General features: G+C 38.5%; 10 protein-coding genes across 10 annotated transcripts; 9 read left to right on the forward strand and 1 right to left on the reverse strand.

Annotated features, from left to right (window-relative positions):
* The first annotated feature begins 9,803 nt into the window (after positions 1–9,803).
* LOC122395908 (basic proline-rich protein) lies at positions 9,804–18,340 on the forward strand. Its single transcript, XM_043393823.1, has 3 exons — positions 9,804–9,950; positions 14,941–15,092; positions 15,247–18,340. The coding sequence occupies exons 1-3, from the start codon at positions 9,804–9,806 to the stop codon at positions 18,338–18,340; spliced, it is 3,393 nt and encodes a 1,130-aa protein (XP_043249758.1).
* A 1,554-nt stretch (positions 18,341–19,894) lies between these two features.
* On the forward strand, positions 19,895–25,601 carry LOC122395909. The gene is made up of 5 exons (XM_043393824.1): positions 19,895–20,044; positions 22,199–22,593; positions 23,231–23,629; positions 23,818–24,228; positions 25,091–25,601. Exons 1-5 carry the CDS (start codon positions 19,898–19,900, stop codon positions 25,599–25,601), a joined length of 1,863 nt encoding a protein of 620 aa, XP_043249759.1. The 5' UTR covers positions 19,895–19,897.
* A 1,269-nt stretch (positions 25,602–26,870) lies between these two features.
* On the reverse strand, positions 26,871–45,224 carry LOC122395722 (protocadherin Fat 4). Its single transcript, XM_043393540.1, has 14 exons — positions 45,130–45,224; positions 36,297–36,600; positions 34,751–35,022; positions 34,258–34,422; positions 33,390–33,828; positions 32,986–33,227; positions 32,391–32,915; positions 31,972–32,324; positions 31,675–31,889; positions 31,029–31,588; positions 30,658–30,966; positions 30,302–30,596; positions 28,259–29,903; positions 26,871–27,859 (listed from the first exon to the last, which is right to left on the reverse strand). The coding sequence occupies exons 2-14, from the start codon at positions 36,592–36,594 to the stop codon at positions 27,649–27,651; spliced, it is 5,529 nt and encodes a 1,842-aa protein (XP_043249475.1). The 5' UTR covers positions 36,595–36,600; positions 45,130–45,224; the 3' UTR covers positions 26,871–27,648.
* A 12,351-nt stretch (positions 45,225–57,575) lies between these two features.
* On the forward strand, positions 57,576–59,085 carry LOC122395812 (basic helix-loop-helix neural transcription factor TAP). Its single transcript, XM_043393689.1, has 2 exons — positions 57,576–57,761; positions 58,576–59,085. Exons 1-2 carry the CDS (start codon positions 57,576–57,578, stop codon positions 59,083–59,085), a joined length of 696 nt encoding a protein of 231 aa, XP_043249624.1.
* Positions 59,086–84,574: 25,489 nt separating this feature from the next.
* On the forward strand, positions 84,575–90,294 carry LOC122395747 (vitamin K-dependent gamma-carboxylase). Its single transcript, XM_043393587.1, has 10 exons — positions 84,575–84,641; positions 85,857–86,124; positions 86,351–86,672; positions 86,968–87,150; positions 87,235–87,398; positions 87,504–87,973; positions 88,052–88,252; positions 88,486–88,724; positions 89,202–89,516; positions 90,138–90,294. The coding sequence occupies exons 2-10, from the start codon at positions 85,893–85,895 to the stop codon at positions 90,292–90,294; spliced, it is 2,283 nt and encodes a 760-aa protein (XP_043249522.1). The 5' UTR covers positions 84,575–84,641; positions 85,857–85,892.
* A 2,379-nt stretch (positions 90,295–92,673) lies between these two features.
* LOC122395760 (organic cation transporter protein-like) lies at positions 92,674–96,477 on the forward strand. Its single transcript, XM_043393603.1, has 8 exons — positions 92,674–93,268; positions 93,470–93,651; positions 94,086–94,325; positions 94,433–94,691; positions 94,859–95,027; positions 95,226–95,521; positions 95,690–95,973; positions 96,032–96,477. Exons 2-8 carry the CDS (start codon positions 93,478–93,480, stop codon positions 96,290–96,292), a joined length of 1,683 nt encoding a protein of 560 aa, XP_043249538.1. The 5' UTR covers positions 92,674–93,268; positions 93,470–93,477; the 3' UTR covers positions 96,293–96,477.
* A 542-nt stretch (positions 96,478–97,019) lies between these two features.
* LOC122395844 lies at positions 97,020–97,919 on the forward strand. The gene is made up of 5 exons (XM_043393742.1): positions 97,020–97,127; positions 97,215–97,314; positions 97,388–97,500; positions 97,569–97,692; positions 97,770–97,919. Exons 1-5 carry the CDS (start codon positions 97,086–97,088, stop codon positions 97,841–97,843), a joined length of 453 nt encoding a protein of 150 aa, XP_043249677.1. The 5' UTR covers positions 97,020–97,085; the 3' UTR covers positions 97,844–97,919.
* Positions 97,920–98,130: 211 nt separating this feature from the next.
* LOC122395910 (leucine-rich repeat transmembrane protein FLRT3-like) lies at positions 98,131–101,033 on the forward strand. The gene is made up of 3 exons (XM_043393825.1): positions 98,131–98,192; positions 98,419–98,716; positions 99,249–101,033. The coding sequence occupies exons 1-3, from the start codon at positions 98,131–98,133 to the stop codon at positions 101,031–101,033; spliced, it is 2,145 nt and encodes a 714-aa protein (XP_043249760.1).
* A 14,974-nt stretch (positions 101,034–116,007) lies between these two features.
* Positions 116,008–118,872, forward strand: LOC122395958 (troponin C, isoallergen Bla g 6.0201-like). Its single transcript, XM_043393970.1, has 5 exons — positions 116,008–116,121; positions 116,672–116,705; positions 117,640–117,783; positions 117,874–118,128; positions 118,214–118,872. Exons 1-5 carry the CDS (start codon positions 116,023–116,025, stop codon positions 118,237–118,239), a joined length of 558 nt encoding a protein of 185 aa, XP_043249905.1. The 5' UTR covers positions 116,008–116,022; the 3' UTR covers positions 118,240–118,872.
* Positions 118,873–120,708: 1,836 nt separating this feature from the next.
* Positions 120,709–123,603, forward strand: LOC122395959 (troponin C, isoallergen Bla g 6.0201-like). Its single transcript, XM_043393971.1, has 5 exons — positions 120,709–120,841; positions 121,088–121,115; positions 121,189–121,332; positions 122,380–122,631; positions 123,321–123,603. Exons 1-5 carry the CDS (start codon positions 120,839–120,841, stop codon positions 123,353–123,355), a joined length of 462 nt encoding a protein of 153 aa, XP_043249906.1. The 5' UTR covers positions 120,709–120,838; the 3' UTR covers positions 123,356–123,603.
* Positions 123,604–144,179: the final 20,576 nt, after the last annotated feature.

The following is a 144,179-nucleotide window of genomic DNA, read 5'->3' on the forward strand; positions in this document are numbered from 1 at the left end:
TATGCTAACTTTGCTGAACAAAGGATATGGACGCTTCTTATGGACTTGATCTTAGAGTGTCAAAAATTTGCTACAATTGGAGTTCAACTTATATTCTAGTCATATGTGACCAAGTCAGGATGTAATTAATATTTGGGACCTTACTAAAAATTTTAATTATTCTTAGAGTCCATTATTCCCTGAGAAAGGGTCCATAAGCTCTTTTAGATTGTCGAGAAGGATCAGTGGAAGAAAAAGGTAGAGATCTAAGGGGTATTGAATATTGATTAAGGCCTCTAAAGGAATGCTTAACTATTCCATGGAGGAAAAAGGTCTTCCGTACGAGTCTTTTTGGGTCAAACGTTATAGTCGGTCTTTGTAAGGCAAAATTACTCGACACAGTTGAGATTCTACCTACTCGTAGTACCAGTTTCCTCTCATTTCGGGATTATTCCCCCTTTCTTCCTGTAATACCTTAACAGGTGGTAATACAGACGGAACGTTTACATCATCTATCTTTAAATTGAGGAGACTGAAAGGTGTTCAATTATTAACACTAAATATATATTTCGAAACTAATAATTCTTCTAATTAGTGAAACACCGCTGATTTCCACATTTTAATTTTAAGTTTATCTTAATATCTATACGATCCAGCCTAGCAAAAGCCAAAATTCGTTGACATTTATTAGATGACGCAACTCAATTTAGAATCTTATACTCTCTGAGGCTATGATGTAATCCTAGATCACGACTCTACTACAAAATGTATCGATAATTGGGACATTTATCTTGTTCATTCTGGCCAGGAAGTATTTCAAAAAAACTAATTGATTTTAAATACTTTAGTATATCAAACGACGCTCTTATTCGGTACTTGAAGTGAATTTTGCAGTGTATACTTTATGCTTGTCATTTAATGTTATAAAAATTTAATTAATGTAACAAATTAAATAGGGACAACTGATCCTAGCAAAGATTTTGTGGAACGATTTAATTATACGATTAGGAAATTTCAATCATCGATTAAACCTCCTTTTTAAAAACTGTTAAGCTTTGTGAGTCATATTTTTTAAAAATATTACTGCTCCTAAGTTGTTTTCAAGGCTTGAAACTATCATTCTATAGGAAGAATAATTCCTTTCGATGTTTGGGGGGCTAAAAACGGTGTAATCAAAATGACGTAAAAATTTTAGTTGAAACAAGTGATACCATTGATACAATTCAAAGCCTCGGAGGCATAAAGGGTAAAAAATTTCTAAATAAATGATTCAGACGGGGTAAACCAATACAATGGCGGGCAAAGTTACCGGACCTAACACTGCTTTTTGTGGGGAAGTATCCTTTGTACGTGTACAAAGCATCGTTTATCAAACTGCACCCACGACTCAAGAAAACAGGATGTAAATCATCGTTGCGAGTGTGACAAAAGAAACGATTGCTCCTGCGATCAATCATTTCGTAACAGATTACGAGTTCGATGAAGCAAATTTCGAGAATAATGGAAACATTATTTATCATCTATTCTAACGTCTACTCTCCTTCGATCAGGTTACATTTTCGATATAAACTTGAAAAACTGACTAAAAAATAAATTCTTCCCCGTAAGATTCCACGTAAAAAATGATAAAGAAAAGGTCTTCTTTTCCACTCTCACTATGTCACTTGTCATGAAAAGCCCTGTATAGTCGACTTTTGAGGACACCCGATTGCAAAGAGTAAGATGAGTAATTTTGGCAGAAAAAATGATGAAAAAATCACATGGTCTGATCGAAAGGGTTAAAAGACCAGCGTTGTTCGCGATTATCCGAAGCACGAGACGTCCTCCGGGTACCGTCCGACGCAGCTAGAAGTCGGACCTTTTCAGACGACGCTCGTCGTCGTTTCGTCCTTCTCGCGAGCCACGAACTCTCACTTTCTCTCTCCCTCCCTCCACCATTTCACTCCCCCTCGCGACTGGCCGTCTTCTCACCTCTCCGCTCGTACGGGACGAAGAGTTACAGCATCCTCCCGCGGACGTCGGCTCGCGATAATCGCATGGACCGAACCGCTCTACCTCCCACCAGCCAATCGGGTGAATCCTATAAATGCACTCCACGTTCCTCGAGACGAAGAAGTCACCTCTCCAGGGACCGCCAAGCTCCCTGCGAGACATGCGTACGTTTTGAAGTGTCTCATTAACGCACGGCGACCGCTTTCCGGTAGTCACCGGAAAAACTAGATCGCGATACGAAAAATGGTAAGTAAAGTGCGACCGGGAGAAGACCAAGTGACACGTGCGGGGTATCAAAGGAACACGAAGGGGGTTGGGGGTGAAGTACGAGTACGGCACTCGGTGACGTAGAATCGTGTGAGAATGGTTTTTTTTGGGACGCAAAGAGGACGATTGTGCATAGGAAAAGTGTGGCTCCGGGAGCAACGTTGGTGCGTTCTTACGAAGGGTGAAATAGAAATACGTCGTGATGGAACGGTAACGTTTTCTTCGTACGATCGAGCAACCACAGTTGTGCCGCGGAGTCAACGTTAACGTAACTTTGCTTCGACTCGAGCCGGGCGAAATATCCTTCCACGTCGAGCTGCGGCGGGTGAAGATGGTTATAAACTGATATTACACTGAATATTGCACAATGATCCGTAGAATATTAATTAACGACATTCACTTTTCTTTGTCCCGACGAATATCTGCATATAAAGAGGAAAAGTTACACCGGTAACGCCGCATCCATCTGAAGCGTAATTTCACGCGTTGTCTACGTGTTAATCTTATTACCTTGTGACGCAATTCTTTTTGTCATTTTACATCCCCTCCCGTGTAGCTTCTCTATTAACAACTTATTGGCCGATAGAAAGTGAAGATTTCTAGACGCCTTTGTCTTCGACGCAGTAACATCCCGGTGCAAGAAATTTATAAACAATTTTCTAGAATTATAGTGGAACCTCAATTATTCAAACTGAGAAGGGATCAAAACACCTACTTTTCTTATCGTTTTATATTCAAAGTAAAGTAACAAAAATAATAACAGTAACAATAGTATAATCATTCCTACTAAGAAGAGAACAAAACACCTACTTTTCTTATCGTTTTATATTCAAAGTAAAGCAACAAAAATAGTAACAGAAACAATGGTATAAACGAACGATATTTTTAAAAGATACATTATATTTGATTTAATTATTCCTGCTAGATTATTGTTGTATTTAAATTTGACATGTATCGATAAGAAAATGGATATTGTATAAGAACTTTCTCTGCTTGAATAATCGAATGTCCGACGAGTTGATAAAGCGTTCGACTTCAAGGTTCGAATAATAGAGGTTCTGGTGTATTTCGAACATTCGCAAGGGACAGGTTACGCCGTTTTCGAGTTCGTGTGCCGCGATCACTTTCGATTCTGCAAAACAGTATTTCCACCGGTGAGCTTAGCGTTTGGTATTTGCACGTACGGTCGCATCCACAGCCTCGCAAGAATTAATAGCGAGACGCAAGCGACAGCCAGCTGTTAGCGCGCTAAATGTCAAAGGTTATCATTGTTCCCCAACTTGAAATCCGCCTTTCTGGGGCCTCCGTTTTCCGACATTTAATTTCCTTGATCAAACGCCGCCGATAACCTCCTGAACGCAAACATTTCTCTCGAAACAATGGGGTGAGAATGCCCAGGGTGGCTCTAAAAATTTAGACAAGCTTTTTTCTAAGCGAAGATATAAAATACAAGTTAAATCACTTTTTTTTTATTTAATGCACTCGTATTTCTATAAATCAATTCCTCTGATCAAATTGCATATAAAATTATTGAGATATTACCATGGATACTCTGCAATTATCATCGAAAAAGTAATACATCACAAATTATAATCAAAGTAAAGAGAATGAGCTAATTAAGGATTCAAGTAAAAATATAGATGACGAGTTATGGTGATATAACCAAATTAAAGTAAATGATATTAATAGCATAAATGTTGAAATCGAAACTAATTACTCGTGTATAACCGCTATATAACTTACGAATTTAGTGAAAATTGCAAGGAAACGAATAATAAATTGTTTAAATGTTCATGGCGGAACGTTGTATCTGTCAAGTATCGTACTTCAATAATTTTACATGCAAAACCATGGGTTAAGTCAATTTATGTAGAAGAAGTTGCATGATCCTATTTAAAAAACAGGAGCATGCGCAACATGCATCGTTGCATCAAATGAAAAAATTATATTTAAAGATAGTTCTAGTTACTGAGTTCGACTATTTCCTGTATCAACGTTTTCTATCTTGTTAGCTTGAAAAGGAGCTACAGTTTGACCCAGTTTTTAGAATTGCTTTATGTAACAAATATCTTGAGAATCAGTACAGAATTTCAAAGGACATAACGAGTTTTTGTTAAATACACATTATATTGTAAATAGAATATAAAATTTGAGTCTATACAAATTTTGTAAGTCTTTTTTACAGTGAAATATTTATAAAATTAATTATTCTGACTGGTTGGGATTTGTACATTTTTCCAAAATTCTAGTTATTTTAATTACACTTCTAAAGTGGAATTAATGTAGACTTCTTGTCTGATTCCAAGAACAACGCATAAACGATTTAATTATAAAAATGATTCGACTTAAGATAAATCCCCTTCAGTTTTATAATCTTACAACCAAAAACGAATTCTACGTTAATTTCACAATAATTTGAGCAAAAAAATATAATGGTATACGTCATTTATAGTTCCTTTCTACATAAGTACTAAAATTATCATTAGCACGAACAATAATCTTCAGTATGTGGTAAAATACTTTATTTAATCTCCACGCTTTAATGCGACATCCCAGAGGAATTTTATTCTTCGGTGTACGATTGCTTAAATTGATTTTAATAGTAGCCACTAGTGATTGTGCATCTCTTATCCGCGCCACGTTTGGTTAAAGGTATCTTTATGATCACGTAATGTAGAAATTTTTGCACGCGAAAGGTCAACCACGTGGGTCTTTCGCAAAAATTACCTGGTATCGAAATATTCGATTCGATCATCATTAGAAATCTCAACCCGTCCATATTACAACATTGTACGTCCAATTTCAAACACAATTAATAAATGAGCTATGATTTTCAATACATAATTGCACGAAGCTCTCTATCAAACTAATACGAGAATCCATAATTTATAATTCGATTAATTATTTTCATTTTCAAATACATAGAGGCAACTAATAAATCAAATACTTTCTGTTAATTAGCTATTTGCATTTTAGAGTTTGCAAATTTTGGATCAACATTTTATTTGTCGGAGAAAAATTAAATTTTGGATTCGTACGATAGATGGTTATCGATATCGCTGATACATTGATTAATTACCGTCAGAAGTGACAGGGGGAATTACTCGATTCAAATTTGCTCCCTTAACGAAAGACTAATTATCACCTGCATAAGTTCTTCGTTGAATGGTGTCACGATGCAAGACATCCACTTAGGGGCCGCGCATAAGAGTCTCTTGCTCAAGCCAATCGGGGTAAAAGATCAGCGCGCACTAGTTCCTGATTCACAGTTACGTAATTACAGATTTTCCCCATTAGCACCACCCTTAAAAGAGAACCGTTGCCACATCGTGCACACCGCTCGAACATACACTGCCACAGAGATATTTTTGCTCGAGGCAAATTATCAAGAGTTCTTATAATGCAACTAAGTTCTAGGAAGAATTCGAAACGTCAACAGTTATTACAGTAATTATTTTTGAAAAATGGTATTCATATTACAATCTTCTGCATAAAGTACGAGACCATATATGTATTAAAAACAAAAAACGGAAAAAGTATGGAATGTATACTAAATTTTGCCAGGAATAAGGAAAAAAATGTAACAGTATGTCCTTTGGTTACTAAAATATTGAATCGAGGATCGTCCAACAAAGAAGAATATTTCTTCTAATATACAGAATATGATTATACGATAATTTATGCAGAACAAAGGAACAGCGAAGTATGTCAACATAAATTTAACAAAGAACGAGCATACGATACCGATATGTACCAAAGAGAAAATAGGAATACTTCAAAGAGAAGAAACAATGTAAACACTCTGAAAACGTGTTTAGAAAGCAGACTTCATCGTAACAATAAGAACGAAATTGATTCTTGTTTCTCACGTAATATTCACGAGAACCTTGATGGAGCAACAAAGCAAGTGAAATGATTGACATATCGGAATGCAACGCGAACTCTGAATTTACTTTTACCCATGTAACGTACACCTTCTAGTTGCCTGTAATTACTGTTAACGTTCTCTCCGCTGTCACACGGATGGTTCCTCGACTCGATGGTGTCGAAAGACCAGTAAAATTATCGGATAATTGAGATTTTCACCGACGATCGTTCCAACATTCACGGCATTAATAAGGTACAAAAATTGTCGTGATTACTACAAGGGTAAGCGTTACGAAAGATAACAAGTCATTCTCGTCGTTTGCCAATCGATCGATCCGATCTACAACGCTGAAATGATGAATTAATCGCGCGCGTCCGATTGACTGGTAGCGGGAAAGACGTTAAACGCGGTTTAAGTCCTTTGAAGAACGAGACGCTCCATCGGGCGTCTCCTTTTTTCGCCATTTTTTCCCCACCCGCTCGATCGTCGCGATCGCGTTTGCAGATTAATGCAGCATCGGTGACTAATCTGTCGAGGCTGACATTTATGACCGGTGATGAACAATGCTCGATTGAAAGTAATCAGGTGAACTTTCGTAGAATTGACATTTCGTCGCGATTTTAATATCTGGACTTTTTACGATTCCTGTTCCACTCTAACTGCCCGTTGCGCTTATCTCGTCGATCATGTTACTTTATCGGGCTGCACTCATCGTCTCAGAACCTTCCATTAGTCTTTATATGGGCATCCTGTGCTAGGGAAATAATTGAAAAGTGGATTCTTGCGTATCATTCTAGAGTTTGTCATCGCATTTCAGGGCTAACTTGCAAAATTCTTTGAACCTCGTCCTTTCATTCTGTTTTCTTCGCTACAAAGTTGCAGAAAGGAAGTATTTTTTCAAATCTCGACTAAACCAGGTAGCGCTTAGATATCGATTTACCATCACAATATGCGTCCTCAACCTCCTTTCAGCTGCCAAAGAATATATTCTCGGATGATAGATAACAGTTTTTATCTTTTACATCTAACGTCTCCGCGTGAAATGAGAAATTGATTTCCTAGCTGTCGAGCGTATTCGATACACTTTCGTAGTAGTTGTGGAGACGAGTACCAAAAATGGCATCGATTCTAGGCAGAGAGAAAACGCAAAACGAAGGTCAATGATGGGTTCATCGGCGGATGGGGCAATTGACATGGCCGGCAAACAACTTTCTGTTTCTTCGGCTCCACTTGTTTTGCCTCGTGCTACCGTCTCGCTCCTTTATGCTCGACGATCTCGCTTTAAAGTTTAGTGCCTCCCGTACATCCACTTGTCCGTATTCCCTCGTATGCCGTAATACAGCCTTGATGAGAAGGATGTGTGTCTAGCGTCTGAATTCCGCGCGTTCTTTGCTTCGATCATCACCTCGGAGATTTCAATTAGAGACCCAGCACCGGTGGGTGCATCATTTCGTTCGATACAATTGACAATTTCCATTTTTCAATAATACAAACAGTGTTATGAAATTACTCGCGTTAATCGCTGAAAGACTGTACTAGAAAGGGGGCGCGGCATGTCGAGTTCATCGATCAGAAAATCATTTAAACATGTTGTAAAATGTTTCCAAAAATGACTCATCGTCGCTCATGTATTTTAAATCGATGTTTGATAAAGAAGAATTTTGCTGCGTCGTACTATTGCAAAGTTGTTTGATCGATGGGGATTGCAAAATGCGATTTTTATAAACTTGTTGAAATGTGTTCGACCGTGTTATGTTCTATTTATATATAATTTCATGGAAATAAGTGAAAGTATGAAAAATTATTGACAACCAAGCAATGAATAACAAAAACAATTTTCTGCTTTGTAGTCAAAGACATAATCATACTTTATGGGAATTTATCAAATAAATAAAAAACGATGATAAATAGAGAATGCAGTACTCCAAAATTAAGAATTGATTTCGTTTTCCAATGTTGTAAAATAAATTATCGAAACAGGATACATCCTTAACTTTTGCATATTGTGATCGTAAGAATTCATTTATCAAATAAACGTTCGACTTTCTATGAATATTAATCTGACAAACTTCACTTCGATGTCAAATTAAGAATATTACTGTCCGAGTTTGATCGTCCTACGTTAGTATGCGTCACTCGTCAGCATCTTTATCGTCTGAAAGTTCGAGGAATGACTCAAGAATCGTAAACCTGATATCAAAAAGTTTCCATATTACCAGAAGATGGCCTTCGGTTTTCGCCATAAACGGTACTCTTTAATAACCGGGTGTCTCAGTGGCCGGTTTATAAAAATTAATACTAGCACCGAGGCGATAAAGTCAGATTACGTCCTTTGAGAATTGCTGCATAACGAAATGTTGTATGACGACCTCTCGATTTTGCAACACGAACGCGAAACATGCAACAAATGCGTAAATCAAGGTAACGTCTTCGGTATTTCTTTTCGTGCACCCGATTACAAAACTTCTTGGCTCTCATCTCCCTAATTAGCAAACTACAGCATATCATTTTCTGTTAACAAATTAGACACTTTATATAATAGCTAATGTGACTGTAATGTTTACGTGTCGCACATTTATTATATGTTATGGCCAAAATTCGTGCTCCTCGTTAAAAACAATATACAATAGTCTAATCTAGATTACAAAGGCAATCTTAAATGTTTGGAACGAATGAAGAAAAGAATGTTTGACATACAACTTAACAAGATTAATCCTTTTATATATCTAAGATATTATTTCTGAAGAGGTCTACGAATGCTGACCTAAATTCATTATTTAATCTATCTGATCTATTCACATCTGTTGACGTCCAAAGAGAATCTCAACACGACAGGTACTCGAGTACTTGGAATCCCTTACGTAACGAGTGACAGCAATTTCACTTCGTTGATGTAGCGTTTCGATGACCGCCTGCGCGATCCTCGAGGATCATTTTCGCAGCGTGTATCATCGATCGAACGTCGCGACGGCCGATTTCGAAACGATCCCACCGTGGCTTGGCCAAATTGACCAATGAATTCGAGGATGATCCGTGCTCTTTCGTAAAACGAATAATAAACACTCGATCGTTCTTGTTTTTCGCCCAGGGCCTTGGCAATTATTTCGTTTATCGCTCCCGACGTTTCAAGCCGGGATATAACTTCGTTTACGTAATAGTTGTAATAATCTTCCATGCAACCTTCAACCTTTCCCCGAAAAGGATCCGCGGGGATCTTCGTTCGGTAATTCGTGACCGGCGAGATGAGACTCGTGAGACACACGTATTCCGATTCGCTTTGTTGCGTCACTGAATTTTTAATTAGAATAATCATTCCTACCTGGTAGACGAGGCGACACGTGGTGAAATCCTCGAGTCCAACACACTTTTCACTGAAACACATTTAAACAGATTCGATTAGAAATTATTTTTGTGACAAAATGATTTTTAGGGACAATAGAATTATCGTGAACATAACTCGAAGGATCATAATAAGATTTGTGGAAAGAGTTAACCTTCTATAATTCTATGTATATTTAGCTTTGGAAAAAATCATACAATACTCGACTGTTGATATTAAATAGCAAAAAGAAACTGCTTCGTGAATATAGTAACACAGTGTAATAAATAACATTTGGTAAAAATAAATGGAAACAGTCATAAGAAGTTTCTTTCCATGTACAGTGAATCATATAGTGTAGAAATACGAGTGGGAGTAATGTGTGCACATATGAGAGGCGTGCAAAATAGACATACGTTCGAGAACCCGAAGAGAAGAGAAGCACTTGGTCGAATCGAAGAATGTCGTGAAAATTCGAGCAGTTTTCAAGCCTTAGGAGATCCTTTCGAAATCAGAGACCTTGAGGTACTAACAGGACTCGAAGGAACCGTAAACTCTCGAGCCTCGAGCCGACGTCACCCGATGTTTTCCTGTTCGACCCGAACTTTTCGGATCCCGTACACCTCTATTACGATATATACGAGTTTTTGTTGTTTTCACCCGGAAGATCGCCGACCTCTGGCTCACGATACCTCTTCAGGTCGTAAACGAACAACGATATGCGGTGGCAATACAGTCCACGCGCCAACGGCAATAAAACTAGCAATAAAAATAGTAACAGCATCAGTGACAATAATTCCAATGCAATTACTAGATTGCACCATTGCCCATTGTGCTCTCCCTGTTACTTCCATTGCTCAACATACGCATAAATGTAATTTATATTAGCGTTAAAACGCTAGACGTTTAATACTCGGTGTTCTACATTTTTCAGGGTATATCGTAATTGCATGTTTTCTCATACGATCTTCTTCGTTGACCTGAATCTTTCGAGAGTCGTAAAACATTTCGCCTCGTTGCGTTGATATGTTAAATTCTCGAAAAATTCAGTATGATTCAGGCGATAGGAACGACCACGATGTTTCAACTCTGTTTATTCATAGGAGTTTGTACCATATCGAGAAAATATCGTTTCGTCGAGCGATGAAACCTGTCGTTGAATGTCATTTGCATCCTCGCGGACGCCTGATCGCGGCGCGTAGCAAAAAGCCTGCGATTTCTACCGTTCCGATGGAACAGAAGCGATCTTTGTTATGTTAATTAGGAAAAGTACGCGGACCTTTTGTGTCCGGTCGACAATAGTCCTCTTTTTCCCTGCATTCCTCCTCCGTTTCGCGGTAGTTGCACGTTATTACGTGGGCGAAGTGCACCAGGCGCCCGCGATCGTTTCGCTCACGTTTTGCCTAAGGAAACTTTCTCTACAGTCGTGGCTTCTTTTCGCGCATCGCGATCTGTGACAGAAGCCTGCCCTGCTTAATTCATCGACACGCGTCCCGAGAAATTCGCAGCAGCGCGGAACGTGGTTTCCCGCGAGCTGCACTGTCGCGAAACAATCATCCTCGAACTGTTTCAACGCCATTTTCCATGCATACGAACCCTAAGATACCACACTGAAGTCTCAACGGTGTAAAATATTTCTTCTTGCGTTCGTATCACACTCAGAATGAAAATTATATCCTCGAATTTTCATTTCTGTGCACCCACATCTTATTCACAGTTCGCCATTTTTTAACGTTAGATTTACGAAGCCATTTCACTAGTTTTATTTATGTTGAACTTGATTAATGTAACGATATGAATCTGCATCCTAATTGAAAGAAATATATGTAGAATCAATGTCCATAAAACTAGTGTTAAGAAAAGAATAACACAAGTAACAACGTGAACTTCGAATGGTATTATTGTATCAAAAAATGTGCTATTCTAGAATTAAGTCCCTGAGACTCCAGTGAAGTACTGTTTATAATTTCCAACAAGATTTTCAACATACTTGGTCTCCAGTAGCATTTTACATTAATTGTGCGATGGTATTGTTAAGTGCCATCGAGATATGACGAGTTAATCAGATGCTGCAAGAAAAGTATTAATATGCTAAATTCGCTTCACGCTGAAATGCCCATAATTATGCAAAAGACAATCATAACCGTGGTATAATAAGCCAGGATTGAAGTGCTGGCACTAAGTGTCACAGGATTTTATGTTCCGTAGATAAAAATTGAGAAAAGAATTTTTCAATCACACGTATGACATCAAAGTTTAGGAATTTTAAACAATTTGACACGACGGACTTGGAGAAGCATCGATAGGGAAATTTGTTCATTGATATTAGAAAGTCGAAGCTTCGAGCATAAAATTCCTCTGATTCTTTCCGTTTTTGCTCATTCGTAACCCTTTTAAAGTGCTCCTCTAATTCTGTCAAGGAATTTAGTAATTGCACTTTCCAGCTACATTGTTTCATATATGGAAACGAACAGTTAGCGAAAGTCGGATCTCATTAGATCGTTTAACGTTTTTCTCCGACCCATTCATTACAGAATCGAGAATCGTCATGTAAAGATCACAGATACATTATAATGCAAGTATAATATATATATATGAAAACGAAAAAAATCAAAGTTTCACGAATATTATTAATAGTCTAATAATTACTTATAATCATCAGGTAATTACACGTTTATCGTAACGCTCGAAACAAGGGTACTACAACTCGATACCTCGAGTTAATTAAGTTTAATTTATACTCGCGTGTTCCACTCCTAACTCTTCTTTCATCGCGCTAGTGAAAATGATTTTCCTTTTCCCGTGGTCGTTTTCGTGTCTACGCGAGTTGCGACAAACCCTAATTGATGCACTTCGGTGTTTCTTTCTTCGTTTAACAGGCAAAAGCATTAGCAGCGCGTGAAGCGAGATAATTAGAAAGCCGTATCTCGACGACGTTGCTCGCGCTTTATTATTTAGTGCCAAAGACGCAACCTGCGTCTTTCCGTTATGCAACATAGTATTTTCACACCCATCGTAGTTAACTACTGCCGTTCGTCCATTAAACGTCGCTCGTGAAAGAATCTGAGACTGACCACTGACAAATTAGTTAGCAATAACGCAATAAAGATTTCTGAAGTTGAGGCGATTCGAAATCAATTAAGGTTGAAAGGAACTCCATTGTTGCGCAACGTGGTATCGCAAATCGATCGAAACATTAATTAGAGATTACAGTGATCCACTGTATAATCATCGTGTATCTAAGGCGTAACTTGGATTTCCCAATCAGTGATTCTTCCATCGAAACGATTCTTTCCGAGCTAATTTTTGCAAGTAGCGAACTCGGTAGCCAGAAGTAATTGCGACGGCTGCTTCTTTGTTGCGACACAACTTTGCACCTCTGGCTCCGCGAATTGCCGACCCGTAGAAAACTCCTGTCACATTGGTTTCTCATTATGACCTGAGAGGTCTTGCCTCTCGATGCATAGCTTCGCCACTTTCTCTAGGTGCAAACAAAACGAGGAAATCAGGGACTTAGAACGGTATGCAAAGCACCGGTGCTCAACCGTCATTTTTCGGTTGCACCTAAACTCTTGTAAGAACCAAAAATATCTATGTGGAAATAGAAATATATTTATCTATATTTACCTGTACTTTTTTTAAGTTTCTCTATTTCAATGCAATTTTCAAGATTTGTTTCAAGTTCGGTGATGGGAGAGAACAGACTCGTCAAAATGATAATTTTCACAAGTTATACCGGTATTTATTTCGATTTTCGATATTATAAATATTTCTTTGTGGGATGAAGATTTTATAACAAAACGGTTCCTCGATCGAGAGTCGTAATCAATGATTTTTCAGCGATCCAATCAACAAGAATGTGTAACGAGTATGTAAAATGAACGGAAACACGACACGTTGGTTTGTTTTGAAACCATTTATGAGAACGATCATTGTACTCTCCGGTTATAGAGTCGTGAGCGACATGGTAACCTTATAATAGCCTCGATAGAACCAGTTTTGCTATAACTAGATGCTTCCTACTTAATATTCACTTCTGTTGCACACCGACAATACAAGTTATTTTTAGTCATTGATACCATTATGGTTTGAGATACATTATTTTGAGATTTGAAAGAGAAAGAACACTTTGATTCTCAGAGGAGGATGAAAACCAGCGGCTAGAAAGTACTTTAGTTTTCCTGTAATTATGCCAACAGAAGTCGACGCGAGTATCAACTATTTTCTGAGAACTATAAAGCATTGATCGAAGATACATGCAATTTCCCACGTTGGGTTACGTTAGCCAGAGTTGGCAACAATTTTGCTGAACCCCCTTTTCGAAACCAAGGATTTATTTATCCGCCTCTTCTAAAAAAATATACAACAAAACCGTGAGATCTCAAAATTTCTCAAGAAATTGTAACCTTGCGATCTGTATCGCGTGTTTCGCAGACCCAAGCGTCGTGACACCACTTATACATCAGAAGCCTTTCACATACTGGCGAAAGACACTAAGGAGAATATCTTCTCCCCATAGCCGTGCGATCCTTCTATATAAATTATACGTTTAAAGGTCACTGGACGTTTCTTCGAGCCAGAACCATCATTCGTACCGCGTTCATGATGTCGCAAACGGATAAGACGGTTTTAATTTCTGGACAACGATGCTTCCACTCCGGTCTCCCCTGATTTATGAAGCTCGTCGAGCCAACGAATGATAATTGCGGTCGATGGTTGCATTATTACACTACGTTTGAACCGAGGCGTTGAATGGAACGTTGTTCATTACGAAGACGAATACGTAGAAGACGCAGGGTATCGTGATAAACGCGTTTCGATGATCTGAAATTTCGATCTTCCGTCGAACCGATTTTAAATAAGATATTTGTCGCGGTTAGCGTAAGGTAAATAATATATACGGTTCTCGCGTGAAACTAATTAGAGATGCGAATCGAACGATAATCATGATACGAATTAGCATCGTGAAATTAAATTTATGCGCGAAGTATGATGCGGGTGGCTATGTTTGGATGAGAAATAGAAAGCGCTCTACAATACTCGTTCCACCGAAAGGCGTACAATGAAAATTTGGAAATAATTTAATAAGATGTTTGTTAGGAGATTTCTAGTTGTGCGACGTGAGCACACGTTGATCAATGAGTATCGTAGAGTGTATTTCACACGAATGGACCTTTCACGATCACCGGTACATCATACGATGTGCCACGTGGTCGATACAAGTTATGTAAGATGTTCGTGGGTGAGGCGTGAGATAATCCCACGAAGACAATCTTCGGTATATTATAATCGATTACGCGGTACTCCGTGGCTTAATTTACTTCGAAAGTATCTTATTGTTGGTCGAGGTCAACCATTCCATTTCTGTAGTTCTCAATGAAAGTGATGTAGATAAGTAGAAACGATTTACATCAACAAGCGATTAATATTCATTTTAAAAAAAGGGACGTTAACAATTTATCGAACATATTATTTAAAAACAACTCAATTGATTTTAATATATTTTCTTTTATAGCGACTCTTGTGGATTGCCACAATAGTGGCAGTGCTCTCCACCCACCATGCGCAAGCATCCAGTGAGAGAAGCAAAAGAGCGATAGAAACAAACTCACCGTTTCAAGGCTATGAATACAAACCGCCAAATCAGATATTTACACTACCAACCCGGTAAGAATCAGTTGCGCAATTTAATATAATAAAATTATCGAATCTGTTATACGGAAGTTCCTAAATGTAAAGAAAATTATAAACAGGAAAACAGTATGTTTTAAAAGACGCGAGCGCGAAGATGATTTACATATTAATCTTTCCATTATTATAGACCACCGGATCGGCCAACACCTAGACCACCCGTCACAGGATATCCAAGTTATCCAACTCCTGGCCAGGAATTAACGTATACACCAAGACCGCCAACGTACAGACCACCGGTAACACAATCTACCGGTTATACTTATCCAGGGCCTACACGACCACCTCTACCACCTGGACCACCTGGACCACCTGGCCCACCTGGACCACCCATAACAGGGTACCCGGTCCCAACGCCACCTACACCAACACCACGGCCCCCCGGACCACCCGGACCACCGACAACAGGGTACACGTACCCAACGCCACCCAGACCAACACCACGGCCACCTGGTCCACCAGGACCTCCTGGACCACCCACAACAGGGTACACGTACCCAACACCACCCAGACCAACACCACGGCCACCTGGTCCACCCGGACCACCCACAACAGGGTATACGTACCCATCGCCACCCAGGCCAACACCACGACCACCCGGACCACCCGGACCACCCACAACAGGGTATACGTACCCAACACCACCCAGACCAACACCAGGGCCACCTGGACCACCCCGACCACCTGGCCCACCCTCAACAGGGTACACGTATCCAACGCCACCCAGACCACCAACACCGCCCATACCAACGCCACGGCCACCTGGACCACCTGGACCACCTGGTCCACCATCAACAGGGTACACGTATCCAACGCCACCCAGACCACCAACACCGCCGATACCAACACCTCGGCCACCCGGACCACCTGGACCACCCACAACAGGGTACACGTACCCAACGCCACCCAGACCAACACCACGGCCACCCGGACCACCTGGACCGCCGTCAACAGGTTACACGTACCCAACGCCACCCAGACCCCCAACACCGCCGATACCAACTCGGCCGACGCCTCGACCTCCTGGACCACCGTCAGAACCAACAGGATATACGTACCCAATTCCAACAAAAACACTACCACCGCCTACGAGACCGCCATACCAACCTCCTCCGCCACAGCCACCTAGACCAACACCTCCACCATACGGACCACCTCCGCCACAACCACCAAGACCTCCAAGTCCTCCACCATACGTACCGCCTCCTCCACCACAGCCACCTAGACCAACTCCTCCGCCATACGTTCCGCCTCCTCCGCAGCCACCGAGACCACCAACACCTCCACCATACGGACCTCCTCCACCACAGCCACCTAGACCTCCAACTCCTCCGCCATACGGACCTCCTCCGCCACAGCCACCTAGGCCACCAACTCCTCCACCGTACGGACCTCCTCCGCCACAGCCACCAAGGCCCCCAACTCCGCCACCGTACGTACCTCCTTCTCCTCCGCAGCCACCAAGGCCTCCAACACCTCCACCATACGTACCCCCTTCTCCTCCGCAACCACCTAGACCTCCAACACCACCACCATACGTACCTCCTCCTCCACAGCCACCACGACCACCAACTCCACCTCGTCCTCCGACACCGCCACCATATTTACCTCCGTCTCCCCCACAGCCACCTAGACCTCCAACACCTCCACAGCCACCAAGACCTCCAACTCCACCACAACCACCAAGACCCCCAACTCCGCCACCATACGGACCTCCTCCTCCGCAACCACCGAGGCCACCAACACCTCCGCCATACGTACCTCCATCCCCTCCACAACCACCTAGACCTCCAACACCACCCCCATACGGGCCTCCACCGCAGCCACCACGACCACCAACTCCACCTCGTCCTCCGACACCGCCACCATATTTACCTCCATCCCCTCCACAACCACCCAGACCTCCAACACCACCCCCATACGGGCCTCCACCACAGCCGCCACGACCACCAACTCCACCTCGCCCTCCGACACCGCCACCATATTTACCTCCATCTCCCCCACAACCACCTAAACCTCCAACACCACCACGACCTCCAACTCCTCCACCATACGGACCTCCTCCTCCACAGCCACCAAGACCTCCGACACCTCCACCATACATACCACCGTCTCCGCCACAGCCACCTAGGCCTCCAAGTCCTCCGCCATACGTACCTCCTTCTCCACCACAGCCACCAAGACCACCAACACCTCCACCATACAGACCTCCTCCTCCACAGCCACCAAGGCCTCCGACGCCTCCGCCATATTTACCTCCGTCTCCCCCACAGCCACCGCGACCACCAACTCCACCACCATACGTGCCTCCTTCTCCACCACAGCCACCCAGACCACCAACTCCACCACCATACGTGCCTCCTTCTCCACCACAGCCACCCAGACCACCAACTCCACCACCATACGTGCCTCCTTCTCCACCACAGCCACCTAGACCACCAACTCCACCACCATATTTACCTCCGTCTCCTCCGCAGCCACCGCGACCACCAACACCTCCACCATACGGGCCTCCTCCTCCACAACCACCAAGACCTCCTACACCTCCACCATACGTTCCTCCATCTCCACCACATCCACCTAGACCAACTCCTCCGCCATACGGACCTCCTCCCCCGCAACCACCAAGGCCTCCAACACCTCCGCCATACGGGCCTCCTCCCCCGCAACCACCTAGACCTCCAACTCGCCCACCGTATGGACCTCCAACGGAACCAAATACTTATCTTCCACCGGATCGTACTACTACTGGACGTGTCACTACCGGAAGGCCTACAACCTCTTATGTCACTACCGGACGGCCTACAACCTCTTACGTCACTACCGGAAGGCCTACAACGTCCTATATCACTCCTTCGCGCGGTACTACACCACGACCTACGCCACCCATAGTAACTTTCGTACCATCAACGTATGGACCCACGACACACGGTCCATTCACGAGTCCATCTTCTTATCTTCCACCGATAGATGGTCCAAAACCAAGCACGCGACCACCACCTTATCTCCCACCCTCAACCCCTTCGACGCCGCGAGTTACTGTCACGCCCCCGCCACCACCGACGCCTATTTACACACTTGTACCAACCTCGACCATCTACACACCACCGCCAACTGGCAATCCTGCGTCTCCACCTACTTTGCCACCAACGACGAAGAGACCTTTGGGTTACTTCTACGAGGTGCCAGAAAATCCGCTCGAGTTACCACCCTTCGTGCGATGAAATAGAGAACATGCGATTTAAACGAACTGACAGTCGCAAACTTCACGTTCACTTTTGTAATTTTTTATATATATATATGTGTGTGTATAGAATAAGAGCTATTTATGGATCCACGATAGGAGATCAAATTGATGAGGTTGCAATTGGTATTGTTGAATCACTAGCGAGAGAAGGAAAAAGAGGGCGTCATCCTTGTCAGTTACTTGTATCAAGTGCATGTATCTAGGACGTTTTGGTAAACATTGTAGCGAATGTGCGAAACGAATAAAGATTTTTCGAAAAATTGATCCTTTGAAGTATCTTCCAATAAATTGTTTCGAACTCGTGTGTCACAGAACGATCGATGTACAGTGTATACAAAATGCAAGAAAATTATAAATAATTTTGTAACGCGAGTATCACTCGTTTGTATATGTAACGCATGCATACATGAAAGTAAATATAATTTGTATAAAATGTATTCGAAATGTATCCTATATCTTTCCACTTCGCAGAAATGCTTCTCTTAAATCACAGTGCACTAGATTTCTATTTTGCACCAGTTCGAGTTATTAATATTCCATAACAACACTCGACAGAGAGAGTCCATTGCGTTAGGCGATTAACTTCGGTTGCACGTTTGATCTTTTCAACTCAACGTTCACCGAAGAGACGCGCCGAAAAGAACGAATGCGAGAAATCAAACACCTGATTCGCCAGAGGGTTTGACGAGTCACCTTTCCGCCTACGACGTCCTCTCCACTCATGAATATTGATGATTATGAAATACGGTTTTGCATAAAACGAGGCTCCCAAATGACACATGTCTCTCAAACAGACAATGCATATAGCAAACATTTTACTTTCGTAAGAAAACGAACATCCTGTCAAGATTTATCGGATGGAATAATATTTTTACACGAGTGTTTTGTCTCCAGTCGAAAGAATAATTCATTAAACGGAAGATTGCAATTGTCCTTGTCTTCCACGTCGAAGAAGACGGATCGACGATAATAGTTCATTTGTTGAGTCAGTCACCGTGACACAGTGACATTGACATTCTCTGCGGATATACAATGATATTTGACTCTAGGCGTAGTAAGTAGCCCATAACCTAGCTCCTACTACCATAACGAGCCTCCCCCACGTACAAAGAAATTTTCTACGTTCGTGATAGAATCACCAGTGAAAACTCCGTCGCGCGAAATGAGAGCTCGTTAGTTGCATTTGGAGCTTCGAAAGAATACAATCTCCCCGTTACTGCAAAATAGAAATCGTAAAAAAATTAACAAACAGCCAGAAGCTCGATGTCTCGATTCGTGATCAATTTTCCCGTGTAATCGTGCCCGCATTGACAAATTCTGCTCAAAATGTTGAGTATCTGTCATTGAACGTTCTCCAGCTTCTCTCGTATGAATCGTAATCGTTTTAATATTTCCACTGTGATTTGTAACATCGACGAAGAAGATCGTGCTTTCGTTATAAATAAATTCCCGAGTGTGTCGACGATTCGAGTATGCTAAACGTGACCAATGAATAATTATAAAGGACAGGGGCCAACAGATCCCACGCGAGGACATGCTTGAAACCGAACGCAGAACTGCGATTAGTACGTCTCAACTTGGACTTTACTCCGATCACGGTGATAGATACAACAGAAGTCGATACGGTTCCGTCACCAGGAAATTCGCGATAGGAGTTATGGTGGTGGTTGCAGTGATATTAGTGAGTATCTCACCAGACATTCAAATTTTAGAGCATGTTGCTATAAAATGTTATAAATCATCGATAAAAATCCTGGGCCACTGTGATTCATTTTGATTATTTATAGAAACAGGTACACTGTTGCAAAGGCTGACCATTTATGAACTTTGTTTCACACGAAAATCCATTATGCAATGAGACATTGTTAAACATTGAACGAAATAAAATTTAAAGCAATGGTTCTGTTTCTTTTGTTTAAAGCACAATTGATAAGAAAAGTGTAACATTTACACACTTTTTCTGAATTAAGAACAACATAATAATTTATGAATTCATTCATGGTACATTAATTTAAAAATGCAATGGACTATGGAAGGTTAACACGAAACATGAGCATCCAACTAGCAGCGTCATACTCGTTTTCCACGCAAATATTTACATACTACTTACCTACATAACACGTTATTTGCATGACCGGGGGACCAGTTTCTGCTTTTACTTTGCGACATTAGAAAAACTGTTCATCTCGCGAAGCTTTATCAACTTGCTTTGTGTACTTCGTGTTGCCACATCCCTTTGGTTCAACGACTTGGTTGGCGTGACCAAGGAACGTTTGATCGTTAACAATTTACCAGTTTCTATCTCACGTTCATGTCCTGCAACATACATTAGTCAGAGGTCAGTAAAATTTTAACGAAATCCCAGCTACGCGTTTGGCAATTTCGCTTGTAATTAACGATAGCTCAAAGCATGAACGAATAAGTGCAATCGAGATAACGGGTAATCAGCTTCACTCGAGCCAAATAATTAATATTTAAAACATCAGGGATGCTTCTAAAATAATTACATTTTATTCGATTACTGACTACAAAGCAAATTTTTTTTTGTAAAATAATGCGCACACATAATCATGATACGGAGACCACACGATTGTGATCTAGGAACGCGCGAGTTAATTTGAATTGGATTAGTTTAATAATCCAGAAAAGAGAATTAATATATTGGATGATATCTCAAAAATAAAAAAAATATTATTAAAATATGACACGTTACTATAAAGTGTTAGAATTAGTTGAAATTCGAGCAGTTTTGACAACCAAAGTCTAACAATGGGAAGGACGATATTCAGTCTGATGGCGATAATGGTTTCGTTAAAAGTAAAGCTTTTATCGCAACGGTCTCTTAATGAGACGCCATTGTGAAGAACAATAGGCGCAATTACGTCTCTCACGAGTTTTCTCCCATGATTAATGTAACAGGTACAGTGTGGATGTTAAAAATCAGAATTTCACCGCAAACCTCTGTATACCCCGTCCATGCATGGCGAACCAAGCGTCAAACGAGATTTCTGCGCGCTTCACATATAGGGCGTTAACTGTGCCTTGACACGAATTAGATCGCGGTATTGGAGCACGGTTTCATTGAATAATTAATGAATGAAGACGAAAAAAATGATAAACGCGTTTGCAAATATCCCAACGATTTGAATTCTTAACAATCACTTTCTAAACACGGTGCAATATATTCTAAAACGCTATGCAGATGCAAAACGTATGCAAATGTTAATGCATTTTTTATTGAGAATCATTTAATTAGAATCGTTGCTTTCGAACTATCATTATCATTAAATCTCAAATGTTAGGTTCTGCATATAACTTCCAATTGTGTAGAAATAAAATGCCTCCATAGAAATTGAGGCAGATATTTACGTAGCAGTCAATTAATATGTTTTATAGTTTTTAAGTGCTGTTTATTAATTAGTGACGAATGTACGTCAGATTGAAATTATCGTGGGTCGAGTTTTTTATTACACTTTTTTATAGATGTAGGAAAGGACGCCCGAAAAAACCTTCAAAGAGTATCAAGGATCGCTTCTCTTCCGTTATCGAGAAATTTATTCGTAAAAATGCAGGAATGCCAAAACAGCGTCGCGAAGGCGGAGCATGTCTGTCTACGAAACCTTTTTTGTACTCTATCCGGGTTCATTCAATTATACAAAGTATCTCATTTAAAAGAAGCAACGACATCACAAATATTTCATAAGCAACTCGAGTAATATCAAAGGACGTGTATATCGTAAAAAAATTTTTTTGTCTGAACGTTATTAGGTTGGATTTGAAGAGATTGTATTCACCATTCGAGGATGTAAATTCAGATTAATTTTTCGAATTGCAGGTGGGGATATTTTTATACGACTTCACGTCTGCCACGTCGTTGAACAGTAAAGTCAACCAGGAAACAAAGCACATGTATATATTACAAAATGCTCTTAAGAAACCGTCGAACGTCACAAGGAGATTCTTCAGTTCTACACTTTTACCTGAAATGAACAGAAGTAATCCCATTTACGTACAAGATCGTTCTGACAATGAAAACCGCGGGAATCTTTTACTGTACGATCAGACTGACGATCAAAAAGTATCCGATGCCGAGCTTAGATCACAAAATTTGAATAACTTCAAATTGCGAAAGAGAGTCCTGAAATCTGTCGAAAACAACATGAACGAACCAGCCGCGGAGGGCAAACAGTTGTTCGATAATCATGCTGTAGCTTATCGGATAAGGCAGAGGTAAAGTAACGTTTACTTATGTTTTAAATAAAATGGTACTAATAATTCTATGATACTTTAAATTATGTGCGAGTTTTTAAAGAATCAGTTTAATTCATATAGAATGAAATGAATATGCAATGAAATGACTAAAATAAATTATTTATGCACACTTCATTCTACAGGTATTATTCGATATTTTGTAATGGAATCGATTGCTTATACGAATCTGTTTCGATAAGAATATGATTTCGAAATTAAACTCAGCTTCCATTTATCGATGAATAAAATTCGTCAACAACTTTAAAATTAAAATTTAACGACACGTTTGCTAACATGAGATACGATATGTTTATTTAAAAATGGACTCTGCTTCCTGATCCATAAATTAAAAAATTTAATGAAATCTTAGTTTCTCCCGTCTCGTTTTGGTATACAGAATCACCCTCTACGGTGATCATCCACCTGTAGATAATCATCCTGTATGCACGTAAGGCTCATATTTCATGTAAATTTATAGAAACTTAGGTTTCAAATTTCTCGCGTCGAGACTTTCATGAAACGTAATCGCAATCGAGATTATTCTACACCCAGACGCGATGTTCTACGTAAAATCTGCACAAAGAAATGTTTGAAAGGTCAGTTACCGTTTGAACAGGTACAAATATCCGGGTTCGAACGAGGACGATGAAAGCTCGGAGGAGAATCGGCCAACTCCATTTCATTGGGAGCTGAAAACGCCCCAACCGACTTCTTTCAAACGATTGAAATATCCTCAGCTCTCTCAATACAGATATCCACAATCGTCGAGAAACATACAGGATATTATTAAGTATCTGACGAACGACGCTGAGATACCGAACAGAGGCATCAAGTTCACCGGTGTCTACGTGAACCCGAAAAAGTACGATTTTTCTCCCGAGATTGGGGAGATGATGTCCAACAGCGACAGGTCGGAAGAAGAAGAAAGTTCTTATTCGTTCAACGAAGACCCGTTGTATCAGTATAAACCGAAACATCCCGCGGATGTCAATCTGCTGGCTCCGTCCAACTTCAGGTATGGAAGGAATTTATGGAAATTTTCTGACCTTTCAATTCATTATCAGTTACAATCGAAGGATATTTAGAAACTAGCACGACGTCTGAAACACGACGTTTGGAACATTCCGTCTGGAATTTTTACGAACAGGACTATTTAATTGATTTTTATTTCGTTTTTAAAATTAAATAAATGTATTCTTCTAGATTCTCGCCAACAGGGTTTCATAGATACAGTCCTTACTACGATACGTACGGTCGACCAGTAAATTACGTGAAACAGCCTTCGTCGGACGTGGAATCGCAATATGACCCAGCCCCTTACGCGAGCAACTACCAGAAGAAACGTAAACCAAAACCGTTCAGTGTCATGTTGGACATTTATCCGATCACCGACGTCATGGAACAAAATAAGAAGACCACGAGACCGAAACAAGTTCCTATGGACGATTACGACACGAGAAGGCCAATGGTGTTCAACAGGGGCCAGAAATTTTACGTACCACCCCCGCAAACGATGGTCGGTACGTCGAATCAAGCCGCGATGGACGAAGAGGAAAGACAACAGATGATATTTCATTTGAATCTGTATCCGAGAAAGAAAAATAAAATGAACAGGTGAGATTCGAATTTAGATTAGACCAGAGACAAAATATTGGTATCTTGTTTTTTATATTATAAAATCCCCGAATTCACTGAATGCAAAAATAATCGATTTGGTTTCTTCCAATGTCGGGTTACGTGGATTCTCTACCCACGCTATTCGCATTTTCGCTTACGTAACCACGGGTCTCGTTTTCGCGACTGATAGATTTATTCGTAGTGGGTCGTATGTAAATCGTGGGATCGTTACAATGGCGCCCGTGCCACCGTTCGATGTTAGATTTAACTAGAAAAGTACCAGGAAGATCGGGGCAAAACCATGAGACTTTCACCGAACGATCCGCGTGTGTGTGCAAACGACATCGATTCGATAAAAAAATCGAACGAAACGTTCCAAGTCTGGCTAAAGACGGCCACGCGAAATGTCTCTGACTAAATTCGTATCATGGAAAACGGCTCGAGAAAGGTCCATCGTAAATTCCGATCGATGACCGTGTTGCTTCATAACACGTATGCTTTATTAACTGCAAAGGACAGTCTGCCTTTATGGTTTGAATAAGCGCGTATCGTAAACAACATAATGCAGAAGCAGGTTTATTCGTCGATAACTATATCTTAATCGTCGACTGATTAAAACTTTATGATAATATTCTATAACGTTATTTTTTCAAATGTCACATTACCAAATATTATTAGAATTCTACAGACGTCTTTTCGATAACTTTTATGGAATTTTTTTGCATATAGATCTCGTTAACTTCTGCATTATTTTGTTTGGTGAATCTTTTTTATCCTAGCTTGAAAAATAAAACCACGATCGATCCTAGTTTCTAGAGCCAACGAAATCGTATATTCAAGACGCAACTTTCGTTTTCAGGCACGACATAATTCACAGGTCGGAATCGATGCCTCCCCAAGAACGACAGCAGTTTATGCACAAAGTATGGTCACCGCTGGAAACGATCGCTAAACACTTGGCAGTGGAACAATCGAAATTCATGCAAAGCGAAGGTCCGTTCGGATTGGCAACGAACCGCTACCAGGAAACTCCTCTGGATAACAAAGAAGAAGAAACGAAATACCAGCAAGTGAACGTTTCTTCGGGGCCCAGTGGCGACCACACAGAAGAAACAGTCACTGTTCCGTCTAACCATAAATTGAGCGTCGAGGATGATTACGCTAGCACCGAAAAGTACGATATCGAAGCTCAGAGAATCGTTCGGACTACCACAGAGGATCAGAAAGAGAGTCAGAAAGAAGATTGTAATACCACTGTAATTCCAAGCGAGACGATCGTTAACGAGACGAAAAACGACGATGTTACCAAAGATATTGATAGCATCGAAGGATTCAAACGTTTCAGCGACAGTGTCTCTAAAACCCATTAGGTCAAAAGCAGAGACAGGCAAAATTGTTATTTAAATTTTCAATCGAAGAAACGTCATAAATAAATGGCTCTACGCTGGTTTTATCCATTATTTACTATTCGAATGTTGTCCACCTCTGGTACATGTTTTCGAAAGTATCTGAGCAGAGAAAGTATCAAAAAATGTTAGAGTAAACGAAAATGGTTACGAAATTACTCGTCCCGGAGGCTCAATTTTATGTTTCTTCTTTTTTACTGGTAATGATTCTTCTAAACTGAAATCAGCAAGGACAGTCGTAAACGTTTTTGTCCACTGAGACTATGAATTATAATATAATCTCTAATTTGAATGAAAATAAAAGTTTCAATTATAGAATGAAATATCTGAACACATAAAAATGTGAACGTTCGTATAAATTGCAATACGTTGATTTTATTTAATTTCTGTTATTCGAGTAAAATTTTGCCCAACTCTGATCGAAAGTGGTTTCCCACGACGAAGAGCGTAACGAACGATAATGTAATGAGACGAATGATATTCTGATTGTAATGGTTTCAGGCCTTTTGAACATTATAGTTTCAAAGCGATAACGATTGCTGCCTTTCAAGGATGATGAACGTTCATCGTGATAGAAATTGCCTGGTCTGACAGTCTCTTCAGAAGATCTTCGTATTTCCCAGTTTACCGTTCCAAGAGATCAAATTATCTCCCAAGCTCCACCTCGCCTTGACATTTCCGTCGAGGGCGTTCGAGAATCTTCCAAGATCTCGACTCGTGTAATCGTAAGATATTCGTCGATCGCGCGATTGCTTCATAGGCCACGATACGTAGACTGCAAAAATGGTACTCGTCGCGTATGCGAATAGAAAATCTATAAACACTAAAACCTATCGTCGACTATTTTCTGCCGAATTAATTCAGATTACTGTAAAACTCCAGCATCGATCGTTTCTTTGTTTTCTTGAATATGTCCAAGAAGATATGAAAACGAAACTTTTGAAACGATAATTATAAATCGTTTGTTATTCTAACTGTTATATAAATAAAAACCCGAGAATTAGGGTGACGTACGAACACACCGGAGAAACTGAAAATTACCTCTCTATTACACGAATTTATTTCCGAGAAAATAGGATAAAATGGACTTACTTGCATACTCGGGAGCTGGAAGAAAAATTTCATTAAACTTGGCACTTTTTTTCGCAACGTTTATCGACGTCATTTTGGATCACGAATCGTGTAGAAGCGTCATCTTAGTTATAAACAAATGTACAGATTTATTTCGTCCTTAAATACTATATATATTACAATAGAACACGCGTATATCTGCGATAATATAGCGATCGTTTGTGAGTAGAATTCGTGTACGGTTCAAGAAATATACAATTCGCGCGAGTTAGTCCACTTAAACTAAATAATGCTGTCTTATGCGCATCGCCGTATTTTGGCACGATTATTTCAATCTTACATTATAGCACCATTCGTCGACTAACGTTTCACGATGACACCGCGCGTGGTACATCGAGCATCTATGGTACAATTCGTCGATCACGTTCCAGCCTTTTCCCTCTTTTCACTCGAAATTGTTCATTATTCGTAAATCGACCGAAACATCACGCGTGATTTCAACGCATCGTTCACTTTTCTTATAATAAAACTCACCGGTATCGATGGCATTCCACCACTCTAAAACTTCTAGAGTGAAATATCTAGCGCGTTACTCTTAATACTTATCCGTTTGAAGCCTTAACGCGTTAAAATAGTCATGTAGTAGCTCTAGGAGGCATTGTCAGTTGAATAGTCTCGAAAAGATTGTCGAATTTAAAATTAGTTGTACTGTTTCTTTGATTCTCATTCGTGTTCGTTATTGTTAAGTCGTGCAGATTCTATTTCTTCGTCGATACTGCTGCAATTTACATTAACCATAAATTTCACACGGGAATATTTCATTCTGCATACTTCTGTTTTGAAAAATGCATTCGGTAATATGTCTTATTGCTGAGCAACACATTCATTTCATCATCAGTTGATCAGTTGATCAGTTGTGTTTCTCAAATCATAGACTTTTTTACGACATAGATCCGAGAGTACTTGGATGATAGAGCGTCGTATCTGCCCCCCATTCGTAAGGACCTTCGTGAGGTCCTAGCGAAACCATAGTTCCCGGCCCCAAAGTTGTGTGTGAAGTAGCGTTCACCATTCCTGGACCGGAAGACACGTAGCTCAAAGGCGGACGTGGCTGATCGCGCAAACGAGCGTGTTTCACCTGTCGTTTGTACCTGAAGAGAATTTTTATTCCATGATAATTTACTTTCTAAAAAATTGCTATTTTATTATTACTCGTTACGTAATAGATATGCAAATTATTATGTTGATGCAAAAGTGTTACTTATTTCTGCTCGTCAAAAACCAAACTTTCTTCGTACGTAAAATTTTCTACCATCTTCCATCTACAATTTTGATGAAAATATTCTATCCATGAGCATCGTCGATATTATTTTGTAATTTTTAGACTCCAAATTAAACTTACTTGTTAGTAAATTCTTAAAAGTGTAAATCTTCTTGAATCATCTTCTTTAATTTAATTCTAATAAACGAACCATTTATGGGAAGAAGTTAAAATTTCATGTCAACCAGTATCACGTTGAACAGTATAATAATAAGTCACGTGAACTTACTTGGCGTGCATACAGCAAAGAGCACAACTGGAGACCACCGTAGCAACCCCAACGAGCACCGCGATCGCTAGGACCCACATCTGCGTCATCGAGGCGTCAGCGCGAGCAACCGTGGCTGCACAATGCTGCACCTTCTCCACGTGGTAGGTTCTGTAAACCTTCTTCAGCTCCTCGTTCTTCTGATCGATGAGGAGAGCCTTCATCTCGTCCAGATCGTACGCCTCCTTTCCCACCATTTGGAAACAGGAACTGGTTGAGGAGAAGTCCAACGAATTGTCCTCCTTCGAGTAGAATTGGGTGTCGTAGACGTTGACGCTGATTGGCAGAGACAGAGCCTGTTGCACGGCCTTTTCAAAGTCCTCCAGCGTCTTCCTGACCTCGACTGGCGGCTTGGAGAACACGAACTTCAGCATGTCTCTATCGCGCAGCAAGAAAATCCTCAAAGTGATGTTGGTCTCCCTGCCTGGCGTCATGGAATTGTTGGCGGAGACGATGATCTCCATGTAGCCATCGGCGTAGCTGGACATGGAGCCCGTGGTCCTCAGCTCGCCGGTCTGAGGATTCAAGGCTAGATGAGACGGAATCTCGCGTTTCGACATGGAAGGATCCACCAGAGACACGAACGATGCTTTCCCCATGCTGTAGTTAATGGGGAGAGCGTCAGAGTCGACGTCGAAGGCTTCTAGCGTGATGAGACTAGTGTCGATCGGAACGTTCAACCGAACGCCCAAAGTTACGTTCTCCTTTTTGAACTTGGGCTTGTTGTCGTCGATGTCCAGGACTCTGATGAGCACCTGCCTCTCGGATGGATCTTGTCTATTGTACGGTTTCGGAACTATGTCAGACTTCTTGACCGTGTAGGGAAAACACTTGACTGTCAACAAGTGACGATCGACTACCTCGCGATCGAGACGACCGTTGGATTTGATCACGGCTGAGTTATTTCCGAGACGCTCCACGACGAACAATCCAGCCTCGTTCCCGTAAACGATCGAGTAGTCGATCATCCCGTTCTCGCCGATATCTTCGTCGATCGCTTCGATCGCCCCAACCTTGGTGCCTATTGGTTTCTCTTCGAAGATAGTCAGCTCTATCGGTGGACTGTCCAAGTTCCTTTTAAAATGAGGCTTGTGATCGTCAATGTCGTTCACGATAACTTGGAGCACTCTGGTTGCCTGTTGAGGAGGACTCCCTAGGTCCTGAGCAACTAATATTAACGTGTAGCTATCCTTTGCTTCACGATCGAGCAACTTTCGCGTAGTGATCAGGCCAGTTTCGCTATTTATCTTAAAGGCGCTCGCGTCTTTACCGAAATTTCCGTCCTCCAAGAACTTGAAGGTGATCTTCCCGTTTGGCAAGTTCGGGTCGTCCGGATCAGAAGCTACCACTTGGAACACCGGGCTACCGATCGTTGAATTTTCAGCTACGTGAGCCACCTCTTCGAGCGTCGGCCTGATGAACAGGGGAACACCATCGTTGCTGACCACGTCGCCGATGTACAACGTCAAAATCACGTCGGAATACATTTCTGGCTCTCCGCCATCTTGAGCCCTGATTCGCATGATGTACGGTTCCGTTCTACCTTTTCCTGTCAGAGCTCGAGCGGAATAAATCTCTCCGGTTGTGTGGTTTATGTTGAACAACCCTGAAATTGCAATTTCAGACGCGTTCGAAATGGAATATTTATTTATTTCGTAAAATGTATTTAACGACTTTATTCGTTACGATGATGAACAAAGAAATCAAAAATATACAAATTTAAGCACGCGAGTAGAGAAAGCAAAGTGAAACGAGACGATAAGGCGAGCAAGAGAAAGGAAAAATTGAAAACTGTTTAAGAGAGCGTCATAAAATAAGGCGTTTAAATAATGTTCTAATAATTCTGATTTTCTAAATCTGGAAAGAAAGTTTTATAATATTAATTGTGATTTTGTTGTCGGTGATTTAGGTACGTTTTAATCAAGCCAGAACTCAGAGCTCAGATATGATCTTTAGTGGATAAAGAATTAGTAATTCGAGTATTTACCAAAATTAAATACTGACCGTTTGCTTCACCTTCGTCGATGATTTCGAAGTGAATCGTTCCTCCCTCTCCTTCGTCTGGATCCGTGGCAGTGATGTTCACTATACTGACGCCTGCTACAGCATTTTCTGGTATCACGGCTGTGTAGGATTCTTGCTCGAAGGTTGGAGAGTTGTCGTTAACGTCTAGGACATCGACTGTCACCAAAGCTCTAGTGCTTCTCTGTTCTGCACCACCCTGAGGCATGTCCGATGCAACCACGTAAAAACGTAGAACCGACTGTTTCTCTCTGTCGAGCGTCGTGTTGGTAGCAATCTGTAACAATTAGTAGCAAGTTTGTAACAACTCGAAACATTTAAAAGGTACGGTTCTTTACCTGGATATTTCCTGTTATCGGTTCCACCTCGAACATATTGGCGTTTTCACCGGTCAGGGAATATCTCACTTCGCCGTATCCTCTTTTAACCTCTTGCTCCGTGTTGGAACTATCCATATCCGTGGCTTTGACGTTCAAGACAACTTTTAAAGGTTTCTCTGATTCCAATACCGAAATTTTGTAATCCTTTTGAGTGAAGGTTGGACTGTTGTCGTTGGTGTCCTGGACTTCGACGATCACGTTCGCTTCGGACATCTTTCGCGTTATTTCGTAGTCCCTGGCCAGAGCTCTCACTTTGAAACGAATAAACTGAAAGGAAGAAATCAACTTTCACAAAGTAGATCCTTTATAATCTCGAATCTCGATAGTACCTTTTGATTCAGGGCTTCGTAGTCCAATCTCTTGCTCAAGACAACGTTCCCGCTTTGAACACCGACGTTAACGTATCCCTCGTCGTCGTCCTCCCTCACCAGTTCGAATCTTTGCACCAGATATCCGGTGGTAGGTTCTTTGGCTGATAACATCAGCAAAGTTGTTCCAAGAGGTTGTTCCTCCGGCACGGTGATCCGGATTGTCGGATTGTTGGGTGACCATCCAGGATTCGTGAACGTCGGATTGTCGTCGCTGTAAGCTTGAATGTACACGGTCACCTCGACCTTTGTAATTTGTTTCTCTTTGTCCACGACAGCGTTTAGATCCTGGACTTGAACCGTAAGGATTATCACCGCAGCCACTTGGTAATCCAACACGCGGTTCACCGTTATTAATCCAGAGGTAGAGTTTATGCGAAACGCTGATTTGTAATCGTAGGGTGTTGCAGTCTTGAAAGCTACGCCAGTTTTGTCGACAGCCCTTATGGGTTCCACCAAAGAGTACTCCAAGTAAGCATCCGAGTCTGGGTCAGTTGCTACTACTTTTAGCACAGGCTCGCCTGTTCGATTCGTTAAAGTAGATTACTATACGCTTTAGGAATTACACTTGAACGAAATTCGAAAGGCCGAAGCATTAATGATTTACCAATTGCAGCTCTCTCCGACACGTAAACCAGATACGTTGACTCGTTGAACACCGGTGGTTTATTATTTACGTCGATCATGTTCACTATGACGGTAGTGGTAGCGGTTTCCTTGACAGGTGTGCCTGAATCGATGGCGTAAACTATCACTTCGTATTTATCACCGCCGGTTTCTAGATCTAAACGAGCATCCGGGGAGACCGTGATGATACCAGAACTGAAATATTGAAACCCAATTATACCGATTAGATTTTCGATAATAGGATAAACTGCAAAGATTTAACGGGGTTTTCGAGTACCTAGAGTCTATGACAAAATTGTCTTTAGCACCAGAAGCAATGTGGTACTGCAACAAGTTGTCCCTTCCGTCGGGATCGTTGGCCATGACTCTGATGACTTCCGTTCCTGGCGAAGCGTTCTCCAGCAGTCTGGCTCGATAGGTGCTGGGACCCGGCAGATTAGACTTATAGTTTCCGCGGAAAATAGGTTTTTGGTTGCCAGGCACCCCCACTCTGACGAGGAGTTTCGCCTCGGCGTACAATGGCGGCGTACCAGCGTCCGTAGCTCGAATTACCAGCTCGTAAATCCCCCTTTCGGTGTCCCCTGAACGCACTGGCGTCGCCATTATTACCTCTCCGGTGTCTGTGTTTATCTACGAAACGACGTTGAATAAAGAGAACGAAGACCGAACGTAAGGATGGTCTCTTCTTCCGCGTACCTTGAAAACACCGTTCGTCATACTGTTGTGCGAATTTATCGAGTACGTCACTTTGCCATTCCCCTGCATAGGACCATCAACGTCCGTGGCTCTGACGAACATCTGCGGATCGAAACTGGTCGCACCCTCCCGCACCGTCCTCGTGTATTCGTTCTGCTCGAACACTGGTGCATTGTCGTTAACATCCTCCAGCTCTATCAAGATGTTTACAGCCGACACTCTTCCGCCACCGTCCTTTGCCTCCATCGTCAGCGAGTACGACTTCTGCGCTTCGTAATCCAAAGCTTTCGCGACCGTGATTCCGCCAGTTTTCGAGTTGGTTTTGAACTTATCGGCCCCAAAACCACGCAACGTGTAGGTCAGTTCACCGAACGAACCACTGTCGTAATCTTTGGCGAAAACGTCAGCGAACAGAGTCCCTGTTTCTGCGTCCTCGGGCACCGAGAGTTTGTACACCGACTGAGAGAACTCCGGACTGTGGTCGTTCGCGTCCATCAGTTGTATGTGAACCCTGCTAGTGGCTACCTGTATTTTGATTAAGTAATATTTTATTCGGTTAACGAATTCAGTTTGTAGGTTTGTAGAAAATCGGTACCACTTCGTTCGCAACGAGCGCGATAACTTCGAAGTCGAGCTCCCTCTTCGCTGGGTCATCCACGTCGTAGTCCAACACGCTGACGTTCGTAGCTTTGACCACGATTGGCACTCGACCTTGAGCCTCCTCGGGGCTCACGGTAAAGGCTTTGCTAATACCAGGATACTCCGGCACGTCTCTCAGAGCCAACGTGTACTTTGCATTCTCGCCAACGTCGCCGTCGCTTACGATCATGTTGAGCCCTGACAATTGAGTTCTGTCGTTACGAGACTACCGAACGTTTCTTTTAAAAATTATTTCTAGTCAGGAAGGGATTTTAAGCTAAGCTTGTAAAAGTATTAACAGTAAAATGTTTTTGGGATTAATAAACGTCATTTCTGAAGGATTGAAATGCCTGTGTTCACCTGGCAAGGGTGTGTCCCTCCCAATGTCTTCCGAAATCTTAATGCTAAAGTATTTCTCGTTGAAAACGGGCACGAGGTCATCGACATCCGTGACAACGATGGTCACGATGGAGGTCGCCGTGTCTGCCGGAATCTCGTTGTTGATGAGCTCCGTCGCCTTTACGTGAAAGGTGTAAATCCCTCCGTTCTGAAGTATTCTGGGGTCCTCTCTGTCGAGGGAAACGTTGGTGGTGACAATTTTTCCAAGCGTCACGTCGCCCTCGCGCGACATCTCGAGGTCGAAGTGACCCTCGTCGTCGTCCTCCAGAGTCAGAAGCAAAGCTCTCGGCTCTCCCGTGTCGCCGTCGCGTGCTCTCACTGTCAGGATCACGTGATTAGGCGCCGTGTTCTCGGGAAGCGCGGCGCTGTACGGCGCGTTCAGAAACACGGGTGGCTGATCCTGAAAACAATACTTCCGTGATCGAAACAGTAAACCAAACTCCTGGCAAACGGAGTTCAACAGCTTCCTGGAATTAAAATTGAGAATTCCAACGTCCACGATAACGTTCATCGTATTTCATTTTTAGTTGCCTCGCGGTTTGAAATATTCATCAAATTCCGCGGAACAAATTAACAACCAGCAAACCGTTAGTTTACCGGCGGATTTCGAGAATTATAACGCGAACACGTTTGCAGGAAAAACAAGTTACGATGTACCGTTCCGGTGAAAGTTATATCGTAAAGACTGGCATAGTCAGATGTTCGAGAACGGAGTCACTGGGTAACGCATAACTTCCCAGGCTGTATTATCATAAACGATCTTGTTAACCAATACGAAATGATCGAGATGGATTTACAGTTACCGCGGTTACGGTCGAGACCCACTTACTTGGACGTCGAGAACGTCGACAGCTACGGTTGCTCTAGCCTGTAATCTCTTCGTCACTTCGCTGGCACCGTCCACCGCCACTAGATTGATCAAATATGAATTTCTTCTTTCGTAGTCCAGCGGTTTCATGAGTGTTATCTGCACGTCGTATTTCCCCTCTGCCAACTAAACGATTGCCCATTTCAATCAGAGATTCCAAAAGCAACTAATAAATGTTTTGACCCAAACAATTATGAAGAATGATGTTATAACTGTGGTAAATGGAAGTTCCGGTAAATATCGACGATGTGAAGCTTACGACGTGTAGACGTTTAGATCAAGATTTGAAAGAATAAAAAATTGTCAATATTTGTGGCGTCCCTCATGCACTTTGTGACTGATTATCTCTAACGAGTGAAACAAATATTCAATACCATGACACGTTAGGAGTTTAAATATATAATAATGCGACGTTAAAAAATGTTTAACGCCTACAAGTGCGAAGAAGCGGTACCTTGTCCGTGGATACGCTGAAAACATCGCAAACATCGTCGTCCCGCGACGCAGGAACACATTCCACGTGAACATCCGCGTTTACGCCACCGTCGCGATCGGTGATTACGATCGTGCCAGGAGGAACTAACAGGCCACCCACGTGTGCGCTTTCCGGCACCCTTGCAGCGTATGGCCTGCCAAGATACACCGGCGGATTATCGTTTTCATCCAGCACGGCTATCTCGCGACGAAGGGACACGGTGTTGGGCTCCGATCCCGCGATACCTTCGTCTAGAAATATATTCCCCAATGAGTTCGAGGAATCGGGCATCTATGGTCTTTAAACTTGTCATTTTTTTAATTCAAGTAGACAAAGTCTCAACCCTCGACACCCTGTCAATCAGCACTTTTATTTTTAAAAAAAATGACAAACAAATTTTGATAGACTCGAATGGACTTAGGGATCCCTTTTTATTCCAGTGAGTGTCTCTTCTAACACATGATTTTTAAATTTTCCTGGAAACCTGAATGGCGAATCTTTGCACGAAGCTATTTTGGCGATACTGAAAGAACTGTAAGGTTCACGATGTCATTCATTTGCTAGTTATTTTTAATTTTGAGTGCATTAAACAAAGCACAAGCGATAGAAAAGGCTATTTTCTGCAATAATTTCATCCAATTGCAGTTATCATATAACATAGTTACACATATGCACGAGTATTTTCGAACGACAAATGAAATGCAAAGAACATGCGACGATAATTGGTGGTGTGATATTAATTATTAATGAGGAGGGAATACAATAGAAGGGTGTGAATCGTATTTTACAATACTTGACATTTCAGTGCCATTGTTCATTAAATGAGTATTATTAATTTCCTCGCCTCTGTAACAAGACATCATTTACATAACGAGCACTAAAAATATCGATAGTTAATTATTTATTTTGCAAGTATATACAAAAATTAATTCCTTTCGAGCTGCGTCGCCCTTATCAAAAATTTCGAGTATTAAAAGTTCATCATTTTTTCGCAATTGTATTGCATAATTTGGAGATATTTTTTTCTGACGACTGTTACGTAATTTTATGGAATGTTCGAACGGTTACGACACGATAATGATTGGTTAAAAAGTAAGATAACAATTAAAATTTTTGTTAAACGCTAATCTATTATCTAGAAGCACGTGCATTATGCTGCGAATCTACTTTTCCGCGCGCTGAAGTGTAAATAATATTTATGTAACGCTAGTGAAAGCAATGTTGTTACAAGCGTGGAATTATTTACGACAGGAACGTATTATTTTTTATGCCGTACGTTACTAAAATTAAAAACACGAGAAATCTCCGGTTGCATCATCCTTACTGTCCACGCACGGCAGGTCATACGTTCGAGTATATTAATTAAAATTCGGTTACGTAAAGAAATGGTCACTAGTCCATCGGAACATCGTGCTCGCAGGTCACGTGTGTGCACGTTCCGTCTAATGCCCTAGATATCGCCGTTTATCCATTGATATTCCACCGTAACAGTGTAACGGAACACCAATAAAAGCAGTGTAGTTACCCGTTATGCTGATGATCACTTCGATCAGGTCTTGCGTCTCCCTATCCAGCGCCTTTCTCAGCACGACGACACCGCTATCCCGATTCACGGTGAAGTACTCTCCGCTGATGGAGTAGTGCAACCTAGAGCCCTCTGGATCTTCTCCTTGAAGCGTGTAAACAGGTGCACCTGGCGGCGTACCCTCTGACACGGCCAACCTGGCCATGTCCCCGCCTTGCACGAAATGCGGTGCTCTGTTTATCACCTGACCCCATGACGAAGACCACGTGGAGAATGCGAGAAATAAAATCGTCCACATCGTCACCTGCGCGCCAACCAAGCAAACGAGTTAACAAAAATTACTACTAACCCTGAAATACTATAGTGGAGTGCCATAATGACGAATAAGGGGCTGAGGGGTTCGAACTGATTCAAATTTTTTTATTCGAGATTTTTAAATTTTTTATTAGAATCTTACTTTCGCTTTTTCTAGATCAGCCACTCATTTTGGGCACTGAGTTATTTATAGCTTCATAAAAATTAAAAATATAACTGTCTGTGTTCTATAGCAATTGGTTGATAATAATTTCATGCCGATAAACTCTGGTTTTATTTAATTTCATGATTATAGTAGCTTCCCAGTATAGTGTAGTATTGCAAAGTTAAGTAGTAAATACTATAATAGATTTTATATAATTTTCACGAGCCAGCAAATATTTAAAATTTGTATTTAAATAAGAAAGTTGTCTGTCTTTACGTGCAGACTAACGTAAAAGTAAGTTAGGTGTCATTTAACTCAGGATGGCTGCAATTAGGCCTAATATGTACGCAGTTCCGTAATTGCTGCAAATAAAGCAGGCATCAACAGTAATTATAGCTCTGTAACGGGAGAGATAAAATATAAAAAGATAGAAACATTGTACGTTGCAAGAGACGAGAATAGTAGGGTGATAGACACATTAGAACTTTCATTAAGGCAAATTGGAACGTCACAATTAAGAAAAAGTTTTGCGAATAAAAGTACGCTCTCTCTTGCGTGACAAACGAACACTTCCTATACAACCGTCCGACACGATTCCATTCACTTCCGGCCATCGAAGCTGCCGTATCTTGAACAAGAGTTGTACTAAGCAGTACAAGTAGGGGGGGGCACTTGACGAAGAGATAGCCGCAGTTTTGCCAAAATAATTATACATCTAGTATACCAACTGGTGTAGAACGAAAACATCCTTTCGATTTTGCTTTAGAAATTCTGCCTTCTGAACGAACAGACTTCAGGAATATTGAACAAAGAAAAGAAAATTGTAAGTCCCTTTCTACGAGATGTCTCGAGTCGATCGATTCAAAATGGCGCTGTTACTAGAAAATGTATCTTACTATTATTTAAAAAACATTGAACCTATTAAGTTCGAAATGGTTTCAAGCGAACCCAGAAGTTAAACACCTAGAGTTAACACTCAGATCAGTTGTTATCCTAAAAAATGGCAAAAGCAGAGAAGGAAGGATAACGCTACGCAAGAATCAAGAGGCATTCGAACCGAGTATCCGCACATTTGTTACGCGGACACGGGATCAACGTTCACGTCTGATGGAAAAATGCGAGGCACAGACCGCAAATGAGTAGGCAGGGAAGAAATTACTAAACTGTGCGGAGGATGCATCGATCTATCGAAGCCACTCTGTACCACCCATATAAAACGACTTCGTCGAGCCGCGTTCTTTATCCGCGCTAGTGAAAAATGGCTGCGGGCGAACCGCGTGGCTGTACGTTGCAACCGCCGCGTACGGTCTCTGAATGACTTCCACCGGTTAAGTGCGGTCAGTGAAAAGCCGTTAGAAATCAGATTCCATTTCAGGAGTTCTCGGAACTCTCGTCGCGATCCGTAAATTGAATTGTCCTGTTACACGCTCGACGGACATTCGTCTCTGTCGCTTTTCTTCCCAAAACTTTTTCACCTTCGGTTCAATAGAAGCTGTCAAACATGGGCTCGATACTGTCACGTTCTGTAATTTTTATTGCAATAGTAATTGAGATGAAACAGACACTAGGATTCCTACAGTCCAAATCTGGAGGATGTCATATGATTAGAAAATCTGAATTTTAAGTATTCATTTTTTCTAAGAATGGACAAAATTTGAAAACAATTCTCGGTCAAATTGGCTGAATGTGTAATATAGCCCTTGAAATGCACATAAAAAAGTCTTAATGGCTTAAAAGATAATAAAGACAAATTAAAATGACGTTCATTCTTCATTTCATTTTTTATTCAGTAGATCATAAACTATAATATATGCGAAAATTAGCAAATTTGACCTGGAATTTCTTTATCCATTCGAAAAGAAAGTTCTTATGGTAGAACTAATTATTTAAAAATTTCCTAATCAAGTTTTGACTTTCACGCAACTATCTATAGATTTATATAAATATAGTAAATACTATGAACCTAATTGAGAGGATTTCGAAAGCCGTCAGACAGTAAATTGCTCGATTCGTTTTTTTGAAATGTAAATTGAGATATTTGAATTTTAAATCGTACGTTTTTGCAACCGCCAAGGGGCACTAATGTTTCGCAGTAGTTTCAAGATCAAGTCGTGAGATTTTATGGATCAGCGAATATCGCTTATTAGCGTTGCGCAGTTCTGTTACGATTCTCGGTAACTTTCTAGTAGAGCCTCTAGACAAACACAGAACAAAAGTCTTGCACAACATCATCGGCCGAGATAAACGTAGTACGCGCTTCGCGTTATTTTCCCTCCGTCATAACTCTCACTCGAGACCGCAGTTTGTACGGAATCAAAGCCGCTCGACCGATAACGTTTCCCTGTTATAATTAAACCGACTGCAACAATATTTAGACCGTGTTATCTCGAAATGTAGACAAGTATTTAGAGCAAATCGTGAGCGAGATTTCACATTGTGCGTTAATCGAGAACCGTTTAGCACTAAATTAGATTTGCATCAATCATGTTCGTTCGTTTGGTTAATGAATACGTGTATTAGCATAATACGTTTCTTTTCCTCCCAACTATTATACGTTCAAAAATAATAAATGCTATTCCAAGCATTTTCTCCTAATTTATTACAACGTATCGAATAATTTTGTTTCGCGAACAGAACAAAGTAAATGAACCTATTTCTGTTTTTAATGTTTGAGATTATATATTACTGACAAGGAACACAAAGTTTTTGTAACGAAATAATTTGTTTTCAATAAATAGTTTAGCATGTAATTGTAAACGATTTAAGGAAGTTATATATTGGGATGGTAGGAAAGAAGCTGTGACTTCCACTGAATTCGAAAAGGAGTATTTAATCTCGAATTTTGTGGTGATGTCGTAGAACCGCGCTGAAAACACAGCGTGAGAACTAATCATTCCGTCAAGAGGCACGAGCAATTAGAGAGAGACAATTCCACGGCAATTTCTCGGTGTCTTCGTGCATGGCACGGTTGACTTCCGTATTCCAAAGGTTGTTATCAGCTGTCGTCTTCAGGAAACGCGATTCTTAATCAAGTTGATCCGCCAGGAATCAGCTGGCACGATACGGTTTCGCTAAAGATTCTGCGTATATCCGGAATTCAGTTACTATTATACAGGAAATTTTAATGGGAGATTCTAGAGGCCAAAATAAGACAAAAATCAACTATACTAATTTGTTGATTGAGGCTTCGTTAAAAAGTTATAGAAACATTTCCAGCCACACAGAACATTTTCGGTAAGAAATTTTTTTCTAGAAAATGCGTAGGAATTCGGGGATATGTCTGTTCACCAAAAATTATTGTAATTGACTCTCCTAGCTAAAAAGAATTTTTTCCGAACGATTTTGAAATTTTTTTTTCGCCGAAAAATTTCACACCTATTCGAATTTTTTTCTCTAAAGTGGTTAAGATTTCGGGGGTAGGTCTATTCACCAAAAATGGTTGTAATTGGCCCTCGCAACCGAAAATAATTTTTCCAGACTGATTTGAAATTTTTTAATTTAATTTTTTAATAACTTTTGTACACAGGGAAAACTATGGAAAATAACGGAATTTAACAGAGTTACATTGAGAAATATATCTTTCAATCTCTACTTTAATTTTAATGAGAAACAAATAATTATTTTCATTAAATGGGAAATGAATGATTATTTGTATCTACTGGTGTTATATTATAATTCAAAATGACAATTGTTAAAAAATGTGTCCACGAGTGAGACGATTATCATAATTCTTAGATAGTCACGCTAAGTCCATCAGAGACCTCATGATTTCGTTAATAAACTCATTGCCTTAATTGCTTTATTACTCGCTATTTTAGGCCCTCTCTTTTAACCTGTTTAATCTTATGCAGTGGTTGCATGTTATCTTACATTGCCTGAATATAAATTACTTAAGTCTGAGGTCGTTTAAAGAGCCCACGTGTTGTTTTACCTATTTAATTGATCGTATAGCACGCATAAAAAGTGATATTCTTTTTTTAGTATAGTATAGAGCGGAAGTGTTTACTTTTTTCAATTTCGCGGATTCACGCGTTGATATAGAAGATGAAACTCTAAACGAAACTTCTATGAAAATTTACAAGAGACGTTTACAGCGTATCCGCGATAGTAACTGAATTTGCATCGTCTCGAAGAGTGATTTCTACCTGGAAGGTGTGCAACGCGGAAAAGCATGGAGCGTTAAAATCCATGACGAGTGGCGTGTTTCTACCATGCGGATGCCCATATGCAGGCAACAAATTTCAAACAGAAGTGGCAATTACCGATAACCACGTGTAAAATAATATGGTCGGATTAAGCTGGACGCGTAAAACGATACAGCGAGATTCAATTGCGATCATGAAAATAACCAGTGACTGCATTTCCATAATTCACCATGAATAATCAAAACCTGATGTGAATCGGTAAACGAATCTCTGTCCGTCAAAACGACCATTTAAAGATCGAAGAAAAAGTATCTTCTTGGTCGCGAGAAAGTATTTGGAGCCATAAAAAGTGAAAATAAATGTCAAAGTTCAAATTCTGTAGTAGGCTACTGATGATTCATATTTAGTTGAATAACATTGTGACTTTTAAATTATAAGTCTGAAGAAAGTGCACTGTAAATTGTAATATTTCTTGTAATATGTTTGATGTTTTTATTTCGAATATTCTCCAATTAATGTGACAGTGATCGATGTTAGTTCTCAAAATTTAGATTTAATACTATGTTACTGAAAATGAAGCCAGGAGAAAGACTAGGGAAAGTCGTAAACCGTACCACTCGATGGCTTTTTCGCCTCCAGAAGAATTTCTTACATTAATCAAACTGGAATAATAAAGTCAGTAGATCGTTAGAGAAAGGGTGAAAAATTACATGTAAACTGCTTCTATGAATTTATGCTTGTAATGTTCGACCGAAGAAACGATATTTCTTACGCGCTAACTTGACAACTTTATTGTACGTATTGTATGTAAGTGTATATTATAACTTTACTATAGGATTATACTGACAATGAGATAGAAAAAAAATCGTATTCTATCTTCGACTCATGTATACATGTATACTTCCACATATACTTAATAATAAAGACATTCAATGATGAAAATAATAAAAAGGTAGCTTCCAACTAATAATTGTCCCTCCTGTAGCTCTGATTTATACTTCTAGATCACTTAATAGTAACTTTTACATTACATGCAATTTCCTGTTTAAAGTTTAACTGACTGTGTTTTGGTATATGGGACGCAGTGATTCGTAACAAGTTCAAAATAACGAGATGAAAAGATCCTACGCGCACCTTAGTCTTGAGATGAAAGTGGCCATTAATTTCAATCAATTTGAAATGGCAAAATTGACTGGTCTCATTGGGCTCAAGGAGAGAAGCACGGTTTCTTTTTAAGCTACACGATTATTTGGCTGATCATATATTCGTCTCAATTGTCCTTAAAGGACCAATTAATGCGATTTTACCATTTAGGCCGGAGTGATTCAGAGAACACACTTGAAATAACAGGCTGACATTATTTTCAACCCCTTTATCTTTAAATAGAAGTGGCAGTTACTTTCAATCAAGCTCGAAATGATACCATGAAATTGAATGATGGACCGAATCGCTCTGCGAGAAAGTTGAAATTGCGTTTATATTTCTCTTCTGTAATCGATGAACGTTAAACCCACGAAAATTTCAATTCTTATCTCGAAATGAATTTGGAATTACCGCCTCGGAATTGTCAACAGAGTCAATTGAAGCATTTATGGGTAAAATTAAAGAATCGTCTCTTCAGAGGCAAGAATTCAAGGAATACCAATCTTCTTTACCAGTATTTAACGTTAACTTAATTCTTCTGGATTCTTTTGGTTATCAGAATTTGAACCCAATTAAATGTATTCCCCGGCTCGATAATCAATAAAACGCGAAATAATGGCGGTAAATTACATTCAATTTCATGGGCTGTTGTTCGATTAATAAGAAAACCGGTTTCGTCACCGGTTAAAGATATTTCGTCTTTTATTACGTTTTTCAGCGCCCCGCGATATTAATTTCTGCGCCACACAACGGAAAGCTTTTCTTCTCGAGCGTACAAGTATGTTTGCTTTCGAGCCTTCGTTCGCGCAGATAAAAAAGTACTTCGTAGAAATTGCCGTGGCGCCGTGATGAGTTGCAATAGAATTCTCCGTGGTAATACGTGGCAAAACGTATCACGGTATAACACTCATAATACACATTTTCATTGGGATGCATCGTTTCGAACCCTCGAGCTTGATCATTCGATGCATCATATTTCATTCGTGTCAGAGAAATGGTGATTTTGTATTCGCGTTATGTCGGTTGTGATCGCGCGTATCGGAATTCTCTGCAACCTTACATTATTCAAATACCGAATAAAACAATTGTTTTTACGAATATACGTACATAGTTTCATATAACAAAGTAAAAATCAATTTTAACGTTATCGAGATATAAATAAAGGAATTCTGTAGTCTGTCCAGGCATTTGAAAATAATCATTTCTTAAAATTTCCAAAGACTTCTAATTCTCTTTTGTATCGTCAGCTTATCTAAGAACGACTGCAATTTCCTGTACAAGCCATAGAGGCGATCAAAAGATTGATCGAAAAGACGAAGTCGATATTTTCAGGCAGAGTTTATGCAACGAAATCAAATAATTAAAATTCCCACGTGCAAGTTCGCTGACCCCGAAATATTTATCTGCAGCCTCGTGGTTCACGGACCACAGATTAAGAACCGATTAATTCATATCACTCGGATTGAATTTTTATATAATATTGGTTCAGACTAAAAATGCTCTTACGCAACGATTATTCGAACAATGCAGTTAACGCGTAGAATTTCTAAGATGGACGCTTTCCTATCGATTCCCAGTGTCCGCGGTTGATTTCGTAACACAGCCTCTACGAAATTTCGCGGGCAGCCGGAGTCGCGGTACCGGTCTGGCCACCGAGCAATGGCGCAGGACCGCGTACACCGGCGACGTAAAGTCCGTTTTTCGCGTCCGCGAAACTCGATTTTCTATTCCCGAGAGTCGCGCGAAAAGCAAACGAGTACGCGCGGTTAACTGTACCGCGATGATCGTATACGAGTCCCGACGTCCTAGACACGTTAATCGCCGAGAAAGGCAGAGAAACAGAGAAGCCAGAAAACAGAGGAGGGAGGAAGAAAAAAACCGTTACCGAGTCCCCCCTCCCCGATCCCGCCATTACGTTACGCGCCTGGAATCCTGACACTGTGTGACCAGGTGATGCCAGGATGAATGACTAAGAAAAGTAACATCCTGCCACGCGCTTCGTTCCGTTTCGCTCTTCATTTTTGTTATCGGGACTTGGTCTCCACGTCCAAGAACAGGACTCGTGACGTCGTAGCACTACTATGCCTTTGAATTGTTCTCTGGGACTCGACACAATGTTCACACTCGAGGAACCTACGGCTAACAGGTTTCGATCGTTTGCTAGGAATATTTGTGACACGATTTTAAAATTAATATGAAAATGTTGGGCCTGCGACTTTGCACGATACATGTCGAAGATCCAAAAAGAAGTAAGAGTAGTAATAGGTCGATTACTACGAGGAAGAGATACGTCATGTGTTTCCTATGCAAATAGATAGGTCTATCGTGTCTTGCTCCCAATCGCTAAGTTGTTATTAGCGAGAAAATTATTCGATTAATCTGTAAACAGGCAATGTGTGTTCCAGCTTTTCCTGTTCCACGAACTTGACACCGGTTCCTTGAAACCGAGACTTCGAGTAGTGCAGTCGCTGGTCAGACTGGTTTCCCTCGAAATGGCGAAAACGATGACGGGTGTTTGGCAAGATCCGCGTGCTTCGATTGTCACAAAACTACTATTCTTGCGAAATAAGAATGATAAATTTACAAAAAATTAATAAATCTTCGAACACTGGAGTCTTATTTTCGCTTCGATAGTTGATTGAACGATTGCAAGAATCAGAGTTTAGTAAGACTATTTTCTAGAGCAGTTTTTCTCATATATTTAAACAACCAACCGGGAAAATGTTAAAAACTACCATACACTTAATCATTACTACGTTGGTATCTGTGTACTTATAGTTTTGAAATATCATAGTTGGATTATACAGCGTCGCAGTGCAGGTTCTGCTTCATTGCAACACGTGACTGAACCATAAAAAGGAAACGAAAGGTAAAACTAGTCTAGATGTTAATGAAATTCAAGAAACGTTACCTCATTCCCTCTCAGATATCTATTACTCGTATTCGAGCATCAAAAACAACTTATTCTTGTGTCCGTGACAAATTGCTTAACTCAGAACGCCGGCTTTTTGTTATTCCGGGGCGTCGTTTGAATTCGATCGATCCACCCACGCTGTTATAAACGAAGAAACGAGGTCCACCTTACCTCATAAAGTCCAAGATCCTTCGTCCTCGCGACACCGTTTCAACTCATCATATCACTCCACGTGTTTCTTTTTTCCTTCTGTTTTCTCACTATCGGTTCAAAGAACGTTCACGTATTCACTGAACCTCATGACGGACCGGCACAGACTCGATACAACAATCCCGGTTTCTATCCTCTCGGTTTCATGAGTCGTCGTTTCGGAAAAGAACCGATGTCTGCCAGCCAATGGACAGGTCTACACTGCATCCTAAGGAGGTATGCGGCCTCTGCTATGGGAGTGGAAGGAATGGGAGAGAGAGAAACAGCTCGCCGAAGGAGTGACTACAGTCCGTGCCCCGTAACTGCGAGCGAAAGGGGGGCGAACCTTTTTGATTCTTTTGTACCTCGACGTGCCAGGTGAGTCTTTCGTGGTTCCATCATGGCCGGGATCGTGCGTAGATGTGGCACGGAAGGGATCAAGATCGTTCTGACTTAGGAATTTCGCTCGCCTGGCACCGATTGGAGCAATTTTCCGTTTCAACCGATCGCTCGGACTGACACGAATTTCAAACTCGAGCGTTCCGCACAGACCTCGTACCAGCAATCGAGTAAATGGTACTTGGAATTTTGTAGGATCGTAGGAAAAATGAAAATTGCTTTCGCGACGTTTGTTTTCCTTTTTATCCGGACAGCTTGAGTATTAATACGAAATTTATTTGTTTATTTATTATACGAGATATACATTGTCTGAAGTCAGAGGTTACGATCGATTAATCTACCATAAATCTTGCAGAAAAAATAACGAATTAAAAAATACTTCGAGCATATTAGAAGACGTTTACATTCACGATCGAATTTATGTTGAAGTCTTGGTATAAATTATAATTCATTTTTATTTTAAAATGGTATAATTCGTTTAGCTGATAACAAACGTTGCGAATAAATAGCTATAGAGAATACTATACTATTCGAATAAAATTCTGCCCAACCCTGGTACGAATAGGACGCCAGAGGAATGAGAATGCGACGCCTTTGTCGAAACATCAAATCACATGCGTAGAATCGCCATTGTCGTCATCTAAAAATAGCCCAAGGTTTGGAAAGATCGTCGTCTATTGGATAGTAAGGGTACTAACAAATAAATCAATCGAATACAAACGCTACTGATTGCAATAATCGCGAAGTTCAAAAGTTTCGATTCGTAAGCTGAGATAAGGAGACGGGTTCAAGATTTAGAAAGTTTGGAATAAGCATGTCTCGCGGAATTAAATCACGGTAATCGTCATCTCGAAGAGGTTCAGTGTCCTCTTTAGCAACCGGACTCGTATTTAATGCTATTGTAGCCCCATTCTCATCGCTCCGGCTGCTCTTGCGAGCACGCAACAATTCAGACGTGATTCTCATAGGAAGAGCTCCGTTGAACGACTAGTTGTCACGGGAGGATCGCGGTGTATCCTACATTAGCCAGTCGTTTCGCGTTTAATTCGTACATACGTAATTTATCCTGCAAACCGTGTTTTATGAAACGAGTTTGCCGCTCGCACACGCGACGGACGCTGGCAACCTGGAAGCACCGAACCGTCCTACCGGAAACGCCGCACGACACACTTACGGAAGCCACCTGAGGCGCATACTTACGCGTAGAGCTTCCTCGCATCCCGCGGGACGCGTGCACTCGCTCGATAATCCGAGACGAGTAACCAGCAATTCCGCACGAGCGTTTATCGTCGTTTCGTGGGCAATGTTTCAGTGCATTCCTTTACGATCGCCGATAAGAACGCTGCGTGGAACGAGGAAGACACGCGTTCCTGGAAAACCTGAGCCTCCGCGCGGGATAACGAGGCTCCCTCGGCATTTCCGCCGCGAAACGGCGCAATTAAGGACGATCAATAAAATCGAAGATGAGAGCAATTGCGAAAGACCGTAAAAGTTGTGTAATTGACGCGTAGGTCTAGATTTGTGTAAACGGTGGGAGCGCGACGCGTGGAATTTCTGACTCTCTTAGACGAAGATATTTCACTCTTATAAACCCCTCGAATTGTCCAGGAAAACGATATTTCGTTTTTGGAGGATTGGAGTTAAAATTCGAGAGTCCTAGATTTATTTTCTTTAAATGTCACACGACTCGTCTGGTATGTTGGAAACTCGTTCGTTTAAAAACTATGTGGCTGCTTGATTGATACGTGTTGATGCATTATCATGCATAAATCACTCGTGCCTTTCAACGTCTAATGGAACGTCTTCCAATAATTCATGCGAATTCAATGAATTGACATAAGATGAACCTGTTAATTTCTCATCAAGGAAAATAGAATTGGTTATGTTATATACTTTGAATTCCTTGCATTTCTTGATTTTCTTCTAACAGCGAGTATTATGGAAATTAACCGTTCCATCTCTGACGAATCCAGCTTCGTTGGTAAATGAAATAAGTGGCGGAGCATGTTGATCGGCGATAGACATCAGCAGAAACCAACGAGAGTTAACTTCGTGAGGTAGATCATCTTCTTCGAGTGGCTGTATTTCTTGAACACGGTACGAATGAAGCTGATAATCTCAAAAAATTGTCCACACTGTCCTCTGTGTCCGACGTACTTCATTGCTGCTATTAACAGTCGTGATATTCGCTGGTTCGTTGGCTTTTAAGCGAACTTGTATTCGAGATGCATTCGTATAATACTTAAGATATTTTCTTAATTGACAAACATCCGCTGGGGAAATCGTCTACATACGAATGTCTTGCTTCGACTAAATTACATCCAACCAGTTCATACGTTGAACGAGTAATTACAATTTTCTACTTTATTTACTTATTTACAATCGTTTTAAACGTAACAAATTCCAGAAATTCCAAGTGCTTGTAGCAAGAGAATGATGGAGATTGACTCGTAGAACAAGATTAAGAGACTTCAAGATGAATTTTATACACACAGTTTTGTTGTAATTAGTTACAGAACTGTTTTTATTCTAAATATTTCTTTGTTGAAAGAAATTCTTTGTTTGAAAAATTTTTTTCTAAATTAATCTTAACCCTTCAAATTTGTTTTGACCGTGGACTAAAAGCTACACCTGTCCGGTTAAGAAAAATATTTCAGCTAACAGATATCGTGTATCACCTGTGACTTCAGCGCCATGTTCAACGTGACATAATTATTCGACGTATACAGTGTCACTGTCTTCAGTGGAGTTTCAAAGTCACCTAAATGAAAGTATACGTTCCCATTCGAAGAAATGAAAACGACCTCCAAATGTATAAATATTCACGTTAGAAATGTATAATTCCTTAATGTTTATTTCGTTTTAAATTGGGATCGAAACAGTGTCTAACAAAACGCCTGAAATTTCGCAAACGAAATGTTCCATTGTTTTGAAATTCTTATTTCCAAAGTACATCGATTATCAACTTTGTAGAATCTTTGATAGCTCCGCTAATTATTAAAGATTATCGTGGTCTTACGAAACACAATGATGCACAGTTTATTACTTTCTTCAAATTTAAACCGGTGCTCAACAATGCTGATCGTATCGCGGTCTGCATCCTTGTAATGCATCGTTCGGGAACAAGGAAACGGAGCTGCATTCAGCTGGGTGCAACGCATAATGCTGAACGCGTTCGCTAAAAACCACACACGTGCGCGAGCAACGAGCATGACGCCGCATAGTCGTCTGAAATCACGAAAATGTGACAAAAACTACAAGATCTAGAATTCTGTAATTAATTTCTGCACGATTATTTTAAACCTCTAATCATACGTAAGTTGAATTCTATTTATTGTCCACTTTTTTTCAGTGAAATCTTTCTGAAATGAAGAAATATAGCCAGTATGATCACTAAGAATCTCAAGATGAGGATTACTAGTAAATAATAATAACAAAAATAATACCAAATACATTTCTGAAAATAAACTGCAAATTTACAGTCACAAATGCCGAGAAATTCAATTATTATACTCTATGCTGGAATGCAGAACAATAAAACTGAACTTCGAGTAGAATTAAACCCGGAAATCCACTGAGGATTAACACTTGTATCGAATCGATGAACGTTCGTGCAAATTTTCGTCATGGTTGGTGCCTGGTAGTTAATAGTGTTCCCTCGTCAAAGTCAAGCGAGCATGTTCGCGCCCAGGTCGGTTTCATCTTGCGGTTTTTCTCACAGACCAGGAATCCAGACGCTCGTAACTAGCGTCGGTTATAAAAGAGCAAAGTTCGACCGCCGACGGGCTACCCTACAGCCACGTTTTTTTTTCCGTTCCTTTGCCAGTCTGGAGAACGAATGGAGACGGAAAAAGGCAGCTCCGTGGATCGTGAAAAAGGACGAAGTCATTGCGGAACGCTGGAAAGTGAGAGGGAAAGGACGTCGCTGAAAGGACAGAAACGAGATTATTCGCAACTTCTTCCTTCATGCTACTTTGTTTTCACAGGACGCTTTTACAGATTATTACTTTTGGAGCAACATTCTGGATTTGGCTAAAACTTTTTATACATGTTTAAGAAGATTCGATAAAATATTTGGAGAATAATTCTAATTTTTCTTTGAATCTTCAAATTCACAAGACGCTTAAGGGGTTGACGATCAAGTTTTGAGTTGAAGATAATTTCAGAGGGGATTACTCAATTCTAATTTTTGGAGCAACATTCTGGATTTGGTTTAGAATTTTCATACGCGTCTTTAACGATGTTTGAAAACACCGTGGAGGATTAAAGAAGATGTTCGAAGAATAATTCTAATTTCTCTCGATCAAGTGGTTCGATCACCGAAGTGACGCTCACTTTTTATGAAACGCCCTGTAGAAGCTGTCTGGAAAAATGTACTTGAAGAGAGTGAAAGGTTGACAACTGACATTGGAGGATTAAAAAGTGATGTCCATCGCGAGCAGTTCGGTTTGGCAAGTGTTCGCGGTGCACCGAGGGTACAGCGAGCGGCGAATGGAAGGATCCGTGACTCGAGGAAAGGTCGTACAAAACAGGATGGCGGAAAAGAGGACATCGAAGGAGGAAGGAGAGGAAGAGAACGAAGTGGCCAGAGAAGGACGTTGCTGGAAAGACGAGAAGGGGACGTGTACAGTTACCAAAGGCCGAGGCGAACAGCTCCACCTCCGACGATAAAGTATCGGCCGACTCTCAAAAGTCGGACAGAGATTGTTTTCCCCTTTAGCGGGACGATTCCGATTGCATCCGCCTGGCGATCCATGGCGCGGATTTTCAACGGAAAAATGACACTTGGCTGCACCGTGCACGCGTTCCTCGGTAAAATGAATATTCCTTCATCGAGGCATCTTTATTCCAGATTGTTATCACCAGCAGACGCGCGGAATAATCGTTCTTATGCGAACGTCGAGCGTTTGCGTCGAAGGTCAAGACATTCTCAGAGGCATACCTATCCGGCAGCACCTACTGTGCATTGCTAAATGTCAGTTGATAACTGTTTGTAAACTCTAAATAAAATATAAAGTACAGTGTACGGGGTATGCACGACATTGCTATCCATTTATTTGAAAACTACTCTAATTGAATAAAAATGAAAGGGAGAAAAGTTTTACAGTTTCTTATGATCGATGGGATAGTGTATGCCAATTTGATGCCAATGACTAAATACTAAATATATGAATTATTATATTGCAATATCTCATTATTTGCTTTATTTACTTAATACAGCAAGAGGTAAATTAAAATTTCCAAATTCTAAAGTAAAAACAAAATAATGCAAATCGAGATAATCTGAGTATCGTCGAGGTATTCCAGTTAATTCCAAAAAGTTTAGTTAGAAAAATATTTACTCTATTAATGTCGAAAAAAAAGTTTGGAACAAAATGTATATCAACTAGAAAATATACTTTTTTGCCGCGACAATTACGATGCTCTTTCCATCCATTACGGTATTCATAAGAGAATTACGTCCTGGTCGTGATAGTACCCTTTGGTACTATAATTATAGATATTCCGTACTGATCCGCTTAACAGTTCTTAATGACAATCCCAGAATGCTTAGTTCTCTCGCCGTAACAGGCACAAGAAGATGTTTTCCTCTTTCTACGCACGCATCATCGTTACCTCATCTTTATCCCCGTGTCTGTCGTAACACTGTGGTGTCAGGTGTAACACAATGACAGCCAACGTAAGTGATCGCATCTGCGCCTTCATAGACGCCACCATTGTCACGAAGTAAAAGGAAGAAAGCCGTGGGATAAAGAGTCTCTTGCAGAAAGATCATCGCGTCTTCTCTCTTTCTTTCGCTCGGCGTGGTTTATCTCGAAGCTTGTTACGAGTCTGGGAAAACTCCCGTGAACTATACGAAACATGGGTGTTGCCAGTTAGTTAACCCACTTCTCACGACGCACGCCTTTTGCAGGTAACACCTTTTAAGGCGATCGAGTCTATTATCACCGAGCCTGCTGAGCATTCTTTTAAGTCTGCGACACACCGTGCAATTTTTCTGTTAAATAATATAACGCTAAAATGACCAGTAATGTGGCGGTAACAATTTGGTTGTTACGATGCAGAGTTAGGCAAATTTTTAGACCAAAGAAAAATTTGTTTATTTCACAATTTTTTGGCTATTCCAAGAAAATGATTTATGACTTTCTGGTACTGTTTCGAAAGCAAGTGCATTCCTCCACAATTCCATGCTGAATACAAAAAACTTCATACATTTACGTTGAATGACATCGTCATTGCTGAATCATTTCCTGTTCAAAAAGTGCACCAATGCTCGGAAATGGTGATATTCGAACGAAGCAAGGTTTAAATAAAATTTTGTTTGACTTATTAAGTCGTAAATTCGAAATGGAGCGACAAATTTTGCTTTCTATTTTACGTTGAATATTTTCCAAGCATCAGTAACCGAACATATTTTCCAACTATGCAAGAGCCATTCCAGGGAAACGAAATCGATGGAGGAACGTACATAAATTAATCGAGTAAAGAGAACGATCCGTGTCACGAGGTCTGCGCGGCCAACTGCAGAAGTATTATTTATTGACGTGCCCGATAAATTACCCAATTAGGGCGCATCGTTACCGAAGCCTTTCTCGAACCCTTTTCCACGTTCGACAATTTCGTTCTCCGCGTGCCTGCACGCCCCTTTTCTTTTTTTATTTGATTTTCGATTCTCCACGCTCCGGGTAGCAAATCTTTCGTGTAATTCCCAATATTTCCGCGGGCAGATCGAACATGTGTCTGAAACGGCGTCGATTTCACGGCGTCCTTTTATCGACGAAATGGCACGAATTTTCAAAGTGTGAAAAGGGTTGGCCGCTGTAGGGCCCTTTCACGAAAGAGGGTAGACAGCCACTTTTGGGGGTTGACGCAGGTTTAGAAAACGAGCTTCGATCGTAGACGTTCTTTTCGACAGATTCTCAGGTAAACAAATATATTCTGTAACGATCTTAATATTCGTACGAAGTGTATTCATTTACCTAAGAATTAAGACACCGAAAGTATAAGACTGTTGGTCGTGTCAAGAAAATTTTGATTTAATCTGATTAAAATGGTATTGGTTATAAAAATGTAGAGAAACGAAAGCCTAGCGCTAAATCGCGTTATTAAAAGTATTAGAACACCTGTCATAATAACGTAATTAGACAGAGAAAGTAGGCTTATGCAAACACAACCAGAAAGCATGTTATTGTTTCAAGTAGAAGTTTTAACACGCTTTTTAATTACAGCTATGTTTGCAATATTTTCACGGTTTGTTAACAGGAAACCTTTCTTGCTTCAAAAAAAGTCATGCGAATGTAAAAACATGATCTGAAATGTAAAGCGTGAACGCTTTTACACTATCGATATTTATCTTCGATATTTAAGTGGAAAAGTAACATTCTAAGATCAAGGAGCTAAAAATAATAATGTCGAGTCATTTTCTATACCGCAGGAAACATTACGTCTATCAAGTTCTGACTTTCGCGCGATCAGTTTGTCGTAAAATATCTTTTAACCGTAACTTTCACGGCGATAAAGATTTAGCTAGAATCGTTAAACAGAATTTTTTGTAATAATTTCAGCGAAACTGTAATAGTTTGAACTTCGTCAGAAATATCAAGATCACTGTCGTCTTCTTTATGACTCGAATAAAATTTTGTGCATAAAATTCAATTTATATTGAAATTTGTTAAGCATCTCTGTTTTTGAATGATAATAAAAAACTATGAGTATTATATTTTGCATATGTTATAGTGTGATAAAATTTTACGTTGCAAAAACAATTTAATTTATATTTAAATTTTGAAGCAACGAGTCATTTAACCTGTTACTTGTTTAGTAATTTTATTTCTTTGCCAAGATATAAATAATGATTACAGCGTTGCTAGTGCCAATGTGTTATAAGTGTATAGTATACTAAAAATATATAATGCTTTAACAAAACTGTTAATAATCATATTACTGGAATAAATTAATTCGATGACTAGGTTGAAGTTGAAAATAGGTGCACTTATCCTACATAAAGAATTTTTTAAATTAAAATTCTATCAATTATTGGGAACGTGTAAGTGTATGGTCTTAACGTTTACAAGACGTAAACATATTTCAGAGGATACAAAATTGCAATATTTCTAGATGATGAAACATTCTCGTTTACCGGTGCATATTCGCGAACGATATCGATGAGCACCTTGGATGCAAATGTGACCCGTAAAGAGTGGCATTATGCACGGCTCTCGTATAGTGTCAGTTCAATAGAGTCGATCGAATCGTATCAAACCGTATCATGCAAATCACGTAGCATCAATTCCATTGATGGCACGCGATCGAGTTTAATCGACCTAGGACAGCCTATTTTATCTTTGAAGAGGTGAGCCTCGACGGGAAGAACTCAAACGTAACCGATCGTAAATTCACGAACAGTAGAAAACTGAAGGTGCCAGACAGATATCAACAAGAAATTTCAAATTGATTTAGTAAATAATAACACGTATGAAAATTTTAAAAAAGCCTAAAACTGTGGCAAGTTCTTCCCGCTGGTAAAAATTTCTTCTTTCGAGAAGTGTCCTCTTTGTGTAATATAATTCTTTGCTTCGAACCTAATTTTGGTGTATTCATCTGACGATAGTAGTAAGTTGCACGAGAAATTCGTGTCAGGTATTTCAGTTTGCACAGAAAGCGCAAACAATAATAAATAAGAGGAAATGACTGACTATGAGACGTTGAGGAAATTATCAGTCGGAAACGTTGCAATTATATAAATATTATGGTCCAGCAGTTTCATAATTTTCACTCATTAAATGTATCATTATCCGTCTTCCGTTTACTGTACGGGTGAAATTTGAGGCAAAAACCAGTAGCTGACGTCCAATGCAATTACTGCGCTCGCGTGTTCTAAACTACTATCGTACATCAGTAATGGTATAATACGAATAACAGGAACCATTATCGCGCATCGGAGAAGAGGTTAAGAACACTTCCAGCTTGTTTGAGGATTGACGAAAGAAACAAGTTCCTCTAAAAATTTACTGTCGTTGTACACGAAGCGTCTTACTCATTTTCTTTTCATCGACCCTTTACAATTTTTCAATTTGCAAGGAAACGATTCCCAGCAGTTATTAATTATAATCTATTACATCGTCCAAGGGCAGTAACGATTAATTGAATGTACCAGTTCCTGCGGTATCGAGGCAACTGTAGGAATGGTTTATCAACTGAAACTAGTTTGACAACTTTGTAAATATTGCTTGCAGGAAAATGTGTGTTGAATATTCTACTTAACAGTATAAAGTAATATGTTCTTAATCTTCAATATCAAATACTGTTACTGTTGATTTAAATGTAAAAAAATATTTGTGAACAATATGACGACCAATTAAATTTCGAGGTTTAAGAAGATATGAATACTTTTTGTTACTTTTTAGTGCAAATGACCAGTTGCATAAATCAGTGCATCCAAATGTGATAGAGAAATAATACATGATAGTCTATATTGATAACCTTGCACCAGACAACGAAATCTAATATTTTTAAAATTTTATATCGTATTGCTATTTGTACCGAATAAACGAAAGTTTCGCTGCGACATGGTATATCAAAGCTGGCCATAAATCACAGTGAACGGTCGCTGGTCGGAAGTGAACGGTGGTTTCCGCATCGGGGGCAAGACCTGTTTGTTTTCAACGAACAAATTATTGACAGTACACTTAGGATGCGCGAATATACTATCGATAACAAATCGTTATGCAAACAAGTTACACGTGGCCACGATATTGTTCATTCCCTTCTCAAGTCGATCTTGCGTGTTTCTCTGCAAATCGCGCGGGAAAATGGTCATTCAGGAAGACGCGATCGAATCGACGAATTGTCGAAATACCTGTCTGTTCATTCGGTCGACTTTCTTGATTAATCGGCCGCGACTGTGATTGATAGGTGTTAATACTTGTCGAAACCATCGATTACCGCTTGTCCTATCGCGCTACCGATGATCCCTGTGCAAACTGATATTTCGTGGGAGCCAGGAAAATGCGTACACTCGAGTGCAATTGCCTAGTTCCCGAGGACTCGGTCTGGGATTAGCTCTTCCGGTGCATACGATTGAGCAGAAGCAAATTGCGACGCATCAAACTCATGAAACAAATATGTCATCCCCTGATGGAACTAACAAAATTCACAAAGGTACTTATGAAACGACGGAAACGAAGAAAAAAGTAACGATGATTTTTTTAAACGTTTGAACATTATTTTTCAGGTCCTCTTCGCGTAAAACTTGATGTCGAAATATAAATAATATCGTATTTAATTAGAAGTTAATTATTAAAATTATTGCGGATCAAATAAGTTAGTATGAAACCATATTTACTAAGGTTTGATGAAGACTAATATTCCTCATCTGTTAATTAATTTCCATAATAATGCAATATTTCAAAATGTGAAATGAATTAAAAATTTTCTGATTTCTTTCAAATCTCGTTAACTACCTTTGATCAATATGCTGATATTAAATATTGGTATCTTAGTATAGAAATGTAATTCCATGAAACTGTGTTCTTAATATTTATATGAACAATTATCTGTGAAAGTAGATTATTGGTGAAATGTTTTGTACATTAAAACATTTGTTTTTCTTTAAACGATGTCTTAGTTTTATTAAATATATGCGTGTAATATCGAACTAGGATAGAAAGCAGAAAGAATTATCAGTCATTGATTAATCGTAGGAATTACCCCTCGGTAGAAAATTTTCCTATTCAAGCCGATCTACCTGCTCGTTTCTATAGCGATGTCCCGAGCATTATCAGCTGATTAGCGAGTGCGACATATGGCCGTGGTTGGTTTTATTAGATTATCGTCCATTTATTTTCAACCACGTATTCCGGGGCAGTGTCGAACGACGATCTCAGGCTGAATATTTTAACCTGATAGCAGTGACTGGGAGAACACAACCAACGTACATTTTTGTGGGCAGTGACTAAGGTAAAATCGAGAAATGAATTTCATATTTTATAACTTGTCTAATAATACGTCGTTTGTATATCATTTCTTAAGACGCAAAGAATATCAAAAAAATAGAGACTATTGAAACTTATTTTGAAAGGGGAGAGACTTTCAAAAAAGAGGATATCTTTATTCTTCTTTGAATAATTTTGATTAATTGAAAGTGTGTAAATATTAGTATATAAAATACTAATGTGAATGTTAGGATTATCGTACATCGTACGCATAGCAAGAGCACCTTGGCAATGATCTCCCTCTGTACACCGCAGTACACATGGCAAGCGCTCGATCACGAACGAAACAAGTACACTGCTTCCGAGAGTACAATATTACGAGGCTGTAAATTCACAAAAGATTTCGATATCACGCCGCAGAACTCTGTATTAATTTTTCCATGAAACCCGTAAAGAGGTGTAATCGCCCTAGAAACCTCTAATCTCCTAAACTAGACGACTAAGTACATCACCCGTGGCACGCATCTAACGCATACAGAGGAAGTGGTGGGGTGAACGTTAGGTGCCCCTCCGTCGTGATTATGGGGTGAACTCTTGGTACGGTGCCCCATAGAAGGCGGTCCGCCCTTATGGAGGGGGCAAAATACCCCCGGGACAGTATATATGCTCTAAGAGCCCCATGCCACTTTCACAGTACAAAATTGTACCCCGCCTAGAACAGTCCTCGTTTCTTATTTCCTTTTTCTCCCGCTGCAAAACGGGTCGCTCGGCTATGCCGTGAAAAGATTTTCCGACGTTCGCGCAACAGTTTCGTAGAAATAGCTCTGTACGCGTCGAGTTTGTGCCAAGTGATCGATCTGGATAAATTCAACAAGGATTGTTCCCTTCGATCGATTCATCAGGTAAGCGATAATAATTTTGAATTCGAAAGTGTTATCGCGCGAGACTTTAATTCGAAAAAATTGTCATCTATAGAAGCTACGAACAGTAATGTAAAGTATTTAGGCAACGCTTTTGAAAGTTAATTAAGTACCTGAAAATTCGGAAATAATAAATTGGAGGAAACATGGATTTGCTTTTCAGGAAGCACAAGCTATGTCCTCGGAGTATTCATTCTGCAGCGAAGGAGGTTTCGACGAACTTTCAAGCTCCTCCGACTCTGGCTTCGACGTGAGCTTCGAATCACCCAAACACGAAATACAAGCAGACACTCTGTTTCCGCCGGCGAAGGAAGAGAAACGCAAGAAGACCAGAAGTACTCGGTGCAAGAGTCCTACGCAGGTAAGCATTACTTCCTCGAATCGTAACAAAATCACCCAACGATCTATTTGTCTACATCCAAAAGGGCGATGAAAATATCTGAAGAATCTGTTTATTTCATCCCTGTTAAATTTTTCACAGAATTATAAAATACACTATTTTTCAGTGCGCTTTTTAATCACATTTTAAAACAGATCAATTCCTTTTCAATTTTTTATTTGCTTTTACATACTGATAAGGAATCCTTCCACATATTTACCACATTTATGTACATATGTACACTCTCGTCCACAAGTCATCAGACACTTAACAAACGCAGAATAAAAATGAATTAACACTGTGAAGATGTGAATTATAAAATGAAACTAATACTTATTTATCCATAATATTATAAAAGAAATATAATTTATATTGTATGTCATGGATTTTGCTAAAATATTTGTATGAGTCTGTTTAGTTTGAAAACGATCGTTCACATGAATGGCAGAATTCCAGAAACAATTGTCTTTTAGTTTTCATTAACAAAGTTCCAACTTTTCTGTATCATTTTTCACGAGTCCTTCGATTTTAAACGCGTTTACTTATTCATTTTAAAATGACTAAATGTAAGAAAGCGAGATAATAAAGTCACTTTGGAAAATTGTATACCTTACTTTGCATTTTCCAAGACAAACGGGCAAAATGTCCGATGAGTTATGGACGGTTGAGTACTTCGTACTTCTTCGATTTCGTTCAGTTTCCTCCGGTCCTGAGACGCCCAGAAAAGAACGTGAAAGACACGAGATAAAAAGGGACGATCGAGGTGATCGCGTGGTAACTATTGATTCGTTCGCAGGTGCTCAAGCTGAAAAGGAACCGGCGTATAAAGGCAAACGATCGCGAGAGGCACAGGATGCACACATTGAACGACGCCCTGGAGCGGCTCCGGATGGCGTTGCCGACCTTCCCGGAAGACACCAAGCTGACGAAAATCGAGACGCTCCGGTTCGCCCACAACTACATTTGGGCGCTCTCGCAGACGCTGGGCAACGCGGAAACCGGCGAGATCACCGTGAACGTCGGAAACGTGACGGTCAGCATCGGCGAGAACGGAAACATGATCACATCCTCGACGGGAAGCTGCGCGGTGGCGGCTCAGAAACGGTTGGGCCCGTCGCACGCTGGTTTCCCCTATCCTCAGGAGAGATTCGTCCCCGAGTGGCAGGAATACGACTGTTACAGCGACCAGAGCGTCAGCCCACCGATGCAGTATCAACCGTGCTACGATCAGAGGATGTACCATACGCAGCATCAACTGCAAACGCCTCATCACATGGGACACAACAGCATGTACCAGTGTCTTTAGAACATTTTTGTGACTGTTGAACGGTATTCGGTACAAAGGCAGAGGAATTTTCAAGGTGTTCCGTCGCCCAGTTTATCGATTCGTGGATAAATTGAAGGATCACGGACTTCTCAAAGTAGGAATTCTTTTTAAGCTTCGAAATAATGAAATCAGGGGAGAAGAATGGAAATAGTCTAGAAACACGAGTCATTGCCATGTTCGATGTTTACGATGGATTTGGAAATATTTTGGAGCTTTAAAATTATGAAACTATTCTCGAAACGCGTTGCACGAGCCATTGCCAGTATTTTAACACTGTATAGGATTGTGGTTGTAGGAACTGCTCAAATATGCCAGTGAAACCAGTGCAAAATAGTGACAGATTATCAATCTATAGACGAATTATTATAAGGGACCCGAAGTAGAAGACTTATTCAAATTTCTGAGTGCAAATCCCTTCGTAAAAGATAGAATTATTAATAACAATGTATCTTCACCTGCGTACAAAAAGAACTAGCCTTTGATAATTTTTAATTACTCCCGCTACGTGAAACTTTTTAACCGTGTCATATTTTCTACAGTATTTATATATCAGGGACTGTAAACCAAAGAATTTACTTATGTTTAGTAAACACAATGTGTTGCACCGCGTACCTTTAAAGTAGCACACGAAAAGTGTAATCCCCTATTGCATGAATTTTATTTTACCTTTGGAAAAGGAAATTATTACTTCATTATTTATATATGCACGAATTAATTCATTTTCGAGCTAAATAATAAGTGATCTGCAGAGCTATTAGATGCCCCAATGATGAGGTTGGTTTCTTGTATTTTCTGTCAAATATATGCAATAGAGGATTAAAAATAATGTTTGATAGATTTCTCCATCAGACAATTGTAAAGTGGAACTATCAAAGGGGCTGCGTGTCAAACAAATCTATTACAAAAGCAAAAATATTTCACTAGATCACAATGTTGAACGTTCATCTGTTGACATATCGTAGCAGTTAATTATAAGAGAAATCCCAATCTAATTTTGGCACTTACCCTTTGATACTTCTATTCAGTAATTAGCTTGCAACTTAGTGGTCTGACGAATCTTTCGATTGTACATCAACTATGTTATAATTTGCAAGCAACACGATTCCCCTGCTGCGTGTAAATTATATTTTGATCGAAACGACCAGTACGACGATTCGTGAAATCGTAGATCGTTCGATTGCAGCGTGATTGTAAAAAGAGTAGGCCATTGCGAAAAAATGATCGTTATTTACTTTGTAAGAGAGCATTCTATTTGCAACGAATTTCTAGGATTAAGATTTAGCCGTAGATCGATCGTAGCAAGATTTTTAGTTTCGATATTCTGATTGCGAAGGAATCGATATAAGATTCTCGTATGTTTCACCAAACACGTACTAAATCGCGTTCCTTTATTTTCTAGTCATCGATGTTCTTAGGTTGATCTCGAACGCATGATCTCACCCTTCGTTTCTAGGTTTAGGTTAATTTAAGCGTACATCTCCGTCAGTGCTCTTATCTGACTGTAAAGTCATCGATTCAGGGAATATATATTGTACAGAATTTATATCTTATCAATAAATCATATTTTACCTAGCCCACTGTGCTTTATCACTTTCACCTCGAAAACTCTGTTCGTTGCCATATTGATCAAGTTCAGTATTTGAAAATATTAGTTTCGGATGAAATATTTAAGATGCCTCAGGCACTTCGTTTGTACTAACACTCAGCAAAACTACTATCTTGTCTGAGTAACGCGAAAACTTTTGAAAGTTAAAGTAACGAAATAAACAATTCCAAATTCTTGACAATGAATGTGTTAAAGAATTCTATGCGGATTTTCCTCTCGTTCTGCAAATAGATACGGTTTGAATTTTAAAGTTCGAATCAGAAACAAAACCACGACGTCTAAACAGTATTTGCAATAAAATGCATAAAGAAAAACATGTGCAGAAAAATAGGGAAAGAATGTAGAATAATTTGATGTCTCTCGAATAAGACCAGCAATTGCCAGAATGTTAAGAAATAAATAAAATTATTATAACTAAAAAATCTACGTATTCTACACACGCCAGCAGTAGAAGCATTAAAAGTGCGTGCTATAATTGTTAAAACACTGCCAATCAGTCGCGTCTTCCTCTATGAAATATTATGGCGTATAAGCGATGATAGATAAACCACGTTTCCGTTCAGTAATAAAGCTATCGTTCGAAAGAGAGCGAATAGATACGCAAACACAAAAGCTACGTTTAAACCAGTTATCGTCTTACAAACGAGCGTGCTCGGACCACTTTGCAGGAATGAAGTCCTGTTCAAGAATGAATGCACACGTGCCAGGTCACGTGTCCTTTGTGGAAATCACTGCGGGGCAGATGTATCACAAGTTGCGCCTGAAATTACACCTACCCGCCTAATCCGACGGATTACACCAGGAACATGACTTTAGAATGGTCAAAATTAGTTACGATCGAAAAAATCAACCTTGCAACCTGCGATATTCTTCCCTCGAACTCGAAGTAACGCGTCATTTTCACCTATTTCGATTCATGGCAAAATTATAAAACCGTTCATTCCAAGTATTTAACGTATATCTGTAACGAAGTGATCGCTGAATGGGAATAAAAATTTCGCAATTTTCGTGTACGAATAAATATTATTGGTAGAACAGGGTGAATGGCCAGAATGTCGAGACAGAAGTTTCGAGACCGCCGGGCAAATATTATTTTTCCATTCTGCGATCAACAGTTCAGATATTTTGATAGTTCCCGCCCCGTTCGCTCTCCGTTTGATCGAACGATCCATATTTATTTTCCTAACACTTGGCCACCGTGTTGCGAAAATGAAACACCCACTTGTTCTTGTTATGGAAATTGTTTTCTTGTGGAAGTGGTGCTTCTCGATGATCGATAGAATTTTCTGAATGTTCGATTTTTATTTCATCAAACGTAGGATCGATGGGTTTGTTTATAGGCTGGTAGGAAAGGTGAAACTTGTAATTTTCTAATAGTATATGCGTCTCTGTCGCGCACAGAATTAGGAAAACTATTTTTCTCGCGGCTACGCAGTTTACGACTTGATCAATAATTTCGTATACAAGGCCTATTTGCAAACAAGCTGCAAGCTGCGACGAATCCGTTAGCACGCTCGATCGTTTCCCCAAATCTCGCCAATAATGGTAATGCTTCAATGGAACCATTATGCCAGCGACATGGAACTGTGTGCATAGCACGACAGACGGCCAGGAGCCGTAAAGGTGTTGGATTTTGGGGGGATTCAATCAGTTTTTGCCGTGGCCTTTGCACCCCGTGACTGCTTCCAACTTTAGGGGTGCAATGCTGGAAAAATTAGACATCAGAGACAGGAGTGATTTATTTCTTGAAATTATGTTAATACAATGCAGATTCAAATGATCAAAATCGTCGAAGACGGACCATAAACGAAAATAGAATTTCAGCCTTTTGTGCACAGACAACAAGAACGCCAGGCAATGCAAAAGTGTATCTGAAAATTACTTTATCCAATGTTTATATTTTCTTTTAATTTATTGAGTTAACACAAAGGTACCAAGAAAATTAGTTTGTGTTCATTTAAGGGTTTGCAGAATATTTACTTCTCGAACAGTAAAAATTGTAGATGGCGACCATGGTTTCTCAACAGAAAGAATGAATTACTTTTTAAGCGTATCGACCAATGCCAAATCGTCGATACGTCTGAGCGTCCAAACTGACGTTGCAAACAATGCTCCCGACGGGTCGAGTTCGCCGTTCGGTTTAAACAAAGATTCGTCGAGAAATTTTTTACAGGCCATAAACATCGAGCCACCGCATTTCCAGTCGCAGTGATTTCGCTTTGATCGACCTTTCGTTGGGTCGTTTCCGTCGAGTGCACATATCGATCGCTCGTAGGGCCCTCATTGTACCGGGGCGCTGGTCTGTATGGTGACATACTGGTGGCTGACAGAGGTGCTCCCCCGTGGAGAGCACGGGTAGAAGCCGAGGGTACCGTAGACGAGTTCGAAAAGGGGAGACCAGTTTTCCTAATTCATGAAAATTCGTGAAATTACCTTGACCAATCGCTGAACACTTAATCGAAGATTAATGGCTGCCTCTACGACGCGAAACCCCTCTTAATGGAATAATTCATCGGAAAGATTGAGCCTCGAGTGTCAAATACATTGAAAAATCAAAGGTATTTTGCAAACTCTAAAGAAACTCTTCGATTTATCTTGTGAAAAGTTGCTTTGACCAATCTCTGATGACTCGAACGAAGATTGATGACTAAATGTCTTATTAATGTATTCGAAAATATTTCAAGCACTTGCTGAATTATAGTTTTGTTCCCAATAATGCCGCAGAGAGATCGAAACTTTTATTTCTTCCTAATACTGATGCAGCACCATTTGCAATTCGATTTTCAAGCATAATAAGACAATTTGGAACATACAAAGGTCCCTTTGCAATTTTGTACTGCAATCTTGTCAAATAATCGTCTTTTATCTTCCGTCCGCGGCTCAATTTGGTTCAAATTAAGTAGGGCTGAACAGCGCGTTTCAATGGAAAATTAAATCGAACAAAAGTAACGTCGATCGAGAAACGAAACCACCCTCGTGCGTGTTTACCCCAAAAGACTATCGGCGGATAGCGGAGGGTGTAAAAAGAAGATTCAGACAAACATCTTTCGGTATCGTATTTCGGCATCTGTTTAGACGGAGTGCGTAGGGTAGAGGGCTTTTCATTGCAAGTTGGCATTTGCAGGCCTTTGTGGTAAACCACGAACAATGCCGGTTAGGCTACTACGTCATGGAACACACCCCGCGAACACCACAGAATTCTCTGCGTTGCGACGCGGTGCCTCGCTAAAATATGGAAAGCCTTATTTGAGCTTCGGATCGACGCCCCTTTCGAGAGTAAATTGAATTAATGACGACGAGACGAGAATGTTTATTGCTAAGCCGCCTGTAAAGATGCTGCTTGCGACATTATATTACAAAATGAATGATGATTCTATAAAAAAAAAATAATTCGAAAGATGAAAACGTTCTTCAACTTACGATTCTATTTTCCTTGATAGAATTCAATTATTTATTTCCACTGGATTAAAGAGACTTGTAACGCTAGTTTTTGCTAGAAAATATGTGTCCCTAACAATAGACATATTTGAAAGACTGAAAATATTAGAAATACCTCAAAGTTTTACATTATGAGTAAGTTAATAAATCGTGATGCTAAATTTGAATTGCACACAAAACTTTGTTTTAAAAACACATGCGTCTACAAGTGACTCGTTTTATTATCCAACAAACCAAGATTCTACGTTGCAAGGACGGACATTTCGCCCGAATTGAACAGTTAATTCCCCGTTGGATAGTAGAGTCGTTTCAATAAATGGTAAAGAAGAGGAATACGGAGCAATAAAGCGTTAATAAAGCTGGAAATAACAATTTTGCGACATTCAAAGTCGTTAACAAGAATCTGACAACAACTGCCAGGAATCTACACGCTATGGTTTGACTCTCGCGATGGAAATATAGGGGACAGATGTCTACGGGGGGCAGGTGTACCCCAATGTACGCGTGCCAACCAACCCCCCACTGCGCTGCCATTCAAGACTATAATTTACTTGAAGAATGCCCGAGCCAGCCAGGCATTCATCCCGGAATGACGTGGATTACTGGTCCAGGGACCAACCAGTCCTCCAAAGTCGATCGGGCATCATCGAATCCTCGACGATCAACGATAACGCTAACTGTTCTTTGTTTGGCAGCGCATAGAATTTTATTTTTAACCCACGAAAAATTTATACAACGTAATTGAAACTATCTAGGTATGAAAATATTTCGTTGAAATTTTAATTTGTTCGTCATCGAAACCATCGCCTGAAAGCTTGTTGCATTTAATAAGTATTAAATATGCACAAAGACAGTGTTCACATGAACTTTAAACGATTGTTTATATTGCTTTATAATTTGTTATCTGTAGTGATCATTTATTCACTACCTAAAATATTAATATGTATTGTTTATACCTTCGTAGTTTCTTGTAGTTGACGCAAACAAATTAATTATCCGTTATATTTAATATAGTTTCCTATTGACGTAGTTCATTAATAACATCAATCGCCCTGACACTTAAGCCAGCTTTTAATCACATGTAAAACCGGGATTAAAACCTGGTCCAAAGGCTCGTTGGACAAATCATTGATTTAACGTCATTGTGAAGCATTCGTAGCAGCGTACGTTTTATTGGGCTTGTAGGGTGAGCTTAGGCAGGATTACACGCACGTTGAAAACACATTTCATCTCCAGATTTACATCCCTCAGTGTGTGTGTGTGTGTGTGTGTGTGTGTTTTACACGACGAATTCCAAATACATTCAAATAGAGTCTTGCCAAAAAAGTTCAACAAACAATTTAAAAAATTGTGTAAATTCATGAAGAAAGAATAAATAATTTTATAATTTTAATTCTTCTTTTACTTCAATCTTCTAATATGAAAAAAAACATTTTCTTAGAATGGTTTCCAGTGTAAAATCTTTTTCAAACTGAAAATTGACACTGAAATGGTACAGAGAAGCGAAATAATCGTTTCTAAAAAATTACCAACGTCGGGATCTATTAGTAAGAATGATCCATGCAACAGTAAACGTAACGGCAGTGGATATAAAGTTTCATTCTCCACGGTCGAGCTGGCTCGATTCATGAATTCGTCGAGTAAACGGTTTTCCCTAATTCTCCAAATCGTCCGCAAATAGTAACTCAATATCGCAATCGGAGCGCCCTTCAAATTTCTAAATCGCCGGCAAATAGTAACTTAATATGATGAATGGCGCTTCTTCAAGGAGGATCAATAGAAACGAAGCAGCCTAATTTCACGGAAGCGTTACCTTCGTGAATGCTCAGGTGATCGGCGTGGTCTTAGGTCAGCGGTCAGTCAAACGGGGCTGAGAACTTTTTAACGACCCCTCAGAATCTTCCAATTTCATATATAATAAAGTAGTAACGGTTTGTGAACAATTCTTTCACAGAATATCTCTTAAAGTAACAACTTCTCATAAACAAAATGTTACAAATCAAAATTCGATATCGTATTTTTAATATAACTATATTGTATGGCACTTTGTATCAATTGCAAAAAATATAAATTTTTAATGGTGCAACAAAATAGAAAATATTATCGAGTTATTGCTCTCGTAATTAAACAAATTTACAATTCCCTTCTCGATCTAGAAAAAGTGATAATAAGAGCACGATAAAATATATCAATTTTCATTACTGATTATAACTTTTGTACCATTCTTTATGCATTGCTACGAGGCACCAGCCTGAGTCCATTTAAACATATGCAATGTTATTCCTACACTTTACACGGTGCCGGTCCCATAAACAGTCAAGTGGTGCCGTAGCTCGTGCCCCATAGATTTCACCATCCTCCTGGCACCCCAAAAAATCTCTCTACCCCCGTCGTACCCCTCTCAGTCGGTCCTTGCCCCCTTACAGTCACTGGCTGGCAGCTCATTAAACACCCACAGCACCCCTTGGCCACCCCTCACCTTGATTTAACTATTGTTTAGCTCACGTGTGTGCGTCATCACCCACGAGGGGAACAATCTAAACGTGCGTGTGCGTCGCTTCGCCAATGTACGGGGTGTAGATGAATGGTCCGCCATTTTGCGAGCCCAATCTGTCGCCATCGTACTTCGATCGAATTTGCAAAAGCCAGAAGTTCGGCCTAACTCTTATTTTATCGTTGAATATTTTTAATCTATCTATAAAATGTTTCAGTATTCGCTACTGTATATGTATATCTTGATGGACATTTTAAAGCTTTTAAAAATTCTTTAAATTCTATAGCAAACAGTTTCCGAGTTTCTATACGAGTATTTAGCATTGTAGATGCGAAAATATAACTCTGTATTGTTGAATTAAAATCTTTTCATTCAATAGTTGCGGATTTCTCGATTATGACCGATTCTTGCTTGTTACACCCTGTACGTTTCCGTCATAGGTGGTACGACTACTAACGAAGGGACGTTCACCGACGTGTTCACCATCGTTGAAGAGATCCAACCAGCCATCTGTCCGTATTTTGGCGCTCGACGTACGAATCGCAGTGGTTCTTAGTTTGATACACTCCACGAGGGAGTTCATATCATCGTGTATCTTGGAAATAGTGATGGGAACTGACCCCTTCTGCACGGCATCCATTGTCGCGATAAATTGATTTATACAATAATTTCTGTTATATTAAGATTACAAAAACTTTAAACTTTCTGATAAAGATATTAGTAGCTCGATCGGTAGTAGATCGATCTATAGAATAAATTCATAATAATTTGAATAAAATACAGAAGGTTACTATTAAATTAGAATTTTACAGTAATGGTATATTTAATTTACAGAACTATTTGATTAAGAATACTGATTCTGTACTCAAAAATTTGGTAACGGTTACTGCAGTTAAAATTTTGTGAAGGATTCCGTTTTTCTGATTCACTCGAGTTTTCATTGTTGTAAAAATAGACTCGAACCCGCCACTAACCAAAAGAGGGTAAGAAAACGAGATTTTACTTGTATCAAAAGGATGTCCTCGAGCGATCCCTGAAGGGATGCGATAACGAGGCTGAGTGGTATCGAAGGATCGAGGGAATTCCTTGCATCGATTATCGTTTCCTATCCAAATTATTCAATCTGAGCTTGTTAAGCTCTCTTCTTACTTGCAATTTATTCCTTGCTATCATAATTTACAACTTCATTTAAATAATAATAGTAATTATTACATTGCCTTTATTATTACAATGTGGATAGAACTGTGTACTAACATTTTAATTTTCTGTTTGAGTAGATGTAAGAATTTGAATATCATACTCGTGGCTCCTCCACAATCAGAATAAACTATCTTAATAATACATTTTACTTAGTCTTACTTTAATCAGAAAAATGTCACAAACACGAAAATGAAATCCTCGCTGAAAAATGATCACAAATAAAAGTTTTACCACCGGTATTACTGCTTCACCGATTTCGTGAACGATTATGTTACAGTTTGTGTCCAATTTACGTGGAATTGTAACGCTTGAATAGGGATTAGTTTTTTTATTACGTCATTAGCGCCCTTTCCTGACTTCGGTTTATTATCCACCTAACTCGAGCCGCGAATATTGAGCACCACCGGAAATACAAAAGTGACGTGTCCCGCCATCGAGTACACCGGCTTCTGCTTTGATTGTGATCGTTTCGACCCCACCACACTTTCACCCCTTTTCCCTCTGACCACTCCGTTTCCGAGTACGACCTAGCGTTACATTACTTTTTCATAATAATCGCACCGAGCACGAGACGATAACTATTACCTCTCGCGCGTTACGGTCAGCCAAAACACGAGTTAAACGTCCAAGTGCAACTTGACTTTGATATTTACGAATTTAAATATAAAAGAAACTATTGTATTATTTTTATGAGAAAACTAGAAAATATTGTACATACTCTATCTTTTCGTATCGTAATGTAATCAAAAAACAATTCGTGTGTTTATTTCATTATGGTAAACAACGTGAAATATAAGTAAAAGCAAAATCTAACACTCTCTAACCAAAGCACAAGAATCTTAGTAATGCAAATGATTAGAGAATGTCGTCACCATCATGGATAATTGATGGACTTTTTAGTGAAGTAATACGAGATGGCGGCCCATTATTTCGCTCGACGACTAATACTTTATTTAATCATCTGGTTATGAGCTGCGGTTTCAATTTAGTTACGCTTCCAGTTCGCTGAAAATGTAATTAGGGTGTGCAGTGTTTACCTTCAACGAGCATCGAGTAATTACAGTGAACTTCTCGTTTACTTTAATCAACGATCAAATTATCTTTGATGTTGCTGAAAATAACCAAACAATTTATAAACTGTCTATCACAATTTAACTCATTCGGCAGGAAATTTTGATTTTCTGCGTAGATTTCAGTCTGCACGAAATGTGGCCACACAATCAGATGAGAAAATAATCGAAAGGTGCTCGATTTTATCGAACCCTTTTCTACTAACAGGGACGAAACAGGAGCCCCATAAATCTCGACCACAATTTCCTGTTTCCCTTGGGTTCCCATTGAAAAAAAAGCTCCGCTATCCGGATGCAAGCGGCGTTCGGTCTGAATGCGGAATCCGACGAAGAAATAATTCATTGAAACGGAATTAGGAAGTCCACCCTCGAGAATCTCACGCTCAGGGGCTCGTTTCGATTAAAAAGGAATCGACGCTTCGGTTCACGTAACATTTTCGCCGATCGCGGAAGATTTCGGGAAAAACCGAGTGAAAATCGGCTGAAGTGGCACACTTTTGAAGGGTCAAAAGCGCGAAAATCCTTCCCTCGCGGTTTCCCTCTGATCTCTGCCGCGAAGTGATGAATTTCAAAGGGACCGACAGGCATCCCTTACCGTGCCGCAAGGAACGACCGTGAAATGGGCGCACGCTTCACCAGGAATTCGGGGTGGCCGCCAAAACGGGGGTGGTCCAAAGAAATTTCGTAAAAGAGTATTAAACGACCATCGAAATCTCCGCGTAAGAAACTCGAGGCTCGTGTGAAGATCGCGATGGAAACGTGAAATTGCCGCTTGGAGCGTTGCATTTTGTTTTTCGATGAAATAAATATCACTTTTGGTTTGTAATTTGATGAAGAGACTGGTGGAAAAGTATGGAGAACGGATAAAAGAACACATTTATCCCCAGTAAACTGTGCATTAAAATTTAAAAGTCTAAGGTCTTAGAATTTCTATTGTATTATATTAAATAACAATTTATACTATTGTTATGTCCTGGTTAGGCAGGAAGTTTCTATTGCACTCGTAGTTTTATTGAAATTTAATACCAGCAGATGTTTAAGCTACTTAGGTTCTTTGGAGGATCGATGGAAAGAACTAACAAATTTCGTCGGTGCATTCTTCTTTTAAGTCTTCCAAAAAAAAACACTCATGGTGGCACGCGACGTTTTAGCTACGAACGAGATGGATCGTCGTTTCGTCGCTGTAATTCTTTCGTTTTTTTTTTTCCACGGAGGTGTTATCTGTGAGTAATCCATACTTGAATCAACAGCGATGTCGCGTGCAAAACGCGCACGTGGCGATGTGCATCGGGGATGCGTTTTAGGCTCACGTGACCGGCACGTGGCGATAGCTCGAAATGCTAAAGTGTGGGTAAGGCGATTGGCTGGAAAGGATCTAGGGCTTGGGCGTGATACGAGATTCCGATTACGATATTTTGCAGTCAGTTTAATTGGGATGATCAATGTAATTTATAAAATGCCAGTATAGACCTACTGAAACGTGACCTTAGGTCACTTGCCAAGCTTGAATAACTGTAGGGGCTGTAAGTAAATTTACTGCAATTAGAATACGAAGTCATAAACACGAGAAAATTATTCTCTTATCTCTCATTTCTATTCTTTTACAATTCATTTTTTTTTAAATAAAACTATGGATCTAGAATATTAGAAACTAAGTGATTTTACTTAATATTTAAATCGGGATTTCTATTAGCTTAACTACACTACCTCTTCGTGATTTAAAATCTCGATCGCCGATTATTCTGAGAAAAGTTAGATTGGAGGAATGGTTCCGGTGATCCACGATCTATTTGCGACTTCACGAAGGGAAAATTCGAGGGTGTCGGTCTCGTTAGGAGCCTAAATACCTTGAAATTACACGACCGGTGGTCCACAAAGGTGGCACGCACCCCCGAAGTCACGTTCTGCGATGCATTAAAATCGATTCGCCACGGCAGTCGCGAGTAGCCACGGTGTTTGATTTTCCCTCGTTCGCCCCTCCGCTCTCTTGGAAAATGGACGTGGCAGATCGGTAGAGTCGTAACGTATCGACAGGAAAGTCATTTCATGGATGGTTTTTGTTAGCACGCGGAAGTGAGCTTTTAAAAAATTAAACGACTGTCTTACTTATTAAGTTGTAATAGTTTCCGGACCAACGAAAAAATGGAGCCAGGTGTTGGAATTTTTTGCTCCCTTTTTCTTCCGTTTTCTAATCGACTGTGTCAGGTTCGACGACACAATAGACTAGTAGGAAGTACAGTTACGTATCAATTTCCGTAGCTTAGATCCGCGAGGCTGAACATGGAACAAGTCTCTTCTAAAGTTTCATCGTTTAATTTTTTATTAAGGAAGACACGTAGGTACGGGAAAAAGGAACGAAACAGTTATCTTCCTTGAGCTGTACGTTGACATCGTTTCAACGCACCATCGAATCGATCTTCCTTCCTCGTTTCGATGGCACACCACGAATTAGTAACCACCGTGTGTAATAATAGTCACGTGCCCGATTCAGCCGGCACGTGAGCAGGAAGACCGAAACGCGACTAAACGCCATCGCCACGTGTCTTTATCACTGGGTGGTTGGCTTTGAGAAATTGATAGCGGGAAACTTCACACCGACACGCACGTGGCTCGGCCACCAGCGTGTAAAAGTGGCTGTAATTGAGATATCATAGCCGGTTTCCCGTCGACAAGAGAATCCCAGCTAATTCGATCGCGTTAGCACAACAGTCGTATTAAGAAAATTTTATCCACTTAAATTGTATTCAATATCATGCATCCGGTACCAGTAATAGTAACATATTTAATTCAGGAATACTATTAAATTTACGATATTCTCAAATCATTTAATTTTATACTAGCAAATATTTTCTTGCAGTCAAACCACTTCAGAGTGTTAATTAATTTAAGTCTTTTAAACGAATTTTAAATACGATTTTTGGTTGGGTCTTTTGAAGCTATTTTTAACAAATTACGAATGTATGATGAAAAAGATTATTATATAGCTTCATAAATATTTATTATTGAGTTTAAAATATCATGTATGTTTTTGTCCAATTTAAAAAATATATTTATTGGGATCTTATACAAAGTATTGATTTTGTCTATATAATTTATTTAATTTAGTGCATCAGTATACTGTAAATTCAATGTTTCATTATACATTCACGTTAATATACTATACATCATATATCCTGTTTCTTTAATATCAACTGACAAATCGATTGTGGCCAATCATAGGTCACGACGTGTGCCGGCATAACGCAGCGACAAAATAAGTGTAATTGAGATATAAAAGGCGATTTTGAATCGGTGAGAAATTCTTGCTCAATTTGAATGCTTGCACCCTCTCGTGACACGTGACTTCAACGCGTGCGAATCGTTCGATAGCACGTGCAGCGATGTAATGCATTCCCAATTCGTTAGATGTATCGAATCTATTCCATACTACGACCTGGATTTTATATCTCACAATTATTACAAACAATTCGAGCTGTTATATTAACACAGACTTAGAAAGAATTTTTTAAACGCTCAAAAAATAGTCGCAAAGTCTCGCTTTTAAAATGATCTTTGTTTTATGTCGATCTGACTTTTCGTTTTGGAGATATCGTAAATATTTTAAAAATTTTTTTAAAAATCAAGTACTATTACATTGATTTTCTCAGTAGTATTTTTAGCATCATTCGATGTAGAGAACAAACCACGATGACAGTATCGAGAACAGGAAAAAGTTTGTGTGTACAGAACGATAGTCGAAGGATCGCCTGGGGATATTTAACCTGGCTTGCATGTCGGTAAATGTTTGGCCCACGTGAAACGCTCGTGGCAGTTTGCAGAGCGTTTCAATTAAGATACGCACAACGATGAAATAAAATTATTCAGCCGTCAATGAAGTGGGCAAACACGAATATCTGTCAAAAATCAAACGGGGGTCGTGAACCCGTTCGTTTGAATTTTTCTGCATAATATACAAGACAGTATTTATATAACTCAAACAAGAAGAACAATAATATATTAATACCGAGGAAATATAATAATATCCTGTAATATTCAAGCCTTAAGGATTAAATCACAAGTTATCTTCATTTTTATTCTCATTGTTCATTAAATTATTTTCTACACCTGATCAATCCTTATCATATCAAAGGTTATTCAATTGATATTTTTTGTAGATTTCCTTTCTTCTTCGACCGAGGATAGAAACAGATTTAATCGTATATTTATTATATTTTGGAACACACTCCATTATGGGGGGTAATTTTAACAAAATTGTGATGGAATGGAAAAATTAAGATTTACTAGACCTTTGCTAGGATAATCGTACGCACCCGCACTTGAATCCGATCGAGATAAAGGATCTCTTGCATGTTGGTACAAACGAATTCGTACCCTTCGACCGACAATAAACTGTATTATCTTGGATCCAGGCCACTCGATGCACCCCACCGACATCAAAGGGAAGAATTCGATCGAGCGAGGCGATCGATAACGCAATAACGCTGGATACTCCACTTCGCGTATAATTCTACACTCGTGTAAGGATAGTTATGCACCATTCCTTTGATGTTTCTTCTACGTGTTGAGAATTATACCTCGTACCGCAATTATTCAGTCGAATTTCTCGACACAGCGAGTGTTGAGCTTAATAATACGCGACGCGCGTAGAATATCAGACATACAGTAGAGAACATTTGTATCGAACAAGAATATACAATCTTCATTCACTATTAATTTTATAGGAAGTCTATTTTGTGCGTTTCAATAGAAGTTCAAGTTAAACTTTACGTAATATGTAAAGAAAAAATGTTACAACAAAACTTAACCACGTTTGAATACTATGTGACGTTCATAGGCAACAAGTATAAATTTAAAACAATACTATAAATGGGTTAAAATTCTCGTAGTTTTCTATGATTTTAGTAAGACTCTGAAATACCCCGCGCGTTCGTTTAAAAACTTTTCCAAAAGCAATTTATAAATTTACCCCGTATCAATGTTGCAAAATTAAATATTCTAACCAAGTTACTTCTAACATCGTTTCGTATTAATCCGCGTACGAGTTCACCCTAAGAGGGTGAAACTTTGCAACCGCCATTTCTCGTGGCGAAAGGGTGCATCGAGGTGGATCGAAACAGAAACAAAGAGGGCACATTAAAACCTAGTCCGAATCTCATCTAGTACGAATAATCAGATACCTTTCTGTTACAACCAGGTGAGCCTATTCGAGCGAGTAACGCCTTTTGACGTTAACGCCAGGGCTCTTGTGTGCGCGAGCACCATAAACGCCGACGACGTACAATGGCCGATCTTAATCTCCCATCCCAGTTCCTGGTTACCGGGGGCCATTACTATTATGTTTGCACTCCAGCTATCACTCTATTGTCTCAGTTATCTAATAGGACATCGATTGTATTGCTTTTCGCGGCAACGGATTTGTTAACTCCGATTCATGATCGCCGCGTCGACTGAAACGAGTCGTTCGTGCTTCCTGATCGCTACACATATTCAACAATGGCGGCGGGGATTTCAATAACTTTGATAGATTCGGTTTAACCAGCATTGAACATTTTCATTCAAGCTATTTTAATCTCTATTCAGATTATCTTTCGTATCACGTGTACAATAATTTATGTTATGCTCCATGGTTTGAGTTTTTTATTCTAATTTTATCCTGTACAATATTTTGAAAAAGTCACATTCTATCAATGAAAGCATAGTTCATTGAACTTTCTAAATTGTAAAATTCAATATTTTGTTATCTGATCGAAGCAAACAGACAGAATTTTGTATCCCGTGTTTACGAATAGAGATTACTAAGCGAATGAATCGAATATGGACTCTCTGTTGTACGATTAGATGCAAAATGGATGGAACGAGTATACAGAGATAAACGCAGATGTCTGACGAAGAGTACTGGCCACTTAAAAATGAAGTGGACCGACTCGGCCCGGTGGCTGAGCAAAAGTAGTACAGTTGCCATTCGTGGTAAAATAATATCAAGGAGAAAAAAAGGCTGCACGCGCCATTGACCTTCTATGAACGTTACGTCAGAACGAGGCACGGAAAAAGTAGAGGGTGGCAAAGCCTGTTGAGGCAGCGAACACAAATAAATACACACAGAGAAATGATTTTCTGAGGGGTTCGTTAAAAGTGTTGTCATTATTTTTTGCTCTCCAGAACATTGACAAGGGAAGCTTATTCTGCAAAATTATTTGAATCATAAGGAACGAAGTCAGTTCCTTCTTCAGGAATGCTGAAGGAAATCAGATTTTGTATTCTATTTCCAGTTTAGATTTTGTTATTCAATTCAACAATGGTAAATATAGTCGTAATCGTAATAGGTCATGAAGCATAAAATAGGTCATCCTATTAAATATTATTTATTGTTAAATGTCTATACTACATGTACGAGAAGTAAATACATGTAATCCAGACCTAATCTGAATATGAGCAATTTTGAGTACAAGATGCATACGTTTCAAATCAAGTATCATTGCTTTATTTATGAAAGGAAGATCCAATACAAGATAACAAATATTCCGCAATATTTCTAATCCTTCCAAAGACTCTGTTAATTCCTTTTCTAGTAATAAAAGGGATAACGTACAGATTATTTGGTTCATATCGCGGACACTGGGTTTCTAAAGAGATAATGATCGTTCCTAGGAGGGAAACCTACGAACATAATATGCGAAGATTCCCTCGGGACAAAGGAGGACGAATCCTCGGTAGATACGCGAACAAAAGAATCTCTCAGCAGGGTATTCCCTAGAAACGAGATCCTGACTAGCAGATCGTTTCGATCGCAACGTGTTTCAAACGCAGTGAATCAATAAAAATAATTTTTATTGCGATTATGGTGGAAAAAATGTTACTTTACCCCTCAAAGATACTCATTTCATCTCTCACTAAGGTGTTCAATATTTTAAAACCATAATACGCTATATTGAGCGTATTGAGTATACAGTAAATATTTAAATCGACAAATGGATACTGTTCTAGCGTAGCTTCGGATTCTATTAATTCTTTAGTGCAGCTCAGAAACGTAATCCTCCAAAATGTTTCGATCGCCGTGCCTTTTAATATTCTAATGATGTTTCGAGGGACTTAAAAAATGAATCACGCGAATGACAACACGGAAGGGACTAAGTCGAACACGCACCGGTACCTGTAGCCCCCGCGTTTGTCACCCCAAAAGTGTCTTTCCGGACGAACGCTCAAGCAAAATGAAAATCGCTCAAACGTGATAATGCGAATGTCAGCCCATCCCCCTTTTCACCGATCAGAACTGCTGAACAGAGAAATGCTAATTAGTTTCTAATAGTTTTAATTCCATCCCGATCGCTGCACGGACTTGTACGAGAAAAAACAGCGTCGAGTCTCGAGCGTAAATTTTGTACATTTAAAATGTTTACGACAACGACGCACCGTGTTTTTTAGCCCGACACGCGCAACAATGGGGAGATTTTCGCTGGGGGGGGGAACGTCCGTCTCCGTTGTCGCGACGCAAGCAAAAAATTAGGTGCCAAAATCCCTGTGCGGCTTAGTTGACAAAATAGTTGCGACTATGCCACCTCGTTTTTCACAAACGCGTAAAAAGCTGTCACCATCAATATTCGAACAGCTGCAGCAAACAGACCGCGCGTAATGCTTCGAGATCGAGGTCAGTTTTCTGGAAGACTGGTTTAATGTATTCTGATTCTATATCATGGTGCCAAACAAATTGAAATGCAAATGTGTCTTATAAAATTATTATTTTTTGAGAAGCTTCGTCTCGAACAACACGTCAATCTTGAAACCCAGTTTCCTAGTTTGAAGAAAGTAGAAGGGTTGCTTGATAACATGTTTCATAATTTGTTACTTTCTTCAAGTGTATGTATGTGTTGGCATTAAGTTAGGAATAGAAAAAGATATTGGACGTGTTCTTGTTTCGAATTACTAAATACAAATGAGTGTATCTCTATAAGAAATATCTTTTGTAAGTTTAAGAACAGTGGAACTTGGGTTCCAACCCCCATAGGATTTCCGCGAACATTGGACACGTTTAAGAAGCGAATGTATCGTCGATCGATCTCACCGCCATGAAAAACAAACTGGCCACCCATCGGCCGATCGGTGCTCCATTATCTACGGGCTGTCACGGCTTTAGAGGATTACACGTCGATTACGAGGCTCAATTTTAAACTGTCCATCTCCCTCTTCGCTACGACCTGGCAACCCTTTGCGGGTTACTCCATGGTTTTACAATCAGTCACCCATGCTGTGACACGACCGACGACCCGTCGAAGGGGTTGCCTCCTTCCGAAAAGCGGATTACGTTTCTCATTCTGCATCCTTTCACCTTTTTTTCGCACTACGGATAACAAATCGACGTCCCAGAATCGTTTCACATCGAAGACTGATCGATGAGATCTAGCCTGCAACGAACGATCGCCCAGTGGGACAGTCTGGCTGGCCAAAATGAAATATTTTTCATTTACATAAAACACTGATTAACTAATCTTTTGGTGTGTATTGAAATGGTAACACATTGTAGCTTAAATACTCAACTTCAACAGGTGACAGTTTTATTTAGTCTGAAACGACTTTGACGAAATTAACTTTTGGCCAGTTATTCAGAGTAAATGTCACACTGTGCGTCCGTTGGGTGTTTTAGTTGGCAGCAGACGGAAAAATATAATTTTCATAATTGTAGATTCGTCTACTCTATATATTATCAACATTACTTAGGTATATAGATTCTTTGGTTTCGTTTAGTTCCAAGTCTTTCGTTTGTGTTCCAATTTTTTCTCTCTTTTGATCATTAATTATTTTGCACGATGCTGGAACATCGTATGTTTAAAAATAATCTACTGAACGTTTCGAAAAGATCGTCAAAATTTCACCACGAAAAATATTTCTGGACCGACAGAGAGGGATCTACGAACAGCGAAACGACTTTTTACGCTTTTCTCCAGGCTCCTCATATATTTTCCTACCCTCTGCAATAGTTTCACACGTCACTGTTTACTGCCAGTGCAACCCCTTTTGGCCTTCCGGGGCGTGGTGATTTTTTAAAGGGTGCCATCCGGTTTTCGAAAACGCAATGACCGCAGAAACTTCACGGTTTTATTTGGAAACCTCTGTTGGTTTTAGTTTTTCTGTTTTGGGACGTGACATGGAGGGTTGTCTCTTTGTAGATCTTGGATCGAGTTTATTTAATATGAAATATCGTAGTTCGTCGAGGTGAAACTTCTACTACATTTTTGAATCTCAAAGTGTACAATATTATTACAACTTACTGTACTAAACTAAACTTACATAAAAATACAAAAATGAAGGAAAATGTATTTCATCTTTTTATTTCTATGTAAAATTATAACGAACCATTCTTAAATCAATTGACCATAGTTGTTTGTATACACTCTGTACCACAACATTTCATATACTTTCATTTGTCTTGCATATGAGTCTCAATGAAAATGAAAACTTGTATCATTTGCAATTTAATATTTCTTTATAACATTTATTAAATGCGTTCTAAACTGTGTATTTATGGCACATCTTTGAACAAACCTTATTCGTTTTTCGTTACGTTTAAATTTCTGTTGTTTCACGAAACCGTCTAAACAATACCACCGAGAACAATAGCTTCGAAACTTCTTACAATCCAATGTGGAACTTAGACGAGACGAAACCGAAAAACCAGCGTAGCATTAGAAAGTACTTGATGCGTACTCGGTACTTTGAAATTTCGAAGGCCCCTCCAGCGTAGACTGCCATAGGTGCCCCCAGGTTTTTTTTCCGGTATGAATGATGATGTATGGATGTTGGCTGGGCGCTAGGGGCTGGGTAAAGGGTTCCATTGTTGCACACCCCCCTCGAGAACGGACCCTCTCTCCCTCTTCGCGGGAGAGACCATCGTGAAATATTGCCGGCGAGCAACAAACTGCATTCTGCAAGCTGTATACTGTTAATTTTATGCCCGATTTTTTTTTTCGACCACTCCATCGATCCCGCCACCCCTTTCACTATTTGCACTTTGTGAGTGACGATCGTTACTGTTGGAATTCTTCATGGCGGGAAAGCTTATATTTAAATCCTTCGTGTACCTACGTCCCAGTTTAAATTCGAATGACTTACAAATTTACTTCTGCAAAGAACTTGCAATATTTTTTAATTTCATACATCCGTAGAAAGCTTTAAAACTTAAAGAATACTTAGAAAATAAAAAAATTGAACGAATTATTTTAAAGCAACATCCTGCACATTTGTAAGAAAAGAATCTACTGAAACTGATAAATCTGTCAGGTACCTTTGTAGTTTCGTTTTTCTTCTTTGTTCTATTTCTTGATTTACTTAATAATACCAAAGTCAAAAACTGTACATTCAGAATATTTATTCGTTCTTCTTTTTGACTAGAAAGAGTAAGTTCTCTTATTATCAGAGTTTTCTTCGACGAAGCGGACAACTGTTGAATATAGCAAATGAGTGTTATGCTATATCAGACATGTGTTACCTCCGCCCTATTCTTTTGCGTATGAAGAGCTTTCCGCAACATCCTTTGATTCATCTCCTTTTCACATGAATATGCGTTCGCCTAATGCAGCTGGGGTTACACTTTCGATCGAGATTTTCTGAATAATGCATTGAAACGTTCTCTCACACTCGAACGGTACGTTGAAATACATTCGTAGCGACGTTACGTCACAATTCTTTCGATGGCTACGTGTAATTTATCGCTTCACGGTCCTCTAATTAATTCCTTTGATTATCGCCACATTGTTCGCGTGTATATTGTGCCTGGATTTTTCGGATCTTAACTGATCAGAGTTTTGAACTGCACGAATGTCTATTGAAGTCTCTGACCGAAGTATTTAACGAATGCCAGCTGCAGGATTTGTCGATCATGTTCAACGAACGCATCTTCTTAAAGTATTTCCTCAATTCGCTCGTTAATAACAGAATTTCACCACCAAGTCCATAAAGAGTTCTTCTTTGACGCTTCAGGGCATTCAGCTTTTTCTTATTCCACGCCATATAGGCATAACAACTTCAGAAGTCATGTGCTTAAAGAACACTATAATTTTCTATTGTACGAATGTTATTTTATCTCTGAAGAAAGAATTTATTCCTTGGTTATTTATCGATCAATATACAAGCTGAATGATTGAATCTGCAGAGCTATTAGATGTCATTGTGAGCAATTTCTGTGATTCCTGATTTCTAGATTCCTGATAAGGCATATTATGCAACAGAAGATGAAGCACTTGAGTTTCTTCGTTAGCCAAACTAAGGATTTGTTGAATGTCTCTGTATCTTGATAAAAGATATTACCATAAAATACTGTTTTATCATGCTATTTTATTTCGATGCATGTTGCATTTCGGTGCAAGCTTGAAAACTGCTCTAAACAGTCGAAAAGAAAATTGAAAATAAGAATAAAGTGGTATAGAGAGGCCCCTCGAATAATATGTCAGCGATGGAGGAACTTTGTCAAAATACGGTCTTGAACCCCACGCTATTGAAAGATTAGTGCTCTGAGCAAATAATAATGCTTATAATAGAAAGGTCAAGCGGACCTCAAAACCTAATGCTTCAGGCCGCATGTGGCCTACTGGTCGCGTGTTTGGCATGCTTACTTCAAACCATTCTTGTTATTAGGAAAGGAAATTATGTAGGTAGTTAGTCCTAGATAAAACAAAATTCAATTCTAAGCAACTAAATGTGTAAAAAGATACGTTATTTAAAAGAAATCATTTCTCTATATTATTCTTTCGTTTCTGTTTTGGATATTTAGTAGATTCTTCGATCTAAAAAAATAATCACCGCTGTATAATGCCACTAAGATCCTAACTGAATAATTTGTATTTAAGGCAATATTATCTCTTCGAGATTAGTTATCAAAGTCAAATATAAAAATTGTAACTTATATTTATTTATACAGGAGCTTCATGTATTAAAATGGCTGAGCAGTTATAAAGAAGAAGTATGGCTTCTATTAAATGTTTCTGGTAATCGAAAGCTGTGTGCCTATCCTATTTGTCTGTCGAATGTTAATCTGGTTGTCCATTAAGGACTAGAAATTAAACTCAATCGTGCAACCACGAATTTTTGTTGCACGCTGACGCGAGAAACGAGATCTCCGTGATCTGCCCCTGAAGCTTGCAACCGGAGTCGCGTCGGGAAATCGAATCGACGAAGAGGGCGAGCGAAAACTTAGTATCGACCCCCGTTATCGGGCAGAACAATGCGGAACCGCAATTAATAGGGCCTGTAATCGGACACTGGTACCCGCGCGTACCCGGGGTGAAATATGCAAATTCGATCGGACACGGTTTTAGAAATCCGCCACGGCCCTCCTCGTCCGCCAACAATGCGTGACTCCATCGACAATAGGAAATAATAAACCGTGATAAATAGCCTGGCAAATACGCACGACAATCGCGGATCTCCTTTCCTGAGCCTAACTCTCCCGTCTCCTCTGTCGAGCTCTCTCCTTGGTCGCTTCCAGGTGGACTGATTCATATTCCCGAACAAATACGCTCGGCAAATATCGCGCGGGTTGACGGACGGGGGGGTTTTATGCGCCCTTAAGCAAATACCAGCGTTAATTTCCTCGTTCGCGTGTCCCCGTTGCGTTCAATTTTCCAACGGTGAGCATAATTGAGCAGCTCTCTAAGAAAAATTTCAATTTCTAAATTTAACAGATACGAAAAGATACGAATCATGACTGAATCGCGGATGTTTATGCATGTAAGATACGCAAAAAACCTATAAGATTTATGCACGTACGCAAGAGATGCTAAACATGCAAGTAATGAATACGTACAGTATTTATTACTGTCGCATTTTTTGAGAAATAAATATTATTATACATTATTCCATTCTGCATAATTAATCTGTGGTGTATTATAATGTGCAGCAATAGAATTTATAATTTAAAACGAATGTTACGTGTCCTATTAAATCCCCAATCTCAAGAATATTTTATCCCAGGTCGTTATCCCGAAGACGTATATGAATCCGAATGAAATTGCGGTCCATTGCTGGATGGCAGTTTTGGAGGCTCGAACCCTGAAGAGGCAGCACTAATCAAAAGTGGTCCACGGAGACAGATTGAGGGGCGTGCTGAAACAAATCAGCCTTTTGTTTTACGGCTCTAAAACGGCCGTTGGGGATTTAGAACGCGAAGTTACGTCCATTCATTAAAACACCCCAGCTGCGAGACCGAAAAGCCTTCGTGGCTCATTCAAAAACTGCGTAATCGTTGTTCTCTAACACTCGCTATACCGTTTTAGCGCTCCTGTGCATCTCGCACGAAGAGAAATCTATTTTTAAACGCAAATTGGGGGTTGAAGTAACGTGAAGTATATTCGTTATGATTAATCCGTTACGATTTTAAATAAGATTAATTTTTATAGTTAACAGTTATATTAGATATGATCGATGAAATCAGTTTTTCAATGACGTTCAGTGACGTATCATAAAGTACTAAAATATATTTCTAACTGATATGATTGTATTTCAAATGTTGGAATTGATGCTTACTTTATATTCTTTTTGTAACAAACGAAGTTTAATCATCTTCACTATATAATTTTTCCAGATTTTTCTGAACCACATCTGATTTAATTTTGTTTTAATTTAAATGTACTTATTTTTGTATAAAATATGGTGACACGTTTCTATACTTATTTACGTGTAAAGGGTCAAATAAATTATTAACGCTCCATAAATAAATTATAAGGTCGATAAGAACAATTACAAGGGATGCAACGAATAATCACGTTGGTAGCTAATCAATCTGTTGATGAGAAGGGGTTAAACGATGCATCGTGGCGTAAATAATTCGAATTAATGTCTTTGGCCCCCGGTCTGGTTCCCTCAGGGCCATCTTGATGAAAAATAAGGATTTCTCCCGTTGTCCTTTGAGATTCTGATTATCTCTCACCCCTATCATACAGATCCTGATGAACGAGATAGATTATTATTTAAAAGGATGATTAATTATGAGAACGCATGCTGTTGCTTGCTACTGTTACATCGAAATAATGAATATTATTAAAGTAACATGTTATTTCATTACAAACGATAGATATCACGATGAATTTATATTTCAATTCTTTAACAGAATGATGCTGCACTTATTAAAATGTTTATGAAAGAAGTTGATGAACTTTTATATATATTTATAAGATTAACGAACTTATTTTTCCCCGAGAAAAAAAACACATAAATTAAATAAATGTATCTACAATCTTCTTAATACTGTGTACACCTTCTGTTCAGTAATGATTCTCAAAGATACTCGTCCATGTCAGAAATTGCAATCTGTCCGAAGAAATATATACTATCGTATAATAATTCTACACTATCTCTTTCATTAAAAATTTTAATAAACCACCCGACCATTGTTAAGTAATTATAATATTGTATTGGTATTGGCCGAGATAAGTGTACGTCGATAATATATTTTTAAATAGAATCGTGAGATATGTAGGTACTCGATCAATTTGTGGTCGACGCTTCGACTACTTTTAAATACAAAAACATTCGCGAATCTTAACAGAACTTTCACGGAGATTCTTTGCAAAAGACTTTAAGATTACCAAATCTCGAGAAGAGAATGTAAAAGGTCACATTTAATTTACCATGTTCCTTATTAATGTCTTGTCTTTCAGGTAAATCTGTCTCGTTACAGACAGAAATTTGGGTTAGATTTATTCTTAGATCTTACTGCTCAATTTCGCCCTTTACACTGAGGATATCGTTATTGCATTTGCTCTTCATTATTTTGCTTCTCTTCACTGCAATTTCTCCTACCTTGTTTTTTGCAATCAACAGAACTTGAAAAATCGAGGATATCAGAAGAGTTAATCACTGAAACCATAATAAACTTTCTTTCTCAAAAAGTTTATAAAGAAGCGCTAAATTGTTAGTTGCTTGGGCTTCAACAAGAATCCTCAACGAGGGTCATTGTTTATAAAAACTTCTAATTGAATTCTAGAGTAATTTAAGAGCTCAAACTATATTAAAAACTCCTCGACGTAATCGTCTTGATATTGTGAAGAACCGTTTGTTTGTCTGTAGAAATGTGATATACAATTATTACGATATTCCATTCACCCTGTAAAGATCAATCGCGAGAGGTGGAGACCAGAGTGACACAGAGTGATAAAATTCGACGCGATCGCGAATCCTAGGATCGGTGGACTCTAGTTTGAGAAACGCTGCCTTGAAAAATTGACCCCATGGCAATCGAAAGGTTATTGTCAGCTGTACGTGCACGACGCGGCAATCAACGTGTTAACGGCATCGATAATAAAAATGAACTGCCACGAAGGCGTTCCTTATTGCTTGAAAGCTCGAAGAGACCTCTAACTCTGGATCGAGATTCTCGATGGAAAAACTATAAATCTATTAATAGAACTCGAATAAATTTCACCGTATCGTTATTGTCAGTATAGTAGAAGCTTTCGATACATTTTTGAGCATCGACTGATATAAGGCGCATCGATGAACCTGAGTGCAGTGAACAACTATGTATGCCCGATAATATATTATTATTGCGCGGGCGCGGGTCAATAATCGAGCACGTTGCCTGGCGACGCTGCTCCTGCTCTCTCTCAGCATCCGGAATTTCTTCTTCTGCGACTACGTACTCCTGCAGCTGCAACGCGCAGAAGTCGAGCAACCTTCGATACATCCTCATCGGACCGGTTTCGGCTCCACTGGCTTCGAAACGTTTCTTCCCGCCAGCTGGGTAAGTCGAACTTTTAGTTGCACTTCGTTTTCTTTCCTTTTCCTCGCAATCACCCACTGGGTTCGCGTTTGTTCGCCTTTGTCTCTTATCTGGCGCTCGGCACAACTTCAGACTTACGGCTCCGTAGTCAAAATTCAACGAACTTTGCCCACGCAACGATGGTGATCGTCTCCAACGAAGCACCTAGTACACTTTAATACATACCAGTGTTCTTTTGCACTAGGATCCAAATATCTTGTATATACTCTATATTCATGATTGTGATTCTTCTTGAGGAAAGGAGAAAATATTCTTAATACGTTTGAGATTTTCATAGCAATAATTATTCTACTATCTTTTCATGTTACTTTACATCGATGCCTTTACGACGTAGGAATATTTTTTGTATTTAGAAATCTTTCAAACTATCGTTAGAGGTAATGCTTTCAACATTCAAACTATTCCAATTCGATACCAAGAACCAATAAATTCTTATTTGATACTTATGCTATACAAGGTCTGTCAGAAAAGTAACCAAACTTCTTGAAAGTAACAAAACACAGTCAATTTCGAGGGGAAAATACTTTATTTTATTTCTAGGTCTCTTTGTAAGACATCTATAAGGATAATGGTCGCAACTTTTTGGACGTCTGAAATATTATAATGATTTCCTTTCATGGTTCTTCGGTTTTATTCTCAAATAATAGTGAAGACCATCAATAAACATTGATTAAAAGTAGTTCAGTTCTTTTCGAACAATTCAAACGATGCCTTTATCTATAGAACATTTTGTGTAGAAATTTTATAAAATTAATGTCTTCCTAAGCTGTCTCAAACCATTTGTAAACCGCTATACTTTTTGCATCAATTGATACGTTTCAGTGAACGTTCAAACAAGTATAAAGCAGAACGTAATTCTTGACTTTTTGTTCGAAACTCAATTTCCGACTCACGAATAAAAACTATTTTCCTTGTTAGTGTTAGAATTTGATTTGTAATGGCCCAAATGTACATGTTTCTCGGTGACAAGAATTTTATTTAGATGTCACTACTAGTTTGTCCTATTCTTAAGAAGTTCGGTTAGTTTAGAGACAGACTGTACAATAGCATATATTTATATTAAATTAATTTTTAGAATTACAATTCGCATTTGTCTCAGTTTAAATATTGTAACCCATTTCCAATCCAGATTAAAGACTGTTAACGTATTGTCGTATGAATTTTAAATGCTTCTAGACCCGTTTTATAGTTGAATCCAATGGTTCGCTAGTTATGTGGAGGAAAAGTAGAAAGTTAGCTAACACCGGTACCCATACACTTGGAATCGAAAAGGAATGTGAGAAACAAGACAAGCAGAGTCTCGGAGTACGACGTTCGATCGAGAAGAAGTTTGAAAAGTTATGTGGTTTCCGATTGGACGATTTGTCGTCGTTTGACAAATTTACTGTGTTGTTATACCGTCCGAGCGATCCAGCCAGTCTAGGAATCGTCAGAGCACTTTTTGGTGAGCGATTTCTCATTTCATACAAATGCAAAAAATTTCTAATGAAAAAGACAAGCACAAATACATTGATTGATTTTAAATTACTTTTCAACGTGTTGTTTTCGAAATCGCTAAAATTTCAAAATATGAATTCAAATGTCCAGCTAAATGTTCTGAAATTTTATAGAAATCATATTCCCTCGATACGTCAGAATTTAGTCGTAGAATTTTAGTGAAATATTTGTAGGTTTGTGCATGGTATTGGACGTCGTGGAAGAGAGAGGATTGGCAGACGTCGATATAAAATGGGGAGACCCTCTGGATTGTCATTTTCCATTGATTCATGGAATGAAACCTCCGCCACTGGCATGGATCATACTAATTTACACCATAATGTGGATGGGTGCGTTTGGAATTATGCTGGGCTCGCGCTTCAAACTCGCTTGCGCCTGTTTCGTAGTTCCTTACTGGTACATCTTCCTACTGGATAAAAGCTACTGGAATAATCACACGTATCTCTACGGGATCGTTGCGACTCTCCTCTGGAGTACGGAGGCAAACAAGTACTTGTGAGTTTGAAAGGAAATGTCTCATCTGAACGGGAAAACTGGTTCGTGATCGGAGACGTGAGTCAGGATCTTGTAAATACTAAACTAAATTCGAAATCTTCATATTCGAGCGAAAAGAAATTTCCTTCGCGTGGAACGCGTAATCTCGAAATAATCTGCAATTATTTGATCAGCGAACATTTGCACAAAGAATCCGAAGTTACGATTGCCTTCGCGTAACTCCTTAGTTTGCGTCGATCGAAAACATTTGTTAGCATTTCTGAAAGAGGAAAATTGTTTAATTGCCTTCTTGCAGTGCGTTTGACGCTGCAAAAGCAAAAGATTGTACAAGTTCCGTGCCACTATGGAATTACTTCATCATGAAGTTTCAATTCTTCGCGCTGTATTTTTTAGCTGGCTTGAAAAAGTCCAGCGCGGAATGGCTGTCAGGTTATGCCATGACGAATCTATCGAGACACTGGGTTTTTAGTCCGTTCAAGTAAGTATAACACCTTGAGAACCATTAATCTTTGCACGGTCATTTTTGGCCGAATAAAAATCGTTCGTTATTCGAACGTTTCAGATTATTCTTAACCGCCGAGCAAACTGATTTCTTCGTTGTCCATTGGTTTGGATTTATCTTCGACCTGACGGTTGGATTTTGGATGTTGTTTGACAGAACTCGCATTCCTGCCATGTTCTTCTGCACTGCTTTTCATTTAATGAATTCGCGACTGTTTAGCATAGGTAATTCCTGCGATAACAAAACTAAAATTATCTCAGTAAAATATTTAAATGTTACGATAATTTGAAGGTTGTAAAAACGTTACAATTTTCAATGTTTGCTCGCAGGAATGTTTCCATACGTGTGTCTCGCGACAATGCCCCTCTTCTGCAATGCAGATTGGCCGCGAAGGATCAATTCCAATGTAAAGCGCAACTATACTCCACTTTCCTCCCAAAATCAAGACACGAGTCGCTACGATGAACCTCCGACAAAATCTAACGATATTCGCGAAGAAACGACCGCCCTGATCGCCTCTGAAAAATCAAACGACAAGGTTTCGAATCACGAAACGATTGAAACTTTGCCCAGGGAATTGAACACTGAGATATCTATCGAATCTACCAAAGTAAAAAATCAACAAGACACGATGGCGGCGCCAAGGCACAAAACGAAGATCAGAATTGTTTACAAAGGCGTAAAAGGAACTCGTCTCAAGTCGACAGGTGCGACGAAGAAGCAAAAACTTGTAGTATCTCTATTACTCTTTCACGTGGTTTTACAATTTTTTCTTCCGTACTCTCATTTCATTACGAAGGTACACCATGTCTCTAAAGACACTAATCGTTCGATCGCGCAACTGTCTTCCTCATCGAAATTTCTTCTTCGTCTTTAGGGGTACAACAATTGGGTGCCAGGACTGTATGGTTATTCTTGGGACATGATGGTCCATGCTTGGGACACCATACTCGTCGTGATCAAAGTTCACGATAACGTGAGCAACGAGGATCGTTACTTGGATCCCAAAGCGTGGGTGCAAACCGATCGATGGGAGAAACACGGTGACATGGCCAGACAATACGCTTTCTGTCTAAAGGTACCAATTATATTTATCGATAAGTTCGTATCGTGATTAAATACAATTGTTGACAATGTTTGTGCACGAATTCTGTGCAAGTAGACTCGTCAGAAGATATTATCGCGAGGTGAATAAGAACATAATCATTTCTGGAAATATATGCTTACAAAACGGAATACAAAAATTGAAATTTTATTTAAAAATATTATACGTGAAACGATCTTTTTAAATTCAAGTATCTGTTGTTCCAGGATAATTTAATCGAACAAGAGAAACATATTTTCAAACGTGATCTTCAATATCAACGTAGAACGAAGTGGACGCGTTTGTCTACGAACTTGAGCATCTACATCGATGTTTGGTGTTCACTGAACGGAAGATTTCAGCAGAGAATGTTTGATCCGAATGTTGACTTATTAACAGTCGACTGGCATCCGTTTAAACCTATTTCGTTCTTGATGCCTCTTCTCTCGCAATATAATTCATATAGGTACGTCAAACTACTAACAACTAATCAATAAATATCGCTTATTATTTATATAAATTGAATCTATTTACTCGATTAATCAGTAACTACCACTTATTACCTATAAAAAGTGAAACTAATAATCTATACAACAAAATTGTAGAGGACAATTTTGAATTTTTCCCAGAAGTGCATCGACGTAGTTGCAAAGTGCAATTAAACTTATTTTTTAAATGGAACTTACTGATTTCTTTTTAGAATACATTAATCGATTCATTAGATCATTCTGCGTTGAGTTTTCTAAATATGTTCCATTAAAAGAAACAAGTGCAATTGTGCCTACTTTGCAACTGCACCAATGCACTTTTAAATTTAATTAAAATTTAAATACTTGTCAATAGAAATAAAATATTTGTTATATTTTAAATTCTCTGAACTCGTATTTACAATTTGAAGCTGTTTCATTTGGAACTTCATTTTCTTGTTTGACGCTGTTGTTAGATACAAGTTGGAAGAAATTCAACAACACGTTTACACGTGGTCAAATGACACCGACGTCCTCTTTGTTGCTGATTTCCCTGGCATGTACCTGGACAATTACATCGCTAAAATTTTTACAAACGTATCTTTGACTGTGCTCGAAGGTGAGGTAACGTACAGCGACGAAGAAGAGACGAAAGGTGTTATTCTTTCGAAAGAATCGTCGATCCCGATAAAGACGGGTCAATTTCATAGAGTGAAGACGACAAGCGCTTATCCAGCTTGTTACATGTACACTTACACCAACAGAGACAAGAAGGAATCGGACACAGAGGGGTATTTATACAATTAATTTTATTGCAAACCACTGCTCGAAAATTGAGATAAAATTATTTTATCGTTGCTCGGAAATTAAGAAAAAATTCCAATTCGACATTCAATTGCGTAATACTATCTTTAATCAATCACGTGTAATTGTTGCTTAGATATTGGTAAGTTCCTACCGATTTTATGTTTTAAATCCTTGGATAAATTCGAGAAATAGCTTTCAGATTTCGGCAGCTCCATTTTAACGTTTGATAAGAAATAATCCGGTCCTAATTCCGTTGAATTGTTTTGATGATACAAATGAGTATCAATTAGATCACGATCGCGATAACATTGATAAGAAATAGTTCCTCGTTGATAGTCATAAACGTCGGAGTGTTATCGTTGTTGAACCTAAGATCTACTACAAGTACGTTGCGGTTGAAAAATCTTGTCATACCGTGTATAAAACAAGAACTGATCGATCAAACAGATTTTAAATGTATTATCAAAGACTTTGCTAATTACGAAACAAGAAATATAACTTTGTTAAAATTGCAGTTCATTTTTTTACTTCAAAAGTGAATAGGGAATCCTAGTTAACGAGTTAAAAACGAGTGTAATTAATTTTGAACATTTGTTATTTTGCAGAGAAATCGAAGATACACCGAGGGAGCCTTTTTCAATCAGAAAGGAAATTACTTACATGATCGAAGCCTGGTTGCGAGCTTTGAATCACATTGCAAATGCGTTCTTCAACTTAGTTTACAACGTTCCGATGGTGCGGAGAGTAAACATCAATAAATAATACGAAGAAAAATTGATTGCAGTCCAAAAAGTTCAGACTGATATTTCATCTGCTTTTTAAAAATACATCAAGACCATAAAGAATGTATTTTCATACGTATCTGAATTTGATTTCGATGTAAACGATAAGACAGATTCGTATAAACGACGTTTTAATGTCTTTCGATACAGAAACAATTGATGATTGTTTGCAATACGGCAACGTTACCTATTGCAACAGCTTTGAAATATGTTCGAGGAAGTATAATCGCTGTGATGCAAAGAATAACTGTTGTTCACTCTTACTTGTCAAGGTATAATTATTATTATCTTTTTATTGTTTTGAAGAACATGCTCGCTCCAACATATTTTTGAACCGTTGAAATCGTCGAGGTCGTCGCCAATGTGAATATTTATCAAACAATTTTTGACACAATAGAAAAGTAAAGAATTAAATTATTTACGCGTATACCTGACATGATACATAATTATACAATAAAAGAATTACGTTGAGTTATGTATTATTTTCATGATACATGAAATTTGAAGACTGCAATTTGTCCAAAGATATAATATATAAACGATCGTGTATAACATATGTAATAAGTGTAAATATCGAACTGCAGGAGGAAAACAGGCCAAGATTGAAAACGTTTAGCACTTTTATATTTAACGTAGGTCGCGAGATCAAACTTTGCTCCCTTTAACGCGCACAAATCGAACGTTCCTGAGGTAACTGTGCAGAAGAAAATGAAAAAGTGATGCCGTGGCAAAAGTAATCTCAAGAACGTCGCGCATGCGAAAATATACGCGCGATTAAACGTAAACGTATGATCGTACCGTGCAATTGAACGAGGAAGATAAATGGTCAACAACCTTCCTTGATTATGTATTAATGTACAACTTCGTGTAAAAATTAACGAAACCTTGATATCGAAGGAACTTCGTTAATTTGATACTTCAGAATCACGTGTAAAAAAGGATTATTTGCTATATTTATTGAGAAAAGAAGTTTAAAGCGATAACGATTTTAAATGAAAAATTATGTGAAAAATTGAACTGTATATTATCCGTTTGTTATCAGAGTTGAAACCAGCCAATGTGTCTACACAGTTACAGATTTCGCAACAGGTGTTCGCGTTAATCAAAGATTTTGGCGCTCGACGAATCATATAATCCTACTCGCTCGTTAGTTTCGCATCAACTCTTAATATAATGATTCGCTAAAAACAAATTGCACGTACGCTTACGTGTTTACGACATGCAATTAAGCATTCTTCGTTCGAGATTAGAAGGTAAAAGAATCGCGTGAATTTGATAGCCCTCGAGTCTCGACGGTAAGCCTCGCGATAAGTAGTAACATTGTCTGCTAAGTTGAAAGCAAATGCATCCGATGGATCTGATAATCATCTCAGTCACGTATCAACGGTTAAGGTAGCCTCGTGAGCAGCAGTGCTCAAAGAATAACCCGAGACATTCGGCCGATTATGCAACGAACAGCATCGTGCTATCTGTAATCTTCGCAACACTATCTTTAGCACGCTTTATCAAATGTATTGCATGTAACTACGTTTCTGTAACAACTCACGTCTTCGTTCTGCAATTTCGTCAAGGACGATTCAACTGTACTCGGCATAATCGTTCGAAAAATAGCGCAAGAAATTAATTCTGGAACGGCACACTTGGAGTCTTTCACGTTTGCAGAGATTTTCGCGCGTTTTTAATACGTAAGAAATTCTGTAACAATTCACCGAAATACTTTCAAGTACGTAATTTAACACTACGAATTTCGAATGCTCCAAAGTAATCAAGGAAATAATTAAATCTAACGAGATACGGTGAATAATAGAAAATAGTTGTAGAAAATAAATGCCAGTTAAAAATAAATATCTATGTATATAGAATAGGCGCTATCTAATTCGCTATAAAATTATGATTTCTTGTTAAAGCAATAAGTAATCATTAAATAAATGAGCAAATTTTATGTACAACAATGTTCACAAATATAGTTCCTACGTAATGATACGAACGTCCAAAAGACTTTTCATTTCTGCACACCGAGGTCTTCTACGATCTCCTCCTACGTGAATTTATTATTATTCAGACTGTGACTTATATGTTTCTTTATCACATTTATATCAGTATCAAGTCTTTTTTTAAAATGATGACAAGTCCATCGAATAAACTACTTTTTATTTATGTACATGGAAAATTTTGTTAGGGTCATGAAAGACTCCAGTGTGCCATTCCAGGTTTAAATGCAGAACCGTCGACGTCGACGAGGTCTGATAAACATTATCGATAAGTCATCGACAAGATATAGTTAATATTGTTGTTCGACCTTACTACTAGTTCAAGTTTGAATAGCTTGAAATAGAATTCTAGTTTCGCTATAAAATATTGCAAAATATACAAACTAAATATCGTACGATGCGATATCGAATGCTATTTATACAAAAATTTGCAGAAAACAGCGAATTATTGGTTTTTCTAAGGTCGTTTACCAAGTGTACTAAATAAACGAATCGGCTATCATTATCACACAATAGCCATCAGAATTACTCTGTGTAGCTTTGGTACCTGATCAAAGTCTTCCTTATCTAGATACGTGGCTAAAGAAACCGAGCGATCGTCAGCAGTCGCGTGGAATCGACCGTGCAGAGGGTTTCGTTCTGAAAAACGTTGCAAGATGCAGCAAAATTGCATTACCGACGAATTAGGCGAAACATTGGTGGACATAGGGCGATAGAAAACGGAATAATCAACCTGGACTACGTGAACGAGACGTTCGAAGTGTTGTGTAATGTGTTTAATACAGTGCAAATACGTCGCGAGCACTTGGAACGCGGCGATGACACTGACGAAGTAATTAACCATTATTGAAAAGACAATTGCGAGGAAGTGGACAATATCACGGAAGTAACGACGCGAATGAGTGTTATTTATTTGGAGCCTTAGAAGATGATGGTGTAACCAACATTGTTGTTGGCGCATCGGTTAGTAGATATATCGTAAAAAAAAAAAATAAATTTCTGTGATTTTAAAGATTACTTTATAATGTATTCTCACGGTTCTATTGTTGTAGTTAATTTATAATTGTTGTTGATGAACTAAAAATATAAATAAATTGAAGCTTAGTTGCTTGTTTCGGTTAAAATAAATCATATTCCTTGATACTCTTTCTGTTTTATTTTCAGAAAGAAAGATGTCTGTCGATCAAGAGGACGATACAGTGAAAGCAAAGGACACAGATCCTTTATTAAAGGCGCTCGACAAACTCGGATTAGGGTCAAATTTTTTGTCGATAATATTTATTTTTACGCTCACGCCGACAATATTTAATGGGTTGCATTCCATGTCCTATATTTTCATTGCCGAAGTAAGAATTGTTTATTATATAGGATGATTCTAAAGCGAGAGACTTGCCGTAGCTCTGTTATAAGTAAAAAGACAAATCATTCTACTTCTTTTTTTAAATAGAATCATACTGATTTTCATTAATCTACTCTGCTATTATACATGTAAAACTATTAAGGCTTTTTTGATACCAAAGCTGAAATTCTTTCAATTAATACTAATAACAACATAGCATAAAACTCCAAACAAATTGAAGTTATTGCTACTATTTATTATCTAACCTAATCCAGGTTACCTTAACCTGACATGACTTCTTTAAAAACAGTAATATCCTGTGTATTATAATCGTCTATTTGAAAGGAAACACAAAACAATACTACTTTTCATATTCGGTAAATGTAGCTTCGCGTATACAACGATTTGTATAAATAATTAACGAACTTCTTATTTACCTAGGTCCCCACACACTGGTGCTCGGTGCCAAGTCTGACCGCCGCGAATTGGACAGATGAACAAATAAGAAATATTTCCTCGGCCAGTCCATGCACCATGTACAATTATGACTATGACAAATTTGCGGAAATTGGATTCGATAAAGCTTTGGAATATAAAAAAAACAACAAACTACCAAAGGAACTCTCGTGCGAAGTGAGAAGCTTCGCGCATGATCTCGATACAACTTCATTCGTTGAAGATGTGAGCGTTTATTTTCTCGCAATTGCACTTCTCAAGGAAAAAAATTAAAAATGATCTACATACGTTACGAATTGGGGTGATGTTAATGGAATTGAAAATTATTTTAGTGGGACTTGGTCTGCGACAAGGCCGCAGCTCGTTCGAGCACTCACATGGCTCTGTCCCTCGGAAAATTATCAGGCAGTGCGTTCTTTGGGATTTTCGCGGACAAATACGGACGGAAAATCAGTTACGTCATTGGAATAATATTGTTAATCGTCTCTGGCCCAGCTGGTGCTGTCGTTCCTTGGTACTGGGCCTTCATGGTCTCGAGGTTCTTTAATGGCGTCAGCCATGCTGCGATTCAATACTCAGCGTTTACAACACGTAAATTGTGTTTTATATCTAACAATGCAATGACAGTTAAATAGATTCGTAATTAAACATTCGACATTCTCAAGTTGAGGAGGATAAAATTTTTACTAATAAAAGCAAATAAAATATAGAACTAATCTCATTCGAACTTGAAATAATTAAAGGAATAAATTATACAGTTACAGAAGTAGCAAGCGAAAAACACAGACAGTGGATGGGAATTGCTTACAATACAGGCTACGCCTCAGGAACTGTCATTATACCGGGTATAGCTTATGTTCTACACGAATGGAGACATGTTCAATTGGCAATATCTTTGCCTGCTCTACTCTTGTTAATACACTTATGGTAAGCAATTATATCCAAACAGTAATGCCATACATTTTTTTAATTCAATCTTAAGCAGCCATTAATGTACACCCAAAACATCTACTATTCAGAATTTCGTAAAAATTGAATCGTTTGACAGATTATTTAAAGATAAATTTTCTTTTTGGGATTTAGAACTCAGGATTTAAATTTAAATTTAAATTCAAATCTCTTCAGGTACATGCCAGAATCTCCTCGGTGGCTGATAGCGCACAATCGTCGCAAGGAAGCGAAGATTTTAATCGAGAATGCAAGCAAAAGAGATTCCAATGGAACAGGAACGACAGAGTTAGCGACTACTGTATATAAAGAAAATTCGAACAATACGATGGCCACCATCGAAACAACCAAAGAACGATTGAAAAAAGATATCAAAGGTTTCCGAATTCTAGTCAGTAACGGTGAATTGCTGAAAAGGCTACTTATCACGAATTTCAACTGGATGGTGGCCTCGCTCTCTTATTACGCACTAGGTAATCAAATAAGTAGAGCTATTCCATATCTTGTAATATGTTTAACCCCTCCAATTATTTTCTCTTTTATATCATGTATTTTTAATAGTCTCGAGTGTAAATGACGACTTTGAATTTCAAACTTTGTCGATGAATTTTTGTTTTGACAATCACATCGTATTGTTTCAGCATTAAATATGAGCAACTTCTCGGCAAATCAGTACATTTATGTTCTCGTAATGGGATTGACTGAAATACCGGCTTACTTGATACCAACGCCAATTTTAATGCTCGTGGGGCGACGAATTGGAGCTGGAGCTTTATACATAATCGCAGCCATATGCTTATTATGTATTTTGATAATACCGACTGCAGAAACCGATACGATTCTGATTGTATCACTGATCGGAAGATTTAGTGCGTCAGCTGCTTATGGCATCGTCATTTTATATAGCTCGGAGCTTTTTCCAACGGTAAGTTTGTAGCTATTTTTAAACTTGCAATAATTTCTAACGATCGCTTATTTAATAGGTATGCAGAAATTCCGCGATTGGAACAAATTCTGCAATGTCACATGTCGGAAGTATAGCTGCACCTTTCGTCGCTGATTTGTTAGCAATAGAAGTGTGGTGGGGACCAACAACCCTTTGTGGTATTCTAACCCTAATGGCTGGTTTACTGTGTTTGACATTGCCAGAAACTCGTGGGAGACCTTTAGCAAACACCATCGAAGAAGAAATCACAAAAGATCGAGAAAATGTATCGTTCTGCAACTGCTGCAAGTGCAGTTGAGAGAAGACATAAATTATTCTTCCATATATTTGCTGCAGAACGTACCTTATTGTAACAATATACACCTTATTGTTGCAAAAACCTTCGATAATACATTTTTGCTGTTTTGTATGTCATTGTTTTTATATTCCTTTGTATACTTCGGTGGACTGTTTTAATCAGAAATATGAAATAAATCTATAAAGAAGCCAAAATGTATTTCAGAAAATGCTTTAATGCAACCCTTAACCATTCAACATACTTGATCGAGAAATTAGTCTTCACCTCGTACGATTTTTAAACGATCTATATTATAAATCCTTTGAAGTCTCAAACAGTAATAGATAGTATATAACAGCCACAAGTACAAATTGATTTATGTCCTACGATTAGTTTGTGATTATATTTGTAAAAAGTTTTTTACACATTCGTGGTGAAGTTTGAACAGCGCTCGAATAAATAGTTTAATAATAGCAGAGCTATTTGTTCGGTACAAATTCTGTACTGACTATGTTACGTAACGTCACCTATTATCGTAATTATCTGACCGCTGTAATACAAATGTTCAGGTCAATTACTATTATAAATTCCTATACAATACACGTCCTCCACAATGCAAAGTTTACCAATCTAGATGCAATTATTTTTCTTGATAAAAATCACAAATGGTCACTCGCTCTGTTCCTTTGTCCCGCGTCATGGAAGTGAAGTAATAAATTATTTTTAAAACCCAGATATAAGTAAAAGTCCGCGTAACGCGAGTTTCATTTCGTCAGAAAAATTCAAACGTTGAAGAGTTCTCTGTGCTTGAATCATGAAGACTTTGGCATTGCTATTGTGTCTCTTTTACAGCCATGTACGAATCAATGATTTTAATGAAAACAATTCCGTACCATTTGTAATTAATTTATCATTTATTCTTCTCAATTCGTATCGATTTCAGGTAATCGTGGCTCAAGCTACAGTTGAATCGTTCGCAGAGAAGATAGATTTTTCTGTGGAGAATGTGACGATATGCACCGAGCGTTCGGGAGTAACAGTCGGTAAGCAGATCATAATTCTACATTATTCGTCTAACGTCTGCAAAGTTAAAATTTTTTATATTTTTTTTTTTAGAGGAATTGGAGGATGTTGAAAAACAGGCACTTGAAAATGGCGAAAAAAATGTGTCAGAAGACATGAAAAAGATTGGATGCTTTTGGGCATGTCTTATGCAACAACAAGGCGCGGTAAGATGTACATGATAATTTACACGAGAGAATCGAAGAATGATAGACGTGTTTTTATCAATATTCAGATGACAGGATCTACTATCAACGGCGATCAAATGACCAAATATATTCGTAAATTTGGTGAAAAATATGGTGACGAGGATATAAACTCTGACTTGGACAAGTTGGTAGAAGATTGTGCAAATTCTGGTAAGTGAATTTATTAAGTGAATTTCGAATAGTCCGAAATCGTTACTTTCTGTTTAACATATATGTACGTGTTACAGTGAAAGACATAGATGACGAATGCCAAGCCATTATGAGCTTCCACATGTGCACAGCTAACTCTAGGAGTCCTTGAATGGAAATGAACCGTATATGAATTATAATACGCAATAATGGTGTGATTTGTAGCAAATAAACAGTAGATATTGTATTAAAGGAATAAGATTCTCGTGGTCGATGCATCCTCCTTCCTATGAATATCGTACTTAAAATACGTTTAATATTATAGAACACGCGATAAAACTAATCAGCGAGAAACGTAGATACGATTGACATGCGTTCTAGCACAATTCGATTATGTTTCCGTGTTCGCCAGATGGTTGCAACTATCATTCCTCAGTGAAACATCGACTAGATGTGAATATGTTTGCTAGAAAATTAAGGATCTACCAAACTACGGGTACCAAATTTGAAGAACTGATAAGGTAGAGGACAAACGTTTTCATTTCTTATCGTTTTACCGGAGAACTTGTTCGGTATCTGAGCCCTTGGGAATAAGATTGGCGAATGTTGCACCATTTCAAGAAACTGATCCATAAAGTTCCAATTCTTACACGAATCTGTTATTCTCAGGGACTCGTTTTACGCCAGAATTATTTATTCGAATCCAATACAGTCGACTATATCTATTTAATGCATTAACGAATGCAGTGTTGCTACTTGGCAGAAGATTTTAGTAGCAGTGCTAATACTCAATGTTGTCGGATTCATACTGTGGACACGCTACGGGCTACTGGAAACAATATACGACGAAACAATGACAACCTACAACGATAATTGGCACGTAGAGGCCACGGAGACTCAACAGAATTTGGGTGCAACGGTTGCACAGGGAACAATTACGGACTACTGTCGTATCACAGAATGCAGAACCATAACGTGCTCGTTCATTCCGACTACCTCCGACGCTGGAAAGGTTGCATCCAACTTCATCGAAACTGTTTTCAAGGTACCAAAAGCAGAGACAACGAAATCAGAATTTCATTATTTGGAGTAATGTTTTTAGATTACGTGGAACAATTGTGTGATGTGTCAAACAGATTCTTCAGCAAAGCTTTCATAGCAGATTTTATCTTAAACTCTGTTCTCGACGTCATGTTTCTTTTAAAATTCAAAAGTGCAACCGATCTGCTATAGAAGCTTTATCGAAGAATTAAACGCAGTAATATTGTTTCATGTAACCAAAACAGGTATTAATAATCTTGAATTAATTTATGAAATATATTTTGCACGTCTCACATACGTTTATCAAATAAGGGCACGATACATATCGATAGAGACCATAGTCTATTAATAATGGTCGGAGCAAAGACATCATCAAGTAACATTGTATCGATCGATAAGCCTTTCCAGATTTATAATTAAATAATTACCAGAATCTTACTTTACTTTTTGACTTAACAATCCGCGAAGACTTATCGATCAACCCGATGTTATATTCTGACTTCTTATCCCTGCTTCTCAACTAATGTTTCATGTAGGTTAATTGCAAGAACGTTAAATCAGTCAAGTTGTCATTCGACAAGTGCAAATTCTCGGCGAACAAGCTTCGAAAGAATTGGCTGCTCACCAACGTGTCGATCGAAGAGTTGACGCTAAGCAACTGTTCCTTGAACGAAATAGACGACGACGCGTTTACCAAATCTATTTACAAGGAAATGAAGAAAATCAACCTGATTAACAACAACCTTTCCTCTTTAAGAAAAGCGATGTTTCGCAATATTAGCGCGTTAGGCGAGTTTTCCGTTCGAAACAACATTCTCAAACAAGCAGAATTTAATTTACTGGAACATGTAGCGAGTTCTCTCTCTATTTTGGACTTGTATGGTGCCATCGATGACCCGTGTGTACTACGAAACATAACAGGAGGAGACACTCCTCTAAATATTCAGATATTATCGTTACGGGGAAACACTATACCAGTGATAAGTCGCGAATTGTTTGAAGGAGTACCGACAGTACAATCTCTCTATCTCGACTACTCGAAAATCATAACTATATCGCAGGGTGCTTTGGAACCTATAGCTGCATCCATTTTGCAATTGATAATAAACGACAACAACATTCGGTCCCTGCCAGAGGGACTTCTCGATTCGATATTAAAGTATGGACAACCTTTTCACACGACGCTACACAACAATCCTTGGAATTGCGAATGCAGTTTGCAATGGATGCAGGACTTCCTTCAAACTCATCCCAACATAATGACCAGCGCGCCAATCTGTTCCACGCCTGATTCGAATGCGGAGAAATCATTTTCTACGGCCACGTTTTGTTCATCGGATTCCACTACTTCGGTTACCAGAAGTACCACGAAAAGTACGAAGCACGATTGGGGCCTGACTACGTTCGAAGCACCGACTACTAGCCAAGAAGCCACACCAGAAGGTATCCATTTAAACTGTAGCATCTCCAACACGATCCTCCAAATGACTACTTTTCTATCCACGGATATTCGCCTCCCGCCGCGTTTTCCTGACTTCTTCATCCTCAAGAACATGAATCATGGCGTGTTAATCAACCTACCGGACCTGGAAGAGGGAATCGTGTTGCTCTGGTTCAACAGCGATGACGTCGAGAACTCGCTCAGCTGTGCAAAAAACGTCAAGCACACCTATCTACTGCAGAATATCGATCCACAGACTACGTACACGATCTGTTTGCTCAACGATAACGATACGACCATATCCCCGTTGAACTGTCTGTCCGTGACCACGAAACCGACGTACAATTCCAAGACTTGGTTAACGAACGCTGACAAGAGCGTCATCTTCTTGACATTCTTCGTGTCGATGCTCTTGTTTCTCGTCATCGGTGCTTTCATAGCGTTCATGCTGATAAGGAGGAACCCGTCGTTGCTGCGCGGTAGCAAACGCGTAATGCTGGTGAAACGCAGAAACGTGGACGCGATCGTCCTGCCGAAAGGAGTAAACGTCGACGAGACAAAGCGATCGTGCGGAAACGCGACCACGGTCAGCAACAAACTGCTCGAGGACGGATACATTACTCCTCTACCTCCAGCACCGATGCTTCTCCCCAGAGGACGAGTGTCCAGAGTCAGTATGCAGAGCGACTGGAACAGCTACATGTCCGAGTTTGAGGCTACGGAGCAGTTGGACTCTTGGAGGATGACAAGATTGAACAACGAGTTGGAAAAACAGAAAAGCGAAGCTCCGCCCTTGCCACCCCCTAACTCGATACCCTCTGTATCTCTGATACTGGACTCGAGGGAATATAATTACATCTGTCAAGACACTGTTGTTTAGAATCTCGTTAGATCCTTCGAAACTACTGTTCTGAATTTGTATTTCGTATTCAATGACTACGACGTTTATTTAGTAAAATAATAAATGTCCTAAATATACCCAGATGCACTGTCACGATTTATTTTTACGGGGGACCTTGTTCGGTTCCTAAACAGTATCTTTCACGATAACCGAACGACAGCTATGAAATCGTTCGTAACGAACTGCGCGAGTCGTACATTTTGCAACGGGAAAATAAATAATTCTTGACTCATCGGTCTAAATCTTATTAAATCTGGCCCAGAGCCACGGATGTCAATGTCAGTTTCGAAGATTGTGTGTAACGTTAGCGCTTGGATCCTAGGAAAAGATAAATGAAAATGTGAATCTATTTGATCGTGGTTATCGATTAACCTTTCCTACATTTAACTGCGATTTATTAGAGATACTTATGCGAAAGTTTTATGCGTCCTCAAGAAATTGGCTAGCTTTGCTTGCTCCACCTATTCCCACTTTGTGGAACGATACATGTGATCGTGGGGAGCCAATCAGACCCACATTCCTTTCGATAGCCAACTTTTCGCGGACACACATTATATATTTCTGTACAAGTGTAGATCATACTATTTTCAACAATTATCATTAAAATCTAAAAAACCTAAAACTGAAATGCCTAATTATCGAGAAACCTTCATAGAAAATTGGCAGTATGTAATATTCTTATAAAGAAACGTGAACGAACTTATTACACAACCCAATCTAATAGAATCACGTGTAGTCGCGAAGTTAGTGGCTTTCAACCGACTGTTGATTGTTGTCATTGACTAGCTCCCCCCTGTCGTTTATTTTTGACGATTAGGTCAATGGTTCGACTCTATTGTCAAAGCTCTACCTGATTGGCTAAGTCCTCAGAATTGGTTGCCAGCCGATTGTTTTTGCACGTGCCAGCGACTGGCAATTCACTGCATTTCTCTAAAAGGACTCAATGCCAATATCAAATTGCTACACTCTTGGACTCGTCGAGATCAGTATAATCATTTTCACGCTCGCTCATTGCGTGCAATGGAAATGACTGGCTATACGCGGAGACGCGTCACTGGCTTTCTACGAACGTTATCAAGAGTAGTTCCGGATTTGCGTGAACTTGACATTGTCGAATGATGCAACCCTAAACGTAATTCATTCCCATTTCCCACTTTACAGCTGGCTATCTGTCTTCGACTAAGGCATGATGCAATTATCCTACTGATTTCCCGGTTCTTCACATTCACATTTTCAGTAGTTAAACATCCAAACCTTATCGTCGATTCTATTTTATGTTAGGTCAAACACATTTTTTAAACGAACTGACGTTGACATATATTTTTTCAAAGGACAATTAATTTAACGAGCCACTTCGAACGTGATTTGAAGCCTAGAACTCTTATAAGTTTTGATTGTTTTGGAAGTCTTGCGAGTTTTGGTGAGTCATGAAAAGTGAATTAGTATTTGACAACTCACAAGTACTTTTATTATTTGTAGATTACGTATTCCTGCATAGCCGATGCAAAAAAGTTATTGTCGTTTAATACTTGTTTTGAAGATATAATTATTATAAACACTTTATTGTCTTATAAACAAAACCCAGCCACAAGATTTGGGTTTATTTATAAAACAGTAACAACGAACACACAGTTGTAAGTTTAAAATAAATTATAATCACATATTCGTGCGTCGTGTTCAAGTGCACCTAACAGGAAGCAACCCGATGTACGCGTGAGTCGGAACGACGCTTATGATTATGCGAATTCTGCTATAATCACGTACGAGTCATAGACAAGGTATACAAGTAGACGTTATATCCAACGTATTTACTCGACTTATTTCTTTAAAATTTTAGAGCCTCATTATTATTTCGGTGTCACTCCCAACATTATCAACAGGCTATAGAATACGACCATAGCGCTTATGATGGTAGGAAATGAAATTACAAGAATCCTATTGCCCTTTGCCGGAAGTGTACTGTTCAGCTACTGACAAGGTATACGAGCCCATACGAGATATACGAGTAGACTTTACACTCAATGTATTTTTTTCGCCCATTTTTATGAGGCTCTAGAGCCCCATTACCATTTTCGTGTCACCCGCAACATTACCAACAGGTTACACAAATTAACACAAGAGGAAGTGAAACAGAAAATAAAATTACAGAAACATTTTTGGCCACACATTATATTTTCGGTAAAGAATTTTTTTCTCGAAAGTGCATAGGATTTCGGTGGTATGTCTATTGACCAAAAATGATTGCAATTATTTTTTTAACCGAGAAGATTCTTCATCTACCTCCTGTCGATTTTTCTTAAAAACTTCTTTTTGATTTTTTATAAATTTGTTTGACCTAATAGCAAACCGTTATCAAATTGTTACTCGCGATACTACTTTGAAAGAAAATGCGAAAAATATTCATTGTTCACAACTCTAACATTAACCATGATATATGCATTTATATTAGTCGCAACGCAATCCCACAAGTAAACGCAATAAATATTCATATTTCGCCACACTAATACAATCGTATTAATAATTGTACTAATGAATACTGACGTACCAGGCTGTTCTGCGATGCTGTAACACGTATCAGTGTCATATTTTGGGCATTTTATGTGTCGCAACTCTACAGACAAACGCGATCAATAATTATTCGCAACGCTACCTCAAAAGCAAACGCGTAGAATATAACCGATCGCAACTGAAAAAATAATTAAAATCGGTTCATTAAATTTTCAATGCGATATTTACATTTCGCAAAACTAATGCAATCCGTGATCAATTCTTATACGCAACACTACTCTGAAAGAAAACGCGTAAAGTTTTCATCGTTCGCAACGCTAAAGTTAACTACAAAACTAATTATTTGCAAAATTATCTAGACAAGCAACGCGAATAACATTAATTCTTCGCAACGCTAATAGCAAACCGTTAACAAATTCTTACTCGCGACACTACTCTGAAAGCAAACGCGAAAATATTCCTCGTTCGCAACGCTAAAAGTAATCGCGATAAGTTCAAATTATTCGCAATGCTATCTTCAAACGAAACACGATCATTCGTATATCGCAACACTAATGCAAACCGCGATTTGCCCCGAAATGCTGGTTGTGGTGGTACAAGTACCATCTGAAAAACTACAAATAACTACTACAAGTACTACAACTACACACAAATACAGTGACAAAGTAGTAACAGAAAATGACTTTCCATCCTTATTCGAAGATAAAGATGAAGAGCCATTTGTTGCAGCCCACTCTTGAGACAATTTGTCAGGGCCTCTTCGACTCCATCGAGTCTCTTCTTTCTTCGACGGTCCTGCCAAAGCCTGAAACTTAAACCTACGCTCGAGATTCCGTGCAATACACAGTCCTCCAAGGATTTTGCGAATCGTTATCGGAACAGGTGTGGAAAAACTCGAGCGGGACGAACGTTTCGGGGAACCTACCGCGAACGAACGCGAACGCGAAGAGCGACTGTAAAGTCGCGCGATTCCAAGAATCGAAAGTAAAACCAAAACAAACGGTACAATCCGTTTGGATCGGCTAACGTTTCGATTCTTCAAATCGAACTACAGGTACAGGGCCTGTAATAGCCCTCCCCTGACCCTACCTACTTATGTCTAAACACACACGCCAGAAAGTAAGTTACCTACCTACCTAATCCTATATTTAAAAAATAACAAAAGGCATTCTCTCAAACACACACTCCACGGTTCTCATACAAAATGTTCGGGCGCGGCCTAAACTAGGGAGGACGCCCCGAGGTTCCTCCGACACCCGAACATTGCAAACTTTCACACTCTAAGGTACGTACCATTTGCTGAAATCGGCTGACAAAAACTAGTGTTCATTGCGTATGCCTATTATATGTATAATGTTTTAATATATGTAATATAGACTTTAATAAAATATAATATATGCAAAATTGAGAAGTTAATTAAGCATTTTATAATATTACAGGCGTGTATGTAATATCAACCATTGCCAAATAAATGGTAAATAGAAATTTGAAATTACTATTATGATTAATAAGAATCTAGTGTTACAAAGTTCTGAACCACAAAATAATGAACTATCCAAACGACGCACAACCACAGCCTAACCACACACACACACATGTGAAAGTACGTCGTGCACGATACACTAGCAATGTCAGCCGCACACATGTAGATTGTTATTACAATTCTTACAGTCTAAATCATCGTGTCCATTGCCTTTGCTCCCCCACGTAGCACCTGGGTACGTAGATGAGTTCAGGCAACAAACACGGAAAATTATGCTGAAAATCCTCAACTAGAAAGGCTGATTAGGAAATAATAACGAGATAATATTACTTTTTTTTGTTTTTTTTTCGTATTTTATTCTCAATTGCAATGAATGGACTTTTTATTTGTAATAAATGAAGAGCAAAAATTTAGTGTATATTAATATGAAAAAATGTTAGTATTAAAGAACATTTCTATGATCAAAATTTAATTATTTAAAAGAAAAAACTTTAATGAAGACTTTAAGACAAACTAAATTACTTTGGAAAAAGATAATTCTTTGAAGTAAAATTGAATCATTAATTAAAATATTTAGCTACCCTTGGGTCGATTTCATTGTCGAAGTGATTTATTTAAAAGATGAGAATAGTAAATAATGCATGCTACTTCAACATGGAAATCTACCTGCCGCGAACTGCCTTCCTGTATATGAAATGCAACATCATATTTTTAAACGACTAACAAATGCATGTAGTATCTTCGAAAGACAGTCATCAAATTATATTCTAACATGAAATAAGAAAAATATAAAGAACGATCAATACAATATGTATTGATATAATAATAAATATAATAAAAAGTAAAAAACATCCAATTTCCTCATAGTTACTGTTCATCTTTTAACATTACTCAGTTACATGCTCATATTAATTTAATATGCAGCATTTATCATATTAAAACACGCGAGATACATGAAGGCCCTAGCCTGAGCTAAATAATAAAAAAGTACAAGTTACTACTCACGGGTATGATTCATACCCGCGGTCACTGTATTCGTCAAAGATTGCACGTATACAACTGGTCACCCGCGTCGATTAGGACCTTTTTGTCCTACGACGTGATTGGGGACCAGAGGAATAAAAATTGGCATGCAACTCACCAACTGTAGAATGCAAGCACCCAGGCGACGAGGTTGGCCAGCAGGAGTCATCGGCGAAGTCAGCGACGTAGTCAGCAGCAAACTCATGCAAGAGGTTCCCTGGATCCCCAAGTACGTACGTCGCTGGGCTGCCAAGATCCTGTAAAAAGAAGCAGCAACTATAACACCTTATTTGTTAAATTATTGAGATTTTAATTTTAATACAAAACGTTCTGCTAATATTGAAAATATCGTGTAGCAAGATTAGAAACAAAGAATTTTTTTTTAAACGTACACGGAACGAAGTACGAAGATACTTACAATCTTTGCTCGTGGGCATCACAAAATAGTCCTGTTCAGTGATGCACTGTCTCTACTATCGCGATTCATAGAGTAAAGAGAGCCCCGATGCTCGCAACAAAATATACGAGTGCGCAATAAAGACAGACACGACCTCCTCGTGTCCCTAAGATCGAAACGATAATCTACTCGAAGCTACTATGCTGCGAAAAACAAGATACTATACTACGGAACAACCACTGATTCTACCGACCGCTTTGCGCGCGGTCATAAAAATTTCTGGAAAAAAAAACTCAGGTTAAAAATAAGAAATAATTAAGTAGATCAGCAGATCGGTCTATTTATCGATTTAGTATCAAATTTAATCGATAAAAAGGTAAAAATATGGACACATATATAGGTACATACTCACTTGTTATCATAAAGTAGATTTCATCCATATTGGATTTCCACTTTTCAATTTCCTAGCAACATGGCGTCCATGGCATGCCGGTAGCATCCCTTCCAGTCGAATTGCAGCAAAGTCTGTAACAGAAATAAAACAAAAATTACGATCGAGTGCGTTAAAATAATGTATCTATACCTTAATTAAACATCGTCCGAGACCGAAATATGGTCTATGAATTGATAATTATATTTACAGATGTCATAATTGATGCCGATCAGATATATAAGAGAACGCGCAAAACTGACTCGACTTTTTTCGCGATTCCAGTTGAATTTCTAATAGAAGCGTGTTAATATTACATAAAAGCACCAACAGAGTGCAACGGAGTGTATATCGAGCGATTCGGGACACTAAGATGATAATAATGAAAAAATACTTATCTAATTAGACGCGAATCTGTCAACGCACCTAACCACACCAATTTTTCCAGACGAATGACGAGCAGAAAGCAGAATGGCCGTTAACTGATGAGCTTGACGGGCGGGGAGTGGGGCGCTGTGGTCACGTATCCGTCTCGACTCTCGATGTGTATTTTGAAAGGAAAGGTTAAACCTTATATTTCGAATAATTGAAAACAAATAAACTAAATACGGAAAATAAATAAAATAAATACAAAAATATCGATCTGTTACGCGATACATAAGTAATTAAATCGATTGAAATAGATTAATTATCTCTATTTTAATCAATGTTTTTTATACAAATTTTGTAAATGCAGCAACAATAGACAAATAATATATATACATATAGAATATAGAAACACATTAATTTTTCATGATGGTATTTCTTTGCGTCATAGGACTCTGACTCTCACTAAATACTGTCGTAGTCTATTACTTATCTGTATTTATTTCTTTTGTATTTTACAGTATTTTGTAAAAGTAATTTTATTCTTACCAATGCTAGCATTCGCAAGCCAGGGTCTGACATCTGATACGCTTGTTATTTTTCCACGCTCGGTTAGGTTGTGTTTATATTCTCGACCACCGGACTCTCGACTTCACCTTGGAGCTGGGCTCACGAAATCCTCGTCCGTGTGTCCCGAAAAAGTATAGCTTTACATGTTTCACTATGCATTATCTGTTCCCTTAATCCGTGTGCTACGTACAAAATTTTGCGTGTGACGTCTACTTTACCCTTCGTCTATGCCTGTACCAGATTCCTTACCATAACTGGATCAAGTTTTGGTATGTAAATCTAGTGACAATTAAAACAAATATCTTTAGAAAATTTAGTAGAAACAGAAGAAACTGTGAAGCAGATTGAAATTTACGCTGAAAATCAATATTTATATATTACATGTTTCTATGATTATAATTAATATATTTCAATCGATCTAGTAACTTATGTGTCGCGTAACAGATCGATATTCGATGTTTAAGCAGCGCCTGTGATTGGCTGTTATTCATTGTGACGTCATAAGAATATAAAAACAATAAAACATTAATTAATTGTTTGTTTGGTATCTTTTTGTATTTATTTTATTTATTTTCCGTATTTAGTTTATTTGTTTTCAATTATTCGAAATATAAGGTTTAACCTTTCCTTTCAAAATACACATCGAGAGTCGAGACGGATACGTGACCACAGCGCCCCACTCCCCGCCCGTCAAGCTCATCAGTTAACGGCCATTCTGCTTTCTGCTCGTCATTCGTCTGGAAAAATTGGTGTGGTTAGGTGCGTTGACAGATTCGCGTCTAATTAGATAAGTATTTTTTCATTATTATCATCTTAGTGTCCCGAATCGCTCGATATACACTCCGTTGCACTCTGTTGGTGCTTTTATGTAATATTAACACGCTTCTATTAGAAATTCAACTGGAATCGCGAAAAAAGTCGAGTCAGTTTTGCGCGTTCTCTTATATATCTGATCGGCATCAATTATGACATCTGTAAATATAATTATCAATTCATAGACCATATTTCGGTCTCGGACGATGTTTAATTAAGGTATAGATACATTATTTTAACGCACTCGATCGTAATTTTTGTTTTATTTCTGTTACAGACTTTGCTGCAATTCGACTGGAAGGGATGCTACCGGCATGCCATGGACGCCATGTTGCTAGGAAATTGAAAAGTGGAAATCCAATATGGATGAAATCTACTTTATGATAACAAGTGAGTATGTACCTATATATGTGTCCATATTTTTACCTTTTTATCGATTAAATTTGATACTAAATCGATAAATAGACCGATCTGCTGATCTACTTAATTATTTCTTATTTTTAACCTGAGTTTTTTTTTCCAGAAATTTTTATGACCGCGCGCAAAGCGGTCGGTAGAATCAGTGGTTGTTCCGTAGTATAGTATCTTGTTTTTCGCAGCATAGTAGCTTCGAGTAGATTATCGTTTCGATCTTAGGGACACGAGGAGGTCGTGTCTGTCTTTATTGCGCACTCGTATATTTTGTTGCGAGCATCGGGGCTCTCTTTACTCTATGAATCGCGATAGTAGAGACAGTGCATCACTGAACAGGACTATTTTGTGATGCCCACGAGCAAAGATTGTAAGTATCTTCGTACTTCGTTCCGTGTACGTTTAAAAAAAAATTCTTTGTTTCTAATCTTGCTACACGATATTTTCAATATTAGCAGAACGTTTTGTATTAAAATTAAAATCTCAATAATTTAACAAATAAGGTGTTATAGTTGCTGCTTCTTTTTACAGGATCTTGGCAGCCCAGCGACGTACGTACTTGGGGATCCAGGGAACCTCTTGCATGAGTTTGCTGCTGACTACGTCGCTGACTTCGCCGATGACTCCTGCTGGCCAACCTCGTCGCCTGGGTGCTTGCATTCTACAGTTGGTGAGTTGCATGCCAATTTTTATTCCTCTGGTCCCCAATCACGTCGTAGGACAAAAAGGTCCTAATCGACGCGGGTGACCAGTTGTATACGTGCAATCTTTGACGAATACAGTGACCGCGGGTATGAATCATACCCGTGAGTAGTAACTTGTACTTTTTTATTATTTAGCTCAGGCTAGGGCCTTCATGTATCTCGCGTGTTTTAATATGATAAATGCTGCATATTAAATTAATATGAGCATGTAACTGAGTAATGTTAAAAGATGAACAGTAACTATGAGGAAATTGGATGTTTTTTACTTTTTATTATATTTATTATTATATCAATACATATTGTATTGATCGTTCTTTATATTTTTCTTATTTCATGTTAGAATATAATTTGATGACTGTCTTTCGAAGATACTACATGCATTTGTTAGTCGTTTAAAAATATGATGTTGCATTTCATATACAGGAAGGCAGTTCGCGGCAGGTAGATTTCCATGTTGAAGTAGCATGCATTATTTACTATTCTCATCTTTTAAATAAATCACTTCGACAATGAAATCGACCCAAGGGTAGCTAAATATTTTAATTAATGATTCAATTTTACTTCAAAGAATTATCTTTTTCCAAAGTAATTTAGTTTGTCTTAAAGTCTTCATTAAAGTTTTTTCTTTTAAATAATTAAATTTTGATCATAGAAATGTTCTTTAATACTAACATTTTTTCATATTAATATACACTAAATTTTTGCTCTTCATTTATTACAAATAAAAAGTCCATTCATTGCAATTGAGAATAAAATACGAAAAAAAACAAAAAAAAGTAATATTATCTCGTTATTATTTCCTAATCAGTCTTTCTAGTTGAGGATTTTCAGCATAATTTTCCGTGTTTGTTGCCTGAACTCATCTACGTACCCAGGTGCTACGTGGGGGAGCAAAGGCAATGGACACGATGATTTAGACTGTAAGAATTGTAATAACAATCTACATGTGTGCGGCTGACATTGCTAGTGTATCGTGCACGACGTACTTTCACATGTGTGTGTGTGTGGTTAGGCTGTGGTTGTGCGTCGTTTGGATAGTTCATTATTTTGTGGTTCAGAACTTTGTAACACTAGATTCTTATTAATCATAATAGTAATTTCAAATTTCTATTTACCATTTATTTGGCAATGGTTGATATTACATACACGCCTGTAATATTATAAAATGCTTAATTAACTTCTCAATTTTGCATATATTATATTTTATTAAAGTCTATATTACATATATTAAAACATTATACATATAATAGGCATACGCAATGAACACTAGTTTTTGTCAGCCGATTTCAGCAAATGGTACGTACCTTAGAGTGTGAAAGTTTGCAATGTTCGGGTGTCGGAGGAACCTCGGGGCGTCCTCCCTAGTTTAGGCCGCGCCCGAACATTTTGTATGAGAACCGTGGAGTGTGTGTTTGAGAGAATGCCTTTTGTTATTTTTTAAATATAGGATTAGGTAGGTAGGTAACTTACTTTCTGGCGTGTGTGTTTAGACATAAGTAGGTAGGGTCAGGGGAGGGCTATTACAGGCCCTGTACCTGTAGTTCGATTTGAAGAATCGAAACGTTAGCCGATCCAAACGGATTGTACCGTTTGTTTTGGTTTTACTTTCGATTCTTGGAATCGCGCGACTTTACAGTCGCTCTTCGCGTTCGCGTTCGTTCGCGGTAGGTTCCCCGAAACGTTCGTCCCGCTCGAGTTTTTCCACACCTGTTCCGATAACGATTCGCAAAATCCTTGGAGGACTGTGTATTGCACGGAATCTCGAGCGTAGGTTTAAGTTTCAGGCTTTGGCAGGACCGTCGAAGAAAGAAGAGACTCGATGGAGTCGAAGAGGCCCTGACAAATTGTCTCAAGAGTGGGCTGCAACAAATGGCTCTTCATCTTTATCTTCGAATAAGGATGGAAAGTCATTTTCTGTTACTACTTTGTCACTGTATTTGTGTGTAGTTGTAGTACTTGTAGTAGTTATTTGTAGTTTTTCAGATGGTACTTGTACCACCACAACCAGCATTTCGGGGCAAATCGCGGTTTGCATTAGTGTTGCGATATACGAATGATCGTGTTTCGTTTGAAGATAGCATTGCGAATAATTTGAACTTATCGCGATTACTTTTAGCGTTGCGAACGAGGAATATTTTCGCGTTTGCTTTCAGAGTAGTGTCGCGAGTAAGAATTTGTTAACGGTTTGCTATTAGCGTTGCGAAGAATTAATGTTATTCGCGTTGTTTGTCTAGATTATTTTGCAAATAATTAGTTTTATAGTTAACTTTAGCGTTGCGAACGATTTTTCGTGTTTGCATTTCAGAGTAGCGTTGCGTGTAAACATCAATCTCGGTTTGCAGTAGCGTTGCGAAATATGAATACTAAACGCGTTGCAATTTGCCAATGATTTGAATTTTATCGCGATTGGCTTTAGTGTTGCGATTGTTTTTTTCGCGTTCGCTTTTCAGAGTAGTCTTCAGAAATCACGAATCAACTGTGTTGGCTGAATCAGGTGTGTATCTCCGCAACCTGTGACATGTGTACTGGATCATTATAGATAGCGATGCTCTTCATTTATGTAATACGAATGCACAAGGCTGCTCTTTTTCATTTTGTATCTTATAAATTGGTGTTAGGATATGAAGAATGTTCCACTTAGGGTTTGTTTTGTATTTATTACAAGGAGTCGACAGTTGTTCTTTTTCGTATTTTTACTGTTGAATACTACATTTCAAACCTGAAATAATATATGTTTCTGTTTTCACAATGTTGAAGTTAAATCGTACAATTTTTATGAATTATACAATTTTGTTACGCAGTTGATGTATTTAGAAATTGGTGCTATGTGAATGTCGATGATAATGATGATGATAAATTTAATTAACTATTGGAATTTCTACAATTTTGACTCGCGATTCCTCAATTCTACAGTCTTTTCCCTAACACATTGATTCTAGTATGATAGTGAGCTTGAATCATGAAAGTCCATAAGTAGTTGTGTACCTCGTCTATGGCAGAACATACACATTTTATCTTATGGGACTTGATATTATACGAACTGAAGTATCGAGCTCGTAAGAAATCAATGATTTCAGAGCAGCCTCTTCCTCTAAAGAACGGTGACTCCGGGAACTATATCTAAACGTTTATTTAGTAAAATAGTAAATGCAACATTTGTTTAGTAAAATAGTAGATGTCCTAAATATATCTGGATGCAAACTCTGTCATGATTTATTTCTACGTGGGATTTCGTTTGGTTCGTAAACAGTATCTTTTGCAATAATTAAACGACGGCTACGAAATCGTTTATAACAAATTGCACACGTCGCGTCGTATATTTTGCAACGGGAAAATAAATAATTCTTGTCTCATCGGCCTAAATCTTATTAAATCTGGCCGACGGCCCAAAGGCACGGGTATCAATGTCAGTTTCAACGATCAAGTGTACTATGAAAGCCTAGACCCTAGGAAAAGGTAAATAAACAGAAATAAGTCCTTTCGATGTAGGCGCTATGTGTCACGACGTTAAATATATTTAATACATACGAGGTTACATTTGAAACTATTCGTAGTACGTTTTATGATATTCGATAACATATCTGTTTGCAGTTAGAATAACTGATGCAAAACGATTAGAAACCAAGGGTCAATAGATAATTTGTATGTTCAAAATTATAAAATATTTCTTGTTTTAATGATATACCTTATATATTGCTATTCTTATGTATTCTATTAAATTTAAATACTGGAAAAGAATTTTTATTGATTTTCCAGAGCTGGTTAAATATCAATTCAGGCTGTATTAGTATCATTCTATCGATTGACCAGCTTGCTCGAAAAGACGACTGTTATAAAAGTTTATGTTTTCTGAATGATGGTCAATTATAACATTCTCGTGTGTTATTTTATAAAGGAATCCCTAGATATCAGCACTGTTTTCTATATGCCCGTTGTTGTAAAGAAATATTTAATATTTTGGTTTCCTTGTCCATCACATTATATTGTATCATGAGATTATCTTAAAGACATGTTTTTATATGAATTTTAAGACTTCTGAAGTTGTCTGAAAACGGAATCAGGGGGAACGTAGATTCATGGTGATTGTTTTACTATTATTTGTTAAAATAATGTACTAAATATAATTACAAAACTTCATTTTGTAATTCGCTACTAGGACATCAATAATAGTTCTCTTAAACTTTAGTAATGCACGTGTTATGCACTGGATTATGTTTTGTTTGCGTAGTTTATCGTAGAGGAAGCAAGTGATGATTTACGATGGCTCTGATACAATTTAAGAATCATAATACATTTAAACATTAAAACATTCTACGATGAATCGATCTGCATTAAAAAAGACGTGTGAAGTAACAAAGTTATATTTTCAAAAGCTACATAATTATGATAAAAAATTACATCGACCCGTACCTAGTCCTTTAAAACGTTCCTAGCTTGCGAAAGAAAGTATCGTCCGCAGAATTTTTTGGTTCACACCTCTCGTTTCTTATTTTATACATTCCCAGATAGATTCTGCTTCTGTATGGTAAAAATAAAGAAAAATTGAGAAGGTATGATTTGAGCGATCGGTATGCATTAGGCAACCATTCTCTGCCAAGATCGCTTGAGAATACTGTGGCTGTACCTAAATTTGCACTTCGAAAGCTGAACAAACAGACGTAAGGTGCCTTACGGGCGGCAGGATATTTCTGGCAAGATCGCGAACGCGGATATATCGGCTTATAGTTATCGAAAGGGTTAATATAATGGTATCACGTGTGATCGCGAAGTTAGTGGCTTCGACTGTTGATTGTTTTCACTGGTCAGCTCCTCCCCTACTGCCGTTTATTTTTGACGATTAGGTCAGTGGTTCGCCTCTAATGTCGAAGCTCTGTTCGATTGGCTAAGGAGGTCACTCAGCTCCGCGTCTCGTCCTCAGAGGCGGCTGCCAGCCGAGAGTTTTTGCACGTGCGAGCGACTGGCAAACCACTGCAATTCTCTAAAAGGACGCAATGCCAATATCAAACTGCTGTACTGTTGGATCCGCCGCAATCAGTATAACCGTTTTCACGCTCGCCCGCCGCGTGCAGTGGAAATGACCGGCTATACGCGGAGACGCGTCACTGGCTTTTTACGGACGCTGCCAATCGCAGTTCCGGATTTGCGTGAGCTTGACATTGCCTGATGATGCAACTCGCGACACAACTCGTTCCCATTTCCCACTTTGCAGCAAAGCGGTCTACCGATCTCCGACCCCGGCATGATGCAATTGTCATTCCATATTGGTTTTCACGGTCTTCGTTTCCAGTAAATCGACGTGCTGTCGTCGCGCCACAAACGCTTGCCCCAAGTCGTATATTAATTATGCTTCTAAGTATCACACTGATCCTTCGATATTATGTTCTTTAACGCGTCGATTGTTAGACCAAACCCCTCAAATTGTCCAGAAAAACGAAACTTTCTTTTTAGACATTTGGAAACTAGCATATCTACAATTTGTCATGGAAATTATTTTTACAGTCTCGATAAAATTCAAGATACCTATCTAGATTTATTTTCTTCAACTTCTAACCTTGGGAATTAATTTTTTCAGTCAAAGAGACTATCGCGTTCTTGACGGTTCGACTTCGAGTTTCAGACTACCGTGCACCCCCATTGTTTATGTTATTAAGGGACGATGTACAGATTTTGTACAGGATTAAGATCTTGATTTAAATATTAACGGATACATTGTACCTGTCAGGATACAATGTCAACACAGTATCTAATGTACCAAACATGTTTCTGTATTCTGATAATTCTTAACATATTCACTATCACACTTTGCATATGTGTGCGATGTCGCATCGTTCAAAATATTCAATTAGTCTATTTAATACGTTTCATTTTTTTTTTCTTTTCACATTAGACAAATTTTATCCATACCTGATTGCACAATAATCGAACCACGACTACATTAATACGATTGACGAATAAATTATTCGATTCGTGACACGAATATAGAATGGGAATCTTACTCGAGTGTTATTTATTTATTTATTCGATAACACACTCTGTAATACATACACAGAGCAGTTATAAGATTGGGTGGATACTCTAAATAAAAATTCATACGAATATGACTATGTGTAAGATGTTGTATAGTAAAACAGAATCGTCGATCGAAACGTAGAAAACAGTATCGACCATTCAGTTCTTGCGACAACGGAACGAGGGTTTCGTAAAGTGTGTACCATGAAAGGGTCCCGATTAAGAATCTTTTTATAGTGCCTGCGAGATGACAAATGATTGGCGATTACATGTCGACGCTAATAAGAATGCAGGGTTGCGTCTATGCAGCTCTACTAATTAGTTTACTAAGCCTCAGTGTGACATTTTCATCGGTACAGTAAGTTGTTACGAACCGATTGCTCCGACGGGAACTGTTAAAGTTTATTTGCCGTGATATTGTGATTAGTTCGAACGAAAACATTTGTTAATATCGCAATGGTAATTATCCCCCATACTCGATACTCGAAGCGCAGAAAACGGTCTCGCGCGAAACACCGAATTCTGCAAAGTGTTAAAGTAAATTCAGTGCTTCACGGATACATGAAAAAGTCGTTTTATTCGAACACGTAATTATGTAAAATGATAAATAATTAAGATCCTTCCAAGTCAATGCAGGAATATACTGTATTCCTTCGGCGCTTCTATCGAACGATGTTATTCGTGTTTCATTAAAAGTGGATTGACGCTAGAACTAACGACAGTTATGGTGTATTTATTTGCACCAAAGAAATTAAAACGATAGATACTTGAAGAAAAAATCCAGTCGAGTAAATTGTAACAAATTTTATGAGAAATTACGAATGGGTCATTTTGACCACTTCGCTAGTTCTAGTGTTGATACGTACGATCGAAATGAAATAACGTTTGACTCGTCTTTTGCAGGATGACATTCAGCTGAGCAAAGACCAAATTGGGCGTGAGTACTCACTGTACAGTAGATTATTCTGCACCATTATGATTTCCTGTATCAATAAAACTAGAATTAGGAGAGACCTGCCCAAAGTAGGTATCCTAATTGCAAACAGTGAAACGAAACGCTTATCCATAAAATATGAAGTCGTTATTTATTTTACCGAACTTATTCTGTAATAAAGTTTCCAAAATGAGCAACAAAAATTACATTTTTGGCCGATAAGGGTGTGTATTAAGGGTGAGGGCTAAAGTTTGTGGACCAGACGGGTAAACTAGATGCTCGACAGAACTCTTGACAACTAAAATTAATAATTATTGAAATTGTTGCTTACAAACTACAACAAAGAACTCGAAATCTTAGATTTTATGTTTGATAAATATCATGTAAAATGGCCCAACGTCTCTATACGAGAAATAGACTTCTACAGAAGACTAAATATAATCCAATTTTCTGTTAGAATATCCACATAAGACTCCGTGCATATCAAACATTTCTTTTTGTATTTGGTGATCATTTGCAAGAAAAATATCAACGTTCAATATAGATTTAGTTTTTGCTTATACTAAAACATTTCGATAGTACATGTTTATGAAGGACTTGTAAACGTCAGAAAAATATACATGCATGTCATTTATCATATCCAACATAATTTAGAATAATTAAAAAGACATTTGAATATTTGACAGCGTACTATATTTAAATTATACAGTAATGTTTCGCTTTTAAACCAGTTAGGGGTTCTTAACAGTACTATCCTTGCTACTATTTATATTTTAACCTGAAGCACCACATGAAATTTGACTGTTTTAATTTGATACTTTTTCACAAAAGTGGGCACTCGTTTCAGACGCTATAGTAACTTTGAACGGGTCTCTCCTAACATTATACTCTCGTTTGTCTAAGAAGAAAAGCTTTTCAATTAATTTTTCACGCCTAGAATTGAAGATGGGTTTCGATGCTTTCGATCCCGATAAAAAGGAGTCCATCAAAACCGACATGGCCGGCACCATTCTGTCGATGATGGGAATGAAGATCCCGTCAGAGCAATTGAACAACGTCATTTCTGAATTCGACCCGTTCGGTATGCCAGAACAAGCCCTACAGAGTTTCGAGAACATTTTAGTTTAGGAAGAAATCGTCATAGAATCCTGCGAGATTTCGTGCTTTCCAGGATCCGGAGAACTAAATTTCCACGAGTTCTGCGGTCTAGCTTCCCGGTTCATGGAAGAGGACACCGACACCGAGGCGATGCAGCAAGAACTAAGAGAAGCTTTCCGTCTGTACGATAAGGAAGGGAACGGTTACATCACCACCGAAGTGTTCAGAGACATTCTTCACGAATTGGACGACGCACTGTCCCCGGAGGAACTAGACATGATCATCGAGGAGGTGGACACTGATGGATCTGGCACACTCGATTTCGAAGGTACGCGCGTTGTTGTCGATCGAACCGATCGATCGTTTTCGTTGGATATCCACGAGATACAGAAACCTACGGATTCGCGTTGCAGAATTCATGGAGGTCATGACAGGCTAAATTATCAACTTGGCACGAAGCGGCGGTCCCTCGTGTCGGCCACGTCCACGAGCAACGGAGCCGCCCGTTTCACACGTGGAGACTGCAATTTATTGAAGATGCATGTACGTGTCGTTGGCAAAGTATGAAGTTAAAGGTTCGTAGGTGATTTCTGCTAGGGAGGCGAACGAGCAACGTGGATATAGCTGAGAATGTATTTTTGCCGGTCCGTCGCTTTTGGAATCACAATCGGCTAAAATGTATTTCTATCTATGCCGTAATTAACTTATACTCGATATTCTAGATAATATTGTTCCCAGAAACTGGTTTATATCGATCGATATAGATTTACGTTTCCACGTTACGATTGTTTTCTTTCCTCGAACTTATCTCTTCCTGGTTCGCGCAAAATTCAGTACTATGGTGAATTCTGCTCGAGCTCGAATATCTGTTAAAATAGAAGAGATATTTTCTGATTGAAAATGTGAATCATCGTAATTGTAAATATCATGCTTTGCCGACGACGTATGCAATCGTTTGTAACAGTGATAATACTCGTAAGAAATTATATTGTAAAATAACTGTGACCACGATACGATCAACGTGACTTAATGTCAACAAAAAAGTAATAAAGTGTAAAAAAAAATAGCAAAACCAGTTTGTGTACGTTATTGCGTATATCCACCCTTTAATTCTTTATATATGATTCCATTAATAGCAAATATCATGTAAAGAAATGTACAAAATTAATTTAAATATAATCTGCTGTGTGTATATTATTTATCCTTAAAATATTACACATAAACTCCTTTGCGCTTTCATTTCCACACCATTTACTTTGTCCAATATCTTTTGAGTGTAAATATAATAACTCAACAATGAGTTAAACATGTAACAAGAAATAGTTTTATATTAAATTGCTTGAATTAAGAAATGAAGAAATAGTAAATAAAGCGGTTCAATTAATTTAAAAAAAATTTCAAACTGCTTTTGTACCTGCTAAAGTTATATTTGTACTCAAGTTACCTACAATTTTTATTATATTACTCAGAATTAGTAAATAATATTTTCACGATGGAATAAGTATCTATAGTATAGCTATAACTTTCAATGAAGAGTTACATGCACTTCAAAGACAACACGTGTTATCATATTAAAAACACGTAAAATAATACTACAATCTACGAATCATCGTTGTATAGATTCTAGATTCTAATGGGTGGTAGCTATTCAGCAGAAAGTTAACAATACGTTGTAAGAAAGGACAACGTGCAATATATCGTAATGAATTTTAATATCTCCTAGATATAATAGCTGGTGCTAGATTTTATGAGCTTATAATTAGCTACCTAAGAATACAACAGACGCGATTATTACGCCGTATTGTCTTAAGCCGCGGCTTTACGTCCGGCGACGAGCCAACTTCGCCTATTGTCGCACTGTATTCATCGCCATATTGATTGTGAATCATATTGCACCCCGGAAGTTTCGGAAACGACCCAATTAAACGATGTTTGCAAAATGGAATTTTTTACGAAAGTAAAGATTTATTAGAGATGAAACATTTTACTTGTAATTACACTGCAGCTCTAAAATATATCGATAAAATTTTCATTTTTTCGAAATTGATGAAGATAGATTATCGAGAATTTAACATTCTTAATGTTTTAGTGATAGTGTCAATAAAATTATGTATACGTAAAGATAGTTTCGATTATTTTTAAAATCGAAAGGCGCGGCAAACTTTTTAACAGCAGCGTATATAGCAATCACTCGATGATGTAACTTTCCGTCGAATAAATTCCAAATAATAGACACACGCTTTACGAAACTGAATTAAAATTAAAGTTTATTGGAGGGAGAAATTAGAAGATTTACTTACACAACTATTGCGTCACGTAAAAGAAACGTAAGTTACGTTATCATTATATGCGTGTGCTCGCAAATTGTATAGCAATTCGTACGCGTACTTAAATAATTGAATTTCCTAATGGTTATCTGTCACGAAAGGCCTATTAGATCATCATTTCTAACGAATAAGTACCTATTTACTCGATACATAATGGCAAGAATAAATTTCACCGAATGAAATCTTTAAATTTAATACATTAGGTAACATTGTATGGTGTAGAATATTAAACCTTCTAAAGAATTTAAAAAGGTTTGCGTTTGTATTAATAATTCCGTTTATAAAGTTTCGTTCTATCAGATTTACTGCGGGGAATGTCTCGGTTGTTGAGTAAACGGAATTCGAGGTACTCGCAGGGTATAGCTTACAGTTTGAAAAATGGCATTTCAGTCAACGTCGAATCGGTTCGAGAGAGAAAAGACGAGGATGCCAACAGGAAGAGTTTTAAAATCGAGTACGTTGCCTCTGAGCTCGTACAATTGAAGCTCCGCGTCTGCGGAAACTGGGTGGGGAGTGTCCTCGATGAATTTGAAAACCACTAGAGTTCCTAGGTTGTAGATATTACCCGGTCAATCACGTGCCAGAAGATCATCGTAATGTCCACATAAAACAGAAGCCCACAGCCAGAATCCGGTGCATACCCGGATAAGACGTCGACGCTGTCGTGTGCTAACGTCAAACTTTTCTGTAAACACCTAACACTACTCCACCATGGTACGTTGCAAGTAACAGTACAACGTAAACATCGTTAACAATTTATATTAATTATAATTTATATATATCGTTATATTTATAATACTTTGTAACAAATAAGTAAATATTAAATTTTCAAATCTCGATTATTTGTAATTTGTAAATAGAGTTTTAATATTAAAGTTATTTCCGATTATTTTGCGTTTCGTTTTCACGTGTGAAATAGAAACTTGCAGGTGCCACTAATTTTACTTTCGATGGTTTCAGGATGACCTGACCAAGGATCAAGTTGCTCGTGAGTAATTCAGTTCGATTTCTCTTGAATATAGAATTTACATTATTATCTATCGCGTATGCTTTCGTTGTAGTCTTGAAGAAGGCGTTCGACGCCTTCGATCACGATAAGAAAGGCAGCATCGGCACAGATATGGTGGGCACCATATTGACCATGTTGGGTTACGAGCTCAGCGAGAAGACGCTGAAGGAAATCATTCAGGAAGTGGACGAAGATGGTAAGAAAATGGCCCCGTTCGCGCTTAACTCGAAGGAAAAGAGAACCACGTACTACGATTCTTGTGTTAAAATATCGCGAGTGCAGTGATGTTTACAAACCTGGATGACACATTGTGAGAAATTTAAATTGCATTTATTCGAAAAAATTCTGAAATTTTAAAGCAGCAGTTCAAACAATTTTTAGCATGATACAAGTATACTTTGCTTTTTAAATTTTTTAAAAAACATACTGCGATCATTAAAAGTTATAGTGGTACTTGTTGAGATAATGTTTTGAGAATTGAAGTTTTCAACGATGAATCGGTAAGTTAATTTAATAGTGTAAATAAATCGTACAGGAAGATGTCCATTCTGTGAACGTGTAACATTTTTTGTGCATATTTACTTTAACAAAAATACGCGTAGACTTATAAAATAGCGTCGTACAATAACTGACAACATTTCAGGTATTAAATTTAGAATGAAATAATCGTGTATAGACCGAAGGCCTCAATCGATCAGTGCAGTCTTCTATTAATAGGTAAAAGATCTGGATTCTAATTCTGGTCTAACAAAACCATTCACCGTTCTCTTTATAATTCAAGAGGAAACCTTGGTCTCGCGCAAGCAAAATTTTAGTAACGCTTTGACTATGTCTGAATAATTCTCAGATCTAAAAAGATTACAATTTAAATAAAAATATAATATGATAAAGAAAAAATTATGGAATATCGAATCAAGCTTTAAATTTACACACAATATTTCTCTTCTTTTTCTGTCACTTCTGATTTCGTGATTCAGATGTTTCATTTGTTATTTTCTTAACTATAAATTTCAAACAATTATATTTTCGTCTCAATTCTGAGGTTGCTTTGTTGATTTTGACATATCAAACATCATATTTAGCAAGCAGTTGGTCGTTTATATTGTAATTTAGATCTTGAAATAGTTTTCAATGTTCACAGTTGGACATCACTTTAAAATCTAGATCCAGAAATATTTGTCAATATCCACGATTGGTCGTCGCGTTGAAATTTACATTCTGAAGTATTTGTGAATTATCACAGGATCCGGCCAACTGGAATTCGAGGAGTTCTGTACGCTGGCAGCTAGATTCTTGGTGGAGGAGGATTCGGAAGCGATGCAACAGGAATTGCGTGAAGCGTTCCGGTTGTACGACAAAGAAGGGAATGGGTACATCACAACCGCCGTGTTTCGCGACATTTTGCACGAACTGGACGACAAACTGACACCGCAAGAACTCGACATGATGATCGAGGAAATCGACGCTGACGGCTCTGGAACTCTGGACTTTGACGGTTAGCTTGCACGGCGTACCCTAGAATTTTCATAACACGTCCATCAAACTAATTACTAACGCGACCAGGGAAGCCGCGTGCCAAGAACAACTAACACAGGAAGTCGTATTGCACGTTGGAAATTACAGGGGACGTCTACCGCGGCTTGCCAACAATCTATCAGTTCTCGTTAATTGATTAACACGTGTCGTGCTCGGAGCAGAAGAATAACGTCTTGTGGTCGTTTCGGATTTCCGATAGCCTACAGGGTCGCTCGAGGCAAACACGCGAAACATAGCACTGTCTATTTATAATCAATATCAATTATCTGTCCAAATAACTAACAACTTCCATTATCAATGATGTCACAGTTAGTGAGATCAGTGTGCACGATCTTGGTATTTCCATTGATTTTCCACTCTTTCGATGTCTCCTGTATTTGAGATCCTTAGCGTTTTGTTTATGCTATCACTTTGAGGCATATTCAACGAAAGCTCTTACGTTTCACTGCTTATAAATTAAAACAACCTACTTCCAAAAGTATAGACCCATAGTTGACTTGATTTCTCAAGTTAGGTTCGAAGGTTTCGAATATTGACTGGCTTGAAATCTTGCAACTGCTTAAATCTAATGCTTCTCCTTAAACAGTTGGGCAATTTATCCTGTTTTATTTAATGGTGGCTTCATATTCTCGTATTGATCGGTTTCAGAGTTCATGGAAGTCATGACGGGAGGTGACGATTAGATCGTAAGGTTAATCATCTGGGTGGACAAAGGCTACTAATTGAACACTATCGACGCAAATGCTCTTTGCACTTTTCTTAGAGACGAAGGGCAGAGAGTACAATAAATGTCGATGTCTGTCACGGCAAACGCACTAGTATTACTTCATCGAATGATCAGCGTTGTAAATAAACGCTGTACAACAATGCTTTGTCGTAAAAACTGTGCTCCGGGTGATGAAGTTCAATAAAAGATCATTGACTTGAAAAAGACTTTTTCTTAATAAAAACAAATTGCCATATAAGCACTGATTGAACAAACTATCATCTTTCCTGTAACCCCGAAAACACTGATACGCGATTGTGGCATTGGTTTGGCGCCTAATCGAGGCAACCCAGTGTTCGTTTCCGCGCGAAGTGAAAAGTATCCACGGTGCAATGCAGCATAGTAAAAGTACCGGAAAATGTGGAATAAAATTAATTAATTGCTTCCTCGATCCCAAGATCTTAAAAACTTTCAAATCTGTCTGAATAATACGTGGAATGATTTATTATCGATAAGTATCTACATAATAAAATGAATCCTTTATTCAAGGAACTTGTTATTATAGACAATTTTGCACAATTTCTGCAACTACGTTTCCTTGCCAGAGTTACCAGATAAGTGTCTTTTAAATGAATCGTGAAAAGTTAACGTTCCATTTACTTGCAAACTGGGATAATAATAATAAACTCAGCAATAAATAACGATTAAGAAAATACTTCCGAGGTGCAATAAGACATTAGAAAATATCAACATTCTTGGCAGCCATTCGTTCGCGTCGTGTCTACAAGTGGAACTTTAATTTTCCATTCACTCTTACGAAAAGTGCACCTGTATGCTAATTTGATAAATTCCTGCTACTCTACGCGTCAATGCTGGTTTCTTTGTTCAGGCCCGTTTGTTTAGTCTGTAGATCTCGTTTGTAGATCTAATTATTTCTTCGACGATCGCGACAACGAGAGCATAGGAACATCTGAGAGCCTTTCATTCGACGATGCTTTCGGCATTTGTCTTGTCAGAATAATTATTTTAAGAACGTGGCACGTCAATGTACTATCAAGAAATAGAATCGTAAAATCGTCGCAAAAATGTGCCACTGACAGAAAAGTTACTGGCTTTAGTGTCTATTTACGAACCCTATGATTTCCTCGATCTGTCGTCGAACGATTCTATCACAAAGTTAATGTTCTGTGTACCCGATACACCGGCCAAATTTTCAAATTAGAAGCGTGCCAAATAGAAATAAGCACGAAAATCCACGGTTCGCTTAGTTTATGATTTGTTTTACTATGTGACACGAATAAACAATTTAAAAAACATTCTTCTTTGACCGCACAGTAGGCATTGAAATCAACCAAAGGAAACTAGACAAAGCGAGACGTATAAAAATTAATTTTGTGTGCTAATAAAGTGACCGTGAAATCCAGGACAGAATGTTTACAACCGAAAGAAAAAGTGATTTACGTAAGAAACAAAATCGTGATTGTACGCAATCTAAAATATTTGTGTAAATACGAAAACGTAAAAATGTAACGCGTAGTGAAAAAAGTATAAATGAATAACAATTGTACCGAGACCATGCGGCGTGGTTCTCGCCAGTGAACATTACAAAACGAATAAGGAAGCTAGTGGCGACTGGCAGATTATCAACTGAAATTATGGAGAGAACAAATGGTGGTATTATACGAAGTACTTAATTTTTTACTGTTCAACTGAGAGATAATGACACGATCCTCTTTGTTCCTAATGTGCACCATTTCAGAAATGGATCTTGATTGATGGTGATTAATTTCGTTGTCAAGAATGTTGGGATTCTCTCGTTCCATTTCGTGGTTAAAACTATTACAGTGTTCAGTTGTGACATAGTTCAAGCTATTCCTGACATTGTAGGCGTGTTCCTCACAGCCTGGCCAATGTAAACATAATTGCAATTTCTGCAATTAATTTCTTCTTACAAAGAATTCTATATCTTGAGTGATATATTAAAAATTCAGAGGTGTCCTGTCATTATCTACCAAACTTTCATTACCCTTGCAATCAGTAAAACGCATTCCTAATATTTGTCTCCTTATTCCAGGAGCATCCAGTATCAAAGACAACAATCAACTTCAAAGGTTTCACTTCTGAAATTGTCGACGAGTCATCGTTCATATTTGATTAGATCCACATCTGGTATCCCGGGCGGCGTTCGAGATTTCGCATTGGAATTTCCTGTCGGAGATTGAAAGGAGCAATCACGAGCAGCTCGGCGAACGGAATTGGACCGACAGAAGTCATACCAAATCGGGCATCTGAAATGTCCAGAGATGTCATTATATCACGGCAACTCCCACGTAGCCAAGTAATCAACTTCGAATGAAAATGGTTAGTCCGGACCCAATAGTGTTAGCTCTATATTCGGTACACTCGGCCAATTGGGGTGCCTTTCCAGCAACATTATCATAGAAAACGAAACTAGGAATTTCGTAACCGCGAGTATGGGAATACGATAGTTTGTCGAAAATCAAATTCGTCTCCTACACCATATCCACTTTCCTATTCTCCGAAATTAATGAAAACTTCGATTTGGAAGCAGCAGACTAAATTTGATATTACAAAGATATTTTGTGAAAAACGTGTACAATCGATTAATAATTGCGATAAATCAGTCTGCAAGTCCGTTTGTTTCGTAATTCTTTCTTTTCACGAGGATTCGAAGCAAGGACAAACCTGTTCGAAATTCAGAATGAATCTGTGTTTGTGAAATTAAATGTAGGACAGTGACTCCCTGTGGAAGGATTGACGTATATGTTGCGACAAGGCACAATTACCAGTGATTGTTAAATTAGATGTTGGCCAATGCCACCCCTATCAAAAGATCGACACACATATTGGATCAAGGCATAGACACCTGTGATTGTTAAATTGGATGCTGACCAGAGTCACCCCGTCAAAAGATCGATACACTTATTGGGTCAAGGCATAGTCACCTGTGATTGTTAAATTAAATGTTTACCAGTGCCATCTTGAATAAAAATTTACGTACATGCTGGGGTAAAAATAAATGTTAATCAGTACCTGCTCGTCGAAGGATTGACGTGTAATTTGGAACAAGGCACAGTCGATTGCGATTGTTAAATTAAATGTTCACCAATGTCACACGGTCGAAAGATTGATGAATATCTTGCAACGAGACACGGTCATCTGTACTAGTTAGAATAAACGTTAATCAATGCTTGTTCGAAGGAACGACTCGTAATTCGTGGCAAGGCACAATTTAATTGTAAAAATAAATGGTAAAAATAAACGTTAATCGGTGCCTGCTCGTCAAGGATGCTTGTGCTAGTTGAACTAAATATTGATCAGTGCCTTTTCGTGGGAAGATTGACGCAAATATGGCGACAATACGAAGCCTTCTAGACGTTCGTTGCGAAATGATAATTCACAATAATTATGCGTGACGCTGCGAGGATACTAATTCGGCTCGTCCTATGATTAGTGCTAATGAAGTTACGTGAAATATAGAACAATCACCAAAGGGCTAAAGATTAAGACCGGTTGTTATTTTACGCAAGTTGTCCATCAATATCCAGTTCGTATATAGGATATTAGAATTGAAATGTCAGCTAACAACGCGTCTAAGATAGGGAGAATTATTTATGAGGCAATAGGCAATATTAAAATAATTTAGAGACATTGAAATATTGATGAAGGATTAAAATAGTTACCCTATTCTTTCTCGACAAGTTACGTTTAGAAATTTTGAAATTCATTTTAATTTTAACTGAATTTAGAGAAAGCATTTTCGACAGCTGTTTTCCTTCGCCTTCAATCAAGGATCCAAAGCTGTTAAAGTCACTCGAGCCATTTGTACCGAGTACAAAGAACGACCTCACAGACATTTTGCGTTCCGGCCAAATTGCTGAGTCTGACAAGGAAGGTGAAAAGGAACAGGTGTCGGAAATGCTTACCTTTGTCGACTTGGCACTCCATTGCTGTGTGGTTAAATTCAGTTAAAATTAAAACGAACTTCAAAATTTTTTAATGCGAATTGTGGAAAAGAAATAGAATTTTTAAAAAACCACATCATTTACTAAATAGTACTTTGGAACTATTTTGCACTGAATAAATAGCAGATCTTTAGTAATATCTGATTAGTAATAAGTTAAAGTTTCAGACACTTGTATACTTCGTATAAATCGCTGCGATCGAATCGATAAATGCAAATTGAATTAATCTATTAGGAATAATTACCGAGTTTCTCGCGCGAAAATCGCCCGTTGTCACGGCACTGCCGAACGTCGCATTAATTCTTTAATTTACGTTTCCATTGGCGAACCCGTTTGTCGGATAATTTCGATACTGGATACGCAATTCGTGATATTTTCAACGAAAGAAATTCGCCTTTCACTGGTCAAGCTTGACTAGCTGGCACTCGCACACTTGCCATTAAAATCTACATTGTACGGACCAGGTCGTAGGAAACAAGTGACATTAATTACGGCGAATGTGGTCTTTATTAATATTTTGTGATCAAGATAAGTCCAGAAGACGGGCGTTAAAAGTATCTCGACTCAGACTGCAAAACATTGAAAAGAATATAGTAAACGTTTTTCAAGAGTGGCTTGTTAATTTCATGTTCTTTAATTATGTTTAGATCATTACTGCTAACACGGATACTGTAATTGTCGTATATAAAATGCAGTCGACATTAAGTTCCAATTATATGTTGTATTTATGCTCCGAGGAAGCCGTAGGAAATTATACAGTTTTAAAAGGTGACCGTCCAGTTGGAAAATTAATACGCGTAAGCGTTTTCGACTAAGGAGCAGCGCTTCCAGGAGATTACTTATTGTCACGCAACCGAAGTACATACGTACGAGCGTGTTGAGTTTCGCGATACATATCACCGGAGGCACCTGTAATTAATTGCTAATCGATGCTACGATTTTGCACTTGCATAGAACGAGGCAAGGTAATTTCACCAATGAGCGTAAACTATCTTTGTTGAGCTGTTTCTGAATACGAGGGCCACGCGATTCTGACACGGAAAACATCACGCATGGATCGCTCTGACTACGATATTTTCATTTTATTAAATGAACGCGTCGAACGTTAAAGATTTACTTAATCGGCATTAAATTCTGGAATTCGACTCCTGTATTAATAACAAAAATTATTAAGATATTCACAGAATCATACAAATGGTAACAGTGAAAATATATAAATTCTTAGTAATATTAGTCACGTATTAAGAATTTATATATTTGTGCAATTATACATTGAATTAATAATTGGCATCCTGCAATAAATTCTACAGCTGTTTTCGAGCTCTATTTAATTAAAAACTAAATAATTGTGTAGATGGTGACACTGGAAACATCTAATTTAAAGACAATTGTGTAATTGTTCCGTGTATTACGCTCAATAAAATTTTCCTTTGTATTAGATTGCTGTACAAAAAGTTTGGAAACCACTGATCTAAGGTACACGATCATTGCTGACTCATATCCCTACGTAGTTTATGACAGCAACAATTCCTTTCTAAAAATACTATTTTATGTGTTTTGTGTGCGTTAATATAATAGCCTTATCCATCATAGTATATGTTATTTCATTCTCCAGGACCAGTTTTTCTAAAGGTATAATCTTTATGATTCATAGTCTCGAAGTTCTGAATCAGGTGATACCCCGAAATGACGTGAAACATGACCTATTAAACGACCTCAATCTTTACATCTGTGTTTAAATGTCTAATGAATAGTGAAAGTTTCGCGATAGGTTGAATGCACTGATTGAAATAAACCGATTGTGAGCTGTTAACTTTATGATAAATGAACACCTATTATTGATATACAAAAGCTGCATTCGATATGGACGTACAATTTAATCCAACGTTATGACTTTACGTTGCTATGAAACATTTAATGTGCGAATAAAAGTGTATAAAATTACAATTCATTTCCGTAATGTATTATTACTTCGACACCATTTTAATTTCTATATCAATAACTTCGTTTCATAACGTGCGATCTACGGAAATGTCGTTTTTGAGGCAGACAGTATTCATTTCTTCTATATTCTGCGTTTCGTGTTTAATGGAGATGCTCATTTATCTCGTGTCGGATCCATGCATTACTTTCCAAACGGGAAACTGTTTAGATTAAAGTAAAGTGCGAGAAAATAGTGTCGAAGAGCGACTCATCTCCGTAGAAGCCAAGAACATTTTACAGTTTGTTTAATTTGATCTTTAACAAGCGTATCGATTCGAATTCGCAACCAACGGTGAAAGTTCTACTTCAATACGTACTTTACGATTACACGTATAATAAAATCTAAACGTTACTGATAAATAAATATCAGTAACGATTACATTTCCAGCACCGACATGTCTATGGCACGTTCGCTATTTTTGCTGACAATCATAAGCGATAACAGCAGCTTCCTCTCGTATGATCATACGATTTATTAGATGTCGAACGTCTAGACGATTTCCATTTTGCAAATTAAAATTAGCGGGATATGAAAGACGATCCTTTTCCGAGCACTTCCACTGCCTAATCAGCTCGATCGAAAAATACAGCTGAATTAATGCGTCGACCGGGGGAAGGTAAAAATCTCTGCATCCTAAACAACTCGACGGAAGACTGCTCGTAGCGATAGTCGTGAATTTGATTCGCTTCGGGTTCTGAATATTTCCGAACGTGTAATTACTGGCTCGTACGCGATGAACTATCGAAATCACGATCTCGAGTGAAAGAACGTTTATCTATACCAGGCAGACTCGAGCCTCTGCGAATCTCGTTTATCAGATAGATCGGTTAGAGTTTCGATAACAGCCGAGATGTCTGTATTTTATTTTTTATTTTTTTTTTTACAATGCCAATTAAGAGTTCTACCGGAATTACTGCACCGTGGATTCCGGACTTCCCATGCAATATCATTCTCTCGAAGTCTTTCTCGCATGTTTCCCTATAATTCCGCCGGTATAATGAATGAAAAGATAAATCAGAGGACTTAATGTAGCGTGGTTCGGATATTGTGCTATCATTTTAAATCAATGAGCAACAAACTGGTTACATATGATCGCACGCAATAATTGTCTGGCTTTCACCAACGACGATTATCATCGACCACCGAAGAATTAAGTTTCTACAAATTCTTCTACCTACGCACTTTTCCGCGCACTGTATCATTAACGGCGAGTGGTTTTAATTGGACGTTTTTAACAATCTGTAATGGTTATTTTAGCAATATCCAGGTTAAGTGTTCAATAGCGCTAGATACTCCGGATAAATGCAATATAGTGGTTATTATACGAACAAATTGGAATCTTGGGAATTGGCAATGACCATGATCGATGGATCGACGGTGACTCATGGGTTCTAAACTATTTGCTTTGTCCTTTGTCTTTAAAATTATAATTTTTGTAATTTTTTAACCATTACAGAACACAATTTATGTAACAAATGTTATGAACGTGTGTTGTGGGTCACTAATGATCCATCTGTTTCTTAGAAACGAACATGTATGGTGTTATTGTTGAAAAAAACTTACGTTACTAAACAATCTTATTAAATCAGATAATGGAGGTTCTACTATAACGAGTATGTGACTTCAGAGTCATACAGAATCATATGCGGATTCTTTAATATGTGTTAATGAAAACAAGTATTGTTTGAGAATATATAATTTATAATTAGATACTTTACAAACAAAATATGCAAAAAGATCGCATCGAACACTTCGAAACACTTCCTATCCTTGCTCTAGAGTTCTTCGAAGTAACAAGTTGTAGTTCGTTAACTTCATGCTCACATAATCGTGATACACTGTACGAAGTTTTGATATTGTTACATAGTATCTAGTTATTAATTTTTAATTACAAGCGCGCGGATAATCACAGTTTATCTGTTGTTACAGACTGTTCGTTCGACACATCTATACCCGATTGTTGATTTAAAATCGCTCTATGAAGGAGAAAGTGGGTGAAGGCTAGAACGAACGATTTTCTGCAATTACTTGTAATTTTCTAAGTGTTACACTTTGCTAACGAAGCAAGTCCTGCAGCGAGAAAGTATTCGTACCAAAATGCTGCTCGGTCAATGTGGAATTATTATGGATACCGCGATGTTAACGTTTCAGCGAAGGTAGCAACTTCCTATCTTTAGAAGTCGCGGTTAAAATATTTCCATCGGAATTAAAATTATTTTTTTCTGTGATCACGCAAGTTTGGAATTATTTTCTTCTAAATCATTAAAATTCAGATTTTTTGCGATCATCGAGCAATCTTTGATATTTATTTTTCAATGTACCGGTACTATTTATTCATTGAGACTGCTTCATGGAAACATATGCGAATTAAGTGACACAAAAAGAAATGTAAAGTGAATCGTGCAACGGTTATTTACATCTGCGTCACATGAATAGTCGTACCGTAGATATATATCAAACGATCAGAAGGAATGCAATCGTCGTCGAAGGAAAACACTCGATTGAGATACAGTTTCGTGACATCATATTCAACGTATTTGCATAGAGTTGCTTCCACTCTCGTAGCAGGTAGTTACTGAATTACACAATATGCTGGTAATAGATGTGCCTGCTATAAACTTGTTTGCATTCCAGCGATGTAACGACCTTGATCGCATTTCTTTGCAGAATCGAATTTATTTTGAACACAGACGGATCTCGTGGCTAGAATCTGAACAAATAGATCGTTTAACAACCTTCAATGAGAAACACGCTAATTACATACGTCTTATCGACTATCAAGACCGTATATTTTCTCTGCATACAAGTAAGACACGATGCCGAAGTAATTGCCATTAAACCACTATCATTAAAAAAATGAACACGAAGAATACCGCTGGTATCAAAACATGAGGAACAAGCCAAGTTACACAAATTTCCTCATCCGGCGGAAAGAGCTCAAGAAGCAGCAAATAAGTGGCTGTAATTTTAAATTAATGAAACAGATTCGAACGATGTTGATGGCCAGCGCACGAGATCAGAAATATTTCGCGGTGATTATTACATAATCGTTCGTTCTATCTTAATGAACGTTATCAAAGAAACCAACCAGAAATGGAAAGTTTTGCCTTCTAATAGTCCGCTCTTTATTTTTGCTCGTCGTAACGATTGCTTAATCGACTTAACAACTGCAACGAAATTGTTATCCTGAAAATTGGCGAGTTATCTGTGCCCGCGGTTAACTTTAATTTCTTCATCCAAACGGTGATGTTAACTCGACGAGGCAATCGATGTGTCCTTCATTAGCGATCTAACAAGAACGTATCGAATCTCCTTTTCAGTTAATGGTAAACTGAAAAAATGGAATCAATTAGAGGCACTTTGATCGATCTCCTATGTGTGTTTAATGATGCAACTAAAATGGTTAGATTGGTACATAGGACAATGGTACATACGCGGTCGGTGCGTGTAATTGCGTCAGTTCGAGTTAAAGAAACGAACGATTTGAAATTCTGAAGTATTATTATGGATAATGATTTCAATAAACATGTTTTATGAAAATTTGGCTTTGTAGAAATATGGTTTGTGAATTCTTTGGGAGATAAGTAGCCCCAATATCCAATGGCAGATTTAGAGATTTGAGAATCCCACCCCTAAAAATTATAAATAAAAATAGGAATATTCCCTCACTTGTCACCGAGAAATATTCTAGATTGAATTTTCTTTCGATGATTGATGATTCTGTCCTATAATTCGATCGTTAGTCAAAACCTATCGACGAGTTCTCAAGTGCGTAGTGACATTTGGAAAGTGTGGTAATTAAACGTAAATTAACATAGCTGGAATGCTTGATATTTCGATAAAGAATCATGCACCTACACCCGCGGTGCCCGTTTTTACAGGATTACGAAACGCAAAACGATTTAACTTTTTTCCCCGTGGTCGAATACTTCCAGCGGGATAAGATCGAAACAGAGCATGATTACGGCTGCATACATTTTTTTTTCAAAGGTCGTTGCATGACGTGAGAATTAGCGTGTAACGACAAACGTTCTCCGTTCGCGAAAGTAAAAGTTATCGTCGATAGAATCGCATTATACATATGCAGGCGTACCATAAATAATTCCGAACTTGGTTCTGATCGACCTGGAACCGCGCCGCGGCCGGAACCGTTGCATCGATAACGCGACGAACGGTGTTCTACGGAGCATTATGGTTGTCGAGAGTCGCAGAACGAGGCTAGAGGCGCGGAACAAGGTACGCAAAGCTCCAGGAGAGATTTATCTGCGATTTTTCCTCGTCGATTGTCTCTCCGAACCTTTTGACAACACCTAATGGAATAACGCGTTCCATACTGTTGAAATTTTTTCATTTAAAAGTAAAATAAAATACTATAGTTTCAGTGTTCCGTAGTTTAAAAAAAGTTACAGTAAACATCTTCGAAAAAAAATAAAATACGGGACCACGTCGATGCATTAGATGCTCGTAACAAAAATATAGAAATATTTAAACATTTAAATGCCCTCGAAGAGAGTAATCAAGCGTTGTCGAGTACAAAGAACTAGGTAGCCGTATAATTTGTTCTGCACGTCCAATCTAACGATTATGAAATTGCCTTTGTAATATTTGCCGTACTTGTTGCGCATAGTATACAAGAGTCATGCTGCTATCACATTGTTAAACGAGCATGAGTTACGGAGAGAAAGATAGAATAATCCTGTTAATGATTCGTCGATAAAATATTTATGTAGTGAAATATTTACAAAAAGTTATACACTGTTTTTTTTTTTACTTCATTCAGGAATCGTCGATAAAATTGCACATCACTTTCAAGTTTTTTCCCATACACTTCTTAACGAAGTGAAAGGTGATAAAGATGAAGCTTCTGTGAATGAAAAATCCATGAAACACTGCTATGACTAATTTCCGAACCTCGAGGTATTTGCCGTGTTCTGATATGCGGATTGTGATTAACAGCAGCAAGAACAGCAACAGTATTCTCACATTTCTTGCGGGTTTCTGTCGTTTCCGTTCCATATTGAAACTGTCAGTTTCTCCAAGCCTCTTACTAAGCTTTTGAAATATGTGACGCGATGATTGACTTCGCTTTGGACATTTTTCCAGATACAATCGTGTTTCGTCGTAACAGAATTTGCATCGTAGACGGGAACCATATCACACATTTCACTGTTACTAAATTGCATCGCTTCTTACAATGAGTGTAGCTTTGAATTGCTACTGTATGTATACCCCAGCTATTTGAGCCTATTATAACCACCTGATCGTTCCACCACCAAGGGTTCATACCAAGTACTATTGCTTTCCTTTTCACATGCATCAAAATCGGAAATTTGTGTCTCTGCATAATTAAAAATTAAGTAGTACGGTACTACTCGATTCCTATTCGTTAAAATGGGAACTTCCGAAGCGGACGACTCGCGATTCGGTAATTTTCCTGTCGATCGAAAAAATGAAAGAAACGTACGAACAAAGAGAGAAAACGGGACGCTCGCGGAGAACACGAACGACCGATCGTGTTCGCAGTTACCGGTCGATTTGCCTTTCTACATAATGGCAGATACGTTTTCTCTCCCTGAACGTGGTCCAGGCGCGCGCGCCTATCACGAGGAATCATTAACGAACCCGGGGAGTAATTGATTAGCGACCAAACTGGCTCGACGAAATTCCGCAAGTTCTCTTCTCGCTTGTAATTGCAGGGAAGTTACTGTGTAATTTTGACGTAATTATAGCTGTCGCGAGATTCGTGGGCGGTCGCGGTACGCACGGCCGTGACGCGTGATCGACGGAGAACGATTCTTTGCTTTTTACGGAACGTCGATTTCGAGAAACGCAAGAGCCCCATTATCGCGTCGGCGTGGATTCAATTTCGTCCGGTGGCGAACTAGCTGGAGGCAGCCGATCTGGCTCGATAGTGATTCACATTTAAGGAGAGCGGTCGGTCGATTGGTTAGACGCATCGGTCCGCTTTGTAGCATGCTCCGTTGCTCGATCATGGTGAAAGGAGCTGGGTTTTAGCTTTTTAACGCCCTCGCTCGTACCCCGGCCAAGGTATGCGCGGATAGCGTTTCTAACGAATGTTCGTTTCGCTGGTTCGATGAAATGGTCCTTGAAAATTTTATTACCTGGATTGCAATCTCGTTTGCGAAAATCGTTTTGGTTATCTCTTTCGTTCTCGAACGATTAAAAATTCACAGGAAACAATATTTATCTGCATTTTCGCGCATAGTATGATGACAAATCTATTGATGAAAATAATTAAACATTTTGAAAAAGATTAATTTTAGCTCGGTCTATCCATCGTTTTTATTCTATGTAGTTACATAAATTTTTTTTAGTGCATATTTGCGAACAGATAGATAAAACATTTATCACTAAATATATCCGTAGAGTCGATTTTAATTTAAAAAAAAACTTCTCTGAATTATTTAATTTCCCCTCAGGAAATTAAATTTTTAAGTTCTTTAAACCACATATACATATGTATATCCCTGCATATGTACATACTATAATTATAAAGTTCTAGTCTACAGAGCCCCGGTGACGGCGCTAGATTGTTAGTAAACTTGAGATCAAGGATTTTTAGAATTTTATTAGGTTACTCAATCACTTGCATAGATGGTTTTAAAAATATTCCCATGCCATCGTTTACATCGTTTTACATTCTTTACCGCATGACTGCCTATAAACAGTAATTGTAGCTTTGAGAAACTACGATCACGTATCAATGATTTATTACGAAGTAGCAGCGACGTGGAAAACATTTTTGACACCTTGTATAATTTATCTTCACGTAAGTTTCAAAGTAAAATAAGGATTAGACATTTAGTTTGTTGATTTTAATATTTATCAGATTTTTAACAAACTGTAAATTAATAAATCAAATCGTCGTTTTTATTCTCGATTGATCGGATTGATTTTTATTTTAGCTAACAAAAGTTACTTTTCTTTTGTATATATTGAATGAGAGTTGCTGTTACTATTCCTAAAGTATATGCTTGTTTAAGATCGTTTCTTCTGTGTTTTTTGGTCAAATAATACAAATATTGATAACAAGAATGAGAAAGTAACATAATGGAGTAATTTCTTTAGTTTTTTAAAATTATACTAGAGTTTCCACATAAGTATCCAACTGTCTCGAATTCATCTCAGACTATCTACATCCCTCTTCCTAATTGTATGAATGTTTCACAGATTCTTGAAGAAGATGTTTTTAATGTCAGTAACCGTAGCTTTCTCAATACCATGAATTCTTCCTAATGTTATGTATGTACTTTCTAATTTATGAATTATTTCATGTCTTGTTTCTGTACCTAGGCTTTGCTTCGATCTCTATATTAGATGTTAACACATACGTTGCCAGTACCACGTTAAATAATAAAGATCAAGATTAATTTTAACTATTACAGAAGACTGTTTCAATGGAAGGAAGAATATTTCAATAGGGACAACTAAACTTTTCTCATACATCCATATCATTATTTCATAGGGCATACTTCACACCCGATAGTGAAATACGAAGAAATCCATTTTGCTAATTTTTTCTTCAGCAAGTACCTAATAGCAAGAATTTTAGTTGAACAATGTATAGACATGAATGCTCTTTTACAAATAATAGGATGTTTCGTATAAAAAATTAGCATGCGTGGGATACAAAGAATTCTTACATTGGAAAGGATACTAAAAAATTAAGTGAGATTTAATGCGAATAAGTGGTGTGAAATTTTCGATACATTTTTTCACCGATAACATCTTAAATGGTCACTGACATCGAAATTTCTCGGATTTCTCTGCATTCTCCATTGGATGACGTTCCGCTTCATCTACGATGCAATTTAAAGAATTCGCGACTAAACACCTGCTCATGATGCCCCGATTGTAACATGATTCATGATGAAATCATGTGAAGAAAAATGATTTGACACGGGAAGTCCCACGCCTCGATTATTCGATTCTTTCTAGCAATCGGTTTCAAAGGACAAACTGTATTCGTAACCTTTCTACCATATATGGGTCAGAAGACTTTTCACAATTAATTCTCAAGCTGAAACGTTAAAGGAAATAAATTTCAAAGGGTTTCATGAATTTTGGTTACGAAAATAATTGCCAAGACAAATTTAAATTTATATAGTTCACAGTCTGAAATCACGGTTTTGTCAACGCGTTAATTTATAGATCAAACGCTCGAAAATTTGTGATTGTCCAGTTGCAGGCATTCCAGTCGGTAGGCGTGAAAGGGTTGCCACGTTCGTCGGCGACGGTGAGCGTCGTTGCCTGCGAAGGACACTCCCTATGTCCACGGTACTTCGCGTCAAGAGCCTAACCGTGTATCCGTTAGTTCGTAAACGTCACGTCCGACGAGTCATCGACTGGAAAGTACAACTGAACCGTTGATCACTCGTGTGATTCCTTGACGGAATCGCGTGAGCAAGGCTACCCCGCCCAGGTTGTCTGCACTTTCACGAGTCTCGGACGTCAGCGGCCCGGCCGACTGAAAACACGCGAATTTCCTTTCTAATTCGGCACCTTGAGGCGGCGTGGGGCATTCCTTGTCGAAAAAAGAGAAAGAGGCCGCGACTAGTCGTCTCAGATCATCCCAGAGGGAGGATCAGCGGCCCGTCAGATCCAAGGAAGAGATACAATGAGCGCTTCCATCGAGGATAATTCGTAGTTCCGTTACCGGAAACACGGTAGAAATTCCGGCGCATTAACTATCGCGATGATTTTATTAGGCACGTCTAGTCATGGTATTACTGTTATTCGACGTGAAAATATTTCATAGCCGTCCAGCAGACCGATCGATTAATTAATAATTAGCCGCTTTTTCAGTCGGCTAGCGAGCACGCCTTAATTGTTGGAAACTTTCACCCTTTGCATCAGTTCGACCGCTGGGTGGTCTTGACACGCTGACTGACATGTCAGACGAATATAGGTGACACATAAAATCAACGGGGGGTCATGTCACTCGTGTTCGAGCGACACTTGTATTTTACCATGTCACGGGAGAGCTTTTGATACGATGATAACCATGAAGACGATGAGTACGATTTGTTTTTAACGTTTTAACACGGTCACTGCCAAGCCCACCGTTGGAAGAAACTGTTCATGTTTGTTGCAGCAGTTAATTAATTTTATCATTCCCGTTATGAAAGCGTGGCGCATCGATAATTATCCACCAGTGTCATATTTTATCGCGAAATGACAGAAACGGAAATGATTCCTAATAATTGATACCTATAAACGCGGGTGATCGAGCGAAACGAGAGTTATTTCGAGAAAGAGTTACGAGGAACTAAATCGCGTTTTTCCTGCTTAACCGCCTTGATTGATTCCAGTTGTTAAGATCCATTTCCGTTTCTTTCGTCTTACGATAGAATACGATACTCGTGGTTAATTATTGGAACACACTTTTGTAAATTTTCTTTACAGGTGCGTGATAGGAAGAAATATCAAAAGAAAAAATTGTACGATTTAACTTCTTTTAAGGTCACGTGTTTTTTAATTTCAATGTCATCGAAGGTTTTTTTAAGTCAAAATCAATCCAATTATTGTCACGTGATAGATTTGCCTCCTGCATCCATTCGATAGCTTATTATAATTAATTCACTTGCCTCATTCACTTATTTAATAAATGGATACATATGTTAAAAAAAATGCTAAGTATCATTCTTAATTTATTGATCATATCATAATGAAAAATATAACCATTTCATTTATGATCTCCGAGTTAATCGTGTCTGATAATTAAATTTCTATTCATTATTTGTGATATTCATTAATCATAATCGTGATCATTAATTATCAGCTTGGTTGACGATTTGCTTAACATTCTTTTGTTGTTTACAACTTTTCCACCAAGTAGAGTGCTTGTAGGCTAATGGATATTTCTACCGTGTAGTTTGAATGTGGTTGAACGGGTATTACGAAAGTATTCTTGACACCTTTGTAGCCCAGCGGACAGGAAACAGAATAGTACAGGAATGCAGTTTTTTTTATATAATTTGCTTATTTAGGCTTGATTCTCGCTGTTTCCTTTTGTACTTCCCGCTTTTCGGTTTAGGTTTTTACGGCCGTTTAACGTTACAGGAAAAAAGACCGATTACATCGCGGATAAATGCAATATGCTTGCAGCTGCAACCGGATAGTTTCCCAATCAAAACTTAACTAGTTCCTTAAAACGTGTCCCTATATCTGTCTTTAGGCGTTGGTGCCCCGCCTCGATTAGTTTGCAGATTAAGAGTCGCGATACGAAATGAACGACACGATTTCCTCAACAAATCGATTCGCTAAAAGGCCCGTTTGAACTTTCCTGTAAAACAGTTCTCTGCAATGCACTTTACGGACAGTTTCCTCTATTTCCATTCCAATTTTGTGAATGTATCTCGAACTGAGTTATTAATAAACAGCCTATTAGATCGGGTTTGTTCCCGTGATTCTCAATCGTGAAACTTATAAACCGACATTGTAGACAGATATAGGGATATTATGCAATTTATTATATCAGTTTGGAAATATATAGTATAAACTACTTCAAGTTTTACTTCCAAATAAGAGAACTCTAAGATAAAATTAAAATATATGCACATATTCATATTTTAAATATCATTACATTCGTTCCATGACGTCAAATTAATAGATTACGCGTAGAATTATAAACTGGTATACGAAGCCTGTTCGAGTATCATAGAATCAGAACAGAAACCTGTGTGGCACGTTTGAAGAGCTGTTTCTGATACGACGACTCATAAGTACAGTAACTTCTTAATATACACACGAAAAGAAAATAATTTTATTCATAGGGATGATAACGAAATTATTAATTTCCTGTATTAGTTTCCCCTAATATTGCAATCAATGATAGAAATAGTTCTATTCGCTGTTAAGTTATAAGCACTTATTGTTTTATAGAGCAGTCTATGAACTATCTGAACCGAGTGAAACCCCGATTCATACGCTTCTTCCTCGTCTCATCGTTTTGTAAATCGGCAGGAAATGGGCTCACCGCGCGGATCGGAATTTATGGCGTCGTGAAACAGCAAAGGAAAAGAAGTTGAATCTATCGCGTTAAGGAAAGTCGACAGATCACTTTCAATGTAACATTCTTCTTCATTTTCTATAATAGCTGCGAATTTTCAGCGACTCTCAGCGATTACTTCTCCCTGTATCAAAGAAAAAATTATACAAACGTGTCATACAGGTTTCTGTTCTAATTCTGTATAACTGGGTCAGGTTTCATATACCAGTTTATAATTCCCAACATAATTTGCAAATACTACGTCGCGAGACTAATTTAATAATATCTCTAATCGAAGCTATTCAATTATTTATATGACAATTGAATATTCAAGCAATCAACTACAGTCTTTAAGTAATTTTTAAAATTTGTATTTCGATCTATTCGTCAAACGTTTCTTGAATTTTGTATTTTTCATTTTGAAAAAAGATACCAAACAGGAGGGGCGTGCGAGGTTTCACTAATAAAGCTGTTTTTCATCTCTAATTTTATTTTATGGTCTAATCTGGTATGTAGAGGAGGAAAGAAATGTAATATTATGAAAAACAGGCAAGGATAAAATAACGAGCCGCGTGCTCGAAGAAGGTGTAGAAATCTATGGAACGTATATTGACTGGGAAAGTGAACGTTATCTCTAACGTTTTCAACTAAATAATACAGGATTCCAATAGTGTTTGTTGTTTTGTTGCAGCACCGATAAGGTGCGAAGAGAAATTTTAGTCGTCCGACGAGGACCCGAAGTAAAACCATCGAAACGTCTAAATAACTTTCACGAATGCTCCCTATCTTCCAATGTTTACAAGAATTCGAAACGAATAATTAAGAAACGGAGGAAAAGTTGTTTGTTCCTAGTAAATCATTTCTATCGTTTCTCGCGCATGATCCATCGTCGATGATATTGCTACGATACGATGGAAGGATTCTTCGATCTAACCCGCTATTAGTCTGCTAGGTAGCCGTGATATCTTTATCAGGAAATTTCGCGTTCTCGACGTTGATTTATTACACGATCTTTATCTCCAGCACGCGATACTCCTTCTTTAATATCAGCATCGTCGAAATTATTTACAACTTTCCAAATGTTCTGTTTAGATGACTCACTTTGGTCGACGGCCACTTTCTTCGTTGAATAATCTGTCGAAAGCTTTCGATCGATGTCTTTACAAACAAAAACGGTGCGAGAAATCGGTTTTAGGACTCCTCGCTACCTTGTGATAGACGCGATTATTTTCTCTTGGATGAACTCTGTTCAGCGCGTGTTTAATCAAAATACACATTACGTTCCATCGAAACACTAATCTCAAATTGAACGCACATCTCCCGCGAACGTTAATTCACGACATTGAACGAACGATATCAAGACTGCTAGCTATTAAATAAGAATTAAACCGACACGATTAACTTCAGTGGCTTGTGCATTTATTTGCATTCCAGCAGCATGTTAATCAATAGAAAAATTACTGGGTCGCGTGAGTGTCCTTGAAACGTACAAGGCAACAGTTTATTTTATCATATTCGCTTATAATTTATGTTTGAATCTTATGATCAGATAATGAAGGACTTTATCAAAAAATAAAGAGATTTTAGAAATATTTCTAAAATTATTCTAGGTGAAGAAAATAACTTGAAAATGTAAAATAAAATTTTGTAATACGAGGCATTGTTTTTGAGGAAATCAATTTTGAAAATTGATCGTGAATCCGTGCAATAGAGTAAGAGTTCAGTATAAGTAGAAAAAGTAAATAATGAGCAGACATGCCAGGCAGACAGTATTCGATCGCACACGAATCTCATTAATTAATATTCAAATTCAATTATCACAGAAACGAGGCATTCTGTGAATAAAATATTTTTTTACATTTTCGATTCATAGGGGTTCATTCAAAAAATTTTTTTAAAATTCTGATATATTTTAGGCATAAATTTCTGCCGACATTTGTTATTTTTTATTCTCTAATAGGGGTCCAAAGATAGGCTTAAACGTTCATTCGATTCGAAATTTAATCTTTGATGGTTTTGAAAACTTTAACTCTGTTGTAAAGGAAGTACTCGTACAACGTCATGTGCATTATCATCTTGTCGATCTTGTTCATCTGCACGTTAAAAACTCCAATTCTAATTATCCGCGTGTTTATCGCGAGCGCGAGGATGCACCGTAGACGTTAGTAGCAATTAGAGGGAACACAATTCTTCGTAAAATATTGCCTATCCTATCAACCGAAAGCACCGTTAATGTTATCGATAACGCGATCATCAATGGCGCACGTATCCACACGTAGGAGTCGTAACTTCATTTCTTTCCGCGTCCGTACCACTCCTTCGATTTCTAAGATCAACATAGAAATCACCTGTCGGGACTCTGCGTCGGCCACATCGATAGATCCAGCCACGGATCGGCGCGCGTACGCAAATGTATCATTAGGTTCCTACCGAGGCTAATTATCCCGCGGAATTGACCTCCATTGGTGCATTCGGGATAAGCAAAAGTGAAAGCGCAAGCAATTTCTTTTAACCAGTAGCTCGTTCGAAATGCAAAGAAAACGAAATTCTAAATGCAGGCAACGCGCGTTACCGGTGGTCTAAATCGTAATTTATCAAATTCTTAATTATCACTGAGTATAAAGACGATTTTGTGGCGAATGTATATAACAACGTAATTATTAGTCGAGATACGAAAAACATGAGAAGACTTTCGAGCAATTTCCTTCGTCGTTTTTTGCGTAGGATCTGATGCGGCGAAATGTCTTTCTCGTCAATTTTTCAAGGTAAAAAAACGTCATTTAGTGTTTTTTGCACGGTGTGCTATATTTTCGTTTTGCCAGCGTGATCAACCACACATCCCGAAACGACCTTGGCACAATTCAGGCTCACAGGAAAATAAAAGTGTTTACGGAATATAATTGGAGTTTTCTCCCGCAGCTCGTAAATACTGTTTCCATCGTTTATTTTGATACATTAATATAGACTTTCACGTGTAGCTTTCGATACTTATTTCTAGTTTCAAATGTAAGATTAGTGAGATATTATGGACTAGAAGAGTTGCAGTTGTTACATAGCTACGTTTTTTTGAATCATTTAAGGTGCAAGCGACATTTATTCTAGAATGTATTAATAGAAAAAATGTTTAAGTTGTTTGTCAGAAATGTCTCCTAAGGATCTTTCCACTTTAAAAATCACTGTTACAAACATTTGGAATCATTTTAATTTGACTATTTCCACGAAAGGAGCGAAACTCTCCGTAAAGTCCGAGTTCTTTCGACCATGCAGACGGTTCGTCGAGATTTCGTGTTGCGATCGGCAGTCAGGAAGGGAACGATGGCTGTCCGTATAACAAGTAGCGTGTAACAGCAAGTTAAATGATGTACGAGTAAAGCGTCTGTAACCGGTCTGCCTAATGCACGCGAAAAGTTGTTACCGGGAGGATAGCGCTAATAGGATTCAAGGAGAAATTCCGAGTCCACGACTTCTCCCTCGGACAAGAAACACTTAATTAATTGCGCGATTACGACTGACGTTAATTAGAAAAATTACGGACAATTGCCTTTCTTTTGTGTTTACATTTGCAGGTTTTGTTAGACAGACACGTGGATAAGATTCAATATTTACTCGTTATAAATTTTGACACAATATTTTTAGCGCGATAATTCTACATCAGATAGAATTTTTGGAATTTGCTTGAGTAGGGTAAATATTTATTTTTAGTCGTATACGATGTCTCGAAAAATATAAATTCTATCGTTTTGATACTTAGAAATTATAGTAGCTATTTAATAATAATTAATCTTTTTAAACTGTCGTTTTTGACAACTTTTTTTCAAAT

The sequence above is a fragment of the Colletes gigas genome, unplaced genomic scaffold (genome assembly GCF_013123115.1).
Source record: "Colletes gigas isolate AHSC1104 unplaced genomic scaffold, ASM1312311v1 Colletes_gigas_Sc00006, whole genome shotgun sequence".
Lineage (NCBI taxonomy): Eukaryota > Metazoa > Arthropoda > Insecta > Hymenoptera > Colletidae > Colletes > Colletes gigas.

What these genes read in the sequence shown, in the direction of transcription:
- LOC122395908 (XM_043393823.1), top strand. Translation starts at nt 9,804, where the DNA reads ATGTGTGCACATATGAGAGGCGTGCAAAATAGACATACGTTCGAGAAC. An exon ending in TCGAAATCAGAGACCTTGAG is followed by an intron (nt 9,951 to 14,940) that starts GTACTAACAGGA and finishes TTTCTTTTATAG; the next exon opens with CGACTCTTGTGGATTGCCAC. An exon ending in ATATTTACACTACCAACCCG is followed by an intron (nt 15,093 to 15,246) that starts GTAAGAATCAGT and finishes CCATTATTATAG; the next exon opens with ACCACCGGATCGGCCAACAC.
- LOC122395959 (XM_043393971.1), top strand. An exon ending in TCAGGAAGTGGACGAAGATG is followed by an intron (nt 121,333 to 122,379) that starts GTAAGAAAATGG and finishes GAATTATCACAG; the next exon opens with GATCCGGCCAACTGGAATTC. An exon ending in TGGAACTCTGGACTTTGACG is followed by an intron (nt 122,632 to 123,320) that starts GTTAGCTTGCAC and finishes GATCGGTTTCAG; the next exon opens with AGTTCATGGAAGTCATGACG.
- LOC122395909 (XM_043393824.1), top strand. Translation starts at nt 19,898, where the DNA reads ATGCTTGAAACCGAACGCAGAACTGCGATTAGTACGTCTCAACTTGGA. An exon ending in TGGTGGTTGCAGTGATATTA is followed by an intron (nt 20,045 to 22,198) that starts GTGAGTATCTCA and finishes TTCGAATTGCAG; the next exon opens with GTGGGGATATTTTTATACGA. An exon ending in CTGGCTCCGTCCAACTTCAG is followed by an intron (nt 23,630 to 23,817) that starts GTATGGAAGGAA and finishes GTATTCTTCTAG; the next exon opens with ATTCTCGCCAACAGGGTTTC.
- LOC122395747 (XM_043393587.1), top strand. Translation starts at nt 85,893, where the DNA reads ATGTGGAGGAAAAGTAGAAAGTTAGCTAACACCGGTACCCATACACTT. An exon ending in ACGGAGGCAAACAAGTACTT is followed by an intron (nt 86,673 to 86,967) that starts GTGAGTTTGAAA and finishes GCCTTCTTGCAG; the next exon opens with TGCGTTTGACGCTGCAAAAG. An exon ending in AATACGCTTTCTGTCTAAAG is followed by an intron (nt 88,253 to 88,485) that starts GTACCAATTATA and finishes CTGTTGTTCCAG; the next exon opens with GATAATTTAATCGAACAAGA.
- LOC122395760 (XM_043393603.1), top strand. Translation starts at nt 93,478, where the DNA reads ATGTCTGTCGATCAAGAGGACGATACAGTGAAAGCAAAGGACACAGAT. An exon ending in CTCTTGTTAATACACTTATG is followed by an intron (nt 95,028 to 95,225) that starts GTAAGCAATTAT and finishes AAATCTCTTCAG; the next exon opens with GTACATGCCAGAATCTCCTC. An exon ending in GCTCGGAGCTTTTTCCAACG is followed by an intron (nt 95,974 to 96,031) that starts GTAAGTTTGTAG and finishes CTTATTTAATAG; the next exon opens with GTATGCAGAAATTCCGCGAT.
- LOC122395910 (XM_043393825.1), top strand. Translation starts at nt 98,131, where the DNA reads ATGTTTGCTAGAAAATTAAGGATCTACCAAACTACGGGTACCAAATTT. An exon ending in AAATTTGAAGAACTGATAAG is followed by an intron (nt 98,193 to 98,418) that starts GTAGAGGACAAA and finishes TAACGAATGCAG; the next exon opens with TGTTGCTACTTGGCAGAAGA. An exon ending in TCATCGAAACTGTTTTCAAG is followed by an intron (nt 98,717 to 99,248) that starts GTACCAAAAGCA and finishes TGTTTCATGTAG; the next exon opens with GTTAATTGCAAGAACGTTAA.
- LOC122395844 (XM_043393742.1), top strand. Translation starts at nt 97,086, where the DNA reads ATGAAGACTTTGGCATTGCTATTGTGTCTCTTTTACAGCCAT. An exon ending in TGTGTCTCTTTTACAGCCAT is followed by an intron (nt 97,128 to 97,214) that starts GTACGAATCAAT and finishes TATCGATTTCAG; the next exon opens with GTAATCGTGGCTCAAGCTAC. An exon ending in GCGTTCGGGAGTAACAGTCG is followed by an intron (nt 97,315 to 97,387) that starts GTAAGCAGATCA and finishes TTTTTTTTTTAG; the next exon opens with AGGAATTGGAGGATGTTGAA.
- LOC122395812 (XM_043393689.1), top strand. Translation starts at nt 57,576, where the DNA reads ATGTCCTCGGAGTATTCATTCTGCAGCGAAGGAGGTTTCGACGAACTT. An exon ending in GGTGCAAGAGTCCTACGCAG is followed by an intron (nt 57,762 to 58,575) that starts GTAAGCATTACT and finishes ATTCGTTCGCAG; the next exon opens with GTGCTCAAGCTGAAAAGGAA.
- LOC122395722 (XM_043393540.1), bottom strand. Translation starts at nt 36,594, where the DNA reads ATGTGGACGATTTTATTTCTCGCATTCTCCACGTGGTCTTCGTCATGG. An exon ending in AATTTTGTCATAGACTCTAG is followed by an intron (nt 31,890 to 31,971) that starts GTACTCGAAAAC and finishes TCAATATTTCAG; the next exon opens with TTCTGGTATCATCACGGTCT. An exon ending in ACGAAGCCCTGAATCAAAAG is followed by an intron (nt 30,967 to 31,028) that starts GTACTATCGAGA and finishes TCTTCCTTTCAG; the next exon opens with TTTATTCGTTTCAAAGTGAG.
- LOC122395958 (XM_043393970.1), top strand. Translation starts at nt 116,023, where the DNA reads ATGATTGGCGATTACATGTCGACGCTAATAAGAATGCAGGGTTGCGTC. An exon ending in TCAGTGTGACATTTTCATCG is followed by an intron (nt 116,122 to 116,671) that starts GTACAGTAAGTT and finishes CGTCTTTTGCAG; the next exon opens with GATGACATTCAGCTGAGCAA. An exon ending in TTCTGAATTCGACCCGTTCG is followed by an intron (nt 117,784 to 117,873) that starts GTATGCCAGAAC and finishes CGTGCTTTCCAG; the next exon opens with GATCCGGAGAACTAAATTTC.